Below are 121,896 nucleotides of genomic sequence, written 5' to 3'. Positions count from 1 at the left end.
TGCTCTCCAGATGGGAGGTGGGTTATTCACCCTGCAGGGAGCCGGTCTGGAACCCAGGCCACTGAGGCCACTTCTGGCCAGGTGAGGGCAACAAGCCCCATGCCTGCAGGGCCATAAAGGGCAGCGGAGGCGGTGGCACAGGGAGCATGGGGCCCAGGATGCCCACTTGGAGGTCTGGTCCAGAGGGTTGCTGCCAGGCAGCGGGACTGTGGGGCCATTTTCTGCTGCCATGTTGGCTACCAGGACCCCGAATACTCCATGGCACCCTGTGACCCTGGCTATGGCCCCTAAGCCTCAGTCCTTCCAGTGGGAAACAGGCAGGAGAGCTGGGACGGACGGCACATGAGGCACAGAAGCAGACAGGGGGATGGCAACGGCTGCTGCTGTGCATGGATCCCCGCGCTCCGAGACACCACGCCCGGAAGCTGTCAGAAAAGCAGCCGCCTACATGACAAAGCAAACCCTTCCACAGGAAGGCCAGGAGTGGCGGCGCACACCTGTGATCACAGAACTAACTCGGGAGGTTGAGGCAGGAGTACTGTAAGTTTCGGAGCAGCCTGGGGAACTCAGCAAGACTCTGCCTCAAAATTTAAAAAAGGGCTGGGGACAGAGCTCAGTGACGAGCACCTGGGGTTCACTCCTCAGTGCTGGGGAGGGGAAAGACGCCATGAGGAAAGTGCAGAGAGAAGCTCGCTCAGACAAAGGTGGCAGTGAGACCTAAAGGCAGAAAGGCCGCCTCCCTCCTCCCCTGGAGTGGGTACAGCTCAGACAGAGGCTGCAGGGGAAGCTGCCAGGCAGGCACAGCCAGGGCGTCCTGAAGGCTAGGCGAATGGGGCGCCCTATCTTCCCCAGGGACGCCACTGAGGACAGCACAGGCGGCCTGCACGGCGGCCCAGAGCCCTTTCCGGAAAGCCCCATGAGGTCTGGGCTGAGCACGGCAGGTGGCACCACCTTCAGCAGGGTTGGTGGGCACGGATGACTGACAGAGGTGTGGGCCCAGGTGGAGCTGCCCCAGGCCGCTCCTGGAGAAACGGCATCATCTGGTCTCTGCACACGCAGGAGACTCACGTGAGTGAGGGCTGGGTCCACGGGAAGGCGTCACTCTGGACCTCACACTGCACAGGCGGCCTGGTTGCTGGGGAGCGCTGGGGACAGGAAGCCTCCTGGCCAGAACGCCAAGGGACAGTGGCTGTGCCCACGGTGGGGTTGGAGCAGGTGAGGCATCTGGGAGCACACAGCCCACTGTCCTGCAGGGCACACGGCCGCCAGGAGGCTGCAGCCACCAGGCGGGGGCCATGGGACAGAGGGCTGGCGGCACGGAGGCCATGCACAGGGCGGTGCCCCACTGGCAAGCCCAGCTGTCCCCGTGTCTTGACACACCTGGGCCAAGCGACAGGTGGCGGGTGGTGAGAAAGAGACCACATGCCAAGAAGGAAGAAGCCGCCGAAGGCTGCTGGCTAGAAAAGGTTTCTTCCCATTTTATTTGATAATACATTTTCACAGAAACATGATAGTATTTACAAATATACAGGTAAGAGACTGCTGGTCAAAAATCTGGAACTGAAAATATCATCAAAAATTAATTTACAAAAGCCACCCCGCCCAGGGTGTCTGCTGGAGCGCGCGTGCGCAAAGCAGCTGCTGGGCCCGGCCTGGTCTCAGGAGGCGCTGGTCTGCAGGTTTTTGGAAGCTGCGAGCATTGCTCTGACTTTGGCCATGAGGTCCTGTGTGGGCAGACAGGGTCCTGTGTGGGTGCCTGGGGATGAGGCGCCCAGGCACTTGTGAAGGCCCCTCCTGTGCTCCTGCTCTTCGGGGCCGGGCTGCCCGGAAATGGAGATCCACAGCCCACCCAGGCGGCTTAGGGTGCAGGAAGGCAGCAGGAGGGGAAAATGGGGAGACCACGCCCATCTTACCTGAGTTATTTTGCTCTGCACAGAAGAAACGATGGCCGAAGAGATCTGACCTTCTTTTTCCTGAGAAACTCCCCTGGTGCAGAGAGGATGAGAGGGATATACACGCACACCTGAGCCTGGCCCTCCAGAGCGAACCCGAGGGAGCAAGCACACTGCAAAGCTCTACGGCGTGGACCACACACAACACAGACACCCGTGTGTTATGTGCGTGATGCCTGCTTTTTCTGGTGCTGAGGATGGAAGCAGAGTCTCACACACGCTAAGCGCCTGCTCTACCACTGAGCTACACCCCAGGCCTCTGATTTTATTTGGGGACAGGGTCGGGGCTGGGTTCAAGCTCTCTCTCCCCATCGAGCCTCGGCCTCCCAGAGTGCTGGGATCACAGCGTCACCACCATGGCCAGCTCTCAGAATCGAGTCTGGCACCAAGGTCGCCTAATGCTTAATGCAGGTGAAAAAGGGTGACTAGGGAGGAAGCATTAGCCAGGAGCAGCAGGGCGTCACCACCTGGCACAAGGGAGGCTGCCCCTGACGGGCCCCACCCGGACAATGACAGCCAGGCCTCCACCTCTGCTGGGCCCTCGTGCAGTCCTGAGGGCTGGCAGCTGAGGGTGGGTGGACGTCCTGCCCCACGAGCCCCCGCCCCCAGGAGCTTGGGCAGCATGGGTGCCGCTGGGCTGCAAAGCTAGTTGTCCCTGGCCTTCGGGATGGCTCCACCCCTCAGGGGCTCTTGTGCCCACAGAGGGCCTGCACCCCTAGGTGGCTCTCAGCTCCCATTCTGGTCTCTCAGGGCTTCCTCCACCCGGGCGCCCTGCTGCTGCTCCCCCGGAAAGGGGCAGCCAGAGGCCTATACCTGGAGCGCTCCTGGCTGGAGCCCCGGCTGTCCGCAGGAGAGATGCTGGCCGAGTGGGCCGAGGGCGCCGCCGGCCGCTGTGCTGCCCGCTTGCTTGGGGACGCCGACTGAGACCGAGCCTTGGCCTTAGTCCGAGACTGCGACCGCCTCTTCTTCTTCTTCTCGTGAGGACTTCTGGAAGGGACGTGTTCTTGAGAGAGGCGCACACCCGGCGGAAGGCACAGGCCCCGGAGCGCGGGGTGAGGGTCTGTGCCCGTTCCACGTTGGCGGGGCCTGCTCGACCTCTCACGACTCAGACCCGAGGCCCGGCAGACGCTCAGGGCTGGCAGGCTTGGAAGCGGCCTCCTGCAATGCCTGGCACCAGGAGCACAGCCAACGTTCTGCGCACCATTAAAATCCCTCCGCCAAGCAGCTGCGGGTTGTGCAGCCCTCACTGTGCTGACTAAACCCGAGCAGACCAGGTGGGGGGACGGAGGACGCTGGGCTCTGCACACAGCAAGGCCCGGCAGGCACACTCGGCGTCAGCCCAGCTGACGGTGCCCCACCTGCACAGAGGAGCCCCAACCGAGGCTCCCATCAGAAACACTTCCAGACCCCAGCCCACACCTCTTCTGCACTGCCAAGCTCCACACCCACCCTGCTATGACCCATTCAATCTGGCCTCAAATGTGTGCCGATCCTCCTGCCTCGGCCTCCCAAGTGCTGGGATGACAGCCATGCTCCACCACACCCAGCTCCAAGGGGCTTTTTTTTTGAGGCAGGTTCTTGCTGTGCAGCCTCAGCCCCCCGAGCTCAGGGATCACAGGCATGCCCACATGCCTGGTGACAGCCGTGTGCTGTGCAGGCAGCCCCAGCCCTTCTGCAGAGCCCCTCCAGGCCCCACGACGCCCCCGTCTTGACTTAGAAACCCACTGCCAACATCGGTGGCTGCCGCTGGCAGCTGCCCCCTGGCCCTGCTCTCGGAGTGCTTGCCCAGGTGAGTCCCTCCTCTGGGTTGCAGGGGCTGCCTTCGGGCAGCCCACACCTCTGCGGCCAGCCGCAGGGGTGCATGCCCCTCATCCTGTCTCTCCAGGGCTGCACCTGGTTTCCCCGGGGCTGGGAGTGGCAAGAGAGCCCTGACCATCCTGTGTCCTCCAGGACACTTCTGGGGCCCACAAACTGGCTCACCACGCCCCTGGGCTGAGCCACCTTTGTCCCTTACAAGGGGGCCGGCTGACCTCTGATGAGCCGGGCCCTCGCCAGGTCTGAACTGTGCTGCTGATGGCCAGGCCGGCTTGCAGTGTGCTGGCTCCAGAGGCCCAGCCCAGCCCCAGCCCAGGTCCCAGAGCTGACGGCAAGCTGTGGGGGAAGAGGACCATATACACCAGCACGCTGGGCCACAGGAGGAACCGGCTGGGGTGGTACGGAGTGGTCTGAGTCCAGCTGCTGGGAGAGGTGTCCCTGCCGTCCACCGAGGCTGTGCATCAGTGACCTGGTGCTGCAATCGGGATGTGGGTGGTGTGGATACTGCTCTCCGAAGCTGTGTGAGGGCAGCGGCTGCGCTGCACACGGTTCTGCGCCTTTTCTTCTCTTCAATGCTGGGGTGAACTCAGGATCTTTGCACTGAGCTACACCCCCAGCACTTTTCTATTTTGGGACAGGGTCTTACTACGTCGCCCCAGTTGGGCTGGAACTTGTGGTTCTCCTGCCTCAGTCTCCTAGAGTGCTGGGATTACAGGTGTACTCTGACACACCTGGCTGTTTCTGGGTAATTTCTAATCCACTAATTACCTCTAATTAGTGAATTAAGATTCTAATCCACTGATATTTCAAAGGAAGCAGCAAACAGAACAGAAAAATATTTGGTAGCACGTGATCTTTGACCAGAATAGCCCAGCCAAAGTCTGGCTGCATCTCCGTGGCTACTCGAGGGACAGGAGGTAGTGGCTTTTGCTGCCCAGGGGTCCGTGTGTGCCCAGCGTGGTGTGGGCTGTGCGTGTGGCTCAGGGGGCCTCCCTGTAAGCCTGGCTCAGACCAACTGCAGTCCGACCTCAGGCGGCTGTCCAGGCCTCTGCTGCAGGAGTGCAGGGGCAAGGAGTCCGCCCCAAACGGCCGAGGCACACTGTGTGGCCACAGCATGCAGGTGGGTGAGCCCCGCACTGTCAGGAGCAGGGCCTGCTCTGGAACATTCCCTCGACGCAGCCTCCAGCCTGTGCCTCTCCCCGCTGTTGGAGGCGACCTTGGTGCTGACCTCCGCAGACCAGACCTCGAAACGCCCACCCAGGAGGCACCCATGTTGCCTAGTTCTGGCAGTCCAGGCCGAGCTGGCTCCATGGCCCAAGACTCACTTCAGAGCCTGCACTGGGATGGAGCAGCAGGCAGCAGAGCTGCTCCTGCAGTGGCTGCACTGCCCGGCACCTTCCTGCACCCCTAGGCCCTCCACCAGGCGACCATGCAGCCGCGCCTCCTGGAGGCCTCTGCCCCTGCGGCCCTGTCCTGCTCAGAGCTGCCCTTCTGCACCGGCCACTGCAGGCCTCACCCCCTCTCACGGCCACGAGACCTGAGGGATTCACTCAGGTGGGGCTTGGCCTGTGTTTCCCTGACTCCACAGATGCCAACACATCGGACGGCCCCCTCTGTAGGGATTGCAGCCCCCAGGGATCCCGGCGCACACTGTTCCCTGGTCTCAGGCCGAGTGACCGGTGTGCAGTCATGTTCCCAGTCTGGGACTTGGGCTTGGCTAGAAAGGCCTTCCTGCCCTCGCTGAGTCTCCTGGGAGCCCTGGTGAGCACCCATGTGGCCATGCAGTGGGCCTTCCTGGACTCTCCCCTATCGTGCGTGCCCTCAGGCTGACACCGTGGTCCCAGCTGCTGTGGCTTTCTAGTCAGTCTTGAGATTGTGACACTGAAGTCCCCCATGTCTGTTCTCAAGGCCGCTGGGGCTGTTCTAGGTCCTTTTCAATTGCATACAAGCTTTAGGCTCAGCCTGCTGGCTTCCACAAACAGACTGTGGGTGTGTACTGGGACTGGACCGGATCTACCAACAGCTCTGGGCAGCAGAGGGGTGCGCGGGACCCAAGTGTGCAGTGTTCTGGTGAGGAGCTCATTTCTGGTGGTGCCGGGATAGAAGCTGGGCAGGAGGGGAGGTAAGCGCTCTACCCTGAGCCACACTCAGCCACACACATCTCTGTTCTTCAGAGTCCTGGTGTGCGGGTGCACACGTGTGCACGTACTCATCTGCTCCAAGGACCAGCTGTGATGGCCTCAGAGACCTTTTTTTCCTTGCAGTCCGGGGAATCGAACCCAGGGCCTCAGGTGTGCTAGATAAACTCCACCACTGAGCCTCTCGCCTGCCTTAGGGCTCTGTGTCCCTTCCCCCGTATCTGCCAGAGCCCGGTGGAAGGGTTAAATTACACATTCCACTTCCTCAGCAGATGCGCAGCTATCAGATGACCCACGGTCTTCCAGGCTCAGTTTGATGATGTTTCTTCTGAGAAACTTGCCCACTTCATCTACACTGCTGAATTAACCAAAATAAGATGTTTCCTTACTATTATCTTTAATGTGCAGTCTTTCATCTTTGATCACTCCAACTGCAGAGCTGTCAATTCTCTGATCATTTCCAAGGGACCATCTTTTGCTGTTGCTGTTTTCCTGTTTGGTTGGTTTTCTTCCTTGTTGTTTCCAGTCTTTTATTATTTCCTTGCTTCCATCTGAGTTTAGTTTTTCTTTTTTCCAGCTCCTTACAATAGGTCAGATCATTGTTTCTGTTTTACTTGCCTGTTGTATAAACACTGAGACCACCAATGCCTTCTAAGCATGGCTGCCCTATTCAGATCTGAAGAGACCATATTATTCTCACTGTCACTCACTCCAGAACATCATCCAACTCCTCCCGGAATTGCTTTGGCCCAGGATAGTTGAAAAGTGTGATGTTCGGCTTTGAGCACTTGGAGTTTTCCAGCTCTTCATGGTTTGGGGCAATGCCCTGTGGGGTGGGAATAACCCGTGCTGTTTACATCCCCCCGTCAGGGCAATGCCCAGGCTCTGCGCGGACCCCTGCATCCTTGCTGTGGGCTCACACCCTGCTGTCATGTCCTCCCGCGGAGCGACTCTGGCACCCCTGGGAGACACGGCTTCCAGCCCTGTGCCTCTCACTCTAGCCACACTGCCGCCCCTGCCCAGCATACTGCGCTGGGCTTTCCTGCCTTTAAATTCTAACCAATTTCTGTGTTCATATTCCAAGGGTCGCTTATAAAATGATCCAACCTACGATTTCTGCCCAATCACTGGATTTCGGGCTTCCAATGCTTAAACTGTACAAACAGGTCTTCAGTGTTTCGCCTCTGTGGGCTGGGGGCTGAGCAGAGCTGTGTGCATGGAGGGATGTGCTCTCCCACTGGAAACCCAGCTAAACAGCGGTTATTCTGAGACAGTGTCTCCTCTGTGTCCCAGGCTGGCCTCGAACCCTGATCCTCCTGTCTCAGCCTTGAGTGCCAGGATTACAGGCCTGCACCACCACGCCCGGCTGAGCAGCTTTAATTCTATCCTTGTTTATCTGTCCCATTTGTTCCTGGCAGTCCTTTTCTTCTTTCCTTTGAATTTAGTACAGCATTTTTAATTGTTTTACACCCCCTATCAGCTTTCCAGCCCCTTTGAATTGGTCACTGTGGGGCCAGCCCCATGAGTCCCTCAGGCCCACTTGCTTGGATGCAGAACACTGGTGCATAACCAAGAGCCTCTGGTGATGGCACCCTGGCCCCTCCACGGACGACGATCCTTGTACCTGGCATGGCGCTTGCACACAACCTTTCCTCATGGTTCGTCAGTCACTGTGAGAAAGCCAATAGGACATCCTGGCAGAGGGGGCTACAATACCTGACCAACATTCTGTGAAATGTACTTGTGATGCACTCAAATGTTTTGTATAAATGTTGTTTTCTATGTTTTCACATTGTACCAAATTTTCAATAGCACAGATCTGGATTTCCAAGTATGCACCGGTCCTGGGGCAGGGGCAGGGGCCAACAGGAGTGTGGCACCTTGCTGCAAAGGGCTCCATGGGCCTGATCTGAGACAATGTTACTGTCATAAAATAATAAGCAGTGCATTGCTGTACCACCTAGAAGCAAAACCCAAAGCCCTCCAAGTCCAGAAAGAAAGGAGAGAAGACTGCTGGCCAGTAAGTGCAGGAGAAAGGGCGGAGCAGAACGTCGCTGTGCTGACGCGACCAGGACAAGACCAGGGTAGGGCACTGCAGGGATTCCGGTGGCTTCCCAGGGCCCCGCTCACCCGTCACAGCCTCACCAACAAGGAGCACAGTGATGTGTCTGTCTTCCAAGCATCGAGGGATGCACACTCTCCAGAATGCTCAGTGTGCCTGGCCAGGGAGGCCCAGACTGGCGTCCTGGTGTGGGTCCCTGCAGCACAGCCCACCCGGGGACAGCGCAGGAGGAGGGTTGGGGCGGGACGCCGCCGTCTGAGCTCCAGAAACCTCTGCACACTGGGAGCCACGGAGAAGGACAGATGCATGAGCGCCAGCAGAGAGACAGCCTGACCAGTCTGCCTGTGGACCTGAGCTGCACACGGCCTCAGGGCTTAGGATGAGGACAATGGACAGGCCAGCAACTGCACACACACTCGAAGCTACCAAGCGCTAGTGAAGGTGCCAGTTCCCAGCACCACAGTGGTGCATCTGCGTGGCAGGGAAGCCCGTGTGCACCTCACTTTCCATCTGGGACTGTCACGGGGTTCCTGCAGGCCCACCAGAGATCTTCAAGTCCTCATAGTGGAGCTGGCTGATTTATCTTTTGTTTTGGGAGGCAGGGTCTCGAGATGTAACCCATGCTGGGCTCCAATCCTCCTGCTGCAGCCCCCCTGGTGCTGGATTACAGGGATGCACCAACACGCCCAGCTGAGCTGGCTGATTTCTAATGTCTCTCCTCCTCCTCCTCCCCCCAAGATCTCTCTTTTATCGCAAAGGTTAATTTGAGGGCAAAGAAAGAACTCTTCTGTTAAGAAAAATCAATTAATTTTAGATCATGCCCTTTACATCTACCTCGAGTGATGATGGATGGCAAATGTTAAATTACTTGCCTGAGGAATGAATTCATGTACTGCAATAGCTGCACATACTTAGTGTAGGATTATCAGGCACAGAATCTCATTTACAGAGTGGCTGGCACGAGGAACTGTACTGACACCAACCAGCTAGCTGTCCAGTCCCCTGCAGAGCTTCCGCTTTACGAAAAAGGACTCTTCTTGACCGCCTCACAGAACCATCCTCCACCAGCCTGACCACGTGATGCTCCCGGCGCCCTCGTTTAGGCAGTGCTGGGCAGGGGTGCACTTCTGCGGCTGCTGCTCAGAAGGGGGTGAGCGAGGCAGCTACTGGGGTGCCCCATGTCAGTATACATGTGGGCCAACACCCCTCCTGCCCTCTGGGTGCTAAAGGGTACCATGCGCTCCCGACAGCTGAAGCCGCGGCCTTGGCCAGCACACACATCACCGGCCCCAACAGCGAATGCCCCGGAGCAGGGAGGATGTGAAGCGAGGGGCTTGCCATCCCTGTCGACAGCCAAAGGCAGAGCTGGGAGCCCAGCGAGGACGGTGCCAGGCGGGACCTGGGGCCTCATGCCACTGCCCACGGCCTCAGTTATGGACAGCAACTTCCGACCATTTCCCAGGGAACCCTGGGGACCAGCGCCTGGACAGCAGGTGGCCTACCTGGAACGGGCTCGTTTCCTGCTGGCCCCGGGGCTACTGCTCATCCGGTAGGCAGTGGGGACACTTCTTTCCTCCCGCCGTCTCTCAGGGGAGTGGGCTCTCCTCCGAGGGGACCGGGAGCGGGACCTGGATGGAAGACGACAGGCAGCAGTTTAGCCCCGCAGCCTAGGCACCCCGTGCGTGGCAGACCAGACCCCGTGGGGCCTGTAGGTGTGGCAGCACGGCACTCGCCTTTGCAGCCCTGCCCTCCTGTCCCGGAGTTCCAGCCCTCGGGGGCAGAGCTGCCTCCTGTCCACCATGCGTTGCACCAAGGCCAGCCTGGGTCCGGGTTGTTTCCCCTCCTCTCACCTGTGCCTACAGATTTCAGCTCACTAATGGGCAGCAACAGCTGCCATGGGACGGTGCTGAGGCCGAGGGCCCGGGCCCTGTGTCAACACTGGCCTGGGAGAGCCCGAAGGCTCCAGAAGTGGAGGGCTGTGCCCAGAGCTCTCGGCCACATGAACCCGAGGCTGCTGTGGGCACACCGGCATGAGCCCACGCCTCGGCCCACTCCAGTGGGCGCCATCTCACGGTGGCGTGGGCCTGACTGCTGCAAAACCACCCCTCAGTCTGCCCGCTTCCTCCCCTGGGCTGTGGGACCCATCTACCCAGCCCACGTGGGCACGCAAGGCCCACGAGACCCTTGGCCACCAGAAGAGTCAGGTCCTCAATGTGGGCTCCCTGGATGGTGCTGGGACTTTCATTTTAGTTCTTTCTTCATTCAATGAAATTACTGTTTGAAGAAAACCTGCAATAAGCAGAAGTCTGGGGGAAAAAACATCTTTTCTCCCCACTGTTTCCATGACAACCCATTCAAAAACAATGTTTAAGAACAGAGGCTTAATTTTTGTCATTTAAAAAAGTTCTCCAGTGAATCATTTTACTACATTAAAGGCCCCAACACAATACTCACGGGTGTTCCAGGATCAGCTTAACCCACCCCCAGTCCTGAGCACCCAGCCCCACCCTGAACGGCTGCTGCAGAGCTACACCGCTGAGGGCCACGTCCCCAGACCTGCCCCAAGCTTTTGCGACAGACTACAAAGTTGGGGCAGTTAGACCCCTTGACATTTTACCAGGCTTCCCCTCAAAAGAGCTCCAGGAGCCAAATCTGTCCGAGGCAGAGGGCGTCTGACAACTGTCTCCCCGGGCTGCTGCTGCCACTGCTGTGTGGCTCTGGCAAGGCTCTGTGGCCGGGGCCCCTGTGGTCGGAGGCACACACTTCACACTCAGAATGGGCTGTGCCGGGCGGAGCGCTAGCAGAACTGGGAAAGAGCTACAGCACCTACGGACGCTTATCACAGGAGTCTGCGGTAAGCTGAGGAGGCAGGACAGATACATGGGTCCTTAACACCCACAGACCCTGGCTCTACGTACAATACCTTGTGGCTCGGCTACCGCTGTTGGACTTTGTCAGAGTGGAGTGTTTGACTCCTGTCAGCGGGGAAGGAAGCCCCCTCCAGAGCCGGGGCAGTAACAACAGTAGGTAATTCTTCATGTGAGACAAGTGTCACTGCTCTTTATTCTGCCGGCCAGGCTCTTAAGACGGCTACCGTGTCTCAGGGCAAGAAAGGGGATTCCACCTTCCATGCTGCTTGTCTACACCACGGCACCAGAGGCTTCTTACAGACAAAGTCGCCTCGGCTAACACGTGAGCACACTGAATCTCAGATGCTTCTCTCCGTTATGTACAAAATTATAAAGGTTTGCTCTCAAAGGCATAGGAGACCTTTTTCAGTGATACAATTTCAGAAATTTTATCTGAGTGACAGCGAGCATGTTAACGTGATCCAGCTCACTGTCCACACTGGACCCCGGGCTCTGCCTGGTGGTGGATCATCCTCTTCCCAACCTACAGAAACTGCCCACACCAGCACGGCGACCATCACCACATGAGGCCCTTCTAGCACCCATTTCTTCACTTAAGAAATAGGATTAAAGGATAAAATTACCTTTTACTGGTTTGCTGTGCAGTTTATCACCAGGAAAAAGGACAGTGAAAAATCATAAGTTTCAAATTAAAATGTGATCTGCTTTGCCTGAGTTATCATTTTTGCCTGAATGTAATTTTCTAATGTTAAATTGTTTAAAACAATAACCATACTCATCCCTGGAGGCTCCCCAGGGAGCTCAGACCTCCAGAGAAGCCAGGCGTCTCAAAGGGCCTCTGTAGGACGGCCTTGGAGACCACTCAGGACCCCAGCCGGGTGGTGGGGGGCGGCCAGACACAGGGACAAGCACTGAGCCGTCTTCACCAAGGTCTAAACAGGCGCAGTTCCAGGCTTCAGTCTTGAAGTGTGGTTTAGCAATCCTTGCACCTTACCTTACTTAGGGCTGACTTTTAGTTTTAGGTGTGAGTAAATGGCACGAATGTTTCTTCATGGGGAAGAAGGAGACCCTGACTGTTAGCAAACAGACAAGAGCAGGCACAATGCAGAGCCGTACACTGCCACGGTGCTGAGTATGAGACGCCAGAACCAGTGCGCCGAGGTCTTGGTGAGATGAGAGACTTCCGCTATGACTAGCTCGCCGGGGACCCAACCCTTTCCTCTGGGTTCTGAGGTAGTGAGGTTTCAACCATGCGAGCGGCCCCATCCCAAACAGACTCATGACGGCAAAAGCGCCTTCTAATCTTACTGTCCTGGACCGTCTTCGGGACCGCAGTGACTCAGTGCACAAAAGAAAAGGCATCTCATTTCAGTGCGAGCCACCAGCGAGAAGTGTCAACAACGGTGGCCTCTTACTGTGAGGTGGGAGTAGCCCTGACAAAGACCAATCAGGTGCGTCTATAATGGGCTGTGCTAGCTGAAGAGACAGTTATGCAAAAAATAACAGCAGTACCATTAGCACTGTCAGTATTTCGGTTGAAATGTAGTTGTTTTCACATGTCAGTAATTCACACTAAGGAGGAAAACGCCATCCGCTTGTTTTATTTGCAGCCACGGCATTTGAAGTCCACTTGCACCCCCAGAATGGTGACTGCCAGCTGCCAGGGGGGCTAGGACTCAGCAGGTCACCCGCCTCCAGCTTAGAGGACCACGCCAGCTAGCAAACAGCTGCCCAGGGAGGCAGAAGACCACACAAGGGCTGGTCGGGTGGGGCCACCCAGGGTGAGCCCAGGACCTCAGGCACCAGCTCCCAGGGCAGAACCTGCAACACATTTCCACAGCTGGAAGGTTTGTTTCATCGTATTATCAGTCCTTACTGAGGACTGAGCCCAGGGCTGTCACACTGAGCTGCATCTCCAGCCCTTTTTTATTATTATTATTTTCTTATTTTGAGACATTAAGGGTCTCATTAGGTTGTGCAGGCTGGGCTTGACCTTGTGATCCTTCTGCCTCCCAGAGGCTGGGTATCAGTCTTTTATAATAAAGTTGTACTTTGCCTTGAAATTTTATCTGTATTGCAAAAAGAAACACCAGAAATCTGACTTACTCAGTAAATTTAAGTCTGTTATTTCACTGTAACCAACTACAAGTAATGTAAATACCACCTCAGCCACCGAGAGAGACTAAAAAGTTTTGAGAGTTACAGGAAAACTCAGCTCTGCTGACACTGAAACATTTCACTGTGGATCAAATTAAGATGAAACTGGTGGCCTAACATCATGGCAGAAACCATAATCAGAACGTTCTTGACTTAATTTTCTTTGTACCTGAAAGTTACAAACTAGGGAGTAGGATTTGCATCCTGGACTTGTCAGTGACGAATATATAATAATAATGATACATCTATCTGTATGCAAGGCTATTTTAAAATCAAAACTATTTTAAAAGAAAAAGTAACATATAAAACAAGTTACTCCATTACAAAGGACAGCCTGACACAACAGGTGTTAAGAGTACCCAGCTATCTGCACCTCAACTGGGGGACAGCCTGGGGCCACCCCTGCTCCGGGCCAGCAGGAGGCGCTGGCTGTGTAGCACAGGCAGGGCCCAGGCCTGGGGACCACGGAGGGCCCAGCCTCCCCTCTGAACACTGGGGTCACAGCACACCGGAAGATCTCACTGGGTGTGGTGTGCCTGGGGTCTGGCTCAGGCCTGGGGCATTTCCTTTCAGCTCTATCATGGCATAAGAAACTTTCTCAAGTGAGAATTTTCTACAAAGTTTTGATCTATAATACAAATTCCTGGGAAAATTAAAAAACTAAAAGTATGTCAGCAAAGCTATTCATTCAATTAAATTAAGCTTCTTTTTGTGTGTGTGCTAAGTAGGAGAGGCGCAGAGCCTTAGATAAGCCCCTACCCAGAAGGCCCACCTGGCTTCGCTGTGCCTGCAGGCGGGGCACAGGGCAGATGATGGGGCCGAGAGGTACCTGTTCACAGCAGACGTCAGTCAAAGGAAGGGCACAGGGCCTCTGCACTTCTCCTAGGAAGAGTGGACTTCAATTCCAGAAGCACCAGGTGCCCACAGTCGGAGCCTGTGTGAGGGAGGCGCTGGGTCTGGTGGAGTCGGGGCCCACGGGGCAGGCCTTGCTGAACCTCACACAAGCTGGTGGGCTCTGCTCTTTTTGGTAGGGAACCCAGGGCCTTGCACACGAACAAGGCCTTTCTACAACTAAGGAGCACTCTGGCCCTGCCCTCTTCTAAATTTTCTTCTGAGAGAGAGTCTGGCTAAGCTGCCCAAGCTGGCCTCGAACTTGAGATTCTCCTTCCCTATCCTCCTGAGGAGCTTGGATTACAGGGGTGCCTGGTGTTTTGTGTTTAAACTGTGTTGCTAAGCAGTAAGTTCCCATTTACCACTGCTGCCGCCAGAAACGTTAAAGCACTTTCTCCCGGACGGGCTCCTGGGAGGGCTCTGTGCAGCAGCGGGCACCGGGGAGAAGGACGACGAGGGGCAGACTGGTCCTGCCGCTACCTCATCACACGCCTGTGGGTGCCGTGGACCCGAGCACAGACTACGCAGTAAAGATTTCTTCTGTTCTGGAACTTGCACAAAAGAAACCAGCGCAGAGAGATCACTCACACAAACAAAAAAGGACCCACACCCCATCCTGTGCATTTTTCACACGCTGAAACAGCTGCTGGGCGGGATCCTGTGACCAGTACCATTTAAGTAAACCCTGCTTATTTCCTTAAAGCCAGCAGGAGCTAAAGAGCTCGCAAGAGGTGGCTACCAAGAAGAGGAACAGGGAAGCAGGCACACCCACATGCACTTCAAATGCCGCCCAGCTCCAGGGACGGACATCAGGCCATGCAGCTCGTGTGCACGGGGACAGGACCCACAGGGTGCCAACCCACAACACCCACCTGGACCGCCGCACCGTGCGGTAGGCACTGGGGAGCGAGTGCTTTGCTTTCGTGTGGGACCTGGACCTGGACTTTGACGACGAGTGATACTTGGGAGAGCGGGATCTAGTCCGAGACCGCTTTTTGTGCTTTTTCTTCTTCTTCTCTTTTTCTTCCTCCCTCGGTGGGTCTCTGTTTTTGCTTGAAGGCCTTTCTGGTGGCTTCACTTCTAAAGTGGGCAGGGGTCTGCTTCCGCTCAGTAGTGGACAGGGCGTGGCACCAGCTTCCTGAGAACAGAAACAAACTCGTGGCATCAGCAGGGAGACAGGACTGAGGAGCACAGGTGACAACACTTCAACTCTGGGCCCTCCCTCGGCAGCACCCACAGTTTCAGCAGGCACCACCCCTCTCTGGCTGTGTAGCAGCTCAGCTTCCTTTTCGAGGAAGGCGACACTCAGACGAGCGAGCCCACCCCTCCTCACCGGCAGCTTGCGCTGAAATGGAAAAGACAGCAGAGACCAACAGTCTCAAAGCTTGGCAGAGACTGGGGTCTCGAGGCTGCCGGTCTAAGGGCTGCCCCGGAGATAAACTGCTGAGACACAGCTGCCCACCTCCCTGTGTCTTAGAGCTAAGCTGTAAAAGCAACGTTTACCTCCACACCTCCCGACCCTGTGCTAAGTTCTGCTTCTGCAAAATTCTGCTTGCTCCCCCGCCCTGGGTGAAGAACAGATAGAAATGGGGCCCAGCCTCTGGAAGGGGACTTCCGGTGGGGCCCTAGTGATAATAAACCTGCTTTCCCTTCCGTCCTCTGAGTGCCACGCTCTTCTTGGTGTGCCCACTCTCCGAGGGCCACTTCAGCGCTAGTCTGCTGGGCTGAGGACGGCTGGGGGCAAGGGCAGAGCACCAAGGCCAGTGACAGGGGAAGTCTGCATCTGCTCCTTGGTAACCTTCCTCAAAGCAGATACCCAGCTTCCACTGTTAGGCCTCTCCCAAGTCTGAGAAGGCCAAGGCTTTGGGAGGCGGCTCGGAGCTGGGTGAGGGGTGTGGGGGCTCCCAAAGGTCAGGCTGGAAAGCGGGTACCACGCAGGCTCAGGAGGCCCCGGGACACCAGATGTGTGTGGGCTGGGCTTCTCCACAGGAGCACCGGCACTGCCCGGACATGTGTGCCCACCAGGGCACTCCTCAGCTCACTGCATGTGAATTTTAACCACAGACACCATGCACCTCCACCTCATGCACCCCGAGGGTCCAGCTCCAAGGATTACAGAAAACCTCAAGGCCTTCATGGGCTGGACCAGGGTGGGTGGAGCTGGGTGTCCGGCCCTGGGGCTACGCCACCAGCCAGTGGACGAGCACTGCACACAGGGCTGCTCCACCCCTCTCGCTGCAGCTCCATCTGGCGACCACGCAGGTGGCTGCCCGGCACTGATGCCTCAGCCCATTGCTCCCGACCCATGCACTCTCTGAACATGGCCTCCAGCCCAAGGCTGGGCCCCACAGACCCAGCTCCTGCCCATGAGGCGCGGGTAGCAGAGCCAGGGACAGGGAGGGGCCTGTGGCAGCTCAGGAGGTCCCACACAGTGCGCAACTCCATCCCCTCTTCTACATTTAAGCTGCCAAGTTCTTTTTTTCCTACCCTAGGGATTGAACCCAAGGCCTTGCTCGTACCAGGAAAGTGCTCTACCACTGGACCACATCTCAACTCTTAAAACAAAACAAGGTCTCCGGCGTAGTTCAGGCTGACTTGAACTCACAATGTAGCCCAAGCCGGCCTCAAACTTGAGGTGATCCTCCTGCCTTAGCCTCCTGAGTGTTAGGATTACAGGCATGTGCCACCACGCCTGGCTTTTTAAAAATATTTTCAGACAGGGTCTAAGTTGCCCAGGTTGGCCTTGAACTTGCTGGCCTCCTGCCTCCAACTCCTGAGCAGCTGAGATTACACAGGCGCATGTCACAGGGCTCGGCTCAGCAGGTTCACTCTTGAGGCTCTGCCTGAAAGACCTCCAGGAACCCACCTCACTTCTTACTGGAAAGGTCTTCCTAGGCCACTGCTGGGAGCCCTTCCTCATGAGGGCAGAGAGCCCAATCTGGTGCAGTGCTGGGGTGGAAGCAGGGCTGCTTAGAGGGTAAAGCTGGGCTCCGGCGAGACCTTTAGTGTCGAGTATGTTTGACAATAAACTGCAAAGATGCTGTAATCAAAGGACTGGTGTAAGGTGTCCTAGATGAACACCAGCCAGGGGGCGCCTGCTCCCTGTAGGCCCAGAAGTGTGGACGTGAAAGGGCTTTGGAAAAACCAGCTTTCTGCATGGGAAAGACCCCAACAGCCCTGGGCTCCCCCGAGGAGAATTGAGGCCAGACTAGGGTGGGTGACAAGAGCTTGAGCCCACACTTGCCAGCCCCAGAATGCTGCGTCCACGTGGAGCCTTTCAGAAACCAGGCCCGAGACTTCCCAGGGAAGGGGGTGGCCAGGTCTCGCCGCACACTCTCAGCATCATCAGAGCCACGTGCTGCAGCCCCAGGGACACACACAGAAACCCCATCCCCACAACCAGGTTCCAAATAGGCTCAGAGGCAGGCACGGTCCAGGCAGGGGAGGGCGTCCCTAGGGGATGCCAACCCAACATGTGTGCCTGTCTGTCCCGCTGCTACGCTTCCCACGACACTTCACTTACTCGCTTGCTGTGAAGGCTGAGAGCCCTGCTGACCGGGGGACACTCAGAACTAATGCTTTCCAGTACAACTCACACTCAGCCATGAGACCTACGTAACCCAATAAGGCAATTGGCCTTTCCAGGTGCGGTGGCACATGCCTGTCATCTCAGCTACTCAGGAAGCAGAGGCAGGAGGATTTCAAATTTGAGGTCAGTTTGGGCGACTCAGTGAAACCTCGTCTCAAAAATAAAAGAATAAGAAGGGCTGGGCAGGTAGGTGAGTGTTGGAGAGCTTGCTTATCACGTGCAAGGCACTGGGCACCATCCCCAGGACCACAGAGCAACCAACGAAAATTCCTCCATCAGTAAGACAAAAGCTGCTCCCCATGGCGACCTTTGCAGGCTGAATCAAGATGATGCACTGTGTTGAGCTCTTCATTTTTTAAATTAAAAATACTGAGAGGATATTTAAAAATCCAGTATGCAGACTTGAGAACGAAAGAATAAAGGATACCAAATACCATGTGGCACATACAGCTGGCAGAGGCAGGGGAGGTGCCCACGGCGCATCCTTCATGCTGGGGACCTAGCGCTACGCCTGTCAACCAGGGCTCTGTGCAGGAGGATGGTGAGGTGCAGAGGGGCTGGGAAGGTGCCACAGGCTGGCCGTGGCCCTGCGGCTCCTGCCCAGGCAGGCGCCAGCCTCCCTGACACGGACCAGAGGCCGCGCCCCACCCTCCCAAGGGTGCCTTCCTGTGCAGTTGGCCGGAGAGCACGCTGTTTGGGAGGGGGAGGGAGTGTGTGCTGCTCCTCCAGGGTTCACAGCGAGGCAGGCCTGCAGGCAGAGGAGACACAGTACGGCCATGGTCGCACTTGCTCTGCATGGTTGAACCCAAACCCTCTCAACGAATGGACTCGGGATGACGCTCACAGCACGTGTCACAGGGGACATGGGCCAGATGCCTCACCCTCCCTGACTACAGTGTCCTGCTGAGGGACAAGACGGCCTCAGTCAGGCGACCATGGCCGGAGGGATCTGTCCCACTGCCTGAGCGGGGATGGGGTGCCCTCCATGAGCCCGGCCCCCGTGTGTGGGGCTCCACAGATGCCACGTGTACCCCAGGTGCCAGCGTGCAATCAAAGCCCTGGCTGGCACTGCAATCAAGGCTTCACAGCCATCGGACCCCCCACCCCGCCTCACTATGCTGCCCAGGCCAGCCTCAAGCTCTTGGGCGAGTGATCCTTCTGCCTCAGGCTCCTCAGGGGCGAGGACTATAGGCACGTACCACCCTGCCTGGGCTCAAAACCATGAGAAAAGTGTAAAGCCAAGACCTGGCTGTGGCTCCCTCTAGGCCTTGCTGGAGGGACAGGCTGTCCGCCACCACAGCTAGCTCAGGCAGTGCTGCATACGGGCCACAGGCTCCACAAGGGGATGGTGACAAATGAGCAGATCCTGAACTCCTTGCTTTTTTTTGGTACTGGGGATTGAACTCAGGACTTTGCGCTTGCGAGGCAGGCAGAGGAACCACTGAGCTAAATCCCTGGCCCTCCTGAGCTCTTTGCTTTTAATTAACTTAAGCAGCTAGTGTGGCTGGTGGCCTGAACACTGCAGAGTGCGCATTACAAAGTATTCTCAACACAAACGCCCGCTTCTCTGGCTTAACCGGAAGACTCCCAGGTGTGCTAACGTGAACCGCTCCTGTATGAACAGCCTGGAGGGCAACTGAGTGGCCACCTCCTGAGTGCACCTTCCCAGTCAGCAACGCAGTGTCAGGATTCCGGGGCCTCTGCTGACACCCCTTGCACACCACGGCCAAGCCATCAGCTGTGCACCATGACCCAGGGAACCACAGCCGCCCTTCCAAGATGAGTTGAACGTTCCGGCAGACAGAAAGCAAACCATGGCTGGGTGTAGGGCTGGGGTTAAGCAGTGTTTGGGAGAAACCACAGAGGAGCTCCAGAAAAGCAGTGATTCATGAGGGTGTCAGGATACCTACTGCCAGCACTTTAGCAGCATGGCAAGTTAAATCAGTCAGTTCCTTTATTACAAGGAAGTGTGTACTTGACAACAAACTCGCACCTGAACTACCAACCATCATCTCCTGTGTGGCTTAGCATGGCTCAAGGACATGGTGCCGCCCCAACAGGGGGTGGGGCACGCCGCAGAGGGCAGGGAGGGATCATGCGGGTGTCCTCTTGGCTGCTCCGGGCATCTCAGCCTGGGCTTCCTCTCTTTACACAAGCCGCGCTTGCTCTGAGTGCAGGATGCTCCAAAACCTGCCTTCCCTGCCATCTGTGGGAGGCCAGGCCCTCGGGACCAGCAGCAGCCCGCTTAGGGGCTGTGGTGTGAAGTCGCCCCTATGACGCTAACTGCACACTACGGTCCCCCGCAACAGGCAGCTTCTCATGTCCTCAACCGCCTCAGCACCTGAGACCTGCAGGGACTCGGCCGATACTAGCTTTTATTCCTATTTTCTTTTCCAACTCTTATATGATTCACAAACTCAGCAGGACCCAAACCTTGAAAAGAATGACTGGAATCTACAAAAGGCCCTGAAGGGCTATTAGTAGCAAATGACTGCATAATAACTCAGAAGAGGGCCAGAGCTGGGCGTGGTACACCCTTATAATCCCAGGACATGGGAGGCTGAGGCAGGAGGATTTTGAGTTCAAGGCTGACCTAGACTACATAATGAGACCCTGTCTCACCATTCTCTCAAAAAAAGAAGGGGCAAAGCTTCTGATTTCTCGTTTTGAATTAAGCACACAGGTGCTCACCAAAGGTGAGGATGGTACAGAGGCAGGCACGTGCACACTCTTTGCGCATGTGCTGGCCCCCACCTGAAATCTCTCCACGCCAGGGCATCATTTAAAATCTCGCCTCAGTATCAGTCTGTGACCACCTCTTCCAAAGACCAATGGAGTGGAGCAGGGCGAGGTGCAGAAACAGATCAGGTACCAATGGGGCTGGCACACGCACACGGGGACGGGGCCAGTGCTTGTCTCTGTGTGCCCCAACTTGAGACCAGCAAATGCAGTGCAGAGGAGGCGAGCAGAAGATGGGCGGCAGGCACGAGGCAGAGACACAAACGCTGAGAACCTGTGGCGGATTCCTCATCACCACTTAGTCATGCTGTGTGGGTCAGAGCAGATCCCACTGTTCCTCAGCAGACTGGCAAGAAGGTGGGTGAGGGCCGCCATGGACAGTGTCCACCCCGGGGAAGCAGAGCTAAGATCCTTCTGCAGACCCATCTGGCAGTGCCTCAAATTAAAAAGCAATTCCACAACCAGGGCTCTGCCTGGGGATCCCCGTGGAAGCCAGACACAAGACAAAACCCAGGGCAGATGAGCACTGCTCAGAGGGGAACCCGAACCGCGCTGCTCCCAACAGCAGGGGACAGTGCGCCACAGCAGCTCCGTCCCACAGACCCTTCAGAAAGCCTGCAGCAGGCCAAGCACTGCCTTAACCCTCCAAACCACATTCGCTCTCTCTCCTGTGTGGAACAGGCTCCCCCCTCCAGAGCACAGCACCACCCAACTGTGGTCCATGCAGACAGCAAGGCGTATGCAACCTTGCAAAGGAAGGAGATTCCGACAGAAACCACAAAAGAGGGAATGTGGGGGTTATGCTGAGAGAGACAGGTCAGATCCAAAAGGACAGCCCCGTTCAGGACAGAAAGCAGGGGGTGCGGGGAGCTGGAGCTTACCGGGGACAGATGGTGCACACGTGCGGATGTGCTCAATGCACTGACTGTGCGCTGCAGAAAATGTGGACACGGCAAACTCTGCGATGAGTGTCTTACCGTAATAAGAACAAAACAAAACGCTACTGTTTCCACTGAAGAGCACACAAGAAGACCTTTCCTCTTCACTGCACCTTTCTCTGGTATCTGAACCTTTCACGTCACACACATGCGCTCGTTGCCCTTACGAAAGCAGATGAAGGCAGGACAGTGCCTGTCCTCAAGGCCTCTGCCTGCATGGTGGCTGTCACAGGACTCTGAGACAGGAGCAGACCGAGGCCTGCAGGTCCTGCACAGGCCTCCTGCCGCCTGGGGCACTTGCTCACTCAGCTCTGGGGCTCTCCCAGGCCCGAGGCAGCGCCCGCCCTGTCTTGCACCCTCTGGAATGAGAATTTGATGTCTGTGCAGTTGGGCCAAATGTGCCAGCACCGATGAGACAGTGCCCATCAGAACGGCAAGGCTATCCGGGCAGCCCGTCCCCAGGAGCTTCTTGGGGTAACAGTACTTTGAAGTCTGACACTCACCTATGACAATTCCAATTTAGCTACAGTAGTTCTGTCTCAGAGCAATTAAAGACATGCGTCACCATCTGCTACCATCACATTTTTGTTGAGAGCAGCTTTAATCTGTATGTATGCACACACACGTCCGAGGAGAACATCCCAAAGATTTAAACGCTTATTTCCAGGGGGTACAGACAAACCCAGGCTGGGAAGCAGGCAGAGAAGGTGTTGGCTGGCCCTATGCTTGTGGGAAAGAGCCTGGCAGCTGTGAGTCCCGCAGGCTGGGACACTGTGGGCTGAGCACGCAGACACAGTCGTGTGTGACTGGTTACGGCGTCCCTGCCTGCAGAACTTCCCAGCGAAATCTTTCACTCTGTGCACAGATGACAGGGAAACACAAAGGGCATTAAAATACCCGCACAGCCCTGCTGCTGCAACAGATCCTTGCTTTCCCAAAGCTTCTCCCCTCCTGACTATATGCATTAGTTTTACAGCTACAACCAGAAGGCAGAGGTATTTTATGTTTTTGGAATTTTTTTTTTTTTGGTACCAGGGATTGAACTCAGGACCTTGCGCTTGTGAGGCAGGCAGCAGAACCACTGAGCTAAAGCCCCGGCCCAGGCAGAGGTATTTTAGCTGGGTGTGGCAGAGCTCGTCTGTAATCCTCCAGGAGGCTGAGCCAGGAGGACCACAAGTTCCTGCCCAGCCTGGGCAACTTAGCCACTTAGCAAGAACCTGTTTCAAAATAAAAAATGAAAAGGGCTGGGGATGTGCCTCAGTGTGGGGCCCAGGGCTCAATCCCAGTAGTGCAAAAACCAAAAGCAAAACCAAAGCAAAGCAGTAATGTTTCACATTCTGCTTCTCCCTTCACTGTGTCAAAAGCATTTCTGGGTTGGGCATTTAGCTCAGTGGTTCCGCTGCCTGCCTCGCAAGCCAAGGACCCGAGTTCGATCCCGGGTACCAAAAAAAAAAAAAAAAAAGCATTTCTGGTGCAGTTGCAACTTCTGCACATTTTGCTCCAGAAACCTCAGCGCCAAGGTGGAGCACAGCCCTTCCTGCGTCCATCAGAGCTGCCAGGGCAAGGGCAGCACCAGGACTGGGAGGGCATTGCGATGCAGGACGCGCAGAGCGGACAGCAAGTGGCATCTGGCCTTCCCCGCTCCATGGGATTTCAGACAGACTCCTGGCCCAAGAAAGGGACTCAGCCTCCTGCAGAAGGCTCAACCTTGAACTCAGAATGCCGTACTGCCTTCCACAGGAAAATAAGAAGTAGCCAAGTGACTGCACACAGAATTCTCTTGGAACAATGAGCTTAGAGATGGCAATGCAATCCAAGGGCAAAGAAGGTACAGGCCTGTTCTGGGCTATGGGGAAAAACCAGCCACAAGACACTGGGGACACCTGGAAGCGTGGCCGTGGGCTGAGGGATGCTCTATGGTGCAGGCACAGCATTCCCCAGAGATAGCTCTCCACTGGGGGACACAGGCAGTGATTAGGACAGCTGTCACTGTGTCTGCAGTGACCTGTGGACGGTTCAGAGAAGGCCAGCGAGTGTGTGAGCAGTGCTCACATAGGGTAGGCGCTGCTGGCCAGGGACACTCAGGTCACCACTGCCCTTTCAAAAGGGTGAGACTTTTTGAAAAGTAAAATTCCTAGAGTCTCTACTTTTTTTTTTTGTACCAGGGATTGAACTTCAGGACCTTGTGCTTTCAAGGCAGGCGCAGTGCCACCAAGCTAAATCCCCGGCCCCTACCTTTCTTAAGTGAGAGATGCTGGGTTGGGAAAGGTTTTTGGTGAGCATTTCTGATGCTCCCGAGAAACATCCCAGCATAGCTCCTGGCTGCTGCTTGTGGCCCTGCAGTGGGCATGCCACAGGCACGGTCAGAGGTGCCGTTCTGCATGCTGCAGTCCTCACTCGAGAAATATGATGGCTCCAAGACATCCCTGCACTCCCCACACAGTCCCCATGTAGTCCTGATGTGTGCTTGACCCACAAACAGAATCAAGAAAGGGCTGCTATGAAGAACCGAAAAGAAAATCTCAAGAGATTCAGGGCTGGGGTGTGGTGCAGTACAAGAGGCCATGCTTCTAGCGTGTGGAAGGCCCCAGGTAAACCTTCAGTACAAAAAACCCCTAATGCCCCAAAGCCACAGAAGCATTTAAAAATGTGACCTACCGCAGGTGCACTGAGACTCCATGTCCCAGGTGCTCTGGGTCCTTTGCTGAGACCAGGCATGCAGCCTTGTCAGGCACCAAGTGACAATGCCCACTTGAGGCAAGCCCGGCCACACTCCCTAGTGCTCCTCTCGGCCTCTGTCTCTGCAGAGCTGTGGGTGAGCCCAGGGCCGCCGTACGCATGCTAGGCGGCTGATCCAGCGCTCAGCCCCAGCTCCACGGGGTCCAAGTCTTCCTTCTCCTTTGAATTCAGTGCCATCCTGGCCCAGGCACCTTCACCTTGGGACCTTCACCTGAGCTCAGCACTATGCCTGCCCCTGCTGAGCTGTGCCATAGCCACGCCCTCCTGACCACTTCCTGGCTGACCCCTGCAGCCAGTACCTGTATATCTGTGCGCTGGGGGCCCACAGGGGCCACCAGCAGACTCACGGCAATGCCTGTGTCCCAGGCAGGAGAGGAGCTGGGCTGCCAAGCCTTGTCAGCCCAGAGGGTCTTTGTGGGGGAGTCCAGCTCACATGTTTCTGGCCACTGTACCCCCAGTGACGATGATGACATGGCCGTCCTTCAACGTACCTCTACACTGAAAGGGCTCTCCTCAAGTTTTCCAACTTCGGTTTCGGGCAGAGGATTTTTCAAGGTTTGTAAAAATAAAGCCGCTTTTCTTTTACGTTCTGCCTGGAGCTGTTTTTCCTTTGATTCCTTGGACGCCTGGGCAAGCTTCTCCCGGGCAGCAGCTGCGAGGCGGTCCTCCAGCTTCTGCTTTGCTAAGGGAGCAATGAGAAAGAAGTGGAGCAAGGAGCAAATGTGTTCATTCTTCCATCTCACTTTCCTAGCATCAACTGGCCACCACACACGCAGTTATTCAGAGAGGAACACGACACAAAGAGCAAGCTGGGCAGACAAACACTTCCTGAGAGGAAGAGCTTATGAGGGTGCCTTTCAGGCGGGGCAGGGTGCTGGCTTTCAAAGTGAGCAGGCTGCCAGGGCCCCACACGAGTGGAGGCTGGGAGAAGGGCTCACCTGGGAGCACCCCAATGAACCACCCCCCGAACACTCATGGCGGGCAACGGCTCTACTAGAAGCGTCTCATCCCAAGGACTGGAAGGCTTGGAGCAGACACTCAGGGAGTGCAGGTTTGGGCACGGGCCAGGTCATGGGCACGGGCACTGTCGGTGCTAGACAGGAAGCACGGGGGCTGGAGTTCCCTCTCCTAAGTGTTGCTTGATCTGTCTGTGTGTACACAGAAAAAGCAATGCAAGAAACCAGGATAGATAAACCCCGCAAATACAGCTGTGATTAACTCCTTGAATGCAGGATATCATTTATCTGGGAGCAGCACCACGCTGCAACCCAGGAAGACGAGGCAAGCTGAGAACTTCCCCACACATATTGTCAAGGGCTGATGGTTCTGCTGAGAGACAGTCTCCCCAGAAGGGCATGGAAGGGCATCTCCCAAGGTGGTGCGGACCGGAGCTGGGAGTGCAGGCTGAGCCTTGCCCTGGGGCCGTGTCAAAACTCGGAGGCCTCCATGAGAGCTGACGTCTACCAGACAGATTGGCAGGGGCACTGCGGCTGTGCTCACGAGGAGGACGGCTCACAGTTCAGACATGCACACAATGCCCACATGGCTAAGCGCAGGCTCAGAATTTCCGGTTTAGCAGCCAGATCTCATATTTACATCTTTTCTTTCTTTTGAGAACTTTAAAAGCTAGCGACAAACCTTGCTTTGCTTCTAGCTCCTCCTGGGTAAGTTGGGGCTTCTTTTCCTCGACAACTACACAGGGCGGGGCCGCAGCTGGGCTAGTGTTGGCAGCACTACTAGAACTTTCTTGGCCTTCTTTGCTTTCTTCATCATCATCACTGTCATCATCTAGCTTAACTCGGTTTTTTTCCAGGGGAAGTAGATCATTTTCTTTTGCCTTGATGGCAAAGCTTATTGGAGCAAATGAAGCTATTGAGAAAAGGTGAGAAGTGTGATACATTTTTAGGGAACCAGAGCACAGAGCAGAACTGTCACAGGCCCTACCCCTAGGGTGAGCGTGGCGGTGCAGGCGGCATCTGCAGAGGAGCCGCACCGTATATGGGGCTCTGTGGCAGGAGGGCACCTGCAGTGTCCCAAGGCCCTGCTGAGATGTCCTCTGCCTGCGGCCAGGCTGGGTGAGCCCTGGAGCACACTCAGCACAGGGCTCGCACTACAGCTGCGGTCGACCCTAGACAAGATGGCCCGTGTGGCCACAGTGTCACCATGGGCCGTAGCAGGGACACATGCTGAGCGCCAGAGGGGGTTACCTGCTACCTCAGACAGTCAATTCATGTCATTTTCCTTTTTTAAAAAGCTCATGGCTCACCATGTAACTGAATTTGCATAACAGGCATATGGTGCAACTCCGCTCTAAAAGGGTGTCTTTACAAAGTCCCGACTTAATGAAGCAGCCTATTTTTACACAGCACGAGTGACAGAGCCCTCTCCTCCACTGGTGACATTTTGCTAGGTGCCCACTTCACGACAGGTGTCACGTTAGACCAGGCCCCATGACTACAGGAAAACTAAGACTGGCATAAGAATTTGGGTGGCACAATTTATTTGCCATAGGATACTTGGAAAACCTAAGAGAATGATAAAGGGCCCAAAGGGGAACATCTTCCCAGCCCCACCCCCAGCAAGCCCTGAATCCGTTCTTTCAGACACTGCCAACGGCTCTAATAACAGCTAACTGGGTGCAGTCAGATGCTTTCTACTTAAAACACCACTGAGCTATGACATATGCAGGGTATTTAAGTAAGCCACGATCCGGAAATTTCCAGTGCACTGCAGCCAGTGGCTCTCGGAAGGGAGTGACTGTGGGAAGTAGAGGCACGGCCTGGGAGGGTGGAGAGTTGCTGGACAGCTCCACTGCAGGGCTCTCAGCCTCAGTGCAGGGGTCACCTGCTGCCTCCTGATCCACATATGGTATGAAATAAAGGCCAAGCCCAAGCCAGCCCAGATCTGTGACACACAGGCACCTGTCACAGACAAGCAATCAGGGCCAGCGGTTCCTGGAGAAGAGCGGGTGGCCATGCACTCTGCCCACGCAGTGCCATCCACGTTCCCAGGAACTGGAGCCCACGGGGCTGCACAGAGCCGAGTGAGCTCTGTGAGGACGCCTGCTGCACAGAGCCCTATGTAGGGAAGCAGTTACTGCATTACACACTGTTTTCGTACATGTACGATGTTTTCCATGCTAAGCAAAGTTTAACAAAATGAACCCATCGCTGCCATTGCAACACAGTCTTTTTAATAAACGAAGGGTCAAGGAACATTTTAAAAGGACAGAAAACTTCACATAAAACATTAATGAAATCACTCAATGTGCTAGACTAAGATATATGCAGAATGTTTTAAAAACACACAGCATCTCTTCCCTCACAATAGAGAAGACAGCAATCAACAAGTACAATGTTGGGCCAGGGATTTAGCTCAGTGGCACCACACCTGTTTTGCAAGCGCAAGGTCCTGAGTTTGATCCCTCGTACCACAAGTATAATGTTGAAATGAACACCCCGGAGTGCATCCTGCCAGTATGGGGCACACAGGGCCTTACCCCACATTGCACAGGCCTAGCACGTGGCTGAGGGACTCACTCCATGGTGGAGTGAGCTGAGGCAGGATATGGCTGACCGCAGCCTCGTCCTGGCTCCCTTGCTCACCGATGACAGGACAGACTCCCATGCGACAGATGCTCTCTGCAGATCATATGGGGGGCCCTTCGGACAGCCATTGCCAAAGGGTTTTCCACTGAATTACAGATGGACCCAAGTGTCCTTCCTCCTGAAGAGACCAAGGTCCCATCACCTGCACTCCTTCTGCCGAGAGCTCTGCTTTTCTGGCTGGCTCCAGTGCCCCTCCGGCGGCTGCCCACCCTCTCCCAAGCCCCTGGCCTGGGGCAGGCTAACATGAGTTGCTGTGAGCCCCAAGCAAATCCTCCACCTTCCACATAAAATAGGCTTCTACTTCTGAGGCAATGCCTACTGTTAATCCCTAACTTCAAAAGCAACACACTCCAGGGCTGGGGATTTAGCTCAGTGGTTCTGCCGCCTGCCTCAAAAGTGCAAGGTCCCAAGTTCGATTCCCGGTACAAAAAAAAAAAAAAAAAAGCAACACACTCTCAAGGGGAGGCTACGGAAATATGAACGAACAAAGCAGAACTTCAACTTCAAGTCCGGAAACAAAATCACCTGAACACCCTCAGTGGGTGTTCTCTAGCTGTGCAAGTGTGCACATGCATATGCACAACTGGACCATGCCTTGGTGTCACAACCGCTGTAACACTTTGTAGCAACATCTTTCCTTGTGAACAGGGTAGAAATGCTACCATGTGAAAAAGCGACACTTCTTAGCATGGATGCTGCAGCTGTGGCTCGGTCTCTGCATGCTGAGCACTGTCTGAGCCGGGCTCTGGCTGTGCTGCCCGGGCCACCTTGACTTCCGGGCTGGAACACATGTGCCACCACCCCTGCCTGAGTACTTGTTTTCAAAAGGATACATTAAAAGAGGTATTTACTGGGTATTTTTCTTCTTTTCTGAACCATCTTTTTCTGTCCTCTGTCTACTTTTCTCCTGTGGCGATCAACATCCCTTACTGATTTATAAGAGCCCCTGCTACAGCGAGGGCATTAACCTTTCTCTTCTAGAATGTCAGCAATTCTTCCCAAGAGACATCTGCCACTTAACTTTATTTAGGCCCTGCTTCTAACAGATTTATCTCTCCTTATGACTGACTTCAATTCTTAGGGAGTCCTTTTCAATTCCCAGATTATAAAAAAAATTACCTTTATTTCCTTCTATTTTTATGGTTCTTTTTTTAACATTAAAATACTGAATTCATTTGGAGTTGTGTGATGTCTTATTTCATTTTTGATCAAAGGGCAAAGCCTGTTTTTCCAGCTTCATTACTATTCTGAAGAAATTTCTTCACGGAGATTTCCAGAGACGAGGATGCTCAGTGGTCTCCATCTGCTAACGTGGTAACTGTGACAGCAGATGGGTGTGGAACCAGGCCGGGGCTCCTGGGACGAGGGCCGTAACTACTCTCCCATGTAACAGCTCAGCATCGCTGCTGCACGTGGCCATGGTCTGCAGCCTGCCAGGCTGAGCCCCAAGCCCGTCCCTCCTGCTCCACGTGGCAGTATTGAGGGCGCTCTGTCTTGAGGCAAATTAGCCAACCCTCACCTGGCTGGTCTCTGCTCTGCTCTGCTCTAGGCCCACAGATCACCGTGCTTCTTATCTCTTCTTGGGCCAATCTCAGCATTCACATTTTCTGTGTTTCCCACTGGTCTTCAAAGGCAGTCAGATTTACGAGTGTGTGTGTGTATATATATATATATATATAAAATCTCCGTGTACTTTTAAAAAAACATGTAGTTTTTCTCGCTCATTTGTATCTCTGGACTTGCTTTTTACTGAACATGCCTGGTGACTGGGCATTTCCTGGTCTTATTATTTCCTCATGAATTTCTGCTTAGATTTTTTACTGGTTCCCCCCCATTTCCCGCACCTCAGTTTCCTCCTGGGCTCTCTCTCTCCTTTCCCTCCTGTTTGGTGCTGGGATCGCGAAGGGCCTTGGGGATGATGAACACACTCTCTACCACTGAGCTACCTCACCCAGCCCCTCCCTGGGTTCCGGAGTTCGGTGCATGCCTTTGAGTAAAGTCTCCCCCAGCCCTTTGTCGAGTTGCCCAAGTGATCCTCTTGTCTCAACCTCTTACCGTGTGGCTGGGTTAGAGGCATGCAGCACCATGCCAGGAGCATTTACTAATCTCTGATACGCAGGCCTTCCTTGTCCGTGGCTCTGTGGCCATGGTTTCAGAGTGCTGGCACGCCTAAGCTCCCTGCTCCAGCACTGGCAACACTCACTCCACACTCCAGAGAGGTCTTCATCACAAAGCTTCCCCCCAACAACCCCTGCGACAGCGAGTGGACGCGCTGGCCGTCTTCCTGCCCCTGGGAGGACAGCCTGCCACTATTCTGCCTGGATGTCTCTTCTTCCACACCTGTCCTTTTCTTGTGAAATTTCTGGGAAACTGAGGCTGTCTCTCATCCAATCTGATTTCAGTGTTTTCCTTGTGTTTTAAGCTTGCAGTTTACTTCTAAGCAGTCTTCTGCAGAGGAGTCATCAATTGGGCTAGTTTCACAACACTTTTAATTACGAGAACAGAGATTACTGATGAGAACAACCTTCCCGTCCCTCCAGATGCGCTTCAGAGATTCCTCGTGTGTCGATCAAACCTTGGGCTCAGGACGCACAGGGACCCGGAGTGCACTTCCCCTGCTGGGTCACAGGACGAGCTGGCAGGGGTGCTGTGTGCATGGCCTTCCTGGGGGCTGCCTCTGGGGTGGTCCCCAGCATGTCCTGCCTGACACCCTCTGCACTGACAGTGGCTCCCTGTGGTCAAGGCCTCTGAATCCCAAGCTGTCTTTCCCTTTCTGTGAACCAAGCCCCAGGCCAACTGTTCCGACCAAACAGTGGCCTGGCCCTGATTTCTGCAGTGGTGCTTGCTGCCGCCCCCTACTCAGTCTGTGCCTTTGTTTGCATCACTGAGAGCCAGGAAGGGCAGGAGATGAATGCGTGTGCTCAGGAAGCATTGTGGATAGTGACTGCCAGTGACAGCTTGGTTCCCCCCACAAAGGCCCCTCTGAAGGCAGGCGCTGTCGCCCGTTCACTTCTCTCCTGCTACAGCTCCCTCCCAGGTCCTTGTGCCACCAACACCCTCTGACAGGCCCCCTATGTGCCGTGTACACACACTTTCGCACACTGTGCCCAGGTCACTAAGCACCCAAGCCCTGTGTCAGCTCCCTGTAGGTCTCGACACCTTTCTGCACAGCCCCATTCCCTCCTAGTAGACAACCGTCTGGTCCCCTGCCTTTCCTGCAGCAGCCCCCAACACAGACACCCCTGGGACAGAGCAGGGTGGCTAAGCGAGGGCGACAGCGAGGGTGAGCACTGGCTGCTGGAGGTGCTCAAGGGATCCCCTGACTAGGAAGAACGTGAACTTCCCCGTGCCACTGTCTGCACGTAAACACAGCCGCACAAGTCTGCAAGGGATGGAACCGTACGTGAAGATTTATAAACATTTCCACAGAACTGCTCAGAACAGGCTGCTGAATAAACACAGCCAGGACCAGCTTTACCAACTGGGCTGTAGCCCGGCCTGCCCCATGCAAGGGTGCATCGCCTCACCTTTCACCAGCTTCCCGTCCACCACACCCTTACTGGACGCTGCATCCTTCTTCCCACTGGGGCCACCTCTGCCCCCTGCCTCAGCGGCATCCTCAGGCACAGTGTCCTCCCCAGCATCACTTGGCTTCTCCGGAGCAGCGTCTGAGGGGGCCTCTTCTGGTGCAGACACAGGCTGTAGGATCAGACATCAAACATACATGTTACCACACAGGAGCACGTCTGCCTTTCACTGGACACAGAGACGGGAGGAGGGGAACAGCCGAAGCTGCCGCTCCTGCCCCTGACCCAGGCCGCAACGCCTTTCCTTGGAAGCCTGAGTAGTGAGGGCACTTTCAGAATCCTAAATCATGCCCAGCGCCTGCTGATGGGTCAATTTTCTTCAGTTTAAGCAACTAGAGATAAAGGTTTCAGAAACCTACTGATAAGCAGGGCCTCCATGTCTCTGAGATGAGTTCACAGTGAATGTCAGGGTATCTGCGCCGTGAGGAGAGCGAAGGCAGAGGGTGGGCTACTGTGTGGACATGGAAAGGCACTGCTGACAGGGTTGGGCAGGTGGTGGTGTCCAGGCACAGGCTCGAGGCTGGCGGCTGGCGGCCCTGGCACTTATAGCACATAGTGGAAGTGACCGCTGCAGGCACTTGTTCAGTGAACACAAGGGCAGTCCTTGAATCTGCTCCACGGGAGCTGCACGGAACCAGCGGCCAAGATGACCAGTGCATGAAGAAACGGAGTTTTAATGTTTGGAACATCTGAGACAAGCAGTTCCCAACACACTATGACCCTGTGGGGGCGTTTTGGCAGAGCCAGCCCAGGTCTCTCTCTGGGAGGTGGGGACAGTACAGGCCAGGAACGGGGCAGACACTGCTGGCCAGATGACACCTTCAGCCGCTGACAGCCCAGGGTCTCTGCCACCTCTGCAGGTGGCCTCTGTCCCAAGGCTGGACACGCGTACCTGTGTGCTGTCGCCCCCTTCCTTCTGGAGGAAGAACTGCTTTTTAAACTCATAGTAGGTGTTGTATTGGTGCCATGGCTGCAGGAACTCAAACCTGTGGATGGAAAGCAGATAGCACCAGGTCCCAGGGAGCCTCCAGAGCCGTGCATTGAGGACGCTCCACAGTAACCTGCAGCGGGGGGCACAGCCGCACCCTACACCCCAGGGAGACTGAGGCATGGGTCACGATGCGGAGCAGCTGCACGTTCACACTTTACTACTTACTACAAGAGGCACAGACCATGATTCAGCTTTTAAAGCAAGTTTTGTGCCTAGATTTCCAGGTGGACCCTTACGAAGCAGGAAGAGCAGCTTTTCATCTCTGGCAGCCCCACACTTTCATTTAGCAGCTAAACACCCTCCAACTCTTTAGTAATTTAACAAGGCACAGATACGTTTATCTAAAGATATTCACACCAAGAAAACGGTAAAACAAAGAAAGAAATTACATGGCTAGATTTTTTTATTTGGTAATGAGGATTGACTCTTTTTTAGACAGGGTCTCATTACGTAGATCAGGCTGTCTTTGAACTCACTAGGTAGCCCAGGATGGTCTCAAAGTCAAGGCAATTCTCCTGCCTCAGCCTCCCAGAGTTCTGGGATTATAAGTGCGTCCAGCTACTTGTTCAGATTTTTTAAAAAACTAAGCAAAACCCCCAAATCACATTTACCAACATGCTTAAAAACTCTTTTCTTTCGTTGTCGGTGCTGGGAATAGAACCCAAGGGCTTGGGCATGCTACTCCAGTGCCCCACCACGGAGTCAGGCCCCTAGCCCAGCGCTTCAAACTCTGCCTCTCACCTCTGGTCGTTCTTGGCGCGAACACTGGTCTCAAATTTAAGGCCATTCCGAGCGACGTACTCTGCCAGCTTGTCAATCACAGGCTGAATGTCGGGGGGCGGGGGGATGATGGCGGCCACAGGAGCAAGAGCACTGTGGGGAAGAGCGTGGTGAGCCACCTCCCGTCCCCAGCGGGAACATGAGAGTCACAGACGACACCTGTGGGAGACTCTGAAGACGACAGGTCCCCAACACTAACAGGGCCAATGCATTGCTGCCAACAGTAACGATACGGACTTCTATGGAAGAGCAAGCCTAGGAGGGGAGAGCCACGGGCAGGCGCAGTCTCAGCCCAGTGAACACCCCCACCTTGCGCTACCTCTGAGAACCACCCAACGTGGGCCACCTGCGAATGTTTTGTCACATTAGAAGGCAGCACAACTCCAGACCCTTCCTGCCTGGCTTTCTCAGCACAAGTGGCAAAGCCATTCCTGCCAGGTATCTGGGGGCTTTGCTGGCTTTCCCAAGAGCCTCTGCTGAACGAGAGACAGAGCACCTTGGAACCCGCCTGTGGGCGCTGAGCACTCTTGGGTTGTCACCGGCTCACCCTGTCCCCACATGGCTCGTGAGCTAAGGGGGGGCCAGCCGTAGGAACCCTGCACTCTGCTGACTGCCTCAGGCTCAATCCTGGAGCTGGATGAGGACAGCCTTGGGGCACAGGAGCAGGGCGGGAGTGCGCTGAGACTTATGCTTCCAAGTGGCCAGACTTCACTGCTGAGAGCATTTCCTCTCTCTTTTAAGATAAGGTCTTGCTGACTAGCCTTGACTGGGCTCAAACTTTCAACACTCCCACCTTGGCCTGCCACATAGCTGGATCGCAGGCACGCGCTGACATGCCCAGTTTCTTGGGAACTCTCATGTTTGTCAATCTTGCCTTTGAGGTGTGGGCATGTACAATGACTGCTCTGCTGACGGAGGTGGTGCACAGTCCTGGGGCCCGGCCCAAGCACGCACCTTGTGGTGGTGGTGGTAGGGGTCACCCCACTGCTTGTCTCGGCGGTGGTTGGTGGTGGCGGTGGCGTGGTCCCAGGGGGTGGTGGTGCGGTGGTCGTCACTCCAGGGGAACTGGACACGGTCACCCCGGCAGGCAGCGTGCTGTAGTAGGTGGCCACGTTGATCCCTGGGGGCGGTGGTGCCAGGCAGTAGGTGCCGTCGGGCAGCATGTAGTAGCTGTAGTACATGGCTGCCACAGGTGCTGTGGGGACAGCAGGGTGGTTGAGCAAGGGCGGGGTGGATCCCGGCGCCCACAGCCACACAGGACACAGTACAGCACCGCCAGCAGTGCCCTGACAGCCAGGGCTGAGCAGGAGGGAACGGGCACAGGGATGCCCCAAGCGCCACAATGGCCCTCCTGAGACCACACTCCCCAACTTGGAACGTGCTGGGGAAGGCTCTCTGGGAGCCACTGGTTGCCCTGCTCCTGCACAGCTGGCCAGGTGACGTGGGTATGTGTGGGCATGGGAGGGCCCCGCCTCGGCCCATATTCTCTGGAACCTCCCCTTCCCACAGGACCCAGTTCCTGCCACACCGATGCTCTGGGTCAGTGCTGCCCTGCATGATGACCTGCACGTGCGGTTCCCACGGGCACCTGGCGTCCTGTCGTCAGTGGCAGTGCACACAGCTTCTATGCTCTTTGTGCGTAAATGCAAGGGTTGGAGGATCCCTGTGCACTGGCTAATACTCAGCAGTTCCGAAAGCTTCACATTTCCTTTCTGGAAAATGTTCAAAGCCAGTGTCAAGCACAGGCTGAAAGATGTAACAAGGATTTCTATTTGTAATCCTGTTGCAGGTAAGCAGGGGTTCTGGCTGCACAGAGTCCAATTTCCCCTTCATTCAGGGACAGCAAAAGGATTTTTCCAATGAATGAACCGTATTTTGATTTTCACCTGGTTCACTGGAAAAGTTAACACTGAAACAAACAGGCAAACCCTGCATGCAAGGCAGGGAAACGCAACAGGCGCATTAACACCACTGCTTTTGTCAAGAACACACGGCTGGCCCCTCCGCCGTCACTCTGCAGCTCAGTGTCAGTATCTCAGGGACCAGGGAGACCCAGAAGAGCACCACCCTGACACTTCAGAGCAGGATCTGGCCCCGGGGCAGTCTCCACACCCACCTCACACAGCAGGCAGCACCCAGGCACCAGGCCCCAGGACATCACAAGGCCACGGCCCAGCCACCGTGGGCGGAAGGTACTGAGGGCGTGGGCAGCACAGCTCCGCTCGCCTCGCCTCTCTAACCCCTCGCCTCGCCTCTCTAACCCCGCACCCGCACAGTGTGTCAGACCAAGGACACGACGCCACAGGACAGGATGGGAGGGCTCAAGTGCAGGCTTTTCCTGGGAAATCAGGCCCAACACCCTCCCTTGGGTACAGTGTCCTCCGCAGGACTGAGTTCCTCCTCCACCCACTGCCCTGCTAACAGTCAAGTGGCCACAAAGCCTCCTCAGAAGAGGAAGCCAAGTCCCCGAAGGGCTGTGCCCCCACCCCATCCTCGAAGGGTGCTGGTGTCTCTCTCTGGAGATGAGGACCCACTCCGGGTGCACCCCAGAAGGGAAGCTAAGCCCAACCTGTCCTGGCCTAGGAACCCCAGGATATCCAAACTGTAGCGGAAACAAGGCATTCCAGTCCTAGGAACAAAGAGAGCACCTTGTAATGAAGCACCAACTAACTACATGGTGCAGCCCCCAACACTTTCTGCACGGAGCGCAAGCGAACGCGATGCTTTCCCTCCAGTGCCGCTGTGCAGGGCGGACCCTGCCCCAGAGCCCCCCATGTCTCAAAATGTTCCATGCAGCGGAAGGTACAATGTTAAAAGCACAGCGGAGCTTGCGGTGAGAAACAGACTGTCTCCAGGTATGAAAAGAGACAAAAGCCCAGACCTGAAAATGCCTCCTGGATGAGCCCTAGGCAGGCAATGCTCTCGGGACAGCCATGGGTCCGCAGAGCGGCACAGAGCAGCCAAAGCTGAACACCGGGCCGTGTCTGCCGGTGGACAACCTGCTGCACTTGCATTTCAGTAAGCTCCTACCCTTTCCCTATGATGCTGTAATCACATGCTGCAGAGGTGAACTGGAACACCCTGGCATAGTGCCGCACGCCTGTGATCCCCGCACTGGGGAGGCTGAGGCAGGAGGATCATGGGGGAGTTCGAGGCCAGCCTGGGCTACCTAGTGAGATCAAGACCAGCCTGAACTATATAGCGAGACCTTGTCAAACAAAGCTCCCCCAAAGAAACAGATCTGAACAGAACTGTACCTACTAAAGAGGAAAGTGAATCACAGTTAAAAAGAAACACATACCCGCGGTATTTTTAAGAGGACTCATATAAAAGAAACCATGCAATATTGGAGCTTGTGTCTGATTTAATTCACTCAGGGGGTCTTATGTCGCCTAGGAGGGGCCAGGAACTCTCGGCCTCATGCCCAGCTCTCATGTAGCTGGGACAACAAGCATGTGGGACTGTGCCTGGCCAGCACTGGGTTTAAATGGGTTGAATGTGATGCTCTCTAATGAACACACTGAGGGCACTGCACCAGCTCAGGGGGACATCAGCAGTGCCTGCTGTCTTCTGAGAAGCAGCCGGCTCTGGAAAGGGAAGCTGCTGGCCGCACCCAGAGCACCGGGCCGCACCTCCTCACCAGCAAGGAGGCACTGATGATCGTCTCCCCAAGCCCTCTATCTCACCAGCTTCCTGCTAAAGGTCTGAGAAGTTCTGCTTTTTGAAGTTCTATGGCGGGAAACAAGTGCACTTTTTTATTTTTGGACAGTACAGAGGGTTGAACCCAGGGACCCTGCACTGAGCTGCAACCCCAGTGCTTTTCATCTTTTACTCTGAGACAGGGTCTTGCTAAGTTGCCCAGGCTGGGCTTGAACTGGCAACCCTCCTGTCTCAGCCTCCCAGAGTGCTGGGATGACCAGCTCGCATCACACCTTCCTAAGGCACGCCTCTGACATTAGTGAAAGGACATCCTCACACGTTTGCTGCTGAGTGTCTGAGAGGCAGCGGTGAATCAGCTCCTCACCTGCACACAGCCATGCACGGCCGCTCTGAGCCGCCCCAGGCCAGGTCCCCGTCTGCACCAGGCCTCTCAGCCTCCCTTCCCGGATCTCTAAATTGTCTGGCTGACATGCATCTCAGAGCCTGTCTGAGTGCCACGACTCTAAATCCCTCTACTCTTTTTTTTTTGTACCGGGGATCGAACTCGGGTCCTTGCGCTTGCGTAGCAGGCATTGAAACCACTGAGCTAAATCCCCAGCCCAAAATCCCTCTACTCTTGATGCCTGCAGAACTGGTCCCAGCCAAGCCACACCTGCGCCTGCGATTAGTGCCCACTCCGAACCCCATCTGGACAGCTCTGTGTACTTCACAGCAATGGTGTCCAGCAATCTTGGGATTTTCTCCACACCTCTTCATGACACCCCTCTGTGCAGACCCTGTACAGGCCTCTGCTCAGCCCTGGTGCCCCTGCACACTGTGGCCAAGGCCCTGCCCGCTTCCTGGCCTGGAAGGCCACAGTCCCCTGCCTGTGCTCCACTCAGGGCCTCCATCCAGCACAGCAGCCTCCCTAGCCCCAGGGCATCAGCGGCACTGATGTCCCTGGGCCTCACCCCCTTGTCCCCACTACCGCCTGCCCTGTGCCTGGTCCACAGCTGCCCCTCATCTGCAGACCACCTGCCCAGACCCCCAGTGTTCCGACGCTGTGCAGAGTGCTGAACCTAGGAGGAACCACGTCCTTGTAGACAGACGCACCCAGGACAGCAACCAGGACAGAAACCAGGAGCAGCAGGAGGCCAACACCAGAACCAAGAACAGCACGATGATGACTGAGCAGGGGTGGACAGCCTCTCTGCCCCTCTGCCCGTCTCTCCTGCACTGGGCTCACCTTTTCAGGTGACAGTGCCTTGTGACAGGACAGGTGGGGATGCCCAGGTGAGGGCTGTCTGCAGAGCGCATGGTGACCTCTGAGGCAGTGCACAGGAACTCCCAGGCCGGAGGTGTGCCCCGTGCTGACCCACTGGATGAACGGGCAGTGAATTCATGTCCTGGGCGGGAAGCAGTGGAACATGCATGGCTGAGATCTTAGGGTCAGGATGGCGCTCACAGTTTAAAAATCTAAGAACCGTTTATTTCTGGAACTTTCCAGTGAGTTTTCAGACTGTGAGGGCCTGCTGTGTGCTTGCTGTGCAGTGCTGCCTCTGAGAGGGGCTCTCGGACATGGAAGGGGCTGCGTGTGTCCTGGAACGTGCATTTCTGGGGTCACGCAAACACGGGAGGAAATGAGACCAGGAAGAGCAGAGGCTTCTCACAGAGGACAGCACTCCAGGGAGACGGTGGGCAGGACACCCCAGCTCCCCATCAGTGCTTCAGAGGTCCAAGGGATCACACACACGTCCTCCTGTGCACCCTTCCCTGGCGAGTTACGGGAGGACGTGCTCCGGCAGAACTCAGGACAACAGGACTCCACGCAGAGAGCATGGGCGGACGCTCAGACACACAGCTGCATGCACAGCACTGGTCAGGATGTGGGGGACAGGCGGCACCGTCACAGTCACGTTACTGCCCCTCTCCAGACAGCTCAGCAAGGAAGGACGAGCAGGTTCCCGTGGCCACGCAGGGCACCTCAGATGGGCCCTTCTGACACAGGTGTGGGCGATGCGATCGCACAGTTGCAGAGTGAGGCTGCAGAGGATGCTAACCCTGGGTGTGAGCGAGCGTAAGCATCTCTCCACAGAGGACAGCAGGGGAGATGCTGGAGCGGGGCTGGAGCAGGCACTCAGCGTCAGAGGTGCGTGCTTGGGGTCCCAGAGTAGCAGTGTGAGCCATGGCCAGACACACTCTCCATAAACACCATTTACTACTTGATTTTCAAAGGCAGATAAATATTACTGGCTAAAACACAGACTTAGCGTTTGCTAATTATGATCAGAGAGTGCCGAGCATTCTGCCCACTGCCCACGCTCCTATACGTGGGGCTGAGTTACAGAACACCCTCCCCTGAGCTCCTCTTCAGTGCACGACTCTGCTGCCAGCATGTACTCAGCAGGGACTTGGGTCAGAGCCAGTCTGGTGCCAGGAACTCAGCAGTCACATGTCCAGCAGGTCAGACAAGTGCTGAGGACAACGCGATGGGAGGATGGGGAGGTGCTGCAGGCAGGTGAGGGTGGAGCAAGGTCCTGCCGCCAGGACCCTCAGCACACTGTGAGCCAGAGCGAGGCGGGAAGCAGGAGGGGTCACACTCAGCAGGGACGCAGCTGAGGAAGGGCCTGGGGTGTGGGGCACTCCCGAAGAGCTCTGAGCGGCGGTGTGGCAGGCTGGACTAGCTGTTCAGATCATGCTTGGACACAGGGGCACTGGGGCCGAGGAGGCCACCACCGGGAGGCTGGGAAGCGGGCCAGGTGTGGAAGCCACGCGAGGGGGCCTGGCAGCGGAGCCTGGACATGGGGTTGGAGGACATCAGCCATGCCTGTGCCCGTGGCTGTGGTGGGAGACCACGCTGGGTGCCCTCCCTCTAGGACTTCCTTGCCACACACTGGGGGGGGGCGGAGGCAGGAAGGCGAGCAGGATGGGGACACACACGAGCCCTGGACCGAGCAGAGCTGACCCTTGCCATGGCCTTAGTCCGCGAGGCTACAGGCCCGAAAGGAGCTAACATACTCCTGGCGGCCTGAACCACTGTGGTAAAAGAGGCACAGCCATGCTTGGGATGCTCATGCAGGTACAACTGGTGGTTCAAGCCACCCAGCAGTGAGACATACGAATTCCAGCCTCACTGTGAAAGTTTTGAAAGAGAAATGACAAGCACTATGGGAGTCTGAGGCAGGAGGATTCTAATTTCAATCCCAGCCCAGCCAACTTCAAAATAAAAAATATCAGGGGCTGGGGAAGCTGTGAGGGCCCTGGGCTCAGTCCCCAGATACAAACTGCCTAACGCTATTTGGATCAATGAAGGGGCCATGCATACCTTGGTGGTCCCATAAGATAGTATTCCCTGGCCAGGGGTGGTGGTGCGCGCCTACAATCCTAGCACTCAGGAGGCTCAGGTAGGAGGATCGCTGCAAGTTCTGACAACACAGTCAGCTCAAGGCCAGCTTGAATTACACAGCGAGACTCTGCCTCAAAAAACCAAAGAAAGGCCCGGGGATTTAGCTCAGTGGTTCCACCACCTGCCTCGAAAGCACAAGGTCCTGAGTTCAATCCCTGGTACCAAAAACAACCCCCCCCCCCGCCAAAACCCCAAAGAAAACCTTATCCCCGGGTGACAGCATAGCCATGTAGGTCCAGTGTGAGCACAGCCTCGATGCTGGCACCCTCCACGTACCCTGGTTGCTAAGTGCATGTGGCTAGTCAGATTCAGAGAAGTTACTTATTAATTTTGGGACAGAAGAGGGGTTTTCAAATTTCTACCATGAAGATGCAGATATCAGATGTTTTTCTTTGTGTACCAAAAGGGAGGACACCTTGTAGATACACATAAAATGAGAAAAAAAGTCCATCTCTGGATAAAATCAGAAATGTAATAAGCCTTGGTTCCAGGGTTTTGGTGACAGAGGCGCACTAATGAGAACGCGCTCTTCTTAGGAGTTGCGATACTGCACCCACTGGGGGTTCCAAGGCGTGCAGGCCACTCTGAGCCCTAGGATTTTCTGCCAAAGCCAAAGCCAGAACATCTTTCTGGTGTTTTAAGGGCCACCTTTCTGTAAGATGTGAGTAAAAATGCCTATCTTTGAGTGTTTGAAAATTTCAAAACTAATTCCACAAGTGTGAAAGGCACAAAGTAAAGATCTGTCCTTGATCCCAGATACCATGACCATACGCACACAGACTCCTCAAGACGCAGTGGGCACAAGGACGCCTGCACATCCCCAACCCGCTCTGCAAGGCCGTGCACAGGAGGCAGAGGCTCCCGAGCCCCTGCTGACGCCCACTCACTCACTTCTGACTGAGCAGAAGTCACGCAGCACTTGCGGGCGCCTGGAGAGGCACCTGTGGCAAGAGCTCAGCTTCCATGGGTGGGTTCAGGAGGCAGACCACGGTCAGCAGGAGCTACTGTGGGCAATCTCAACACCACACGGGAAGGCCCACAGTACCATGCTCCTGCGGCAGCAGACCGCCCACCCTGGGGCCTGAGACCCCTCCCTTGTCAGTAGGGTCCTGCTGTCTGCAGGGTGGCAGCTCGGAGTGGTGGCAGAGGGCCCAAGTTAAAACACGGACACCAATAGGGCAGTCCAGCAAGTCACCACCCCTCCTGAGCCCTCCGCTTCCAACGGTGAGGATGGCACCCAACAAACCCAGTAGGCTCAAGAGCCCTTCAGGGTCCTCCAGGAGCCAGACAAGAGAAAACAAAGCTGCAAGTTTCTCTTTCCACCTAGTCAGTCACCTGCCACCCCGAGACTTCTAGCTCACCTGGGCTCAGAGAACACAAGAATCCCTAAAAGATCCTCCTGGTCAAATGCAGTTATTTATTGGGTCTCTCATATAAAACCTTATGTTGCAGTGACAAAAACAAAATTAAACAGAATTCTTTAAAATGCCAAAAGCACAGTTTTCATTTTCTTTTGTTTCTTTTTGGTACCGGGCCTTGTGCATCTCCAGCCACTGTCTCACCTTTTTTCGATTGTTTGAGACGGAGTCTCGCTACGCAGCCCAGGCTAGCCTCGAACTCGTGGCGATCCTTCTTCTGAGGGCTTCCAACCTTTTTCATTTCTTTTATTTGGAGATAGGGTTGGCCTTGAACTTGTGATCCTCCTGCTTCAAGTAGCCGGGATTACTGGTGTGCCTCACCATACCCAGTATGTCCAGTTTTTATGCAGGAAAATGTCACTGCCCTTTCCGTCCCCAGTGCTTCAAGGCATGTATCGTGTGGCCCATCCTCATCCTACACCACGTCTCATATTTTGCACTGGAACTAGAGCGTGGAGATCACCCCATCACAACAAAGAACTATCCCCACTGGTCTGCTAATGGCTCCCACACGTCCCAGTGCCTCTGAGAAAATGAGTGCTAACACGCAGCCACATGACTTCATCTGCTTTGCTGTAACCTCAGACAACCGACTCCTCCTGAAAAAGTCCCTGAGTGAAAGGAGAATTGTCTTGACATCACCGGGCCGCAACAGGGAGGCTCGCTCTGCGGGGCGGGGGCTGCCGATGCACACTTCAGACACGGGGCCCCCACTGTGGAGTCACAGCCGCAGCTTGGTCTCTCCTTAGCAAATCAGCTTTTGTCTAGAAAAGCCAGCCTCTATTTTATTTTATTTTATTTTTTTTGTTACTGGGGATCGAACTCGGGTCCTTGCGCTTGCGCAGCAGGCAGCGAAACCACTGAGCTAAATCCCCGGCCCTAGCCTCTATTTTACCTTTCAATCTTTTATCAGTAACCTCAAGAAAAGAGTTCTGAGGTTCTGATGGCATGCTAAGGTCCTTAGACTTGTTATTCAAAAGGAGCTGCTAGGAGTTTCAGACAGAGAACAGGCAGCAGAAAGGTTGTGGATGTGCCGCGCCCGACAGGTGGTATGACCCTCAGGACAGTCTCAGGACCCCACACAAGGAGCAGCAGAGGGTCTTCTAGAGCAGGCAAGCAGGTCCAGAAGAATGGCTGAGGAGCTGCTACAGCGGCCTGGAAGAAACACAACCACCGACCCCAGAGCTCTCCGGGACACAGCTGAACTGAGTGGACAGGAGCCTGGTCAGCATCAGCAAGGCCAAGCCCAGAAGGGAGGGACAGTGACGAGCAGGGGCAGCAGTGGGCCTTTGCCTGTCTGTGGCCCACGAGGCCATAATGACTTTTACATTTTCAAACAGCTGGTGAACAGACCAAACAAAACACTCACGGTGCAGAAATGACGTGAAATTCAAATCTCAGGTTCACACACAAGCTTTACAGGCATCCAACCACTCTGGTTTTCGATGGTCTGAGGTTGCCTTCACATGGAGCCACCTGACTCTCCACCCTGATCTACACAGGAAGGATTGTGGGCCACCATAGGGCTGAGAAACAATGGAGGATCCAAGGACACAAGACCAGGGAAATCCAGACTGCAAGAGGTCACCCACACAGAACACAGAACCGAACACGCTGGTGCCAGAGGTGGAAACAAGTGGAACAGGAAACTCTGAGGGGAGAGCTGAATCAAGAGCAGGCTACAGCGGGTGCAGGAGCAGCATCAGAGGCCCGAAGGGCCTTCCACGGGGCGGGTGCAGAGTAAGACCGGAAGCACTGAAGGCAGAGGCCTAGGGGCCCGGGCCACTGCGAGGGTTGGACAGAGGGGCAGAGCTCTGCGGGAAGGCCCCTGTGGGAACACTTCTGACGTGCAGAAGGCAAGAGTGCCAACAGGCCCGAGGACGGCACAGCCATGGAGCTGCCCCAACCAGACGAAGGAAGCCCGCCCGGGTGGGCTTGGCTCAGATGCATGAGGGATGGAAGCTGGCATTGTTCACCAGCCCCTGAGCCAGAGCCCTCTGCATGCCAACAGTCCACACAGAAGACAAAGGAGGGGGGCACTCAGCCTCAGAAGCGAGGAGGGCAGCAGCTAGCCACAGTGGGACACACCTCAGTCAGGAGCTCCCGTGAACTGAGAGCTGGGGAGGAACTGGGGAGGCATTTTATGGGGACCAGGTTCCTCTAGTTTCACAGTAAACAGTGTCAAGGGTTAAAACTTGGAAAACAAATCTTCAATCATGACCTCTGAGTCTTTTTCTTGACTATAAAGGGCTCTTCTAGAATTGAATTTTTTGGGGAAACGGGTCTCCCTATGTAGCCTAGGCTGCCCTCAAACCTCAATTCTCCTGCCTCAGCCTCCTGAGCACCGGGAGAATTTAATTCTTGAGTTATAATGAAAGGAACTTTTATCTGCAGTTCAGCAACTACTTCACCATGGTTCTTCTGCTGAGCTCAAGTAAAATGGAGCTAAGCTCCCTTGAACACACACATCCCAGCGACATGCTCGTCAAGATGCTAGTCCTGTGCAGGCCAGTGTCTCCCTCTCCTTCCTTGGGCGAGGACTCCAGTCCCTTGGCCCTGCACCTTGTGCCCATGGACCTGAATGCTGAGGGCTGCCAATGTGCTTTCTTTCTTCTACTTCTCCTGACTTACAAGAAAATGCCACAACAATAGCAGAAACATGTTTAAAACATTGGGAAAGAAGCAAGAAATACCATGTCCAGCCCCATGAGATGGTTTGATTTCACTTAGAGTAAAGCATTACAACATCAGAACAACACAGTTGGCTGTACAGCAGAGAGTATTCCAGTATTACTGCCTCCTACATAATTATTTTATCTTATTACAGTACAGAACAACTCAGTAATAACCAAAAATAAAGAGCATAAAAAACAGTTCACAGACTCAAATAAAAAACTTACTTTTACGTATCTGTATTTAAAATAGCTTCTACAAAAATTCTTTTAAAATAAAAAACTAGATCTCTTCTTTCCAGGTTGCCAAAATCTAGAAAAACTTGTATCAGCAGAAAGTAAACACCCAGGAGCGCCTGTGTATGCCAAGGAGCTGGTTAGACACCAAGGATGTGGCAGGCCGGTTGGGCACACCCTGCCCAACAGAAGCACGGGCTGCCGAGCCACTCTTGGAGCTGCACGCTGAAACTGCAAGTTGTGAAGAATGATCTCAGGATGACAGTTTATTCTCCAAAAGCCCCACACAGAAAGATCCAGGTCTGGATGGCTTCTGAAAAGCGGGTACGCCACACTGAGGGAAGTCCGGCCGGCACGCATAGCCAGCCCGTGTCGGTGGACAGCACAGGCTGAGCTGGTGCCTGTGCGCCCGCTCACACGGCCCCTCGCCTGCCATCCAGGGCACCTCTTCTGCCACTGCTGAAGCCTTGCAGACAGGGGCCGTCCTTGCAGCTGTGCCCACCCGCACACCGCTTCAGTGACGGCACCTGTGGTCTCCACTTGACACCCGAACCTGTGCCTGCGGAATCACATCCCCACGGCTTAGCGCTTGCCTCCACCCTCAGTCTCACTGCAAGTGTGCTTCTGGGCCCCATTTCCATGGGCCGCCGCCACTCTCCCCTCTGAATTATCCACAATGCTGCCCGCTTCTCACTGTCAAAGCTGACGGCACAGTAAGGACTGTCTCGTCTCCCCTGACTGCTCAACAGTTTCATTTTCCCATTAGTTGATATGATGCAGTGCTGACTCGTTGCTTAAAACCTACAGGTCATGGTGGTAGCTGGGAGGCTGAGCCAGGAAGGTCACAATATGAGGCCAGCCTGCACTACAGAGCAAGTCTCTGCCTCAAAACAAAAACAAAAACCAACATAAAAACAACAAAACATCTTCCTGCTGAAGCGTCCTTCCCTTTGTACCTGGTGCTCCCACCCAGAAGGGACTGCACGGTCACTACTCGGGAAGCTCTGCGGGGTGGAGCAGCTGGGCTCTGCTCTCCCGAGACCTGTGCTCCTGCAGCGCTGCCCCAGGTGCCTGCCTGCTCTTCCCTCCCCTCCCGGGTGGGGGCCACCTTGCTGGTAGAGGCAGCGGTGCCAGGGCCAGCGCCAAGGAGAGCAGCCCCTCTTTTGAAGATCGGGACTTCCGCTTTCAGCAGTAAAGCTCTTCTGTCCCATTATTTTTTCCAGCTAAACTTACTAGGCTTATGCATTTAATTAAACCGTGCGCAAACATTTAATTTGAGTGAGAAAAAGAATTACTGTTTCTGTGACTATGAGGCTGAATGCATTGGAAGATTGGGATAAAAAGTTCACTGCTTCAAAAAAGCTGTTGTGGGCCCGGGATTTAGCTCAGTGGTTCTGCTGCCTGCCTCACAAGCACAGGGTCCCAAGTTCAATCCCCAGTACCAAAAAAAAATAAAAATAAGCCGTCGTGCAGGTAGAGAAGGGAGAGACAGCCATCAAGGCCTTGAGACGATGTGCTTTCAAGCCAGCGACCTGGCAGCAGGGTGTGCTGGGCTCAGCTCTGGACAGACCCCGAGGCAGGCTGTGCGGCCGGTGCGCGTGCGGACCACGTGAGGGGCGCAGACCCCTTCCCAGGTCACCACATGAGTGTCTCAGGCCCGCACCAGCAGCCAGGCCTGTACTGACCACGCGCCTGGTGCCTGACGGGTTAGAAGACTTCCACATAACACCAGGTTCTATCATCTCTCAGGGCACTTGGCTCTCAGTTATGCTTCTTCATATTTTCATATTGTGCCTCCTGATATTTTTAGAATAAAACAGGCCCTCACAAACCCACCCAGGTTTCAATGGATCTTACCAACACAGAGCCTTTAAGCACCCTAGGAATGGGGCAGGAAATGGACTGTCAACGTTTCTGCTCAGGATACGATACACGAACCCTGACTGCAGTGTGGAAGACAGGCCCATGGAAGTGAGGCGACTTCATAGGCAACCGAGGCCGCTCTGCCTGTCACTGCACAGGAGCTCATAGGCCCTTCTCCTCTAAGCTTCTCTACAGTCTCCCCAGCACCCAAATCCCTCTCACTGCTCTCAGCCAGGGAAGCCCGTGTTGTTCCTGCACTCCCCAAGTCCCAGGCCCAGGGCTTGCCCTGCCTCTGCTTGTGGCCAGTGGGGACAGCTGGCTGGGGGCTGCAGCAGGAGTGTGGTCTCCCCAGACAGCATGTTTAGCACACCCCTTCCATGTGCTTGCTGTGGCGCAGGCCTCGCTGCCTGGCTGTCCTTGTGCCAGTGACAGTACACACGCCTGCTCGCTGGGGTGTGTGATTAATGAGTGTATGTGCGTAGAGACACACCTCACACATCCACAGCCCCCATGAAACCCTAAAAACTCCATGTCCCATGGAAGGTGAGGGCACCCTGTCCAACAGGGAAGATGCGGCCTTTCCCCTTGTGATGCTCACTGTCCCTGGGGTGCACAGTGCCCACTGGACACACTGGGTACAGCCCTCTGTGGCACACACCTGTGCAGCGACACGCTGTGGGCCAGCCTGGTGAGGAGGGGAGGGACGTGTGGAGTGCCAGGTGGCCCCACAGACAGCTGTTCCCTGGTCACAGCAGCCTTCTCGTTCCCCTGAATATCTGCTTTAAAGTCCTCTGTGGCTGGGTCTTGGCCACCCAAACAAACGAGCCCATTCTTCTCTTCACGAGGACTGAAAGTCCATCATTCTGCTAAGTCACAGGGCCAGGGATGGTCCTGCAACAAGCCACACCCAGCCACTCGTGCCCAGTGCCAGTCTTGGTGCCTGGACCAGACCAGGGTCTGGATGCGGTGAGGGAGGCCGGTCCATTACCTGGACACCAAGCTCTTCCCAGGGCCACTGCATCCCAGGGTAGGGTCAGATCTCTGGGTGTTCGGCTGGGGTCATCTGGAGGACAGGCCTTAGGGCATGAGGTCTGCACAGCTCAGGGTCAGCCCTGCCTACCCAGCAGTCTGTCAAGACTGTGACCCCCTCTCCTGATATGCGCCCTGGCCTGTCGCAGGTGTTGTGGCAGGCTTCCCCTCCCACTCTGTCCTGGCCTAAGGCCACCTCACTGCAAGCCTCACCACAGACAACCCAAGCCAACCCTGCCTCCCATGGCAGGGCATCTCACACGGACTCTGTCTGAAGGTGAGGCCTCACGGCACGTACCACTCCCACACACCAGGACAGAAGACCCTGAGACCACCAATGTCCCTCCTTGCTACAGGTCAGAAGTGGGCACAAGACACATAGACGGACACCGAACACCTGTGACAGTCCCAGGGAGACCTCGCCCTGGCCACTCAAGCACAGCTCCCGTTTAACCTGGGCTGCAGGCTGTGATGCAGGCCGCGGCCTCTCCACCCACCACCCAGGTGTCCGCTCCTCCTGCCCTCAGTCCTGAGCCAGGTCCACTGTGTACAGCACCCCTGCTCTGGGAAAGTGACCAGGGCTGCAGAGGCCTCCCAGAGCCCGAGCCCATGGCTCTGCCTAGGTGAGTCTTCCAAAACGTGACCACTACCTTCAGGAGTTTTCAAAACAGCTAACTTTCTGGAGTATTTTCCTAGGTGAAAACTCACAAATCAAGCTCTCTTCAGAAAATTCCTTCATTGCCCGTATCACTCCTCTTCTGTACAAAGCCAGAGTTTTAGGAAACAAGAAGGCTGTGCTTGCCCAAGAATGCAGAACAACACACCGGAGAGCCATGCATGAGATTCTATACAAGACTCCACAGTGACACTCTGCAACAATCAGAGGGAGAGGAGGACTCAGCTCAGCGTGCTGTGTCTCCCCACTCTCCAGAGTCCCCTTTCCTGCCAACAGAAGCAGGGTCCCAGGACAGTCCAGATGTGGGACCAAGTCCTGGCTGCCTGTGCCCAGCACCGAGCATCCCAAACACTAGAGCTAGAATTGGCCTATGGACCTTCAATGGTGTAACAGCAACGCACCCTTGTGAACATTCGCAAAATGAAAGAATTCATGAAGAAACCGACCATGCTGCCATTTCAGAGGTGACTCAACCCCATGATGTTCTGAGTGGTCTCCCTGCCTGCTGCTGTAAATGCAGGTGAGCTCTTACTGGCAACCGATCAGGTGAGCTTAGCACAGGGAACTAAGCCAAAGCCATGTCAGTCTTCCACGACTGGGGCTGCATTTCAACACATGCTCCATCAACACTGGTTGCAAAGCACTTGTGTTCCACAGTCAGTCTGTGATTACAGACACTTCCTGAGTGTGACAACCTGTGAGCAACTTGCTGCTGCCTGGCCGACAGCCTGCCAGAGAGGACCCTGGATTCCCTAGGTGTTTCATTGCAGACTCACCAGGGCAATGAGGTCATTGGGGCTGTGGCAGTGCACACAGCCATGAGCATCAGAACGACAGTCCAGGCAGCAGAGGAAGACGGTACACGGGGGAGGAGGGACCCAGAGAAGGCGGGTGTGCAGCAGCTGCATCCAGGGACAGTCTTCACACCAACTCGAGACCAAGCCCTCAGCCCACAAAAGGACAGATCTGAACCTCAGCACAAGTGTTTCCTGGTTTCTTCGAGGTTTTATTGGCACTTAGACCCCCAGGCTCAGCTCCAGCTCTCCTGGGAAACTGCAATCAGGCCCCTGTCTGACCTCAGCCCTCCCAGGACCCTGGAGAGGCAGCTGTGGTGGTGGCGCTCAGAAACTGCTCGAGAGGCTCCCAGGGTCCCTTGCGGCTGACACAAGAGCAGTGTCTGGAGCCTACACACCCCATGTCAGACCCACCTGTGCCCTGTTCTTCTGCACGTGCATCTCTCTCACTGTGTGTGCAAGCGGCAGGAGGAGGAGGAGGAGGAGCAGGACCTTTTGCCTCTGCTGGAGGCAGGACTGTGAGCCAGCATCAGAGCCCTGCCACACACTGTCTGGAATCTGCCCAGGCCTCAGACGTCCTGACCTGCCCCAGCTTGGCTGAGGCCCTGTGCCTGCCAGATCACAGGATGTTGTGTCAGAGTGGCCACTCCTGGCTGGGGCCACCATCCTACCTGGCCACACGCCGCACCATGACTGAGCTGTGCCTAACTGTGCCCCTCTCCTCTGGGGCAGCATCGTGGCTGCGGGGGCCTTGTGGACATGCAAGCATAGCGGTCTGACTTGAGCAAATCCAAGACACACTGGACAAGCACAACAGGGGAGTGGGACGGGTGACATGTCCCTCCGTCTGGGCTGGACTGAATATGGTCACACAGGGCTGCTAAAGAAGGGTTCTCACCCAAGGTGCACTCTGAAACCCACCCTGTGGGGCTGTGTGCCAGCAGCCATCTCCACAGCTCCAAGGTGAGGACAGAGGCCGGCGTGACGCTGCCATCAAGAGACTGGGGGGCGGGGATTCAGCTCAGTGGTTCCGCCGCCTGCCTCGCAAGTGCAAGGAGCCAAGTTCGATGCCCGGTACCAAGAAAAGGAAAAGAGACTGGGACCTGACAGAAAACGCAACCCTGCAACTCAAGATTTGTCTGACTGCAGTGCTCAGGAATGGGATTTGATCATTTATTTTCTTTTTACTTTTTCTTTTTTTTTGGTACCGGGGATCGAACTTGGGTCCTTGCACTTGCACAGCAGGCAGTGAAACCACTGAGCTAAATCCCTGGCCCTTATTTGATCATTTAAAGAAACTATCCAAGTTCCTCTGAGAGGTTTTCTGGGGACACATACAGAAAGTTCACTCAAGGAACTGACTTTCACAGTCTGGGAACATCAATATAGCACAGCCAAATGACACCAGAGTGTGCTGGTGCTAAGCACTAAGCGGGAGGCACTTAGTGGGGCTGGTCCAGGTAAGGGTCATTCGTGTCTGAGCATGGCAGCTGGCCACTCAGGGTTGGGCCAGCACACAGCCAGCTGACGACTGGCTCTGCTCCTGCTGAGGGAGCCGCCTCCCTCCTCCCTCATCAGCACTCAGCCCCCAACATAATTAGAAGAAGCCCCAAGCACATACTCAGATTCCAGGAACCATCTCAAGTAATTAAAGAGACAAAAGAACAGCAATCAGCAAGAACCAGAAGTGCAATTCAGTGGTGCACACCGCAGCCAGTTCTTCACATTCTCAGGTTGCCCCCGTGGGTACAACTGAGCTCAGATAAAAGCATTTGGGGAAAATTAAACTGATACTGTACAAACTTTCCTCCTTGTTATTCCCTAAATGATACAGTGTAACAACTATTTGAATACTGGAGAAGATTTTTAAAGTCTGCAGGAGGAAGAGATCTGAAGGTTTTGGTAACTGCCGGGGGTTCTGAAAACATGCCACACGTCTGTAAAGAAAGCAACTGTGACTTCTTGATCCAGTCTCCAGTTGATGGGCACTGGGGCTGTTTCCAAGCTTCAGCTGTTACAAACTGTGCCGCTATAAACATGGGTGCACATATATTGCTGTGGTATGATTCTTTTAATTCTTTGGGGAGGATACTCAGTAGGGGGAATAGCTGGGTCAAATGGGACCTCTAGTCCTAGTTTTTTGAGGAATCCCCACAATGATTTCCGCAAAAGGAAAAAAACAGAAACAAAGTCTTTATAAATAAGGAGGGGTGGAGGGATTGAAGGGAAGGCAGGGGAATGGGGAAATAATAGGAACCAAGATACGTCATGTAAAGGTACAAGTTCCCAATGATGAACGTCATCATGTTGTATACCTGAAATGTACCAACAAACTTAGTTAAAAAAAAAAAAAAAGAAAAAAAGAAAGCCACTGCAGCCGACAGTGGACCCAGTGCCCATCCTTCCCATTCTCCTTAGCAGAGCTTTGTCTACCCAATCCTTCACATCAGCACCAGTGTGGTCTCACAATACTATCACAAAACTCTCCAGGCGATGCTAAGTATCTACCCAACACCCTTTCCCCCTGGTCTTAACACAGAACTTTGGTCTTGCTCAGGACAGTAATGTGTCCAGTTGCAGCATTCACTTCCCAGCCTGCACTGCAGAGAGGGAAGATCAGGTGACACCACTCCGGCCAATTAGAAGTAAAGGATGTCACAGGGTGGCTTCTGGGAAAGCCTTAAAGGGGCAGAACCAGCCAGTATCTGCTTTTGGCCCTGGTTCTTGCTCTTCTTCCTTGCTGAAAGGTAGAATCGATGCCAGGGATGGGTAGCCTAATGGCCAAAGGGATGCCCTTCCACAGGCACTTCCCCCCTGGACCTCCAACGTGTGAGGGAATGTTGCAGCCAGATGACGCAGGTCAGGTCAGGACGCACGCCGTGAGTACTCACAGTCTGCCGTGTACTCCACCTGGGAGGGCTGTGTGGGCGTGCCATCTGTGGTGTGTGGGGTGGGGGCAGAGCTGTCAGCTTGCGCTTTCCGCACCAGGGCTGCTAAGGGGTGGTCTGGGTCCACCACCTTCAAGGGCTAGGACAGAAAAGACGCAGGGCCTTAGCACCTTCTGTGTCTGAACACGTGAAACCATTCTGCTGCAGACTCGACTCAACTGTCCAGTGCAGTGTACACGTGCTAGGAAAACCTCAACCGAACAAGCACACGCATGCACACACACGCGCGCACACACACAGGCAGTGCTAAGGAGGAGTCAGCTACAGCAGAGCATGGAGGAAGGGATCACACGGACATGTGTCTCGGACAGAGTGGCCAGCCGGGCAACTTAGCAACCTAGACTGTGCTTCAAGAATAAGAAGTAAAAGGAGGGCTGGGGCGGAGACCCATGTAAACGCCCAGTAGAGGAATAATGAGCTCAGGGACTGGCCCAGAACTACAGCCTGCACACGGCACTATTCTGCAGGGATGCCTGCTCGGCAGCTGCCTGTTCAAGCCTGGACCGATGCCCACCCTTGCTGCTGACTCTGAAGCCAGGGACGAGGGTCCTGGAACCACTTTATTCTGCCTCTGAGACTCGGCCACCCTTTACGTCCTGGATGTGCCACCTTCGGTCAGTCACACATCCGGACTGTCATCCTCTCCTCATTCCTGGAATAAGCCTCTCCCACAGAGCCACTGCCTCTGTCACTCAGGATGGCAGCACATACGTGGAGTCCTGCCTCATGTGGGCAAGTGCTCCAGCTGGCCCAGAGGAGCCCAGGAAGCACACAGCCTCATCTCCATAACAACCGCTCAGCAAAGTAAGGAGGGAGCGTCTCGGTTAGACTGCTACCTGTCAAAATGTGAATGTCCCGGCTCACACAAAACTTGAAACTTGGTCCTTCCTTAGAGGAATTTCTGGGGTTTTTTTGGTACCAGGATTGAACTGGGGTCCTTGCGCTTGCACAGCAGGCGGCAAAACCACTGAGCTAAATCCCCGGCCCATGAATCTGTTTCTTAACACCACAAATGGCAGGCAGAGTACAGCACTTTTGCTATGAATAACACCGTGCAGCTCAATGAGAAGATAAATACCTTCATCAGCTCTTCAAGGCGGCTGCTCTTCTTGGAGGCAAAGAGAGATGGGTGCAGGTAACTCCCATCTTCCTCCTCATCTTCATCCTCATTGTCAGAGTTCGTCCCCGACTCTGAAATCAAAATCACATTTCAAGGTTTTGGCGTAACTGTACACACGAATCACCACCCTGTACTCCATACATATGTGCAATGAAAATAAGATGGAAAAACAAGTCCAAATATGCTGTGCAAAACCTTGCAGCAACCAAGGGCAGAGCTACTCATGGCCACTGTGGTGACCTGTGCACGCACTCCATGGACTACACTCCCGAGGTCACCTGGCTTGCTCAGCAGAGAGCCAGGCAGGAAGCAAGCTGGCCCTGGCCCCTCACTTCATGACTCCCTCAGCTCTGACAAGTCCAGGGTGTTGTAAGAGCTTTGACTTTCATTTATCGAAAGGCAACAATCTTACTGATTTATGGAAAGTCAAACAGCATCAATAGAAATTTAAAAAACCAAAACTACAACAAAGTTGGAGAAGATGCAGTCTGCAATGAGATGACACCACTGGGCTGGGGTGGAGCTGAGCTCAGCGGTAAGGGATTTATTTACATAACTGACTGAAACGGGGAGGACAAGAGCGCCTGGAAGACAGACAGAGGCTCATCCAGGGATGTCACTCAGAGGAGGCACTGGCCTCGACACGTAATCCAGCTGTATGACCACTTCCGTCCCTGAACACTACGGTATAAGCGCACCCACTGGCGATAACCCAACTAAGTGTGGAACTCACCATTCTCTCTATAAAATGTTAAGCAAGTCAAACCACAGAAAAGCTTTCCAACCTAGACAATTCTGTTTGGATGGGATCAAGAGTTAATTTTATTACATCTATCTCTCAAATAGATCAGCTAAGAATTTACTACAGGTGCTCCGGCCAGACTGATAGCCGAGGCTCACCGGCAGGACTTCCTGAATATCCTCAAGCCTAGATCCGCATATGCACCTCTGAGGATAGCATCTCTCCTGTCCTGGAGTGACCCTCACCCGCCACACCCCACACTGACAGGCCCCAAGCTGAACAGACAGAAGCAGGCTCACATACTTTTTTTCTCTTCGTTCTTGTTTTCTGCCAACACTGTGTATCGTCCCTCCTTCATAGCCTTCTGGATGAACTTGTAGTAGGGATTGAGGTAGTGATCGAAACGCAGGAAGTCAAACTGAGAGTTCCGGGCCTGCTTGGCTTTCAGCATTATTTCAAACTGCGCTCCCTGCTTGCACACGAAGTTGGCCGTGCGCTCGATGATGGCGTGCATCTTGGCAGTGGGTGGCTATGAGAAAACACACACCAGCGTTACTGACCTGTCCTCCTCTTACCTAACCTAAACATGGAAGCAGCCTTGGTTACACTGTCTTCCTGAGGTAAAAGAGCCAGGTCTGTGACAGGAGGACCACCTGTCTGCACCCGAATGGGGAAGAAGACATGCCCATGGGCTGGGTCACCCTCTCTGCACAGACCACAGGGGCGAGGCTTTTCTGCACCACACCAACATGCTTCTAAGGCACCTGGGTTCTGTGGTGGGCTTCAGGGCCCTGCCTTTTTGGACGATGCAGGCAAACCTTGCACATACACACGCACTTCTTCAGAGGGAGAGACAAATGTTTCAACACTCCCCCAGGATGGAAGACTCCCTCTCACCCCTTTCCTCCCTTGGCAGCCACGCAAGTTCTCCTGGTGTGCAGATCCCTCCTCCCATCCCGCCTCTGGGTGTCGGGGAAACCCCCAAGTGCATGCCAAGGCTCTTCCTCTTCTGCACCTCGCCACCCTTGCTTTCCTACCTGCCATGACATAGCTTATGGCCTGAGCTAAAACCAGAGTCCCAGATTGCAGGCAGCGGGGTGCCCTGCCCGGAGCAGGGCAGGGGTAGGGTACACGCAGGTGGCGGGCCTTCTCCTTGCCTTCCGTCCAGTAACCCAACAGCAGCCAGGCCCCGCCTTCACTTGCTGCTGAATCTCATCTACCATGTAGTGGGCTTGCCATTTCCTGCCTGAGGAGAGAACTTGCCAGACCAAAAGCCAGAAGCCACATCTCTCAAATACTTTCAGTATCAAAGAAGAGAATCACACTAGGAATCACATGCAAACAAGACTGGAATAATTCTCATTAAACATGCGCAGTTAAAATTTCAATATGTTCACTGTAGTTTCAGGGCCTCATCTTTCATAAAATACAAACAACTTATTTCAAAATTTAATTTCTGAATTAATAATGTCCTTCACATTGAAAAAGCATAAATGTCTACAATTAAAGTTATCTAGATTCCCAAATAAATTAGTATGTGCTAAAAGGCCACTGTGCACCGAAACAGGGATCTGATGCAGATTTTCATTGGCTTTAGATAAACAGGCTATTTGCCAGATCAACTTTGGGTCTAAAATATGTGAAAAGTAGGCTCACTAATGATATACTACCCTGACCACAGTGGCTGAATCTCAGTGGCCAAGGTAATTTTACAAACCAATACTGCTCTCGCACAAAAAAGCTTCTTATGAACATAGTTCAAGATCTGCTCTCAGATTAAGAGCATAGGAGATTAAGAATATCTGGCTTGAGAGGCCGGGGATGTAGCTCAGTGGCACTGTGCCTGTCTGGCAAGCACAAGATCCTGAGTTCATCCCCCATATCAAAAAAAAAAAAAAAAAAATCTGGCTTGGAAAAAACCATTCTTTTTCATCTTTTTAATGCAGATTTTAGATAAATTCCTTTCTACTTGAGAACAGCAGGATCATTTCCACATACAATGGTATCTCAAGGATAGAGTCAGCAAGGGTTGGGAGGATGCACATTTGGTTCCAACAGCTGACATGTTCGACGTTTTCTTACGCACAAGCTGCAGAGCTTACTTGATAAAGGGAGCAGGCTTTCTCATTTGAACCCCACAGGGACGCCCTTGGCTAAGAAAGCCAGGGTGGATACCTGGGGGGAGGGGTCTCAAAACTGCATCCCTGTGGCTTTAATGCCGCCAAGTACTGGGGAGTGGGAGAGCAGAACCGAAGGCCAGGAAGCCCACAGAGACGGAAACTCTGGACTCAGATGGAGCAGGGGACCCATCCACTTTCACCTCAAGATGGCCAAGCACTGCAGCCAACCAGGGCAGAGCAGGTGCCCAGATGACTGGCTGGTATGTGGGGCCCCACTGGAAGGGACATCATGGGGGAGGGCACCCAGGAGTAGCTGGGCAGGCCTTCTGCAACAGAGGGGAGAAAAGTGAAGTGCCCAGGGCCGGCGGATTTAGCTCACTGGTGTCGCTGCCTGCCTTGCAAGCGCAAGGTCCTGAGTTCAATCCCTGGTACAAAAAAAAAAAGTGAAGTGCCCGATTTGCCTAACGTCAGGTCACAACCCAAATTCAAGAACAAAACCACAGAAGCAACAGCAGGAAAGCTTTCCAAAGCAAGCTTCAGAACACACTGGCATAGGACAGCAATGACACATAGGACCTGGCAGGTCACTGGGACCTGCACAGTTACAAGATGGGGCACCAGGAGAGTACGAGACAAGAGGAGCAGAGGTACAGGCATCAGCCTTGAGGGGCCCTTGCACCCCATGAGGAAAGGCAAAGCCCTCCTCAGGGGCCCCCAGCTTCCTCCTCCTGGCACCCCCGTGCCATGCAGAGTGGCACCTATGCTGTGATGACAACTAGACTCACCAACTCGACATTCAGTAAGGCTGTGCCTCAGTGGCCCAAGCCCCGAGGTGGCTGCTCAGCTGGGCCCGGCCTGACCCTTTTGTGCCCGAGTCAGGGCAACTGCTCCCAACAGGTCCAAGCCTCACTGTGTCTCATCTGGAACATAGTTAATGACTGTGTCTACTTTGTCACTGTAAACACCAGGTGAGACGCCTGGGCCCAGAAGCTTTGCACAATGCCTGGCACACAGTACATGCTCAATAAACACACATTATGTTAAATCACTGAAGTGCTGCAACCAGCAGCAACTAAGCATGGGGCTGTTCCCAGGCAGTTTGCCTCAAAGTGCTAACAGGCTCACTGGGCAGCATGGCTTCTGGGCCCACAACTGACCAGTGGCTGAAGGGCTCTGGTTCCAGGCAAACAAGTTAAACCCATGCCAGAGAAAAGGCCGGAAGCATCAGGACGGGAGCAGTGCCCACGCGCAGCCTGCTCCAGACTGCCAGCAGCTCAGTGATGCCTGCACCAGCTGGCTGGGAGTGCATGGCCACCAAATAGTCTAAGAGGAACGAGACAGAGCAACAAGCCCGGGCTGCATCTCCATATTCATACTTGCACAGGCATTTAAAATGTCTTTCTCAGGCCGGGGATTTAGCTCAGTGGTGCCACCGCTGCCTGCTGTGCAAGCACAAGGTCCCAAGTTCGATGCCCAGTACCGAAAAAAACCAAAACAAGACAAAAAATAAAATGTCTTTTTCTTGAGAGTAAAGTTCCACAGAGTCAAGCTCACGTGAGGGTTTTAGCATCAAGTTCAGGAGATGGAGCGGAGGTGGTTTCAGTGGTGTCGAGTGCGCACTCAAGACCGGAACTGAGATCACAGCACACTCGGCATCAGTGCTGGGACGGGTGCTAATGGGCTCGGACAGCACATCTTCGGGCACATTCAGGCGAACAACAGCAGAACGATCAGCAGGTGATACAGGCACAGATATGAGCAGCAACACCCCAGGCCAGGCCCAAAGGACAGGCTCTGACACCACTTTGAGGAGCGTGGGCCGGGGCAGGAGTCAAAGTGCCTTGTTCTCTGCCTTTGCCACCTCACGAAAGCAGGAAAGAGGGCAAAAGCCATGAATTTACAGCAGACTGATTCTGGGGGCAGCAGTGGCCCTGGAGGAGTGCAGGAGGTGCCTGCTGTCTGCCCAGTGACTCTGCACGCCAGACATAAACCCAACCGCTCAAACCACAGCACTTCATCCAGTGAGGCAAATGTCCAAGAGAACACTTTTTGTTGAGTGTGAATATTTGGGAACCCTTCACAGGTACGCACCTACAATGGAAATATTCTAAACACCCCTAATAAGCACATAAAAACCTCATAAAAGCCTGCCATGGTGGTGCACACCTGTAATCCCAGCACTCAGGAGGCTGAGGCAGGAGGATCGCCTTACGTTGGAGGCCAGCCTGGAGTACAAAGTGAGTTCAAGGCCAGCCTAGATTGCATAGTGAGACCCTGTCTCAAACAACAAAAAATAAAACAAACACAAAACCCTGTAAAGCATAACAACAGGCAGGGTAGTTGAGACTCCAGGTCTGAGATCCTGCCTCTGGCCAATATTCTATAGTTTCAGTTTCCTCACCTGTGAAATGGGGAGAGCAATGGTACTTATCTTGTGGGGATGTTGGCATTACATGAGAAGATGCATAAATAGCATCTTACCCCAAGGCCTGGAATGTAGAAATCCCTCAATGAATGTTCAGGGGGAAAAAAAAAAACACCTCAGTTTGCTTGGCACCTGTTGTAAATGAACCTTAATTTACCAACTGAGACTGTGGGGTGAGATCACAGAGCCCCACCTCAGTGGTCCTCCTCCTGGGAAGGGCAGCTTGGACAGGGATGGGAACAAATCACAACAGGGGACGCTGCCCACAGAACTGCACCAAAAACTGCCACAACACAGCACTGAGCTGAGCCAGCACGGCATCCATGTCAGTCCACGGACCTGGGCACGGCCAGCTCTGACGCAGTCCATCCACTCCAGGTGGGGCTGGGGACTCATCCCGAGACGTTCCACACAGACCCAGCACGTCAGGTGCCTGCTCTAATTCCACCTTCCTTCCAAGGAACACAGTGGGGTGCAACCTTCTCCGCAGCAGCTCACAAACCCCCCACAGCCTGATCTACCGCAGCAGCAATGAGGATGCACAGTGCCCGAGAAGGCGCCACGTACCAGCTCCACATCTGGGGGGACGTTCAGTCCTAATGGAGCAATGAAAGGCTCTTCGTTTTCTTCCAAGTTTTCAGCCTCATTTTTTTCTGTAAAACAATTAAAAATTTCAGACTGATGACCAGGAAAGAAGGCATCGCAGATGGGCGACAACACGGGAAGCGCAGGGACAGCTCTCCCTGGCTCCTCACCTCCCATCACCACCTAGGAAAAGCACACCCCCACCCCGCTCAGTCCCACCTCAGCGGAGCAAACCCTCCCTGGTTCTCATGAGGCAGGAGGAGCGCGGTGCGGGTCAGGTCGGATATATGCTTGAGGTGCCAGGGCCACTTCCAGGGCCACAGAGGTCGGGAAGTGACGGGTGCAAGGCTCCCCAGGGCAGGATGCACCATGCCCGGCAGGGACACACCAGTGCCCTTGGCCTTCCGGCTCATGGAGTAGGGCTCAATGGGATCGTCACCCCCACACTGTTCTGAGCCTTCTCAGTGGCATGCGGTGTGACACAAGGTAACGGATTTCTACATACTGACTGTGATCATCAAAAGTAAAACATCTAGGGTCAGGGATTTAGCTCAGTGGTTTTGCCGCCTGCTGCACAAGCGCAAGGACCCGGGTTCAATCCCCAGTACCAAAAAAAAAAAAAAGTAAAACATCTAGTCAGCATCGTCAGGACTTCTCCCAAGCACCCAGCCTCTTTTTCAGAAAAAATCTGATTTACTTCGCCATTCCTATTTCTCCATTAATGAGTCATTCAATAAATATTTGTCTGCTATGTGCTAGACAAGGCACGAACTACACTTTACAACTTTGCAAATTTCAAAGTACCCAAATACATCTCAATAACCCACAATTACTAATTTAAAAGGATATAGTGAAACATACATAAAAAATCAGCACAGAACTTTAAAAAGCAACTTCTCTGGGGCACTAATATGGAACCCAGGGACTTCTCATTGAGCTACATCCCAGACCTTTTTAAAATTTTGAGACAGGGTCTCACTAAGTTGCTAAGCTGCCCAGGCTGGGCTTAAACTTGTGATCCCCTCCACCTCCTGCAGTGCTGGGATCACAGGTGTGCGCCACCATAGCTGGCAAAAAGCAACATTTTAAAGCATTTCATCATACGCTTAGGGTTTTATTCTGAAAAAGACAGCATTAAAGCAACAAACAATAAGTCTTCATTAAAATAAATGTTCCCACCATGTACAGCACACTTCTCGGGCACAGCAATGATCTCTAAGTGTCTTCTTCCAAACCTCACTCCTTGGTGAAACGACGGATGGATTCTGAGCAGGCTTCACTGTACATGAAAACTCTGACGAGACTCAAGCTGATTACAAAGCCCAGGTGAGAGGTAAACAGTATTCCTGCTTCTGCTTATGGGTCCCTTGCTTTCTGCTAAGAACCAGGGTGTGGGAGGGCAGTCAACGCAGGCTCAAGACTTCCTGTAATCAGCAGCCCTGCTGGTGAGCTCCAGTAACCAGACGACAGAGTGGAACTGCAGAGTATTACAAACACTAATGTGTAAGGGTCTGCTACTGGAAAAATGCCAACTAGCAACTCAGCTCTCTCAAATCCTTTTTGGGAAATAGGCTAGGGCATGACCTTCACTATATTTTTCCTAAAATAAAAAAAGTGATTAAAACCTGTGGTCTATTCAAATACCCTTTCTATAATGTGAAGCTGTTCACAACAAAGGCATTTCTAGTAGAAAGCGTGTGAAATAGATGGGTAGAGATTTGGTCCATTCTGCCATACGCCTCTGTTTACAGAGAAATAACTTCAGTACCATGAAATAAAAACCACTGCAACACAAACTCAGATCCACATAAATTCAAATAACCTTCTTTAAAAACGATGGATACATATGATGAAAGTACAGAGCACAGGGACCAGGCTAGAAAGATGCACTGCCGAGGGGATGGGAGCCAGAGCATGCAGACACTGAGGTCCAGCAAATGCTTTCGGCCAGGACCACGGGCCTGAAAATACTAATACTGCTAATAGAGCAATTTAAAAAAATCATGGTAACGCTGGGGACTTAGCTCAGTGGTTCTGTCGCCTGCCCCGCAAGCACAAGGACCTGAGTTTGATTCCCGGTACCAAAAAAAAAGATTAAAAAATCATGGTAATGGCTCAGGAAGACTAAAAAGTTATTTTATTTTTTATTTCAAAAGAATGTGACACTGACTTTGGCTGTCAGTGGCACTAAGTGTGTGGATGGTACTTTATGTGCACAAATTAAACATAAGTTAAGCTGTGTCACTCAAGCCCTATTTCCATTAAAAAAATTGATCAGCACATGCTGAGAACATGATTCTAGGAAGAAAAGAACCTTATAAAATACTAAAGATAATGCCCACCGACATCTACAGCGGTGGACAAGCTGAGCAATCCAGGCCGCCAGCACAGCTAGCCCTGGGCTGCAGTCTGTCTCAGCCACTCAGCTCTGGGCAGGAGCACAGCCCACAGCAGGGGGGATGAAGGGGCATGGCTCTGTGCTAGTTCTGTTTATAAAAACCTGGCAATGGGCCTGTGGTCACTGCTTGCTCACACCTAGTCTAGAATGTTAGGAATACGGACTTTTCTAAAGATTCTATGAGCTTGAAAAAGAGGTAGCCTTTACACATGTCAATTCTTCAGGTGTGACACAGTGATAATTCACATCTTTCTTCTGATAAAAGAAAAAAAACCTCTGGATTTTAAGAAAAATAACGTATGTGACCCAGAGACAAGATGACAAAATCTGAACTATTTGGAACCCTAACAAGGATCTTAGACCTGCAAGATTTCCAGCACCTCATAAGCTCAGAAGGACAGTTAGGTTCACAGGTCAATGCATAAAGTATTAACCAGCATTTAACTCCACATGCTTCAAACTACCCTAGGAAAGTCTCTCTGCAAGCTCAAAGAACAGCACTGTGCACGGGCTTCTTTTGCCCATGGGACCACAGTAGGCCTGGCAGGACAGAAAGGAAGGCCTGTGGATATCTGCTGTCCCGCTGTGATCACACCTCTTGGAGGATGGATGGGAGAGCCTTGTGCAGCTCCCTCGGACTTGTCACACAAGGAGAACAAACACCATTCCAGCTAACAGAGAAAGTCATCTCTGATGTGCAGTCTCAGTGGCTGTGATCTGGTTTGCAATGCCACACATCTGAGTGCATTTCCAAACTCAGAGTTCTCCTCCTCCTCCACACAGTGTCTGCATGTGAGTGAGGGTCCCCAATGTCTCAGCCTCACATCCTATCGCTGTCTGTAACTGACAACTGATCAGTATGTGGGGCTGGGATGATGGTGCTCCCAGGCCTTATTTATGGAGGTGGCCAAGGGCACTGCCTCCTATACTACATGAGCTTAGGTTTCCTTGGTGGCACTACTTTTTATATTCAAAGTTCCAGAGATGATCCAGGAAAGCACTCATTTAATATTTTTAATTTTATATTAAAACTTTTATGTAGCCGGGTGTGGTGGCACAGGCCTATAATCCCAGCGCACAGGGAGGCTGAGGCAGGAGGATCACAAATTCAAGCCCAGTTTGGGCAACTTGGTGACTCGGCAAGACCTTATCTCAAAAATAAAAACAGGTGGCTCATGTCTGTAATCCCGGCACCTGGGAGGCTAAGGCAGAAGGACTGCTGCAAATTCAAGGCTGGCCTGGGCTACATAATGAGTTCAAGTCCAGCTTGAATTACCAAGCAAAATCCTGTTTCAAAACAGCAAAAAACCAAACCAAACCAAATCAAAACCAAAACAAACAGTAACAAGCCCCCAAAACACAAAAACAGACAAAACAGCAGCAGTAGCAGCAGCAACAACAAAAAAAAGGCTAGAGGGCTGGGGATTTAGCTCAGTGGTTCCACCGCCTGCCTCCCAAGCACAAGGTCCCAAGTTCAATCCCCAGTACCAAAAAAACAAAAAACCAAAAAAAACCAAGGCTAGGGAATTCAGCTCAGCCTAAAGGCCCCACATTCGATCCCTAGTAGTGGGAAAAAAGAAGTCTTGTGCTTCTTTCTGCTCAGCATTAACCAACTCTCTGTGTGTCTTCCCAACACTTGCCATCCCTTCAGCTGTGGAGGGATATGCAGAAGCAAGTTGCATGTGGAAAGATAATGCTAACCTGCTCTAGTCAATGCCTGTCCTATCAATGCCCCAGAATGAACATTGGAGGATGCTGACAAGTATGTCATCACCCCAGGAACAAAGAATCCGGTGTGTACCTCACTGTCCCCTGCACCAAAGGAGGACACATGAAAAGGCACTGTGGGTCCAGTGCAGGTAACCAAAGATGGAGTTCACTTTCCACCTGTAACTGTATCTTCTGGAATCCAGAAGGGGCAAGGCCATTGCCACCTGCGCCCACCCATGAGCCAGGTGGTCTCGCCTCTCACCTCTCTGTTTCGAAGGTTCTTCCTCCTCCGTGGGCTCTGATGGGTCATAGTAGTCACTGCCATAAGTGAACCCTACAGCGCTGTAGTTCCCATCCTCCGCCAGGGCTTCACTCAATCGCTTGTACTCTTCCTCTTGAATAAAAATGAGAATTTTATTAACAAAAATGAAGTTTACTCAGAAAAATTTTACATCTCTAAAGTTGTAGCTATCAGTCAGTAAAGCATACAACACAGTCTTCAATCTCTTTTTGAGGTACAAATGTTTCTAAACACACACACTTTATAGTTATCAATATGCACTTTTGCCAGTACATGTTTACCACAGACAGCAGAATACACATCTTTTGTGGAAAATTTCTTCCTGCCAAGAAAACTTTGGGATTAAGAACTGTATTAAAGATTGTTAAGGCAAAGACAAGAACATCAATTTTAATTCATACGATACTGTTAAGGAAGAACAGTTAAAGAGTTTGGTTTTTGTTTTTTCAAATCCCAGTCTGCCCTCAAAAGCTGGGAAAATTCTTTGTGGCTCTATATATAAACTATCCTGAGGTCCTCTCAGAACGCAAAGACTCCTGTTTTTCCAATCCACTGGGTACTGTCAAGATAATATCAGAAAGAGTGAGTATAAAAAAATGAATGGGAGTAAATTTTTAAATACTTAAAATTGTAAAAAGTTGTGGCTAAAGTAAGTCTTTCTTGAGCAGTACCTTGCCTTGCCTCCTCCTCAAGCAAGTCCGTATGCAAGGCTAAATACCTCTCTTCATCACACAGCGCCTCTACTCGCGCCTCCTCTTCCGACAGCTGGTAGTCTCTGTTCCAAGTGGCATACTCGGCATCATACGCAGAGAGGTCATGCAGGTGACCGCGCCCATCGTATCTGTAATGCGAACATGCTGGTCAGCAGACAGAAGTCACCGACTCGGCTGGTTGCTTGTGACACTCTAGGTACATACTTACCAATTAAAATATCGAAATAAAAGTTGTTAAAACATGTCAAACTCTTCCCAGATTTATAGTTAACGTGGCTAGTCACATCTCACCTACTTTTAAACTCATGTTATCTTAACAAAGTCTGAACTCCGCTCTATAGCACATTAAGACTAATAACTAAGGCGGACAGTCCTCTCATCATAAATAGCATTTGCCTTACTAGCAGCTCTTACCGTGTACGGTTGGGTCAACCATTCAATGCCACTTGCAAAAAAAACAAAAAACAAAAAACAAACTTTTTTCTGAAAAGTTAAATATAATAGCTTACATTCACACAAACCAAATACATAAATACCTATCCGTAAGAACCAAACGGTCGAAATTTCCTCGCTTCTTTCTGCTAGTCCCGAACGCTCAGGAGAGATCTTCATCAAAGACACTTGCGTCCATTGGAGGTAAAATCTTGGCTAGGCTCGCCCCCTAGCCACTTGGCTGAGGAAAGAAGTGCTGGGTTATGTGGTAGAGAGACACACATACATAGGAACAGTGACATATACATGCAGTTTAAGGAGGTTCACTGGAAAAGGACAAAACCATTAGAGGATGCAGTACCAGTACTTCCTTCTAAACTTTATACCTCAGGAAACAAAATAAGGGAAGACAGATCCATGTTTTTCCTGCATGGGCCAGTAAGTACCAAATAGAAAATAACAACACTTTCTGCTATGTTTTTTTGTTTTGTTTTTAACCGGGGATCGAACTCGGGTCCTTGCGCTTGCGCAGCAGGCGGCGAAACCACTGAGCTAAATCCCCGGCTTCTGCTATGTTTTAACATGAGAGGGTCAAGGATGATGTTGTCAACATATAACTATCATATAATGAGTTAGTAAATTAAAAAAAAAACACTCAGATTTTGAGTTGCAAAAACAAATGTAAAGTGACAAAAGTCTGCTTAACTTATCAGTGCTGACTTTTGAAATAGGAACCAAATTAACAGAAAAAACAGGCATTCATAGAAAAAAAAAGGCCAAAGATTCCAAGGAACCCAAGTACTGAATTTTATTAAATTTAAAAATTAGTTTTACTTTGATGTAAACCTCCTTAACTTACAAATGTAGATTATTATTTAAAAATATTACACGTGTACATGTGTAGCGTTTGCTCCCCACCGGTTTTGGGAGACCTGACTCAAATCATGTACAGAATGATATGCAGACTGTATCAAGACCAGAGCTTTAATGATACATGTGACAAGACACACTTTGGAAAGCAAGCCTGTAACAGGCAACATCATTAGCAGTAAACCATGGAGGTTCAAGGCTCAGTGTTTGAGCAGAGCTGGAGCCATCGGGTCCAGAGCTGATCTGATCAGTTCCCCTCCCTCCAGGAGTCCTTGCTTCCTAGATCCACCTTCAGGTGGAAACATCAGGGATGGCAAAGGCCTATTTGGCCATTAATGTGTCCATTCTGGCCAGCTCAGAGGTCATCCCTACAGTCATGTTCCAGGGCTTTGCAGAATCCAGTTTTAATTGTCTCAAACGACGGGCTTCCTTCCCTTGGAAGACTATTCCACAGCTTAATGGCTGGTCACTGTTAGCCTTTCAGTCCGGGCCCCAGAAGTAGTGTTGCCCAACTGGCAAAAAGTGTCAAACCCCTTAGGATAGGAGAAGGAAGAAAGGGGACTGAAAAAGTGAGAGAGGCGGGAGCAAACAACCTACATCACGTAACGTCATCCTTTTCAAATCAAGCACCTTTAGGAATCCCCATCCCGGGCCCCTCCGCCCTAACCCAAGATCGCTGAATCCCCTGGAGAATCACCTAAAACGGGCGTGATTTGAGAAGTGACAACACGTCGGGAGCCCAGCTCCACCCTTCGGTTTTAGGAGACAGTGAAACCAGCCCTAAGATCGCGACCCCCGGAGTAGATCAGGATTCGCAGGGGGCAACCCGCTTCCAGCTGACTTCGCCCCGACCTTCCGCCAGCCAGAGATCGACCGCGCGAGGGGCGTAGGCGCCGGGGCAAGAAAGGTTCAGGCCGACTCCGGGTCCCAAAGAGGTTTCAGGAGCAAAGCGCCCTGGCTCCCGACCCGGTGAGTCGCTCCCGTAGAGCCTCAGGGCGGGCTTCACCGTCCCCTCCCCGAACGCGCCCCGCGGCTCCGCAAGACCTCGGTCCGGTCCCGGCCACCGAGTCAACATCAGGCGAAATCAAGCGGGCGAGGGAGGGGAGAGGCGGCGGGCGGGGGAGGAACCGACCTGTCGATGAGGATCTTGGGGTCCCCCATCCAAGGGATGAGATGCTGTCCCTGCTCCTGGGCCAGGGCCCGCTCGTCGTCCCGAAACAGTTTGCAGGCATAGCCGAAGACCAGCAGCTCCACTCGGCTGCCGCCACCGCCTGCGCCGCCGGGCCCGGCCTCCTCCTTCGCGCCGCCTTTCCTCTCCGGCTTGGCGCGGCCACCTCCCGCGCCGTACATGACAGCGTCCACGGCGTCCGGGCCAGTCCTCTGCTGCGCCGCGTGACGTCCCCTTTGCCTCGCCTGGCCTACCCGCTTAGTCAAAGACGTCGCATCCCAGGCTCAACTTCAACATCTCCGCCATGGCGGACCACAAAATGGGGGAAGAGCAACTTCCGCTGGGAGGGAGGCACTTCCGGTGAGGGCAGCGGCAGATTCGCCAAGAATTTGAGCCGTTGGAGCGGATAGAAAATAAATGGGCCTTACTTTTCTCATTCAGACTCTCCACTACAATCTACAATAGAGTTGATGTTTGAAGGACATGGTAAATTTTTTATTTGCGTCTTCTCGGGAGGATTGTGACGAAAGCGCGGTGCTGGACCGCGCGCCGGCTCCTCGGTGGTGGGTGGGTCCTGGCGGTTCTTGCTGTGGCAGTGGGCCTCTGGCCAGAGCGTATTGGGTCGCTGGATGGTTGCTGGGCTCGGCTGCAGGCTGCCGGGGTGTTCTATTGTCAGGTTCAGCAAATCTGCTGTGTAAATAATCTCACGTTTCTTTATCTTTGACATCATAATTCCACCTCATTGTCCCTGCAGATAGATTATCAAACGTTGCTAAAAAATTAGGCAGGTGTTCCTTTTTTTTTTTTTTTTTGGTACCGGGGATCGAACTCGGGACCTTGCGCTAGCGAGGCAGGCGGCGGCACCATTGAGCTAAATACTCGGCCCCTTGTTGATGCTTTTTATGTAAAAACTGCACATTTTTAATGTGTCCAGTTTGATGGATTTGGATGTATGTATACAGCCTTGCATCACCATCAAGGTGATACGCATATCCATCATCTCCCAAGCCTCCTTGTAACCCTTTTTTATAATAAGGACACTTCCTGTGAGGGTGACCCTCTTAGCAAATTTTCAAGCACGCAGTACGGCGTGGTTAGCAGTAGGTGTGCTGAAGCGCTGATCCGTGAAATTTACCCGCTGGGAAAAACGTCTTCACAGTATTGTTACCAGTGTCTGAAACTACAGAGTCAGCTTTCAGTGGGCGATGGATTAGGTGAGTCATGGAGAGGCCTGACAAGAGAACCCTAAAGAGCACTTAGAACAACGGAGATCTCCGTGTGCCTCCCCGGACCGGGCTCCAGGACAGGAAGGTGTAGAGCACAAGGTACGGGCGAGGCATTGGCTGCTGCGTCTACTTGGCACAGAGCAGAGGGCACCGCTTTGGGTGACTGGGCAACCCTGAGGAGATGCACAGAATTTGGCCATAACTGTGCACCACGAGGAGACGCCCCAGTGAGGGGACCGGGCCCTTCTGCAGGGGCGTCTTCCCGCCCAGGGCCCCGCACTGCACAGAGCTCCCCCTGCCACTGCAGGGCCAGCCAGGGAGGGGACAGCGTCCCTCTGAGAGGCCAAGGCCGAGCCACACACGGCAGGGACACAGGGACACTGCTGCCGACGGGCATCTGGGTGCCCCACCGGCCCTGTGGTCAGTTTCCCCCCTGGGCACCCTGGAGTCCCCTGGTTCGTGGTTGCCTTTTTGGATCTCAATGTCACACATATCATCGGAGTAACTTGGCCTTTCTCTGGTCCTTGTCCCTGCAGCCACTCTCGGTGGCTCAGCCACTGGCACCGACCACAGCACAGTTGGGAAGGAGGGGGCCACAGTGCGGGCCAGCCAGGTGCTCAGCACACCAGGCAGGGGTGGCTGCCCAGGCAGCTGCCCTCCCCAGGCCGAGGAGCAGGTCGGATGAGGCAGTGACATGAGCTCACTGGGATAAAAACTCCCCTTCAGAGCACGGAGGGCACAGGGCACCGCGACCCGCTCTGCGTGTCCCCAGCCACGGCCCCACGGGGTGGCACCCTGGAGCCCTGACCTGCTGGGTGACCCTGAGCCTCCGCCAGTGCAGCCAGGCTGAGTCGCCAGCTGCGCCCAGGGGCCCTGCAGCCCCTTTCCCAGCCGCACAGACGCCCTCCTGGGAGCACCCCGGACCACTCACTATTGGTCTGGATTTATGTCTAAGGAGCCGGGGAGCTGTGCGGGCAGGGAAGTTGCTGAGAGCTCTGAAGGCCATCGCCCTCCACCCTGCCTGGGAGGCCTGATTACAGCTCCCAGGACCAGAGCGAATCAGACCCGGGCCACTGCTGGGGCTCAGGATCAGAGCCAGGTGAGAGGGAAGAGCCTGGGGTCACTGCCTGGGAAGGAGCCGCTCAGAGCCAGGGGCCACCTCGGCACACTGCCCTGGTCAGTGGCGGTTCTCAGTCCTGGAGGCCTGGCGAACCCCGAGGAGCTGGGAACGTGCTGGTCCCTGAATGCCACCCCTGGATCGCAGCGGGACGGACCCCCACAGGCTCCCAGGGAACAAGAGTGGGTGACACCGCGACAGGACTTCCCGTTGCCCTCCTGGAGGCAGCTGCGTCTCCTCCCTGTGCCCAGACACAGCCCTCCCCACGCTGGGCTGGCGAGCGACGCCCGCCCTCCAGGCTCGGGCTGGGGCCATCCTCCTGCAGATCCTGACCAGAGAGCTCGAGCGGCACCTTGGAGTCTAGAATGCATTTGCGGCCGGCCGTTCAGGGAGCAGAGACGGGCGGCTCCACCACAGCAGCTCAGCTGCCCGATCCATGGCTGTGTGCAGAGGCCACCTCCGCGGACCCTCGGGCCTGCCAGAGACCGCCTGAGGGTGCAGCCAGCCCATACCGTAAAGGGCAGATCACTGTCTTGGTCTCGTACGGAAGATAGTAGGGAAGGTAGGAGAGACTTTGTCGCCCTGGGGTGGGCGAAGCTGAAAGTTCTACCCAGAGGAGAACTTGATACATTTCATCCGCGTTAAAGTCTTTGGCTGTGCGAGATGCAGCATCCAGAGAATGATGATAGGAGCAGCCACTGCCCGGCAGAGGAAATCTGCAGCTCACACGTCGGGTACTGAACTCGCGTCCAGAACGAACACAGAGCCAGAGCTGTCAGTAGCAGCAACCTAGAGCTCAGTGCTCTGACGCTGACAAAAGGTTCACGCAGAATTTCACCAAAGAAAATGCGACAGTGCAGACTCACAGAATGAGTGCTCAGCACCAGGGATTGTTAGGAAGAGGCCGGGGAGCCACAGAGGTTACGACAGGCCGCTAAGTTACACAGGAATTGATACACAGTCAGAGAGGGACTGGGCTCTCAAGGACGTCAGTGAAAATAGAGACACAGCTGCAGGCAAAGCCTCAACATGCAGATGCAGAGGCCAGGCCTGCGGGCCTCCCCGGGGGAGAACAGTAACTGGGATGGCTCTGTGATCAGCACCGTCTGCCCCACGAGGTCCAGATGGTCATCTGTCGCCCAGGTGGGTGAACAGAGCAACCCGCCCATCCCTTCCCCAGAGTGCCACATGCCCGCTTCCCTGTCGTGCTGGTCTCAGCCAGGCAGCTAAGGCTGATTGCGGTTTGCCCCACGTTGACCCACGTTGTCACTGCTCTGGAAGTCACCCTGACAGAGGAGGCCGCAGCCACTCCACTTGGGGACCCTGCTGTCTCTCAGCAGCTCTCACCCTTTGAACTTTCCTCCTCTGCTGTCCTCTGTGATTCATTCTTGGATTCCAGAGGACCTGCACTTGGCGCACCGCTCAGGAGGGAGGTTATTCATGTCCCCTGTCAAGACGGCAGCGCTCTCTGCAAGGACAGGGAATTCCTAGAGCAGTGTTTAAGACTGTTTAACGAGCGCCTCTTTATTGATTTAACAACCCGGGGGTTTTATCAGCCAAGAAAAAAAAGTGCCGAATGATCCCGGGTTAATTAGCTCCGGAGGCTTAACCAGGCTTCTCGAGACTTTCCTCTTATTTCGTACTTATTTTCATACATGCAAAGAGCACAGTGTGGCCGAATGCACCCCGCTGCCCTCCCTCACACCTCCCTCCGCCCCCTCCCTTTATTTCCTTCCTGTTGCCTGACTGTCGTCTCCCTTCTGTTTCCAGGTCATCTTTCTGTTCTTCTTAGATTCCACACATGAGGAAAAACGTGGTGCTGGGCTTTCCAAACCTGGCTCATTGTTCATAACACGATGATCTCCAGTTCCACCGGTTTTGCTACAAATGACAGGGCTACTCTTCTTTAGGGCTGCATAATACTCCATTGTGCATGAATACCACATTTTCTTTATCCACTCATCCATTGACAGGTGTCTCGGCTGCTCCATGTCTCGGGTGCTGTGAGGTGGGATGCAGTAAGCACAGGGCTGCAGGCGTCCCCTTAACTCCCTCAGGAATGTGCAGAGCACTGGTGTAGCTGGACCAAACGGTGGCTGTTTTCAGTTTTGAGGAGCATGGCACTGATTTCCATAGGGGCTGCACTGACTTTCATTCCCATCAGCAGGTGGCAGGGCGCCTCCCACATCCCCTCCTCTCTAGCATGTGTTCTTTTCTGTGTTCCTGGTGATGCCATTCTGACTGGGATGAGCTGGAATCTCACGTAGATGTGGTTGGCATGGAGACGTTGAGCCTTTTCCTATTCTTATTAGGGTTGTGTGCTTCTTAGGGGGTCTATTCCATCCATTTGCACATTTATCGACTAGGCTGCTTTTTGCTGTGAAGTCTGTTGACTTCTTCACACTGTAGATACCAATCCTCTGTCTGAGGAGTAGCTGGCAAGCATCCTCTGCCTGAAATACACACACGGGTCCCATGATGCACAGCCAGTGGAGCCTGAGGTCGTTTTCTGCGACTGGGCCGTCCCATCTGGGGGAGGAGAGACAGCGTCGCCCGAGGTGTGTGGTTTACATCCTGTCTACTCTGCAGTCTCCTTTTGGTTGCTGCCCCTGCAGAAGACCCTGGTTCACGAAGACTGGGTGTTGCACATGGAGGCTCTCGGTGCTGCTGGGCAATCTCAGGATTCTACGCCTTGACTTCGACCCAGAAGTGTGGAGAGGTCAAGTTCTCTCAAACACGCTTTTTAAGGTCAGTCATCTGCAGTCCAAGCAGTCGATCCTCTCCTGGCACCAACAAAGTCCATTCACCTGGCTCATTCACAAGTGGGTCCCAGATCCATTTCTTCCTAGCTCAGGGGTCTTTCTTTCGAGGCTGGGGAGTAAAACACTCAAACTCTTCTGAAAGCTGCGATAGATGATCCATGCACCAGCTGGAGAAAGAAGGCCCTGACTCAGTCTCTTTCACAATCTCGGCTCATGTCTTAGACATGCCAACATTCCCAGTGCCCACGCATCACCCGCATCATCCAGTTTGGCTTTGAACGCAGCCACTTTATCTAACAACTTGAACATAGTTGTCATTCTCCCCTGAAGTGACAGACTGAGTTCGCTGAGCAAGTAGAATGTGGCACACAAGTAAGTTTTGCAAACCATTCCACGTCACTGAAATGTGCTGCCGGGGTGACCATTTTTCCAAAACAAATCTCTGAACTCAGGAACTCTGGCTAGTGGTCCACCTTCAGAAAGAACCTTGCCAGGCGTATGGTACAGGCCTGTGATCCCAGCAGTTGGGAGGCTGAGGCAGGAGGACTGCCTAGGCTACAGGAGTTCAAGGCTAGCCTGGGCCACACAGTGAGTTCACGTCTAAGAAAGACAAAGCAACCCCGTTTCTGTATGTAAGAGGAGACGCGTGTGCTCTGTGTCCATCTCTCACAGAGCTGTGCCAACTGACATGAATTAAGGGCTTGTAGTTTAATGTGGTCCATCATTTCCGTCATGTCCTGCAAGGCATTGGTCAATCCAGGTGAGGTTTTCCAGCAAGGCAGCATTTCTCTACGGAATACACAGTGTGCAGACTCACATTCAGAAGCAACCCCGAGACGTGGCCCAGAAGCAGAACGGCATCCACTCACCAAGAGACCAGTCCCGCTCTCCAGCCGCGTGGGCCTCAAAGACTTGAATGGCTCTGCAGCGTGGTGTCGGCTGCCAAGAGAAGCACACGTGACACGACCTCGTGCACATCCTCCTGAACAATCTACCGCACCAAGACCAGCAGTGCTGCCTTGTTGGCCGCATGCAAGACGCATCAGCCTGGACCGGGGTGGGGGGCACAGCAACTTGCTAACCCTAACACCTGTGTCTTGATGTCCCATGCTGGTGCAGCAATCATCTAGCGATGGTGCTGCCGACAGGAATGCGAGTCGCCGTTCAACAGCAGCCCCTCCTCAGAGTTCCCAGCAAATGTCCTGGGCAGCAGGCAGGACCAGCTGCCGGCCCACAGCAAAGGCTTCCCGGCCTTCACAGTGTGGCAGCCACGGAGACCGACACCCTGGGTCAGACACATTTGATGGCGCCCGCGGGGCCTCAGGCCACTCTGTTCTTGCTGTTCATGTTTTTCTTCTGGAAAACTCCAAGGTCAAGTGCTTTGATGCAGGGTGCTTGGTCTCCCTGTGTAAGCAGTGCTGAAGCTTTCCCAGCTTCACTGGAGGTCTGAGCATTGCGTGCTGCACCAAGCAGGCTTGGAGAGTGGGAATCATTTGTTGCAACGAACCTGGAATTTTTTTGGTACCGGGGATCAAATTCAGGACCTTGGGCTTGCAAGGGAGGCACGGCGCCACTGAGCTAAATCCCTGGCCCCGAACCCAGAATTTAAGTGGGCTTCTTGGTACTGTATTTTTTTTTTTTTTTTGGTACCAGGGATCAAACTTTGGTCCTTGTGCTTTCAAGGAAAGCGGGGAAACCACTGAGCTGAATCCCCAGCTGTACTGTATTTTCTTTTAAGTGCAGCTTCTTTTCGTTGCACTCTTGGAGTCTTCTGCCATCTCATCACTGGGTCCTTCCCCTTCCTGAGAAGCTCTCTGGTGATGTTTGTTTTTTTCTCCTTTTGGCCAGGGTTAGCTGTGGGCTCCCAGAACTGTGACTGAGGCAAGCATGCAGTGTGAGGAGAGGCACAGGTGGGAACATTAAGTGAAACACAGGAAGGCCACACACAGACTAAAATAAGTGTCGGCTCCTGACTTAAAGCTGCCACGGACGCAGCTCTGCTGTCACTTGCCGTCTCCACGTGACCGACTTACCGTGGTCTCTGTGCTGCAGAGCCCTTTCCGCCTCCTGGCCAGGCTGACCCCAGGGACAGAGGAGGAGGGAGGTCAGACGGGGACAGGGGCGGTCGTGATGAGTGAGCCTGGCAAGGAGGGGGTGGACACCCTTCCCGGCCATGGGGAGCCATGGAGGGTTGCGGAGGGAGGTCATCCTGCCCCAGGGTCCCGGTGGGAGCCTCCTGGTCAGCACTGGGGCCTCAGCCTTGCCCCTCACAGCTGGGCCCCCGACCCTCCTGATGACTGTGACCCTGCCTGGCTGGGTCACAGCTGGGGCGATTGACGTCCCTCGCTGCAAACAACCCCTGCTCTGTCCCCAGCTGCTGCCTTGCAGAGGTGGAGCTGGAAATGAACTCGCAGTGACCCCAGCCCAACCCCGCAGTGCAGCCACTGGTCCCACACAAGGCCGCCTTGTGCGCTCTGTGAGGCTGCACAGCTGCCCTCCCAGGCTGCTGCGGCCCCTCACCTCTGACCCCGGCCCCCTCGGGTGGCCGGAAGTGGCCAGGACCGCAGGGACCCTGTCACCCGCCACCTGGCAGCCACTGTGCCTCCTACCAGGGAAGCCTCTGATCGAGGATGCCCAGGCTCAGGGACCACTGCTGTGTGCACATGTGGTGTGAGTGTGTGTGTCCGTGTGTGTGCACAGCGTGGACTACAGTCCTTTGTGAGCCAAGGAAATATACGGGCCCGTGAGTCCATGGGTGTGTCGTGTGTTCTCGTGTGCTCATGCGTGTGCACACCATGTCCACAGGCATGCTCAAGTGTGCATTGTGTTCTCAAGTGTGTGTTCTCATGTATATCCACTTTCATATGTGTTTATGTGTGTGTGCAGTGCGTTCACATGTGCGTGTGCACAGCTCAGAGCTGTGACTCGGCCTGTAGGTGTGACCCCGGGGCTGTGGAGAACCTGGAACTTTCTCCCTCTGACTAGACGGCTTAGTGGCATTCTTGGGATGGGGCCGGGCAGCCACCCTGCAGCTGCAGATCTCTGACCCCCTCTGGTAGCAGGCATGTGCATCTCCAGCACCGTTGCTACGGGCAGCTGCTGGTGGCCACTTCTCTCTGTTCTTGAGAGCCAGACTGGTGCTCAGGGGCAGGCGGGCACCGGTAGCGTGCTTGTTCATGGGGGTCCACTTCGGGGACTCGGCCGTCCCTCTGGGGGCCCTGACCTCTCCCTGTCTCCTGGAGGGCTGGCTGTCCTGCGCTAGTGGAAGGGTCTAGCCACAGCAGGGGATGGCACAGCTGCTCTTGTGTACTCCCCTGGACAAAGACTGCCCTGTGTCCACCTCCCAGGAGGACAGAGCCTGACTAGGTAGCCGCCAGGTCAGTTTTGGCTTCAGCCCTGGGCTGTATGGGAAAAGGGCCACTGGCTGTGGACATGCACACTGTCCGGAGGGGATGCCAGCTGTCCCTTCTAGGACTCTCCTGCGTGTCTCCATGTCACTTGGCTGAGCTGCCCCTGCTAGGCCACCTGATCCCAGGGAAGGTGTTAGGTTGGACCTCAGCTCCAAGGTGACAAGCCATACCCCCTAATCTGCATATTCTGTCTCCTAGCCCTGGATTGGCTCAAGATCAGTTCCTGTGACCCAAGTCTGTCCAGTCAGAATCTGTCCTAGGAGTTTTTCTGAAGCCCCTAGGGAAAGGTGGGGCTTTCTTGTTTGTTGGGGTCTCCATGCTGTTTCCAACCCATTTCCCCACCTGGACATAGGCACAGTGTGACAACTGCTGAGGCCTGCTGCAAAAATATTTTGTTTTGTTTGACACAGAGACTCACAATGTAGTTCAGGCTGGCTTTGAACTCGCCATGTAGTGCAGGCCGGCCTGGAACTCAGCAGTCCTCCTGCCGCAGCCTCCCAAGTGCTCCATCACAGCCAGCTGCAAACATATTTTAACTTCTGTTAAAATGAGAAGGTGAAATGAGTCTTTGGTACGTAATTCTGACCTATCCGTGCTCACACCAGTCATGAGACGTAATGCTGAATCTGGTTCCGTGGCGGAAAGAACTGTGAGATCCAGGTGCCTGGGACACATGAAGCTGAAGAAGGCTGGCCGGGCGGAGAGAGGGCAGACAGGATGGCAGGTCTCTCTGGCGAGGGGTACATGGTCCCCAGGCACAGCTATGTGTGCTGATGTCGGCAGCTGCGTGGGATCCTCACAGCACAGACGGGGAACTGGGGCCAGCAAGGTTAACCGCATGCCCAGAGCCACAGCCCGTGAGAACCACCTTTGAACACTTGCGTCTGATTCAGCCTGAGCTTTGCAATGCTGAGCAGCTTCCTGCCCGAGGAGGGGCTGAGCCAGGACCCTGCCAGCTGCTGCTGGGCTCTTCCCACAGCCTCTCTCGGCCCTGGGCAGCACACCCCTTTTCTGTCATTTGCCACCAAAGCCCAGAGTGGCACACAAGGCCGAGATAGAGGGGAGCTGGACAGCCTGTCCCGCTAGCACCCCGGCCCCACCCCTCTGGGACGTCAGACTCCATGGAAGCGACCCCACTACCCGGCAACAGGAGGGCAGTTTCCTGGGGACTGAGCCCCACACCGCCCAGCCCTTGACGCAAGCTTCCTGTGGAGGAGCCAGAGCCGCCACGGCCACAGGGTCTGGACCGAGGTCTGCAGAGGGGCAGACAGGGAAACTGGGGATGGGAAGGCCTCTGCCAGGAGGCATCCGGGGCACAGGGGGCCTGCCCGGCACCTGGCCGCATGCATGTGTGTGTGTGCGTGTCCGTGTGTGCACGCTCCTGTGTCTGGGCTGAGCTGGCCCTGTGTCGTCCGCCCCCCCCAGGCCAGCAGAGAGCCCAGGGTGGATTCGGGGAGTGCTTTGCTCTTTCCCAGGCACCGTGCTTTGCCCAGCCCAGCGCCTCGCCCCTCAGCTCTCTGCTTCCACCCGGTCCTGCACCCCCTGTACCCCCCATGCATGCCCTGTGCCCCCTGCACCTGGAACCCCAGCTCCTCCCTGGGCCACGCAGCTGCGGCAAGAGCAGACGTAGACTCAAACTCTGGTTGGCTGAGCCTGGCCCTGCGGCTGAGGCCGAGCCCACCGGCCGAGGGGGCTGAGGAGCAGACGGCCTGGTCCTGCAGGCCTCGGCCACACGGCCACCAGGGCTCCCAGGAGTCTGCTGCTCCTGCCTTGCTCTTCAGCACCCACAGGGCAGAGGCCTCGGGGTTCCCAGCAAAGGAAGAGGGGCCCAGCGAGGGTGCTGCCCCCTCTGGGGACTGCCAAGGTCAGGGTGAGGAAAGTCGGGGCAGGTTCCAGACTCAGGCTGAACCCCATGGCGTTGGTCTCAGTGAAGCAGTGTGGGCAGAGTCTGGGCCTGGGGGAGACCCCTCCACCTGCCGAGCCAGGTGTCAGGCAGCAACATCTGTCTTGACTCTGTCACAGAGGGAGAAGTGGAAGCTTCCAGGAAGGGGGACACCAGCAATACGACACTTGCATTGTGATATTCCTTGTTTGCCAGGCAGGAGCTTCGGAGCAGAGGCCCACTGAGCCCCCACAGCTGTGGGCCAAGAGAACGGGGCCACTCTCTCTGCTGGCTCTGAATATCAGCCCATCCCTTCTCTGCAGTCACCTGAAGGATGAGAGCCTGGGAAATGTCATTTAATTTCCTTGAAGAGGTGCTGGCTGACCTAGGCTCTCACACTGAGCTATGCTGGGGGCTTTCTCTATAGCTCTTACTGCTCAGAACCCACAGGGCAGCCGTGTTCCCACCTGGGGGCCAGAGCTCTCAGCCTGCACCCTGCAGCCCTGCATCCCCACTCAGGATGACACAAGGCAGGCCTTGGGAGGCCGGGGCAGCTGCGGGACCCACCCTGCCCAGGTTTGCTATGGTACGAGTGCCTCTGACACACTGGGTAGCAGTCAGGGCCCTGGGCTCCTGTGTCCCTTAGAACCAAGCCTGCAGGTCTCTGGGCTGAAGTGTTTCCCCCCAAATCCTCGTACTGAAGCCCTAACTCTGAAGCAGGAGTGTTGAGGGAGCACTCTGGGGGCTCATGCAGCCTAGGGGACACACAGACCATATCCAGAGGGCAGCAGGGCCTTTGGGGTTGATCACCCCAAAGGTCACATGCAAGCCCCGCCTTCTCTATGTGAGGACTCAGCAAGCCAGGAAACGGCCCCTCCAGACAGAGTGGGCCCCTGCTTGGACCTTGGACTCAACCTCAGGGCCGTCAGAATCAAGTTTCGTGTGTCAAGAACCACCAGCTTGTGGTTAGTTAGAGCGGTTAGAATGGACCAATCGGATCTGAGGTGGAAGGCGGTCTTCAGGGAGCAGGACCACCAGGCACAGAGGACACGGCCAGGACAGGGGAGGGGCTGGAGGTGAGGGAGGACGCCTCGGCCAGGGGCAGGGCAGGGCAGGGCAGGGCCTCCAGGGTGTCCCAGCTGAGCTGGGCAGAGCCGCCAGTGGGGGTCTGGAGCGGGATCCCGTCACCAGCGGGGAGCTTGAGGCTAGGCTGGTGGCGGAGAAAGTCAAGAAAAACAACAGTTTCCAACTGAGGAGGAAGACTCAAACAGGAAACATGCCCTGTCCTTGCCTGGCCTCAGAGGGTGGACAGGGACAGGGAGGAGCTGCCCTGGCTTGACCTGCCAGGTCTGGATGAGGTCCCCCCATTCCGCCGTCCCCTCTTTATTATAGCCCTTGGGGTCCCCCAGCTTAACAGACGAACTTGACCTTTTCTTATTTATTTATTTATTGGTACTGGGGATCGAACTCAGGACCTTGCGCTTTCGAAGCAGGCAGCAGCACCACTGAGCTAAATCCCCGGCCCTGTTTTATAGTTTTTTGAGACAAGGTCTCACTTTGTAGTCCAGGCTGGCCTTGACCTCACTGTGTAGCCCAGGCTGGCCTTGAACTCGTGGTGATCCTCCTGCCTCAGCCTCCCAAGTGCTGGGATCACAGGCATGGGCCACCGTGCCAGGCTTGTCTCGTTCTCGGGTCCCATGTTTTCCTCTATGGTGGTCTGCAGCTTCCTGCACATGTCGGACAATCTACTTGGTGGCTCTGTGTGTCTTGGCCTGTGGTGATTGTGGTGAGACATGGTTGGGACATTTTCCTGCAAGATGCCTCATGCTGAAGCCTGGTCTCTGGTCATGGCTGGGTTTGATTCCTGGGCACAGGACCCTGCCTTCGTGTTCCAGAGCTGATAGCTAGCTCTGTGTCAGTTCCCAGCCCCAGGATGCTGTCACCACGTCCCCTGCCCTGGTTTGCTTGCTTAGGACTTGCCTGCAGAGCCAGGGAGGATGCCCCGCCTTCCTCCTCCCACTGCCTCATTCTTCCAGATGCTCTCAGAATTTCCTGCGCATGTGGGCAAGGGGCTGCCTGAGGCCCTGAGTTGCTAACAAGCCCCTGCTGACCTGGCACTGCTGGCCTGAATCCCACACTTCGAACAGCGAGGGCCTCAGGACAGGGCTTGAGCCCAGGGGGAGAAAGGGCCGGGTCTAGGCCTCGGACTCGGTCTGCTGTGTGTTCTTCGCAGGGCGGGTGTTTCCTGATGTCTCACTGGGGACCCAGCTGCTTTGTGGGCAGGAGCGGTTTGTCCACCCAGCCCCTCAGTGGCCCCAGCTCGTGAGTCACTGTGCGGAGCCCATGCTCATCGTGTGACCTGAAGCCTGGTGGCCTCAGACCTGGGGACAGCTAGGGCACCGCCATGCCTGGGTCACCCCAGCACCTGTTCCCAGCCCCCTCCTGCTGGTCAGGCCCTGTTGGAGTGCTGGGGAGACCCAGCATGCAGCTGAAGCACCCTGTGTTCAGTGTCTGCCAGCCCTCCGGGGTCACACTGTGGAAGGAGGGATGGGACGTGCTGGGACCACTGTCTAAGGCCACACTCAGGTCTGAGGTCCCTGTGGGCCGTCCGTGTGTGTTGTGGCGTGAGCAGCCAGATTCAGACCCTCAGCCAGCACTCCGGGCCCAGGGCAGGTGGGTGATGTGTGGACGGGTGACGGGAGACATCGAGGGGGTTTCTGGGTTTCCTGACTGTGGGGACGTTTGTCAAGGCTCCTGCCACGTCCATGCCTGTGACAGGGCTCAGGGCTTTGTGATGTTTTTGGCCACTGGGTCATCTGGCTGTGCAGTGAGCCGTAGTGCAGATGAACAGTTCCCCATGGGGCTCCACTGACCCACAGTGGGGCTGAGGTCAGGTGTGATCTGCCCACGGAAAGGCCAGTGTGTGCGTGCGTGCATGCGTGTGTGTGTGTTTGCACGCACATCGGGGGAGACAGGATACATAGATGTAGACATTTAATTTCTGCTAACATAGCCACAGGCCCTGTCAAGGGACTATCACATCCATCCCAAAATGAGCAATAAGAGGGATTGTTTTCTGAGTGAAGTGCCTGGGGCAAAGTCATTTAATTAAAAAATGCTGCAATTTAAGATGCAGGCAGGAGGCTGAGGGGGATTTCCAGCTGAGGTGGGGACCCTGCCATCAGCCCCCAGGCTGATAGAGATGGTGCCGGGATTCACAGGCTCACCTCCGTGTGGGTCCCAGAGCCCTGGGTCTGATGGCCATGAGTGGGGAGCAGGGACAGGGAGGGAGCCAGACAGAGGCCTGTGCAGCGAGGCAATGTGCACATCTAGCCACAGTCACAGAGACAGGAGAGGACGGCCGCGCCGACAAGAAAGAGAGCACAGGGGACCAGGGACACCACAAAGAACTGGGGCACAGGATTGAAGGAAAGTTTTCCTTGCTGGGATGAGGGATCAGAAAAGGATCCTGCTGCATGATGGATCAGAAGAAGACCCTGAGGGGTGAGAGATGGAAGAAAGCCCTGCAGGGGGGAGGGGGGAGGAGCACCCTGGGGGGGAGGAGTAGCCCAGAGTCCTCTGGGGACTCCACTGTCACTTGGCCAGGTGTGGAGCAAGCTGGGCCCATCCCACAGCCCTCTGGCCTGGACCCCATTGCTCTCCCATCCAGGGCGAGGAAAACTGCTTTGGGTCACTGCCCTCTTGGCTCCTGGCCTTTGGCACTGTGGCAGGAGTCAGGGTAAAGTGAGTCAGCAGCCCTGCCCCTCCGGGCTGAGCCCGGCTCGTCTAGGTTTGCTGATGTGGATGCAGATGTGGAGCCCATGCTCTTCACCAGCACCACTCCCTGCCTCTGCTGGCTCCAAAGGAACAGAGACCTAGAATGATTTTCACGAGTGCAAGGGAAGCGCTCTCCTTGCCTGGTGCTTTTTCCTTCCTTCCTCCCTCCATCCTTCCTTTTTGTGCTTTCCTTGTGCTCTCTGGAACCCCGTCCACGATGCTGTCCTGTCTCAGCTTCACCTGTCTGCCTGTGGAGACTGCTTAGCTCCAGCAGGTCACCCTAGCGGGCCCACCCCGCCCACCATGACCCCCGTGACAGCACCCTGTCCCCAGGAAGGTTGCCGCCCGCCACCCGGCTTCACCTGCACACATCCAGTGTCTCCACTGCACGCCTCCCTGCAGCCTGCCCAGGCCTGGCAGCGCCCACGGCTCCAGCTTCAGCTCTACTGGGAGTCAGCTGGAAGCGGGGTTCTACTGGAGAGAAAGGTGAGTACCCAGGCGCTACTGAGGTGCGAGTGAAGACCGGGTGAGACGCCCAGCACCGGCGATGCGGGCGTGCACGTGTGTGCGTGCGCGTGCGTGTGCACCCAGGTGTGGGCGCAGGGCGGGCAGCCCGGAGTGGGGGCCTTGGGGACCTCGGGACCAGCCAGGGAGGGGCTGTCCTGGGCACGTGCTGGGGAGCAGCCTCTCCTGGCGAGCACAGTACGAGGCTGCCGGCGCCGGTTACAGTGGCAGATGACGGTGGCCTGGGTGGGGTGGCGGCTGTGTGGGTGTCCAGGGAGGCAGGTGTGGGAGTGCGTCACAGAAGACCCGTCAGCACGCGACCTGAGGCTGCACGAGGGTGACGACAGAGGTCCCCAGGGTGGGGCGCTCGGCTCTGAGCAGGAGGTGGCAGCGCGGACACAGCCCTCCCCCCACGCAGCCCAGGACCCGCGCGGAGCAGCTCCAGAGAGTCGCCACGCCCAAGGGCTCCGGAAGGGCTGAGGGCCATCACCTCGCCCGGGACGTGGGGTCCCACGGGGACGCGTCGCGTCAGGGCCTTAGGAGGAGGAGGACCCTGTTCCAGGGGGCCAAGGGGCCTGGCAGGGGTGGGAGTGTTTGTCCCTGTGCGGCCTATGGCACAGGGTGAAGTTTCAGGCTCCTGGACCGGACCAAGACCACTGTGGACAGTGGACAGTGGACAGTGTTGTTTTCTATGCCTCATCCTCTCCAAAAGTGCCTCTCACGCTGCCATTTATTTAAAGCCGCTGGGATCTAAGGCAGTGTTAATATATTTGGAGGCCAAGTTTTCTAAAGCTTCCCTGGGCTGGGCTGCCCCTGACTCCACGTGGTCTCAGCGTCAGCTGCTTCCCCTGCTGACCTGCGCTGCTCACCCCATGCTGGGAAGAACACCGAGGCCTGCTTCACAGGCTCCTCCGCTGCTGCGGCCCCTGCCCTGACCCCAGCACAACCAGTGCAAATCAGGTTTCAGGGGCATCAAAATTACATGCACCGACTTGCCCCAGAGGGCAAGGGAGATTTTCATTTCCCGTCTCTCTGATCCTGACTCTGGGCCTGACCTTGTCCACTGGCCTGAGGATGCCTTTTGCACACAGGATGAGAGCAGGGACCACAAGGCCCAGGCTTCCCTTTGGAGACTGGCATGTGTTTCTGTTCCCGGAAACACCCAAGCACCAGGGGTCACACGGGACCTGGGATGCCCTGCTCAGGTCTCCCTCCAATTCTAGCAGAAATTTCCAGAATGAGCCACCTGCGTGAGCCACCCAGGAGCTTGATGTCTGTGCAGACACCACCAGCTCTGCTGCAAACACAGAGCAGACGCCTGTTTATTCTCAGGGTTGCTTAAGCCAGACCCATGACCTCAAAAAATGCCTGTAATGCATTTTTATTTCTATCTCGTTTGTCCACTGAATTCATCTCTATTAAATGCAAATAAAACTGATGACAAAACTCATAGCACATACGACTCCAGAGGAACAAAGCCGTGAGCCCCAGTGCATTTTTGATCAAAACCAGCCCATCTCACTATGAAACATTTGCAGAGGGACACACGAACATTCCCACTGCAGTGCTACTAACTGAGGGCCTTCAGCTTCTTATTCATCTATTTTAATGGCTTTTGCAGTGGACATCTAAGATTAGGCTCTGTGCATCTAGTTCCTACCGCCCAGTTTTGTCACAGGAAGACGGAAGTGTCTGGTCATGCGAGGTACTGATAGGGCTGTGTTCAGTGTCTCCCAGAGATTCTTGGCAGGTGGAGAAATAAGCAAATACAAACCCAACAGACTACGGGTGTTGAGCTGTTGGGAGAAACCAGAGGACCGCAGCTCTGACCCCAGGACTGTTAACTCCTCAACCTCGTCACTTTCCTCATCACTGGGGCAAAATACCCAACACTCAACCTTCAAGGAGGAGGCGTTTATTTCGGTTCATGTTTTAGAAGTTTCAGTCCTTGCTTGGTGGGCAGCATGGTGGGAGATTCTGGGTGGAGAAAAGCTACCCAGCATGGCAGTCAGGAAGCAGAAAGAGAGGGGGGAGCTGGGGAGGGAGACGCACCCTTCTAGGCCCCACCCCCAGTGACCCGCCTCTGGGCCAGACCCCAGCCCTGAGCAGGAAGTCAGGAACAAACCCTATGATCCAGTCACCTTCCAAGCACATCCAGCTCAGGGGCCTCTTTAGATCTGAGCCATAACATTGCTCAAGGTTGCAGTGATGTAATGGTGGCACTTCCTCTGCTGTGCCTGGATCTGCAGCTCTACACACAAAGAAGGGAGAGCAATCAGAAGAACTCCTGGGTTGAGGAAGAAGAAAAAGACAGAGTGAAGGAGAGGGCACTCTGGAGGCCTCTTCCGGGCCCAAGTGACCCCCACACCGGTGCTGGGTAGCTGCATGTGTGTGGCAGGCTCTGGTGGTGGCCACTGGACACAGGTTGGGCCACAGGCCCCCACCTGGCTACCCTCCTGGGGGCACTTATGCCCCACGAGAGTGGACAAGGCAGAGATGTGGAAGGCTCTTAAGTTGTTTGCATTTTAGAGTTCACAAAATACCTCCCTATCCAGCCTGTTTGTCCACAGCCTGTTTAATATTCCATAAAGCCAGAGCCTCAGAGCTGGAAGGAATCTCAGGGGATGGCTAATCTTACTTCAGCTGGCTCACAACATCTCTGAAAAGATGAAATAGACTCAAACAAGGACGACCTGAGTGTGCAGGAGTAACTACCAGTGGGGTAGACAAATCACTCACTTCTTCCACTCTGATCCTTGTCCTGAGGATTCCCCAAGGTCACCTGGCCCAGGTGGCACTGCAGGGCTGGACCTGGCTCAGCTCCACTGGTCAGTTTGAGAGGAGGGCAAAACCCACTTAGAAAAGCTGGTGTGGGTGCAGGGTCGACTCCGGGCAGGTGTGGACACCTCAGTCCCATGGTGTCTGGGTCGGATCCAGCCAGTGGGAGGTGGCCGGGGCTTGACAGTGGTTCCTCCAGACAAGAGCCACCACAGCTGGAGCCAGGGCGTCCACGGAAAGGCTGGAGAAATATCACAACCTTGCAAGTTCCGAGAGAATAATAGATGAAACAGAACAGAAATAACCCTGGGAGACGAAAGTGATTTTTTGTTGTTTTGTGCTTGGTTTGGAACCTTAAGGAATCCTGCTGGGCAGGGAAGTGGGGACCCCCTTGCTTCTGGGCCAGATTCTTCTAGAAATAACAGAATGGGGAGGGGAAAGAAGCAATTCCTTGGGGCTGGAGAGGGGCAAGGTGCCCAGAAGGGTTTGAGAGACCGGCGATTCCATTGCAGAGCCAAGGGGCTCCAGGGTGCTCATCCAGAGAGATTCTCCCGAGGCTTTGAGGAGTTTTGCACTTCGGAGAGAAACCCTTGCTCACTTTCATTTGGCCAGACTGGGATTAAATGCAGGCAATTTTTAAAAGTCAAAGCAGGAGCTCCGGTGGCTTAGTCAGTTAGCACGCGGCACTTAGAAAGTCAAAGCAAGCTCTGAAGATGACGCCTATTTCTCCTTCTCTTAGATTTTTCCTTTTGTCCTTTGTTTCAGTGATCTGCAACACACGGGGAGTCAAGCTTCTGAAAAGTCCACCTGCAGAGGCGATTCGGGCCTGTCAGTCTCCCGGGCCCCCTCACAGAGCCTGGCGCAGGTAAACCCCGGTGCTCTGAGGACTGGATCAGGTTGGCCGCTGCCTGGAGCTGTGTCTCTTTCCCCGACCCGCTCCCACCCCCGCTGCTCAGCCTGACTCTTCATGTTTAGGATTTAATTTTCCTTCCTGGGCAGCGGGCTCTCTGGCCAAGACAGAAGTTGATTCTGTGTGTGGAGAGATTCAAATGCAGCCAGGCCTTAGGAAGGTTTTTTCTCTTTGAATCTCACTGAAATCCACAGAGTGGGCTGCACTGGCTCCTTGGAGGGGGAGGAGGAGGACAGAGGAGGAGGAGGACAGAGGAGCTGGGTACACCTCCTTGGTCCCCAGCAGCCTGTGGCCTGCCTGGGTGACTGGCGCTTCCCTGGAGCATTTGGGGTCCCAGCAGGCTGTGCAGAATTCTAAGGTGGCCCCCGTGTGAAGGCCTCCAGCCTTCTGGGTGTGCAGGCTCTCGGGGCGCCAGGGATTCGGGTATGATTTGGATGTGACAGACAGGCCCTCCTGGGGTCAGGCCCCTCACTCACTTGTTTATTTTTGACAAAGCAGAGGGAGCTTTCTGCTGCTGCCAGCTGTGTGCTGGTGGAAAGGGGGCTTGTGCTGAGTGGCCCTGGACAGTAGGCGCCCCGCTGGCCTGGCCCACAAGCCCCGGTGATGGCTGTTGAGAAGTGGAAAACCAGATGAACAGGAGCTCCACTCTGCCTGGCTGGATGGGCGTTGCGGGGTGCCCTGTTGTGAGGGCCCTGTCCCATCCTGGGGGCATGGGATGGAGGACCAGGGACAGCGTGGACTGTGGACAGTGTGGACAGAAGTGTGGGCTGTGTGCTGCTCCCAGCCCGAGGCTCCAGCAGACAGAAGCAGCGGAGTACCTCTGTCACCGGTATCACTCCCTGTCCCCCAAAGCCACCTCCCTTGGGGGTGGGGTACACAGATGGGCTTCACAGGACAGCTGTGAGGACTGGATGGGGCACTCACAGGGGATGGGGGTGCCAGAGTGGCAGCAGCCCCCGGGTGGGTGGATGAGGCAGTGCAGTGGGTATTGGAGGTGGCAGTCACCAGGGCGCGGACCCCGCACGCTGGCCGAGCAGGAGGGCTGGTGGGATGGATGTGGACACCCAGGGCTGTGTGCCTCTGGCTCTTCCCACTGGACATGCACCGCGATGATCTGCTAGCTGGTGTGCGCCTAGGGGTAGGAGCGGCTCGTGTGACGCAGTGTCCTTTCCCGCTCGGTGTCACCTGCTCTGAACCTCAGTGTGAGGACGCAGCTGGGTGGGCCGTCTCCTCTGCCAGGATCTTGTGCCCAGGGAAGGCTCGGAGACAGTTCTGTCCTGAACGAGTCAGCTTGTGCATTGGTTTTTGTTTATTTTCTACACTTGAATGAGTCTTAAAATGCTACAAACTAGGAGATTCCACCTAGGAATCAGGATTTTTATCTTTCTGGGGAACCAAACAGCCTGGAATGCAGCCCTGGGGAGGGCGATGGGCCGAGTCTTGCTGCCCCTCTGGGTAGTGAAAGGCTCTCCAGCACCACATCGCCATGGAAACCACATCCTGGTGGTCGCCTTGGGTCCCTGTGGCCCATGTGCAGCTGAGTCCTTGCTGCCCTTCCTCTCACCAGGGCCCTTTAGCATCACCATCTCCATGGAAACCCATCACTCACTTCCCTCCCCATCCCGAGGTCCACGCTCTGGGCACTGAGAATGCTGTGCTGACTCCAATCCAGTTGGTCGGTGTCTGTTCCCTGGGTCCTCGGTTACCTTGAGCGTCACCTTGGCTTGCTGCGTCTGTTTGTGCTGCTACGTTAACACAGCAGGACTCCTTCCTGTGGCTTTTGAGGACTGTCGGTAGAGGGCGATTCCCCTCTTGAGCTCCAAGCCCAGAAGAGAGCTGGCCTGTGTCCACAGCAATCTTGCTCTTCTGAAAGGGGATGAATTTAAAAATCAGAAACGTGCATGGGAACTGAGGCACTCCGGGGACAGAGCAGCAGACTCCCGCCAGTTACACCATTGCCGGGCAGCTGGCCCAAGGTCATACACACATACACAAGGAGGCACTGGGATTCGAACCTGTTGTTCTGAGTCTGTTACAGGGCAGCTGCCTGCACGTCCTGCTGGGCCTCAACTGGATTGTCTGTTACTTGTGGCCAGGGTGATATTTCAATTCTGCAAGGGGTCTCCCTTGTAGGTGCCAGAATCAGGCTATAGCATTCAATAACGAATTGAGAATTTCATCCCCCGCAAAGATCACTGTCTCCATCATTTGAATGCAATATTAAATTCCAAACCCAGCTTCCAGCTGAGCAACCTCCTTTGCCATTTGCAGTCCTTTCCCTTTGTCTCTGAGGTTTGCAAGGGCTGTGGATTACAAAGGCGTTTCCCTGGCGGGCTCTGGAGCCCCCTCTCCAGCCACTCCACCCAGCCAGGGAGCCTCTCTCCCTCCAGCTGCCCTTCTGTGTGATCGCATAAGAATCTCTGAAGATGAGGTGGTGGCCTGACTGGCATCCTCACCCCCGGCACGGCATGGCCTTCACCTTCTTGATCTGTGGCAGCAAAGCCCTGGTGGGAGGGGCAGGTCTCACAGAGCAAGGGCATCTGAGGCCAAGCGGATCTTGGTGTAGCGTAGCGTGCAGCACACAGCAGTGCACCCCTGAGAAGGAGGGTCGAGTTCAAAGGAGCAGACATGCATTCCGGGGAGGGGAGAGATGGTCCAGCTCTCATGCCGCCCGTGATTGCCAGCAGCAAGGACAGCAGTGCCTGTGCCTGGTGGAGCTCAGAGTGAGCCCTGACCTTGGCCCAGGGTCTCCTCACTTTGCTTCCTTGTGCAGTGAATTTCTCCTTTTCACTACGGGAATGACCGTGTCAGAGGTGGTGTGGAAGCACACGGTCCACGTACCTTTCTAAAGACTGCCCTTGCCTGATGGTGACTCATGTGCCTCAGAACCCGAGCCACTGTTTTGTTTGCAGGAGCAGCTTGGGGAGCAACACTTATGTTCATGAAATGCTGGTTGCTGCCAAGGTTGTGATCTTACTGAGAAAATCACAGAGGAAAAGCTCAATCTGCTTTATGGACAGAAGTGATGTCAAAGAAGTATCCTTGCAAGTGACCTTGACTTCATTTCTACCACTACATCCACCTCATTCCATCCACCCCCACATCTTGCCAGCCTCCTGTTCATCCATTCACCCATCCTATCCCATCCACCCCATTCCTGCTACCCTAGTCAGTCCATTCCATTGTCTTAGTCCATTTGCTCTGCCATAACAAAGATACCATGGACTGGGAAGCTTAAACACTACACATTTACCTTTCACAATTCTGGAGGCTGGGAAGTCCCAGGAGCCTTCTCCTCCTCCTCCTCCTCTTTCTCCCCCCCCCCACCTTCTCCTCCTGACTTCCACACTCTGTCCACAGCACCACTGTGTGGCGTTTCCTGAGCCAGCTGGCACATTCCCATCTCTCTCCCCTTGAATCTGTCAGCATGATGGTTCTGCTTATGGATTTGCAGTTATTGAGCGAGTCTGGAGTCTGGCATCTCTGGAGCAGACTCCCTCAGCCACTGTGTATCAATCAGTGTTGCTGAGATGTGTTTGCCAACATGTGGTCTGTGTTCAGGAGGGTAGTGGTTTTGTTTCATTTGTATGCTTTTTTTCTCTGTTATTCTTGTGTCAGGGCAACACTAACCTCTGAAATAATCTGGAAAATGTTTCCTCACTTTCTATTTCCAGGAAACATTTTTAAGTCAATACCAATTTCTGTTTAGGCTTTGTTAGAGTGCTCCTGTGGGCTCCCCTGGAAACTTTGTATTCAACAATATTTAATTATAGATTCAATTTCTTTAATAGTTGCAGAGATAATCAAATTATGTGGTTCATCTAGGGTGAGTTGTGGTAATTTGTATTTTCCTAGGATTTGTCTGTGAGTGCAGACTGTTTACCAGAACCTGCTCTCAGGGGTCTGTAGGGTCCTGATTTATCTCCTGCTTTATTCTTAACAGTAGCAAATTGTTTCTTCTCTATTTTTGCAAAAATTTGTCAAATTCATTGATAGTTTCAAAGAGCCAATTGTTTTTGTCCCAAGCTGTACCTATATGAAAGCATCATGTTGAACATCAGGAATATATACAATTTTCATTTGCTAATTTTATCTGACCAATCCTGGAGGAGACAAAGGACTTACTCTTTTATTGATTTTTCTCGTTTTCCTGCTTACAATGTCATTGCTTCCTACTCTTTATTTCCTTTCTTCTTTTTGCATGGGGTTTATTTTGATCTTCTTTTCCTATGTTGTTTTGGGAAGAGACAAGAGGACTGAGGTGGCCCCTTTGCCTTGTGAGTGTGAGCGAAGTAACGGAGCCCTAAGACCCATCGATAACCAACTTTGAGGAGGTCACAGGATTTGTCACTGACTGTTGTGTGCTTCTGTTCTTTACCTGTGGCTCTCCCTGGCGGTGAACTGTACTTGTAGGCCAGTCACATTCCCACACCGTGGTCTGTGAAACCTGAGCCATGTTGCTGGGGACTGGCGCTCATGAACTAAACCAGTGCGGCTGAAATTAGTGCACTGCAGAATCATTCAAAGCAAAGAGGACCTGTTTTTAATGATTTTTATTTTTTTGGTTGTTTTGAGACAGGGTCTTGCTATGTAGCTCAGGCTGGCCTCAAACTCATGGTGATCCTCCTGCCTTAGCTTCCTGAGTGCTGGGATTATAGGTGTGCACCACCACACCTCCCAGGGACCTATTTTTAAAATTGTGGCATCAAACTGGAGGTTGATGTGCTATTGTAAGATAAAACGTAGAGGAGTTCCACATACCCTTCACATTCTACAAAATGTCACACATAACACAATGTCACGTGTAGGATATTGACACTGATGCAGTTCAGTGATCTCACTCAGATTCCCCCATTTTATTTATCTTTCCTTATCTTGCATCTGTGTGTGTTTTAGTCACTTTCTTGTTGCTGGGACACAATACCTGGCAGTCACAAGTGAAAGGAGGACAGTTTTATTTCAGCTCACACTTTGTAGAGGCTTCAGTCCCTATCAGCTGGCTCCAAGGTGGGCGGCACGGCATAGAGACATGGTGGAGGGGAGAGCTCATGGCATGGCAGCAGAAAGTAACCGGGCTGGGAGGGAGGAGGAGGAGGGAGACTGACTCTTGCAGGCCACGCCTACAGTGACCCCTCTTACACCAGCTCCACCTCTCAACATTGCACCCGGCTATAAACCCTGGGTGCACTAATCCACTGTCATGCACTCGCGATTCAGTCACTGCCAGAAGCCCCGCCAATGAGTGCATGAGGCTTCAGGGGACACTTAGATACAAGTCATAAGAGTGTGTGTCTTAGTCCTGTCACCCGTCTGAGTCCCTATATCCTCTACTACAGTCAAACCGTGAACCTTTCCTTTCACTGCTTATTTAAATAATCACATCTGCCTCCTTCCAATACCACAACCCCACTGCTACCCAGGCCCCCACTATTCCACCTCCCATTACTCAGAAGAATTAACTAAGTGGGAAACATGTGCAAACCTCCACACTGGCTTTTCCCTGTCAGCACAGTTCCCTGGAGATTTGTCCACGGTTTTGCAATGCCACCATCTATTCCTTTCCACTGCTGAACAGCACCTGCAGCACGGGTGCCCTGTGATGGGTCTCCCCACCACCTGCTGATGGACACCTGGGGTGTTTCAAGTTTGGGCTACCAGGACTAAAGCTGCTCTAAACATTTGTGTCTACGTTTCTGTGAGACCAGAAATCTTCTTCACTGGGTGACAAACAGGTGGATTGCATCGTCACCTCATCTGCTCTTTTGAGGGGCTGCCAGACTGCTTTCCAGGATGGCTGCAACATTTTACCTTCCCGATGTTGACCACCTTTTCGTGGGCTTATCAGCCACTTGCATGCCCTTCAGTGGAAACATCTGTGCCTGTACTTAGCCCATTTTCCAGGTGGCCTGTTCGTATTTTACTGTTGAAATTAGAGAGTTCTCAATGCCTTCTAGACACTAGTCTGCCTCCCCACCCCAGCCCTTCTGAAGCTGCCCTTCTAGGCGGCTGCTCAGGTCCAGATGAAGGGTCTGCCCTCTGACACCAGCTCGACCCTGTCCGTGCCTGTGCTTGGGGAGGCAGTGGTGGATTGTGAAGAGGTGCTGACCCCGCGGGGGTGGGCAGCCACGCCGTGGACCTTAGACTCCACTCCGCGTCACATTTGGTGCCACACTGGAAATCAGTTGTGGTCCTGATGGCTTTATTTGGAGGTGCAGCAGGGCAGTGTCATGTCAGTGCAGGAAAGTGTGTCCTCTTGTCCTTGCTTGATGCCCAAGCTCTTATGCATCAGGCCCACGTTGTTCTTTGTTACTGTCTCAGTCACTTTTTTGTTGCTGGGACAAAATACTCAACATCCACAATTTAAAAGACCAAGTTTGTTTGGGTTCACAGTTTGCTAAGTTTCCGTCCATGATTGGCTGGTTCCAATGCAGAAATGTCATGGTGGAGGACAGAGCTCAATCACAGTGGCCAGGAAGCAGCGAGAGAAGGGAGGAGCCATGGGGGGAGATGCACTGCAGTGACATGCAAGGACTCACCTCTTCTGACCACACTCAGCCACTCTCCTGACCAGTGACGAACCCACTGATGAGCACAGGACTCCAAGGTCCAATCAGCCTTCAGAGCCCCCACCTCTCGGTGCCTGAGGACCTGGGGCTTTCTAGGTCTGAATCATAACATTCTGCCCTGGCTCTCAAAAGACACACATTCCTTGAAGTAAAATTCATTTAGTTCATCTCTAAGTGTTTGACAGTCCCAGCATTGCTGAGAAGTCCAAGTCCAAAGTCTTCTCTGAGACTCAAGGCAAACTCTTAGATATCAGGCCCCTAAAAATCAAAAGGGAGGGGTACGGGGATGGAGAGGAATAGGACCAAAGCTGGCCACAGTCCCGCAGGGCAAACTTTAAATCCTGTAATTGTATGTCCAGCACCCAGGGCATTTTGGCCAGATGTGAGCCCCAAGGGGCTTGGGCAGCTGTGCCCCAGCTGCGATGCTAGTTGCAGCCCTCACGGTTGCTCTCTTGGGGGTGCTGTACTCACCATCCGAGGCTTTCCCAGTAAAGGTTCTGTTCCTGGCCTCTCTCAGTTCTTGGGGTCTCCACTGCACTTTTGGTTTTCACTCTCACAGCTTCATGTACTGCCCTTTCAGGGGCACACTGCCTGACCTCCTTCTGGAGTCTAGATAGACGCTTCCTTCATGCCACAATTGTTGCACTCTGCATGTGCATAAAACCAGAACCTTGTGGATGATGCCAGCTGGAGCAGTAGTTGGGCCCCCTTGAATCACAGTTGCAGAAGACTCTGAGTGCTGAATGGCTGAGCACTGCGAACTGATTCCCAGGGAACCAATTCCCTGGGTGACCCTTCTGGCCATCTGACTAAAGGCTGCCAACAGTGCCCATACTACAGCCTGAATGTTGGGGCACCTGGACATTTCCTTAGCCAGATTAATTAGTCTGCCACCCTGACTCTCAGTCTCCCCTGATGTCTCAGGACATAGGCAAAAAGTAGACACATTTTCTGCCAGAGCATAACATACATGGCCTCTAGCTGAACGGAGTACTTGTTCCCGGCTGAAACCTGACTCTGGCCTTCACTGTCTACATTTCTACGTGCATTCTGGTCTTCTGAGATCTGGCCAGAATCTCCCATTGAGCTTGGCTTATAGCATTCTATGGCTTTTCTAGCTGGCATCTACAAAACTTTCCAAATTCCTGCTGGTAACCAGTTCCAAAGGCTTCTAAACCATATGGTAAGGTAGTCACAGCAGTGACCCCATTCCTAGCATCAAAATCTGTCTTAGTCACTTTCTTGTTGCTGGGACAAACTTAAAGGCGACATTCACAACTTAAAGGAGAGTTTTATTTTGTGTCACAATTTCATAAGTTTCAGTTTAGGATTGGCTGGTTCCAATGCAGAAAGTGGCATGGTGGAATGGCCTGCCACAGAGAAGAGCTGCTCATTCATGGTGGCTGGGGAACAGAGAGAGGGGGGAACTAGGGAGGAAGAGACATCGTTGCAGATTACACCCACAATGATTCACCCTCCTGACCGTGCCCCACCTTCTGACAGCACACTCAGTCACCAGACTGAGCAATGGATAAATACAGTATCCTCCAAAAGCACTGTTTTTAGGTACATGAGAATTTGGGGGACACTCTAAATCTAAACCCTAACAGTCACCTGCTGTTAGCTCTGGCTGCCCAGGGTGTGTCGGGAAAGTTCTGGCCATCCTATGACTCAGTTTTTCTGTTAGCTTCTTCACCTCACTCTCACTGCCCTCGTGGAGCTGCATTACCAAACAGTGAGACTCCTCGGGTTAAAAAAACTCCAGGTGAGCCTTGAAAGCCACAGTGTCCTTTGCTTTCAAGCAACAGACACCACTTCAGTTGACTCTGGCCAGAAGCTTCTAGAATGGGAGACAGGGGACTGGAATACCAAATACTGAGGAATGTCCATTTAGACTGAAGGAGTGCTGGACACAAAACTGATGTTCTCATAATTGTATTATAATTGTACATTATATCCCCGTGTTGCTCATTGCGCTATGTCAACCTGACTTGAGTAAGAACCGCCTAGCAGATTAGTAGGCTCTGGGTGTGTCTGTGGATGATTGATGTGTAGGCCACCAAATTGAGGGGAAGACCCACCCCGACTGTGGTGGTCCCAACCAATAGGCTTGTAGCTTAGATGCAATAAAAAGAGAAAGAAGGGTGTGTTTCCCTTTTCTGGAGGTGTCCTCATCTGTGTTGTTGCCTTTGGACCTTGGTCTCCAGTTCCCTCAGCCTTCCAATGCAGAGTATGTGGCTTTCCAACACGGCTCCCGCCTGCAACTCTGCAGCAAGTCCAGGCCTTGCACCCCCGACTGCTTCTGGATCCTCTGGCTCTCAGGCGTGCAGCTCGCCACTTTGGGTTCTTACAACCTGATCTGGCAGATGCCACTGTGACTCTTCTGCTTCTGATCCTGCCAGCCCACTTCCCAAGCCCTGTGTGTAAGCACACGTGTGTTTACATTGAATCTGTTCCATAGAATCCTAACTCACTACTGCAGTCTCTAACAGGTGATGTTATTAGATGCCCCAGGGACCCTGAAGCTTGCTCAGTGGAGATAAACCACGGGAAGTTTATCTTTCTGTCTTCATCCATGCAGGACCACCCAGGCGTCAGCCTCCTGCTGTGCTCCAGCCCACACCAGCCCAGGAACTGCGACACAGTCGGAGCAGCCTGGCTGAGAGTGCAGGCCAGAGGCATGTAGACCACAGCCGTGAGCGTGGCTGTGCACGGTGAGCCAGATCCAAACATTAGTGTCGCCACACGGAGCTCTCCTGTCTTCCTCCACTTCCTTCAATTTACCCCATCTGGCAGCACCAGGCTGTATGCCCACATCAGATCAAAATCCATTTGCGTCCCCTGGAGGGGAGGGGAGGAGGGGAGCGAGCACTCACTGACCAGGGTGCATTGCTTCTGGGCACCACTTCCGTTCCCAACCCTGAAGGACAAGCAGGGTGGGGTCCCTGGATCGCCCTCCCTCTGCAGAGCCTGGAAACACCGAGTGCCTCTGGCTGGTTTCTGTTGCTGTAACTGCTCTTCGGAGCTGGTGACTTATAAACAACAGAAGCTCATGTGGCCGGGGTTGGGGGGCGGTGGGGGGGTGCACTGGAGTCCATGCCTGAGGGCCTGCTCGAGGTTCGGGCCTCTGTGCGGTGCCAGCCTCCGCAGGGGTGGAAGGGCAGGAAGACCTGCAGGGCGAGGCTGCCCTCTCAGCTCCAGCCCATCGTGGTCAGCATCGAAGACGTCCTGCCCCAGCTCTCCCACCCACCCTCCCAGCCCATGCTCTTGGGGACCCGGGACCCCGAAGCGTGCCCCTGAGCCCTGTCCTCGTGGATTACCTAGGCCCTCAGTGGGCCCCGTGCTGCCGGAAGTCGCTGTCTCTGTCAGTGTGTGGGCTCATTAAACTGCGTGCTGGAGAGCACTCACTGCGAATGAGGCTTCTCTGGGTTTTAACATTTAATCTCTGTTTCCCGGGGTCCAGACACCATGTCTGGTGCCTCAGGAGGAGCTTGCAGAAGAGGACGGGGCCAGAGATGGCAGAAACGTGGCCCAGCCAGGGTGGCCTGGCCATGACCACTGGGCCCAGAGGTGCTCAGCTCACTCCGACCCGGCCTCCTCCTGCTCCTCCTCCTCCTCCTCCTCAGAGCCCTGGGTGAGGTGCACGGTGGAGCCCGAGGCAAGTGCCGTTCTCTAGTGACAACCACGCACCATCACGGTTCCCTGCCCTTCTGCGAAGGCTGGGGCCTGGGGGTCTTCGGGGAGTCGGCCTGAGCGCCCTCTCCCAGCTCTGGACTGTCGTCAGGTGCTTGTGGGGTGCAGAGCCAGCTGTCGAGGGGTGAGGAAGCTCTGCACTCAGCGAGTGGCCCACAGTCCTCACCAGCCTGGCCAGGAGACCCCTCTCCTCCCCTCCAGCTGCCCTGGGGCCCAACCCCCGCTCAGGGCCGGTCCAATGCAGAGCGCCCTGGGCCCGCTTCTTCCCACTGTGGCGCCAGCTCCCTGCACCTTTTCCTGCTGGGCCCCGCAGGGCTCCTGGGACACAGTAGGTGCTCAGTAGGCATCTGTAGAATGGACGGGTGAGCTCTGAACCACTACTCCTACGGACGGGAGAGCAGAGGTGTGGAGGGGCCCAACCGCAACCGTAGGCCCCGGAGATGCCAGAGCCATGGCGGCTGCTTGTGGGGACAGCTGGACTTCCGCTCCCCGCGGGGCCACTGTCCCCTCTGCCTGCACCTGCGGGCGGCTGCTGGGCTCCCAGCAGGGGCTTTGCCAGAGCCCACATTTATACACAGCCGCTCAGCCGCTGTCTGCAGAGCCTGGAAGACAGATTCTCCCAAGTTGGTCACAAGACTGCTAAATGGGGAGACTGCCATGGCCTGTTGGGAAGCAGGCGCCCGCCGAGATAAACGCCGGTCACAGGAGAGCAAGGAGAAGCCGACACGGGGCCAGTTTGGGTTCCGGCACCGGAGTGAGGGAGCTGCGGAGAGTGCTGGTGACAGGGGTGCCGCTCCGGCTCTGCCCATTGTAATGGCCCCAGAGGGCAGGCAGGGTCATCGATGTGCCTCCAGCGCAGCTCGGAGGGTTGGGCTGTGTCCTGGAAAGTCCCCTGCACCCCTCGCTTTCTCTAATAGAAATGTGATGGGCAAGCCTCAGTGTCGGGGTGCGAGCCGGGCTGTCCTTCAGGTCCGCGGCTTACCGGGTGAGGCCCCGCCCACAGAGGAAGAGGAAGTGGGGCAGTGCTAGGACCCTTCAGGAAGGCGGGAGGGAAGCGTGGCCCAACAGGAAGGGAAACACGGGGGACATCGGACGTCCCGCCCCAGAGGACGGCGGGCCTGGGCTGTCTGTGGATGTCGCCGGGGAGCGGCGTCCCGAGGCCTCTGTAGCCTGTGTTGCGAGGGCTGAGAGACAGAGACAGAGGGAGGAGAGCGGGAGTCCATCACTCACTCGTATTGACCATAAACTCCGTGGGCCAGACGTAGTTGGAGCTATAAAGAGTGTCATAAACTGCAAAGGAGACTTTCCGGCGGTGGAGAGGCCCTGGCTCTGGGAAGTGGGCCTAGGGACCGGCCAGGTGGGAGGCGATGCAGCCGGCTGTCAGAAGGGCGGCCTTGCAGGAAGCTGGGCGTTTCGAACAATCTCGGAGCCACGTGCGGGGCAGCAGCATGCACAGGTCCGGAGGACGGGTAGGCGAGCCACGCGGGGCTGGGCAGTGAGTCGGCGTGAAGTCCACGGAGGTCCTGGGAAGCTGCAGCACCTCAGAGCCAGGGAGGAGTTGAGAGGGGCAGCGGGCAGCGAGAGGGCGTCAGCCCGGGCGGGGCTGTGATGCGGCCTGGAGCGGGTGTCTGGTAAATTCCCGGCAGGTGTCGCGGCGGGTGCCGAGGTCTGCGTGCGTGGGCGGGGCGGGGACACGGGGGAGTGTCGCTGGGGGTGGCATATCCCCCAGGTGCCGAGTGGGGTCAGGAGGGGCCCTCTGCTGCTCACGGGGTGGGAGATGCTGAGCAGGGCCTGGCCTGAGTCCCCGAGCCTCCCGGGTCCTCCCGGAGCCAGTGGGACAGAGATGCTTGGGGACCTGGAAGGAGACTGGAAGGGCAGCAACCACCGCGCGGGGCAGGTGGAGAGCGGGGCGTGGACAGCAGCCGGCACAGTGTCCTCTGCATGTTGACCTGAGCGTCCCTCCCGCCTCCTCATCTGCAGGGCACCGGCCGCTCCGAGCTGACACCGAGGACATCGGCAGGGCAGCCCTCTCGCCAGCAGTGGGGACACCCCCTGACCACAAGGGGTGCAGCAGTGTGCCCAGCACCACCCTGATGCCCGTCAGTCAGAGACCCTGGAGGCCGCTGTGGAGCCCTCGGCGACCATGGCCCTGGAAGGGCAGTGTGTCCCGTGCATCCCGGTCAGGCGCTTGAGTCTTGGGCCCCTTCATGTGGCCCCGACCTGCTGTGGTTTCGTCACAAGCTGCGACTTTGGCTGCTCTGGTGCAGGACTCTGGGGTGCGGATGCAAATCCACTTTCTGCTGCACCTGGGGGCTGAGCTCACAGGAGGGAGGCTCCACACCAGCCTCAGAGGCTCTGGCTCCTGGGTGAGGACACCCCGCCAGGCTCACAGGGTGGGGACAGAGCAGGGCCAAGTCCCAAACCACCCTTTCCTGTCTCTGAGTGTTCATCGTGCAGGGTGGGAGTGTCCTGGGTGCCTCCTCCACGTGCACCCACTCAGAGCCCCGTCCAGGGACGTCCCGCCCTTTCCTCCTCCCTGCGGACCTCGGCACAGATGCGCCTCTCTGTACCCATGGCCCCAGACCTTCCGGGCACTCGGGCGGGACGTGACCGTAGTAGGCATGATGGTCATGCGATGTCCAGCCTTGGTCTTGGACGACTTTGACACGGGTCTTCTCAGCACCAGTAGCAATCTGTTGTTACTGCCCCCTAGCCAGCTTACCGGGTGGCTGCTTGTGTGTCTGTTCCCCGACCCCCAATCCAGCTCCTCAGACGCAGGCTTGAATATCAGTGTCTTGGTGCAAGGGCAGAGCTGGGCTCTGATTCTGCACACTTCTCTCCGGGAGAGCTCGTCTGGGCCTGGAGGGAGGGTATCCTTGCACAGAGAAGGGCAGGATGCTGTGGCATTGTCCACCCCATAGTCAGAGGAAATCAGGGTTCAGGTTACACAGAGCAATGGCACTTTTGATTTTAACAGAGCCCCCACAAGGTGCGTTCCATAGTTTCCACATCAGAAAATCAAGTTCAGAGAAGTTGAGCTTCATGTGCCAGGTCACAAACCCAGAGGATTGCTGAGCAGAATCGCCCCAGATCTGTTTGACCTCTGTTTCTTTCAACACTCTGTAGGTGCCTTTTTCCCATGAGAAGAGAAACTTCCAGGTGGCAGGACAGTTGCCTCTTTATCTTTGGTGTATTGCCACCCAGGACCTAGCACTGGCTCAGAAAATATTGTGTGGGTGGATGTTCAGTGGGTGGATGGATGGATAGATGGAAGGTGGCTGGATGGGTGGATGGGTGGATGGATGGATGGATAGATGGAGGATGGGTGGATGGGTAGATTGATGGAGGATGGATGGATGAGTGGATGGGTGGATGAGTGGATGGGTGGTGAATGGATAGATGGGTGGAGCATCATCAAGGAGCCCACACATGGGCCTGCAGTCCTTCCAACTTTGCCCTGACTTTTGCCTTCTGACTTGGGCTTCCTAAGCCTGTGACCAATTTCTATGTTTGTCTCTGTGTGCACATGCAAGAGCAGTGAAAAGTCAGGTGGCTCAGGAGTCAGGCAGGAAACATAAAAGAAGGAAAGGGGAGAGACCTCCAGGTGTGGAGGGCACATGCACAGCCCTTTAGGGCACCCACCCCAAAACTAAAATAGAAGAGGAGCACGTTAAAGCCATCCCTGAGTGGTGCCTGATGCTGAGTTCCTGAGCCCCTGGGGACCAGATTCTGGCTTCTGCCCAGGTGAGGAAGTCTCTCCCCTGCAGACTGTGCCTTCTGGGGGACAGTGTTTGAGGGTCCCCTGAGGGCAACCAGGCGACACCCAGTTCACATGGTGAGGCCTGGTCTTCAGGTGTGAGGAGGGAGACATCGTCTTCTGCTGACGGCCAGAGGCCCATGCGTCCTGCATAAAACACAGCCTGGTTTTTAAAATAATCCCTGGTTTTTGAAATAATCCCTTTTCTACCAGAGGAAAGCAGGGGATCTCACGGCTCTCTCTAGAAAGGAGTCGGTGCCACTTGAGTGAGTTGATTGAATCCTTTGATCTGCAGTGTTAGAACAGGAGGAGCGTGGGTTTCTCTGGGAACTGTATGGCCCAATCCATGACCCCTACCAGTGCAGCCCTTTCTCCTCCCACCAGTCCTCCAGCTGCTGCAGCCTGCCAAGTGGGAAGGGAGCTCTGGGTCAGCCTTGGCTCTGCTTTTCTGACTCCCGCAGTTCTGCAGCCGCCCATGACTACAAAGTTGGGAAATGTGTTGGGCTCTGGGGTGACATCCTCCCCACCTGTGGATGGCTCTGTGGAGGTGAGAAATGCTGTGTGACACAGTGGCTGGGGAGGGTAAGATGCAGAGTGCACACATTGGTGTGGCAGTGTCTGGTTTGATTTCTTGACAAAACAGTGAAAACCATCTGAGAAACAGAGATATCTCGGGCCCTGCAGGAACAGATGCTTCTGCTGTCATCACACTGGTGATAGGCAGCTTAGGGCTGGCCAGGAAAAGCACATTGTGGGGACTCGGGCTCTGTGCTGGCACTGCTGACCCAGGCCCGGGTGGGTCCAGGCCCAGCTCCTTTGATGACCAGAACTGGAGTCATTCCTGGCTGGGCCTTTGCATCGGAGGCACTGGAAATGGTCCCTGCCCTTCTCCACATGGATTCTCCGGTGTGGCCTGTCCTGGGCACACCTGGCTTTCTGTGCTGATCCCTGGCAGCCACACTGGGCTCTGTGGGCTGTGACACGGGAGGGAGAGAGAGACAGGGTCAGAGTGGACAGAGGGGCCCAGGTGGAGGCCAGGTGTGCAGAAATGATGACTCCTGGACCCGACCTAGAGAGAGAAACAGAGGTGGAGAGGGAAGGAGAGGAGAGAGAGAGGTCATCAGCAAATCAAGCGGAAGCTTGCCGCACGTGTCTCTGAACTGTGCTGCTGGCCACATCTCCACAGCCCCCTCTGGCTCCAGGTAGCCAAGCGGTGCAGGAAGGCCCTTTGTCACTGGGACTCGCAGAGTCTCCCTGAGGGGCTGCGGGACACCAGTGGCACCACTAGGAAAATAACTGGAATCCAGAAAAGCAGTCAACAGAATGAAAGTGATGCCTGGAAACCACCCACTTAGCAGTGACAGGGACAGGAGACAATCAGCTCAGATACAGTGTTTGGAAGATGAATGGGAGGCGCACACTGGGACCGGCAAAACAGACCCACCATGGTGTGTTTATTTGCATTTGCACAACAGGAAACGGAGTATTTTCCAACAGACACTGTCAAGTTCTCCTCTCTGTTTCTCCTGCAAACCTGAGTGTTTCTATTTTATGCTGGCTGCTGTCTGCCAAGCTCCCTCCTCTGCTCCCAAAGCCTTTGGGGACTTCGAGGGCAGGGGGCACAGGAGTAAACACCATCCCACAGCCTAGGGCCCTGAAGTGGGATGAAGGCACAATGTGGACAGCTCCTGGGGGTGGACTGGGCTTGGTCATTCTGCAGCCTGGGCCCTGGAGCTGAGGCGCTGAGCCTCTGGTGGGCGTCTTCTGGGAGAGCAGATTACAAGGCTGCTTCCCTCAGGATGGCCGTCGTCAGCGTGGTGATGTGCTCAGAGTGGTGGGTGGAGGTCAGCCCCGGGTCCTCATGTGCTCACCTCCTGGGACAGTCTTCCTCCACCTGTATCTTACTAGCTGACTGATTGGGAGTCGAGACTCCTCCTCATCTCACATGGGGCCTGATGTTTGCTGTCTGATTCCTTCCTCTCTCTTCTTTATTTCTGGAAATAGAGGCATTGGGAGTAGGAGGGTGAAAGGTTGTGCTTCCTGTTTTCATTATGGTGGTCAGTGCAAGATACAGGAACCTGACCAGAGGAGTTGCTTTCCCCCCATCAGGGGTCCCAAGGAAGGTAGATCAGGGCTGGAATGGCAACTGCAATGCCCTCTGTATGCCCTGGGTGTGCCATTTGAGTTCCACAATGTTGCCTGGAGCCCAGATGCCTCAGGAGCTCACTGGAGTTTCATCAGTCAATGCCTGTCACATGATCATCCCACTCACATTTCATTGGTCAGTGCCTGTCACATGATAATCCTACTTACATTTCATTGGTCAGTGCCTTTCACATGACCCCCCTGAAGTCTTCCAGGGAGGCTGAGAAATGTGTTGTGTCCAGTCCTGTGCCAGTCTGCCAGTGAGGAAGAGGAGTGTGTCTGTAATTCAGGCATCCCTAGAGTCCCTGGGTCTGGCCCCACAGGACCTCCAGGGCCCCAGTCCAGCTTCTGAGCAGAGGCTGCCCATGTAGCTGAGGCCACCCTCTGGACAGAGACTGTGAGGCTCGCCGTACTTTGTTCCAGGCCCTGTGCTCTCTCAGCACCCACAGGGAGATTCTGGGATTCTGCACAAGGCCCTATAGACTGCAGCCACATTCCTGAGCCTCAGGTTGATCACCTTCACCCAGGCTGCTCCAAGTTCACAGAGACTGTGCCAGGATGGACAGGGGCCTGGTACCTGCTTCAGGGTCCTCTCTGCTCCAGAGACCTGTTGGCCAGGGCCTGAGAGCTGCTCACACTGCAGGCAGAACCCGGGAACAACCTCATCTGCTGTGTCAGTGTTTAAACTGCCGCCCAGCACCCCACGCATTGGGGCTGTCCCAGCCTCTGCTGGGTGACATTGGACAGAGCAGGACCCTGACCTCACCTTAGGAGTGAGGGGACACTGGCCATGCCTGCCAGGCAGGGGCAGGCAGGGGAGTCTTGGTGTCCAGTGGGGTTTGGGGTCCTAGACATGGGTGTGGTGAGGACTTCCTGTCCTGGAATGACCCAGGATGGGGAAGGCTTTCTACTATAGTTGGGGTAAGATGAAGGTTGTTACCTGATTCCTGCTGACAGACATTTGCACAGGTCTCTGGGGACTGAACCTCCCTGACATCTCTTAGAGCCTGTCGTGGCCTGTGTCCAGATGTCCCCCTAAAGCCTCATGCATTCTTTTTCAGAGGTGGCCGAATCTGGAATGTGTGACGCCAGGATTAAGGGTGTGTGGTTACTAAACCACTACACTTGAGGGAGTGGTTTGGCACTGCCCTGATCCTGTTGGTCTGGACGGGATGAAAGGGGCAGAGAGACGCTGTTAAGGTCCTTTGTTGCTTTTGCTGTCTTCCACCACCATGAACTGTTGGCCTTCTGGCACCCTGACTTGGAGCCAGCTCCTTATGAACTGAAACCTCTATGAACTGTAAGCCAAATAAACCTTCCCCCCTTTAACTTTGGGTGTTGAGTATTTTTCTCAGCAATGAGAGAAAAAGTAACTAAGAGAGCCTGCCCTGCCTGTCTGATACCTCAGCTACTCAAAAGCAGCCTCGAACTGAGAGCCAGGAACAGCAGTGCCTGCGTCTGGTGAGGCTCCCGTGTGTGCAGCTGCTGCTTCCCATCTTATTAATTTGTATCTCCTGTAAGCGTAAATTGGATAGAAGTCAGTTATGACTGAAGGAGGAAAATAAACAGGAATGGATTGGGGCCTAGAGGCTTAAACACTGGTCGATTTTGTGACAAGAACACAGGGAAGAAAAACCTCGGTCTAAATGCCAGGTGAGGCTTCAGTGCCACAGCTTGAAGCCACATCGAAGCTGTAACTCTCCACGGCTCAGGGCCGGGGCTTTCCCTGCTGACTGAGCCCTGGCCGTGGGGGCTCCCCTCAGCGGTCGGCCCTTCTTAGGGCACGGCCCGTCCTTAGGGTTCTGCGTTGCTGTTTTCCTTGCTCCTGACACGCGTCCTCGAGTGGAGCCGGGTCAGGTGCTCTGTGCTCTGGGAGGCGTGCGTGTCCCTGCCTGGCCGCCCACCCGCCCTGTGGCTCCTGGAGAGGACAGGGCCCTTCGCGTCTGAAGTCATGGGGCTGAGTGACCTCAAGTCTCTGATGTGCGGTGGGGAGCCAGTGACCTTCTAGGAAAACGTGATCCCCAGGCGAGGGACGGAGGGACAAGGCCAGATGCCATCGCCTTAGTGGACTGCGGGGGTCATGGCGGGCTCTGAGGGCAGACAGCGCTGGGCCGTGGGTTAATCGACCTCGCTCAGGCGCCATTGGAACACAATGGCACAGAGCACATGGGTGACCGTCACTGGTGCTGTCAGAGGGGCGCCGAGGCGCTCAGGGTCACCTGGCAGCCCGGCCACAGCGCCAGGGAGTGCTGGACCCTCTGGGTCTCTTCTGAAAAGGCAGCTCTTTGGGGGATACGGGGGTCCTGTATGAACCAGAAACAGCCTGAGGAGCTGTGGTGTGCATTGCTATGGTATGATGCATGCGTGTGCTGACGCTTCTCAGGTTCTGATAGTTGTGTATGCCGTCATCAGAATTGTCTACCGGCTCCGCCGGTCCCACCTGCAGCTCCGTCTTCTGCAGCTGGAGCCCAGTGCCAGACCATCGGCCTTGGTCTCTCTTCACACGTACGGCACCGATTTCCCTCTGTGCCTCAGTACATTTCTGTCTCCGGTGTAGCTTCCTGGGGCCGCCGGAGTCAGGACACAGGCGTCTTCTCTCCAGGTCCCTCGTGCTTTCTTCTGACCATGTGTTGTATTTCCGTTAGAGAAGTAATCAGGGAAGAAACAAGACAGTTCTGAGAATTAATCAGTAACACCAGTGCAGCGTACCAGAGCTTACGGGACACAGCTGAAACAGTCCTAAGAGGGAGGTTTACGGCTGTGAATGCCCACGTCACAAAAACAGAGCGAGCCCAAATAAATACCCAACAACGCACCTCAATGTCCTAGAAAAAGAAGAGCAATCCAAATCCAAAGCTGGTATAAGGAATTAAATTATAAAGATCAGAAATCAGTGAAATTGAGACATAAAAGAATTGAAATGAAGAGCGGGTTCTTTGAAAGAATAAACAAAATAGACAAACGCTTAGCCAATCTTACTGAAAAAGGAGAGAGAAGACCCAAATCAATGCAATTAGAAATGAAAAAGGCGAAATCACAATGGACACTTCCAAAATAGATGATTAACAGCCACTGCATAAATCTGTATGCCAATAAACTGGAGAACTCAGAAGAAACGGGTAGATTCCTAGATACATATGAATTACCAGAACTGAACCAAGAAGGTTAAAAAACCCCAAATAATCCACTAACAGACAATTAAATTGAAGCAGTGATTAAAAAAAAAAACCTCAACCGAGAGAAGCCCAGGTCCCGGTGGGTTCCTTACTGAATCTGGTGAAAGCTTCAGGGAGATTCTAACACCAACAGGCAGGCTTCTTAGTGAAATAGAAAGAGAAGAGGTCACTCCTGGAGTCTGCCATTGTCTCGATTCCAGAACCAAACAAGGATCCAACCAAACAAGAAAACTATAGATCAATCTCCTTAATAAATGTAGATGCGAAATCCTCACCAAGATGCTGGCCGACAGTTTGTCAGTTTCTGAAAACAAAGGCAGCATCATTTTAATGGGGATTGAGCTGAATCTGCAGGTGAGCTCAGGAAGTGCAGGCGTCTCGCCGACACCACACCCCAGTCCAGAAGCGGGACCAGTTTCCATGTGGCCAGGCTTCCTTTAATTTCTTTTTTTCTTTTTAATTCTTTTATCGGTACATTTTAGGTATACAACTTTTACGTTTATCACTGGGTGCTTGTACCTGTACATGATGCATCTTGGTTCTTATTTTTTCCCCATTACCTGTGCGCCCTTCACCCCTCTACCCTTCCCTATTTACACAGACTTCGTTTCCATTTTTTTTCTTTTCCCATCATTTTTCCTTTCCCTTCTTTCCTTTCCCCTTCCCCTCCCACCACCCCTACCCCTTTGGACCTTTTCCTATTTCACATTATCAGTTATTCATTTTAATCATTTTAACCCTTGTTTACACTTTCCGTTTCTCACACTAGAGAAACTATTCGGTATTTGCACATGTGTGTCCTATTTATTTCACTTAAGAGTATGGCCTCAATATGCATCCATTTAGCTATAAATGTCTCTAGTTTCTCGTTCCTTATGGCTGAGTAGTACTCCATTTTATAAACAAACCACATTTTCTTTATCCAGCTTCCAGTTGATGGGCACTTGGGCTGTTTCCAAGCTTTAGCTATTACATCCTTTAGTTTCTATTAACATTGTTCATAGTTGTTTCCCGCATTCAAGTCTTTCATTTCTTCCTTGGTGTCATTATTACTAAGTATTTTATTGTTTTTGATGTTATTATAAATGGAATTAATTGCTATCTTAATTTCATGTTTGGATTCTTCATTGAGAGAATATAGATATTGGCCATTATGCAATACATACACATTTAAAAACATCCTAGTATACATGATGAATATATACACATTTTTAGCCTATTATAAAAAGAACAGTAATGTCAGTTTTTTGTGTTTTTTTTTGGTACCGGGGATTGAACTTGGGACCTTGTGCCTTCGAGGCAGGCAACGGAACCACTGAGCTAAATCCCCGGCAGTAATGTCAGTTTTAAGTGGAGCATATACCTTGCACATCTGCTGTATCCATTTGTTAGTTCTAACAGCTTTTCAGTGGTGCCCTTGGGTTTTCTGTGCCAAGGTCGTACGCGTCTGCAGCTGTGTCCCTGGGACCTTGGTGACTTTAATTCTCTCTGGCCTCATGGCCGTGGTGAGAGCCCCAGGCCTTGTCCAAGGCAGCACAAGGTAGACACCTCCCGCTTAGACTCGGGCAAGGCAGCAGGCTTCCCTCGCTAAGATGATGCCGGTGCACAGAGCTCACTGGTACCCGTTACCCGTCAGAGGAAGCTCTTTTCCACTCAACATTTGCTGAGTGCTCTCACGATGGAAGGACGTGGCTTTTGTCAAATGCTTTCTGTGCAGTTTTTGGGATTGTCTGGTCTTTTTTTTTTTTTTTTTTTGGTACCGGGCATCGAACTTAGGACCTTATGCTTGGGAGGCAGGCACCGGAACCACTGAGCTAAATCCCCAGCAGGATCGCCTGGTCTTTGTCTTCTGTGTGGATGCAGAGTCATACCTTGATGGGTTTTCAGATGTTAAGCCTTTTCCTCCCTGGTGTAAATCCTTTGTCAATGGTTACAGCCCTCTTTCTATGTTGCTGGGCCTGGCTTGCTAGCGTTGCATGAAGGATTTTTGCATCTATATTCGCAAAGGGTATTGATTTGTAGTCTCCTTGTGGTGTTTTTGTCTGGTTTTGGAATCAGTTAATTGTGCCCTCCGAGAATAAGTGGGGGAATTTTCTCTCATCTTCTGTTTATTGAAAGAGTTTGTGGAGGTTGATGTTAACTTTTCTTTCAATGTTTGGCAGAGTCTGCCCCCCAAGACTCTGGCCTGTGTTTCCTTTGAGGGAAGTTTCACCCTGTTAATCCGATCTCTCCATGTGTTGCAAGTCTATTCCCCACTGCTTGCATAGTTTCGGTGGAGTTTGTTTCTAAGAATGTGTCCGTTTTATCTGAGTGATCTAATTTTTGTGTTCAGTTATCCACAGTTTTGGGTCGGGATTGCTGCCATTTCTGAAATAGCAGTCGTGAATTCCTTCTGTTGTTCTTGACCTCTGGAGTTTGAGTCTTCTCTCTCTCTTCTTGGCCAGTCCAGCTAAATGTCACTTTTGTTGATCTTCTCAAAGAACCCAGTTTTGGTTCACTGATTTCCTCTATTGCTTTTCTAGTCTCTGACTCATTTACGTACATCTAACCTTCAGTATTTATGTCCATCTGCTTGCTTTGGCTTTAGTTGCTCATATTTTTCTAGTTTCTTAAGGTGTAACGATGGACTATTGATTCCAGGTCCTTCTTTGCTTTTCCCACCATGGCGAATTCCCTGGGAGACAAAGCTTTCGCTGTGTCACAAACATTTTGGTATTGCGTTTTCGTTTTCGTTCCTATCAAAATGTTTTCTAATTTCCTTGTTATTTAGGAGTCATTTACGTGTAAGCACAAGGTCCCGAGTTCGATCGCTGGTGCCAAAAAACAAAAAAAACAAACCAAGATTAGAAAAAGCGCTCGTGCATTCGCAGGGTCGGTGGCCCCAGCCTCCCGATGCACTCTGGGCTGCTCTCACCGCCGCTGTGGACTCCCGCCTGCCTATGGGGCTGGCCTTACACTGCAGTGTGCTTCGAGCCGAGGTCTGGCACTCCATGAGGCCACCCCGCCCCTTCCTGAGTTGTGGGAGGAGTGGGGAGGGCCGCGTGACTGTTTATCTCTGTCAGGGAGGGCTCGTCCCCGCAGGCTGGGGCCACACAGCTTCTGTCCTCGCCTCTGACGGGTGCTGAGCAGGCACCGGGGTTGCCTCTGTCTGTCCGGGTTCGACTGAGCTGGGCAGAGCCCAGACCCTGCTCCTCCTCACGTGACTTCGTGGCCCGAGCTTCTCCCACCTCTGTCCGCTTCTTGCCCCTTCTCCCCCGGGGTGGGCTCGCTTTCCTCCCCTCTTGGGTTCTGAAGGCTCCACAGTTGCACCTGAACTATTTATTTTCATGTTTAGAAATATGTGAGTTCTTGTGATGTATGTTACACGTGCACATGCTGTTTCTTCAGTTCCAGAAGTTCAAAATAAAGATAAAAAATATAAAATAATTAACAACAACAACGACAACAAATAATTAACCTGCTTTGCAGTAACTTATGTCCATAGGGGTTCGGAAGCACTTTTTCCAGTTCTTACCAGATTATCATGTTAAGCAAGATACTTACATTTATGGTCGTACATAGGCAATCTTCACTTCTACTGGAAATATGTTATAATGGAAGCTCCAACTCCACAGCAGGCAACTGTCTCTGTTCTGCGTGCAAAGAGGTGAGTCATTACTTGTGCCATAGCCACACAAGCTTTTCTTTCTTTCTTTTCTTTTTATGGTGAAAATACTGTGTGTTTAGAATTAGCCAGCTGGACTCAGTTTAGATCCCAATTTTGTTGGCAGCATCCAAGGCATCATCATCAGGAGCCAGTCGGACATAGGCCTTCTTCTCTCCGTCAGGCCTGATCAGGGTATTGACCTTGGTCACATCAGTGTCCTAGAGCTTCTTCACAGCTTGTTTGCTCTGGTGCTTGTTGGCCTTGACATCCACAATGAACGCGCGTGTGCTGTTGTCCTCTGTCTTCTTCATGGCTCACTGTGGTCAGGGGACTTGATGATGGCATAGTGGTCAAGCTTGCTTCTCCTGAGGGTGCTTTTCTGAGGATATTTCAGCTGCTGCCAGAGCCACAGGGTCTTGGGACAGCGGAAGGTGGGTGACGTGCGGATTTTCTTCTTTTTGTGGCCCTGGATGCCTTTCAGTACTGCTTTCTTGGCTTTCAAAGCTTTTGCTTTGGCTTCAGCTTTGGGAGGGGCAGGAGCTTCCTTCTTCACCTTCGGCTCCATCTTGGTAAAAAGCAAGCTTTTCTTTCTTCAATAAATTTTATTTTATTTTACCCTTTCTCCCCAAATCCCCTCCCCTCCCTATGTACAAAACTTTGTTTCCATTTTTTCCTTCTATTTTCACTTTTTTCTTGTCCCTTCCTTTTTCCCTCCTTCTTCCTATTTCCCCTTCCCATTTGAACACTTTCTTCCCATTTCCCAGCATCCATTGTACATCTCAGTCCTTATTTCTGCTTTCGGTTTCTCACACTAGAGAAACAATGCGGTATTTAAACATGTGTGTCCGATTTATTTCACTTAAGAGTATAGCCTCAAGGTCCATTAATTTAGCTATAAATCTCTGAAGCTCATCCTTCTTTATGGCAGAGTAGTACTTCATTGTATTAAAAACACACATCTTCTTTATCCACTCATCAGTTGATATGTGTTTGGGCTGTTTCCAAGATTTAGCTACAAACTGTACTGTTATAAACATGGGTGTGCATATATCACTGTGGTATGATGCTTTTAATTCTTCTGGGAAGATAGCAAGAAGAGGTATAGGGCCGGGGATTTAGCTCAGTGGTTTCGCCGCCTGCTGCGCAAGCACAAGGACTCGAGTTTGATCCCCGGTACCAAAAAAAAAAAAAAAAAAAAAAAAGAAGAGGTATAGCGGAGTCCAGTGGAACCTCTAGTTCTAGTTCTTTGAGAAATCTCCACACTGATTTCCACAGTGCAACCAAACTATTTTTAAGTCTACAGAATTTTTCTCCTGCCAGTTGGGACTCTAGTGAATTTTCCCAGTACTTTTCAACTCCAAAATTTGTATTTTAATTAATTTATTAATTAATTTTTGAGACAGGGTCTTACTATGTAGTTCAAGCTGGCCTTGAACTTGTGGCAATCCTCCTGCCTCAGCCTCCCAAGTGCTAGGATCACAGATGAATGTCATTTATTTTGATAGTAAAGACAGAATTCTACCCATGCCATGTATATTTGGTGGGATGGTTCTCCCCTGTGCCGTTAGTTCTGGAGACACAGTTTCTCCAGCTGACTTAGACTATGCTGAAACTTCCTCCCAGCCTGCAGCGGGCAGTTGGTATAGATTGGCCCCTTTCCCTCCTGGGTGCAGCCACATTTCTTATCTCATTTTCTTCAAAACTGGACATTTTAAATTATACAAATAATACATCTAAATGACTATAATGTGTCTGGAGGTGTTTCTGCCCCGGTCAGACTGTCTGCTGCTTTGTTTTAGGGACTTTCCTGCACTGATTCTACATGGCCTGGCCCATTCCTGTGCCAGAGAAACCGGGCCTGGTTAGCTTTGGTTCCGTAATCTTCAAACGCCAGGATGAGGATTCCTCGGCGGTGCTGAGGGCTGGCAGCAATGCGCAGGAGCTGCGGACGTGTGCTGGAGGCTCCTGGCTTGGCCTCAGTCCTCGGTCCTGCAGGCCCCGAGGCTGCTCAGTCCTTCCCTGGGCCAGCACGCAGCCATCTGAGGTCCAGCGTGTGTCGGCCCGAGCCACCCAGAGCCTTGCAAGGACGTGTCGTCCCGCTCTCCCTCCACCTTCTGCTCTAGGTCCGGCTCCCATGTGCTCATTTTCCCCCTCTCACTGTGTTTGGAAACATCAGAGCCCTCTCCCCTCTGCGCCTCTCACCTGGCTGCAGGTTTACGAGCTGCCTGTGAACTGTGAGTCCCTGGGCTGCATGAAGGTGCTCTGCTTGGAATGGGGTTCCCGCTGGATGGCAGGGCTGTCCCAGGCCCCAGAGCCACCCAGGTCTCTTGTGGCCCCCACACCACATTTCCCGGGGCCGCCGACCCCGGTGTGCAGCCATGTGGCCCAGTCCTGTCCTCAGTGGCCTTGGGATTGGCATCAAGGAGGATGCAGCCCCTGCCAGTGGCCCTGTCAGAGCTCCTGTCACCCGAATGCTCAGCTGCGTGGCTCACAGCACCATCCGATCAGCGGTGACCTCAGATTCTCCGGGCAGTGCTGATCCTGCTGTGACCGCTGTGCTCCAGGGATCTGGGTTTCGCTTCCTCTGGAGAGTCTGACACCTGAGGGTCTGGGTTGGAGACAGGTGGTGATGTTAACCCTGGGGAGTGTAATTATCACGTGTTACAAACATGCACTGAGAGAAGAAACTAAAAACCTCCACTGTCCACAGAAAACTGCCTTCCGTGAATCTGGTCCCCAGTGCTGCAGAAGTTGGGACCACTGCTCTAGCTGGTGCGGTGGACCCAGGGCCAGGTAGACACGCTTGAGGGAAGGGTGGGCCCTGTCCAGGGTCCAGCAGCAGGTGTGGGCGGGCTTGGGAGCCGTCCTGGCCAGGCTTGGATGTGGTGTCCACCTGCAGTGGCTCCATCTCAGGCCTTGGCTGTTTGGTTGGTGTGAGTCAGCCTCACTTGAAAGCAGTGTGGGAGAGTGGTCAGCTCAGGTGTGGGGTTCATCCACTAAGGGGCAACTGCCTGAGGGCTGGCCGCAGTGCCTGGGTGGAGGTCCTGGGGCTGGCACGATGGCCCTGCCACCAGCCATGCATCCTGTCACATGGTGGCGGGCACAGACCTGCTGGTGGCCGCCCCACCCCACAGGCACCAGGGCAGGCCACCCTGATGGCACTGACAGGACCCCTCCCTGTGGCTCTGCCTCGGAGAGAACAGCAGGCAGAGGCGACACAGGTCATTCTGGTCACGAGGTCCTTTCCTTAGCTGGAAAACTTCTATCACTGGTCACTCACGACCAAGTGTTTAATTTAAAGAATTTAAGGCTTTTTGTTTGTGTTCATCTGAATGTTTTTATGCTTTTATGTCTACGTTTTATATGCACTGGATAATTTTCTCCCAAAATATATAAAAGAGCTCTGTTCACGTAAAAGGAAAAAATAGATGCCTAAGGCAAATGTTCAGTCCAAAGGTAGTGAGAGAAACTTCAAGGTGTCTTCAGAACATTTGGCAGCAGGATGCCTCCGAAGCTGCCAGCAATGGAGATGCCAGAGAGCCGCGTGCCTGTCCTGCAGGCTTCAGGGTCGTCAAGGTTACGGCCAGGGCAGGGACAAAGGTCGCACAGTGGGGCTGCGGCCTGAACAGGCTCAGCAGAACCCAGCTCTGGGGGTTCCTTCCATAGAAATCACCCGAAGTCACAGTGTGTGTGGAATACCTCAGTATTTCTCAGTGATCTAGGGTAATTGAAGATAAATAAGCAGGCAAGTGAGGTAAATGTTTATAAATAAACACTTGATGCAATTAAAAATTTAAGTGTTGTGAAGTGGTAGATACTCTGAAATGTGAGTCATTTTTCTAAGTGATTTGGAATACGGAGACTCAACTGTGCCTGTAAAATGTGTGAAATGTGTGTTCATAAATCCTGGGTAAATAGTAAACAGTCCAAGAACCCTCCCTAGGTTTTTCTCTTCACCCAAAGTTAAGGTTACTAAGAATTCAAATTCTAATTGATATCTAAAAATCTATATATGGAAAGGAAACTCAAAAAATAAGATGTATTTTTGGCAAGAAGAATTGTAAGAAAGACAAAAAATGTTATGTGATCCAATAAAATTCTTGGTGAGATTTGGAATTTAAGTCTAGAGTATATCGACTGAGTTGTCAAGGGTCTTCCACACGGCAGCTTCCCAGCGTGGCACGGTGCCCTGTCCCTTGCGTGAGTTGTTCTGTGCACTCAGACGGCTTCCAGCCCGTCCCGTTCCTGAGTCCCATGCTCCCCGAGCATGGTGCTGGCTTCTAGTTTGCTTTTCTGTACTGACTGTCACCAGGTCTGACTGCCAGCTCATCCCTAGCAAGGCAGCCCCAGCACAGGGGCTCTCTTTATCCTTTAGCAGTGGATGTAGGATGTTGGGCCAGATAATGTCCTTTATTTTTAAACTTTCCTTTGTACCAGCGCCCGATGGCACCGTGTAGTGGCTGCACTCAGCGTGGGGAGCTGGTGCCCCCACACACAGCCTCATTCTTTTGGCCTCCCTTTCTCCTCCCTCCCCACTTCCTTCCTTGCTTCCTTTCCCTTCTGTGAAAGATGTATCTTCCTGTTCCCTATTGTCTGTCTTTTACTTTGCACTTTAATTTATTTATATTTTGGGTGTCTCAGGACGTTTAAGCTTGCACATCTGATTGATTCACTTAACACCTTGGTCTCAAGATGCATACATTTACCTGCAAATGACTCCAGCTTGTCCTTTATGGCAAAGTAATATTCCATTGTGTGTAAATACTACATTTTCCTTACTCTTCCAACTGCCCAGATAATTTCTGTCTTCATGTTGTGTTTTTTTGGTACCCGGGATCAAACCTGGGTTCTTGCGCTTGCAAGGCAGGCAGCAGAACCAAAGTTAATCCCCCACCCCTTCATGTTGTTTTTATCAGGTTTTTCATTGCTTAGGAAAGCTGAGCCCTGCAGAGCTATGTTTTCTTACATCTAATTGCTTTGTTTATCTTCCCCAGGTACCAGGGTGGAACTCAGGACCTTGAGCTTACCAGGCAGGCGCGGTGCCCCTGAGCTATATCCCCTGCCCTCTAATTGCTTTTGAATGCTTTGGATGTATCACTGTGGTCAGTAGAATTACTGTTATTTCACAATGACCTGTGATCCCATTTTGATCAAATATTGTAAAACTTCTGACATTTTTGGCAAGCTTCCTCAGGATCAAGGTTCTAAATCGGGTCTTTTTGACCTAAAGCAACTGTGATTTCTGATGGTCCCTGGAAGACCTCAAAGGCTGGACCTTTGGTCCCGCAGAGGGTTGCAGGCCCTCCAGCCTGCTAGTGTGCCCATTGGCATGTGTGGAGAGCATTGCCCGATGACTAAGTCTTCCTTAACCTACACCTCCTGGTGTTCTCCATGTGGACGTTCTACAGCTGAGAGCCCGAGGGCTGGATGTGAAGCTGTGTGTCCTGACAGTGGTCCCTCAGGGCGCTGCCTGTGGTGGGAGTGGCCGTGTCTCCGTGCTGACTGCTGGACTCAGAATGTTAACCACAGACAGTTTGAATCTGTCACCTGCAGCTCAGACCCTCCTTTAACAACATGTTTAATCAGGTGCATAAAACTCTGAGAAGCTCACTTAAATACAGGCTTCTCAGAACCTTCAGGTTAACGGACTAATACAAACTGTACTTTGGGCCCACATCTTGGCCTGTGACTGTGTCCCAAGGGAGGTTGAGCTGCAGGGTGGGACCTACGGCACTGTGCTCCCTGGGGCTGGGTGCAGCCCCTTACCACCCCTTTCCCCCTCAGGTCCAATCCTGACCCCTGGATCTGCACCTGGGAAAAGCTCCTCCCTGCCCCAGGCAGGTGATGGGCGCTGCTGAGCACTGGGCTCTCATGCCTTTGTTAGTCTTTCCTTGTTGGCCTGTGTTTGGTGGGAAGACCCGCCTTTCACTCCCACTTCCCAACCTATTCCAAAGAGGGAACTTAAGTGACTGTTGGTTCTGTCACCCAAACCTCGATGTCCACGATGCAGGTGAGGCCCAAGCTCACTCAGGACAGGGCTCCTGCTGCAGCACGTGGGCCTGTTTCCTGAGACTGTGCAGCCAAGCCTTCTGCAGTCAGGCTTCAGACCCCCATGTTCGCCTCGATGTTCCTAACACCCAGTAAATAGTACACAAACAGACAGACAGACAGACAGACGGATGAAATTAAACAGTAGCCCAAAGTGGTCCCTGACCATTTCACCCCCAGCTGCAGCCATCGGGGGTCAGGACCCTTCCCTAGTTTTCTTTACTGATGTGGGTTTAGACAGCAGAAAGCTCTGGAGTACCTGCTGGTGTTTGCGCAGTTACCAATACGACTCATTACGCATGGGTGAATCCTTCTGAAAGAGTCCAAACCCAGCTGTGCAAGAGAAAATAGATCGAAGCCACGTGGGCCCAGCAGGCTCTGCAGCGCATGTGGATTTTACCCTCTGTCCAGCTGGTTACCTCCGAGGCCAGGCCCACAGCACAGACTGGGTTATGATCCTGCTATGGACTTGAAGCTCTGCTCCTCCTGTCTGAGCTTTGAAAAGCTGACTCCCATCAGAATCACGTGAGCCGGCGCCGGGAGTTCATCACAGTGCCGGCCGGACGAGCAGCATGGTGCTTGATGCAGGCCAGGAGTCGCTTTTCTTCCTTTCCCTCTGGCCTCTTGGGCACTCACAGGGGCTGGGGCCCCTGACCCTGACTCCCACTCAGCCCACGACAGGGCTGGTTCCACCCAGGACAGCCCATCCCGGCACCGTGTGACAGTCAGTTCTGTCTTCTAAGATGTTGATCTGGGATGCTTTCAGGGAGAGGGAGACTCAGAGGTTCCTGCTGCAAAATGGGGTCACGCGGTCACACAGCACTGCAATGGCGCCAGCACAACGCTCTGGTCAGGGATCCGCACCCAGCGAGACCGCCTGTCCTGGCTTGAGGGCTGTTTTCATTCTGCAGTGGAACTGCCAGCCAGGGTCTCGGGACAGCTTCACATAGTCACTGCTGTGGTGGCTCACAGAGCAAGCCTGTGAACGTCACCCAGAGCATCGCGGGGCCGTTTTTGTGGGCTCACAAGTCCCCAGCCCGAAGCCACTGTGGACCACGCACATGCCTTGCAGAGCAGCCTGTTGGTGTCCATTCCCACACATGGCTGCCTTGACTGCAGGTTCGTCTGTGCATTCCTCTTCCACTTGGGCAAGGCTTGGACCCCGCATGCCCACAGCTTGTTGACAGACCTGCTTCTGTGCAGGATCTCGCAGCTTTCCGAACTTCACAGCACAAGTGCAAGTACACAAAGGGGCCGTTCTGTAAACTGAGGCACTGTGGGCGGCCACGCCCGGGACCAGCTCCTAGGTCCATTTGTCAAACACGGGTAGGGATTTTCCTGGGGGAGATGCCTGGAAACCTCCATAACCTGGTCCCTCTGGGCAAGTCCAGGAGAGCAAAGTGGGCGAACCCCTCAAGCTCTCGCTGCTCCCACCCCTCATCCACGTGCCCTGCTGGGTCCACTTATCACGGTCCTGGCCCCGAATGCGGGCAGCCTCAGCACTCAGGGCCAGAAAGTTGGGTGAGGCTGTGTGGCACCAAATGCAACAGGGAGCTGCATGATCGGTGCACAGGCCGGCGCTGCCCAGGGTAAGGAGCTTCGATTAGTGAAGCTGAGGGGCTTCAGCTTGGGGCTGAGTCCTCAAAGAAGAGCACTGGGCCAGGCGACACAGCGGAACTGGCTGGGCCACCTCCCCATCTCACCTCACTGTTGCCCAGGAGCTGCTGGCAAGCCTTCCGGGTCCCTCAGTGTAGGGTCCTCCCGAGAGTCCTCTCTGAGATAGGGGTAGAGGACATGTGTGTGCACACAGATGTACACAGATGTACACAGATGTATGCACAGATCACAACTGCGGCAGATGCACACACATGCAAGTGCACACACATCACACGTGCAAACACTTGCATGCATGTACACACATGCACAACATGCAGATGCACACATGCACACACTTGTTCATATTATGCAGACATATAAGTGCATGCATACCACACATGAAAATTTGCACAAAGATGCATACCTCACAATGCACACATGTGCACATATACCCTACACTGTCTGCAAGCAGCTATAAATTCAGGTGACTTGAGCTGGAAGCTTTTTGGAGTGTCTGGGTCACCATGACGACAGAGTCACAAGACAGTGACCTGAACGCCCTGTCCCTCATGGGCCTGTTCGGGTTGTGCAGCTCCTGCATGGGAGGCCAACGGTCAGCACTCAGTTTCTCTGGGCACTGGAGGACCCCCCACTTCCCGACAGTGCTTGGCAGGAGCTGAGCAGCTCATGTCTCTAAGGACACAAGCCTCCACAGAGCACTAAGCCTGTGACCCCGATGCAGGCTCTGTGCAAATAGAGCCCAGGCTACTCTGTCAGTCCCACAGCCTCCATCCATCTCCTTGTCACTTTCCCTTAATTAATTTCATCAGGAGCCCGTGAACTGTGTCCTCCATCTCTCCTGGGCCAGCTGGCTTTGGGCCTAAGTAAAGACAGGTTGCGGGCAGTGGGGCCCCCCACCAGCCGTTAATTAGGAAGGAGCTGGAGGCTGACCCTGCACTAGCAAGGCCACGCTCTGGCAAAGGCTTCCTCCCTGCAGGCCTTACCCTGTCTGGCTCCAGTTCTCAAGCAACTGCAGCCAGGGAAGCGGCACCAAATGACGCTTTCTGCCCGTTTTCTGTCAGATGCCAGGCCTTGTGCTAGGAAGTGTCCAGTGGCTGGAGGTGAGTGACAAACAGCCCACTCTTTAGGTGCCCATGCAGAAGCCAGAAGAGGTGCAAGGTGGAGATCATTTGAGGACGTAACACTAGTACAGCTGACATGTGCCCCAGACACACACTGGAGACGGAAGAGAGGTATTTGCTTTACTCTTCTGTGATGCAGTTGAATTTCTTTTAGGAACAAAAGTTCAACTGGAAGTGGAGTTTCTCACAGGCAATTTGGACTGCAGGTTAGTTCCAGGAGGATTGGTTCTGTGCTTCCAAAGTGCAGGGCAGTGTATCAGTCAGGGTAGGCTGCTGTGCTGATAACCCCAGTGTCTCTCTGGCCTCGAACACAATTATTTCCTTGCTCAAGATTCCTGTCCTTCGAGGGTACTCAGGAGGCCATACCTATTCTAGTAAGGGGTCCAGTGAGGAGCGCAGTCTGACCCCCCAGGGAAAGAGTGTGAGAGGGCTTGACCCCCAAAGTGTCTTCCGTTAAGACGAGACCAGGGTTCCCAAGTTTTGTACACTGTCTTGGTAACTGTCTCTCAGTTCAGGAGCTGGTGACAGAGAGAGAGAGAGAGCAGGACTGAGTTGCTCACTACATGAGCAAGCTTCATATTTAATGTGCACAGCCACAGCTCACGGATCCTCACAGCCTACTGAGGAAGGCCCACCACCAGCTTCCACAGCAAGGACAGAGGCCCAGTTGGCCCCCCGCGGCTGCACAGCTGCTCGAGGTTGGCCCTGGGGAGAGCCCTGGGCGTCACTGGGCCGTGGGTTTCCTCACTCGCTTTCTCTTCTGCCCCAAAGCTCCTCTGCTCGTTCTCCAGCCTGAAAGCTTCTTAACCTCCCCTTGCTAATCCTGTGGCTCCTGCTGCTGGCTTTAGAGAAGCAGATGGCGGATGGCAGGAGGGGCAGTGGCAGAGGAGCCTGCAGTGTGCCTTGGAGGCCCTGGGGAGGCCCGGCAGCGGTGAGTGCAGGACAGCAGCCCAGGCCTTCCTCCTGCTGATGGCGTGGGGCCGTCCTGCTGTCGCTGCTGCTGTCAGAACTGCCAAGAAGGCCCCTCTTCTTGCTGTCGTGCCTGGGTGGAGTGTGGCACCTGCCTGAGCCTGTGCTCGATGAGAGCACGTGCTGTGGATAACTCATCTAAAGCCAAATGTTCAGCTGGGCACAGTGGCCCACATCTGTGATCTCAGCACTCCGGAGGCCGAGGCAGGAGGATTGCTGTGAGTTAGAGGTCGGCCTGGACTGCACAGTGAGTTCAAAGCCAACTTGAACTACACGGCGAGGCTCTGTCTCAAAAACTAAAAATAAACCCCAAACCCCCCACCAAATGTTTATCTGAAGCCTGTTTGATCAGCGGGGAAACACATGTGTTTGCTCACCTGAAATCCACTTGCTAGATTCTCCACACCCTCGTCCGTCATTCTCCATCACCACGGCTGCTGTCTCTGAAGCTAACACTGTTAGGCGCTTCTGTTTGCAGGGCGCTGTGTTAACAACTGTAAGCATTATCTTATTGAATCTCTACGGTACTCACTTATTGAACACATAAATTCATAAACCTCCAAATATCAACAATGATCTTAGGTTGGTGCACATCTTAAACATCACGTGTGATACTAATCTTCCTCCTCCTCCACCATCTGCACACTGCGATCAGTGCGTGCCTATGGTAAGCAAGAGGATTCATTGCGTATTCAGTTCTCACCATTGGCCCTGTCTTGAGGACTGCTGTCATCCCCACTGCACCATGAAGCAGGCGGCTGAGCCTCAGAGAGGTGACTTCCCGTCCAGGCTCACCTGGCTGTGGTGCAGTAGACCCCGTGCTTGATCCTGGGAGTCAGTCCTGCAGTGGGGGTGGGGTAGGGCTGTGCCACTGCCGGGATGCGCAGGCCTTCCCCTCAACCCAGCCAGCCACCCTTACAGAGTATCTGAAGGTACCAGGAGCCCCAGACCAGGACCGGGGTGAGTTCACAGCCGTCAGGCCCCGGTGGGGAAGCTCCCCCTTCCATCTCAGCTTCCTGCCCGTGGCTGAGCCAGGCAGGAGCGCAGGCAGCAGACAAGCTACGATGCATGCAGAGCAGGCGGGCGGCCCTCATGGCTCCCAGCTTCAGCCCTGACGGTTGGCATCGTGCCACGGAGCCCTGCACTTCCCCGCTCTCTTTGTTATAATTTTGTGTTTTTAACAACCACAAAACTTGGAAGAGTCTAAAATTGCCCTTGAGAAGGGTGGATGGTGTCTGGACAGAGAGGGTGGAAGAGAAGGACTTCTGGGAAGGGGACTGGGGAAGACTGGGGGGATAGGCTCTGGCTGATTCTCCGCGGTTCTGGCGGCCACCGTGCAGCTGCACCTGAAGGTGTCCTGGCCCTCCCCTGCCACCCTCTGTGCAGACGCCCTGCAAGTCCCCAAACGCCGAGGCTGCACTGGGGAGGGACGGGCTCAGGGACCCTGCAGGAGCCAAGCCTGTTGGATTGATGAATGCCTGACGCCAGTGCCCCTTCGCCTCCGCTCTTCTGCCACGTGCCTGGAGCCCTGGGCTCCTGATGGACTTTGGCTGTGATCCCCAAGGGCAAGGCCTCGGGACTCAGCTCCCTCAGCTCTTTACATCTGCCTGGACGCCCTGCACCTGGCCTGGGCCTCCCCCGGCCATCAGGTGGGGAAACTGCCTGCCGAGTTGGTTATTTACCAATGACTCCCTGAGGTGAGTTGAACCGACAGGTGCTTGTTCCTCCCACTGTCGATCAAACAGGATCCCTGCAAAAATGCTGATATGTGGAGCAGAGTGAGAAGCCTCCAGCTCGGTGGAAAAGGGACTGCAGCCTCGAAGCACATGTGCACTGGAAACAGCTCCGGAGGCAGGTGCAGCACCCTCACCTTCCAGTCCTGCTGCTCAGCCTGCAGACCGGCACTGCTCCCTCTGCCCTCCCCATGGGCCACCTGGCCAGCTCCCCCTGTTGGCGTGGATGTGTGTCACTTCCGGTCCCGTGTGGTGTGTACTTTGGTGCACGTCACAGCTGTGACCTCTCTCCTGGGAGGGCTGCATCTCATCCCACGTTTCTGCCAAGACCCGGCTCTTAGCATGAGTGGCCCGTGTCTACCCGGTGGTATCAGGACGGGAAGGATTGGCAGAAAACTTGAGACAACGCCACCCGCACTGGACATCGACAGAGAGGAAAGAAAGGGGGCAGGCCTGTGTCCTGAGTGCCCCTGGAGGGTCACGACTCCCCGGGGAAGGCCCCGGCAGGGTCTGCGTGGTCACCTCATCCAGTGTGCTGTCCTCACGGGGGCCGATGGGTCTGTACAGACAGTCCCCCGCACAGAGAAACAAGCCTGTATCTCCTTCCCCAGACAGGTGGCTCTGGCGACAGTGTCTCCCTCCCCTGCCTGAGCCACAGCCCAGCGAAGCCCGGGCCTCCAGTCTCAGGACAGCGGGGCTGGGGCAGCCTCCTGGGCCCCTCTGCCCAGCCGGCACATGGGAGCTGTGCTGACCTGGGGGAAGCCCGGCCCTGGGCAGCTTTCTGCTCTGGAAACGAGTCTGTACGAGGCTAAGTCCTCACTGAGCTCCTGGAGTCGTGTCTTGGGAGCTATGGATGGCTAGGGACAGTTTTGCATCACAGCCATCTGCCATCCCTCCTTCCCGGGTCCATAAAACTCTCTAGCCCTGGTCCAGACAACAAGACCCTGTGTGCTCACGGGGGCCCTCCCGGGGTGGGATGACTGGAGCTGGTGCCTTTGAGGAGAACTCGGTTTGCTTCGGGTGGGTGGGTGGCCATCACTCCAGAGAGCGCCACAGTGACCGTCAGGAGTTCTCACCGGTCTCTGGTTCTGATGCAGTCAGCCTGGATGGGCCGCCCTGTGTCTACAGCCACTCATCACACACAAGCATCAGGACACATGGATCCATAGCGGGCTCTCCTGCAAGCCCAGGAAAACAGCGTTTCTGTCCTCTGTCCTGACAGTGTCACGCCCTGCAGGATGCTGACCGGTGTCGGCTCCCGGGGATGCGTGAGCCCTATGTTCTCATTCACGGCCTTTCCAGTGAGGTGTGGCCCACGAGGGATTGTCTCAGGTGAGCAGCACTGCTGCCTGGGACGGCGGCCCCCGTGCATGTGGCTCTGGTCTTCCCTGGACTTCCTCCGCACCCTTCTGCAGGCGACAGTGCTGAGGGGTCCACAGGCCCAGTGGAGGTTGGGCCGCTTCCTGGGTGACATGCAGCCATGTGGGGGACTTGACAGCTGCAGGTCACCAGCCCAGCAGGCGAGTCCAGGCCGAGGCTGTCCCTTGGCCGAGTCTCCAGCCGGACCCCGTGGTGGCCGATCTGTGAGCCCTAGGGCAGGGAGCACGGGCCGTGTGCAGCCAGCCTTCCCACAGCAGCTTCTGCTGAGTGGCCGCGGTGCTGGGGAGGAAGGACCAGGGGCTTCTGTGCCAGTGACCCTCCGGGGAGGCCCCGGACGGGCGAGGGAGGAGGGCACAGCTGCTCCTGTTCTACTGTGGGAGGCGACACCCTGTCGTGAGCTCCTGAGCTGCTCAGGACCTGGCAGCGCCATCCCAGGGGCCACACTCACTGGCTCTATGGGTACACAGGGGCTTTGTGTGTGGGGGGTGCACCCTTCCTTCCACTCTCCGGACTTGGGAGGCATTGTCCTGGGCACCACCCTGGGGACGCATGCCGGGAACTGCTCCCAGTGTGGGGTCCAGCGTCAGGAGCCCGGAGCCCAGTGCCCAGTGTGTCCCAGGCCCTCAGAGCCTGGCTGTCCCTCCTGAGGGGGCACCACACGAAGGCCCATGCACTGGTACCTCCCACCTGGTCACAGTGCGTCTGCACACTAACGCGGGGACAGGCAGGGTCTGCAAGGCGACGGGGAGTCTGGGCGAGGCAGGGTGCCAGGCCTGCCCAGCCGGCAGAGCCAAATCTCACCTCATGGTGTCCTGGAGGGACCCCGGAGACCCCGAGAGGGCTGGGCAGACCCCAGGGGCAGACACAGGAAGCTGCAGCTATTGGCTGTCAACCGCCAGGCCTTTGGGGCCAGGGAAAGTATGGATGGGGCTGGGGCTGCTCTGAGTCCGGAGACACCAGCCCCCCCTTGTGTGCCCCAGGCAGCGGCACCTCTGCTCGGCAGCTCCCTGTGCCCTCAAGTTCTGCAGTCTCAGGTGAAGCCAGGAATACAGATTTTGACCTGAAATCTAATTCTTAAAAGCTGGCACAACCTCAAGAAAAATTTAATACTTGGCAGACCCTAAAAACACATCTGAAACCATCGTGTACCCTCTGCTAGGAAAAGAAGTTTAGTTCCTGGATTTAGGGCATGTCCTTTCTCCGGTGGAAACAGATGTTGTATTTCCTGACAGATGGAGCTGACAGCTCTCTCTCATTCCAGGAGAGGTTATTCCTCCTTTAAAGATGAATCGTGTTTCCCCTGAGCTCTCTTGCTGGGGGTAAAGTTTCTGTGGCAGCTTTTCTCGTGTTCACACGTCTGGGAGGCCCCGGGCACCAAGGTGTCCATGCAATAAGCCACCTGCTGGGAGCGGCAGCAGGGCTGGGAGCTCTGAGGTCCTTGCTGCCAGAATCTAACTGTGAGCGGCGAGCCCGCCACGCCACAACGGGAGGGAGGCTCAGGGGGAGGGCGGCTGTTGGAGGGGTGCTAGCGTAACCCAAGCTCTGCAGACCGCCGGT

General features: G+C 54.3%; 1 protein-coding gene and 1 long non-coding RNA gene across 6 annotated transcripts; one reads left to right on the top strand and one right to left on the bottom strand.

Annotated features, from left to right (window-relative positions):
* Window positions 1–1,454: 1,454 nt before the first annotated feature.
* On the bottom strand, window positions 1,455–66,451 carry Sfswap (splicing factor SWAP). 5 transcript variants are annotated; one of them, XM_087198363.1, is made up of 21 exons: window positions 66,087–66,451; window positions 63,611–63,780; window positions 62,901–63,032; window positions 58,513–58,598; window positions 53,704–53,929; window positions 52,617–52,729; window positions 51,482–51,617; window positions 33,811–34,051; window positions 32,818–32,949; window positions 31,978–32,071; window positions 31,026–31,197; window positions 25,529–25,759; window positions 24,382–24,572; window positions 14,758–15,023; window positions 14,376–14,377; window positions 13,767–13,781; window positions 10,551–10,710; window positions 9,470–9,595; window positions 2,766–2,939; window positions 1,914–1,986; window positions 1,463–1,724 (listed from the first exon to the last, which is right to left on the bottom strand). In XM_087198363.1, exons 1-21 carry the CDS (start codon window positions 66,302–66,304, stop codon window positions 1,659–1,661), a joined length of 3,024 nt encoding a protein of 1,007 aa, XP_087054489.1. In that variant the 5' UTR covers window positions 66,305–66,451; the 3' UTR covers window positions 1,463–1,658. The 5 variants fall into 5 exon arrangements, with proteins under 5 accessions (XP_004844061.2, XP_087054488.1, XP_004844062.1 ...); XM_004844003.4 differs by lacking the exons at window positions 13,767–13,781; window positions 14,376–14,377 and having other exon boundaries at window positions 9,470–9,602; window positions 10,579–10,736; XM_004844004.4 differs by lacking the exons at window positions 10,551–10,710; window positions 13,767–13,781; window positions 14,376–14,377 and having other exon boundaries at window positions 1,455–1,724.
* A 14,149-nt stretch (window positions 66,452–80,600) lies between these two features.
* Window positions 80,601–96,366, top strand: LOC110348944 (uncharacterized). Its single transcript, XR_002394603.2, has 3 exons — window positions 80,601–80,782; window positions 84,344–84,443; window positions 93,636–96,366. It is a non-coding gene; the product is annotated as an uncharacterized LOC110348944 (long non-coding RNA).
* The last annotated feature ends 25,530 nt before the right edge of the window (window positions 96,367–121,896 follow it).

The sequence above is a fragment of the Heterocephalus glaber genome, unplaced genomic scaffold (assembly GCF_053883595.1).
Source record: "Heterocephalus glaber isolate CG9 unplaced genomic scaffold, H.glaber_assembly_v1.0 deba00001687, whole genome shotgun sequence".
NCBI lineage: Eukaryota > Metazoa > Chordata > Mammalia > Rodentia > Bathyergidae > Heterocephalus > Heterocephalus glaber.
The sequence above is the reverse complement of the archived record's forward strand: the minus strand, read 5'-3'. Positions and strand labels throughout refer to the sequence as shown.

What these genes read in the sequence shown, in the direction of transcription:
- Sfswap (XM_087198363.1), bottom strand. Translation starts at nt 66,304, where the DNA reads ATGTACGGCGCGGGAGGTGGCCGCGCCAAGCCGGAGAGGAAAGGCGGC. An exon ending in GGAGCTAGAAGCAAAGCAAG is followed by an intron (nt 24,573 to 25,528) that starts GTTTGTCGCTAG and finishes TTGCTCCCTTAG; the next exon opens with CAAAGCAGAAGCTGGAGGAC. An exon ending in AGAGCCCTTTCAGTGTAGAG is followed by an intron (nt 15,024 to 24,381) that starts GTACGTTGAAGG and finishes TTCTGTTCTCAG; the next exon opens with GAAGCTGGTGCCACGCCCTG.